Raw genomic sequence first — 144,179 nt, 5'->3', positions numbered from 1 at the left:
TGCCACTCAAGGCGCTCTTGGTGTGACAGCTGACTACACTGAAGGGGGGGGGAGACTAATATAATTGATATAATTAATGACAAGAGACATGAATTTCTTATTTTCTTCAAAAGATAGTTTGTATCAAGGGCACCGAGCTAAACTGCAGGAAAAAAAACAACCTTGAAATCAAATTAAAGTTTGACTTAATTCTCAACAACTTTGAGATTCGGCAAAGCAGAACTTGTGAGCAGCGATGTCAGGCTGAAAATGTTCAGCAGAAACCAGTTATTGCACACACTAAATTAAATATATTTCACTAAAAATGTGTTTCTCAACGCCTTTCCCTGACATTGATAACCCACTTAAATTATTCAATAAATGAAAATACTTGACATGAATTAGACTTTTGTTGGTTTAAAACTGGCACTGGGGATTTGTGAAATGATCTAACGCCGCTGTGTCGTTGGCTTCTGCAACATTAAGAAGCCCGTGTTTCACTTTTAATGACGCTGATGAATAAAACGACATTAGAGTGTGCATTAAGCCCATGTGATAACTCACGTCTGGCCTTTTTCTTTTTATTTAAACTGTAAATTTTGCTGTCGCTAAATACATTCTGACACAGTTAACAGAGTTAAGCAAGAAAACATGATGAATTTTTCATCAGCTTGTTGTTGTAATGGCTGCTTCTGCCCATTAATGTGTCCCGCAGTAATCCGCACGGACCAGACAGCATGAAATATAGATCTCCATAAATACTTCATGTCTGCTTTGCTCCTAAAAGTAGGAGAAGCATCACCTTTTTTATTTTACAGCCACCGCGGATGAAACTTTAATAATTGCAGGTGTTTAACATGCCGCGCTGTCTTTTTCAAAATTGATATTTCTTCCTTTTTATTTCTGCAAGACACCAAAAACTTTAATAATCGTTTTCAAAGGAGCAATTTGAAAGTTTTTCATCCAATAACAGCAAGGATGGCCAACACGGGAATTCAGCTGATATGATGCTATTTTGTTGTCAAGGGTGCTGCCGTCAGCACAACTCAAAACGTGGCGGCATGAGCATCAAGTTATCTGCAAAGGAAACACTTTAGCCGCAGCTCTTCTGACAGCTACGAGAAACCGCCATTAGTGCATTATGCATAATTGTACGTGCACTACTATCAAGTGTCAGGGAGAGACAACAGGCAGCACGGTTCCGTCCACGATGGCGTTTGTTATTGCCAACCATCAGCATTTCCCTATGTAAATGGAGGTGCTACAAAGGGCCATTTTCCAATCTGCTGCCATGAAATCACTCCGCCCGGCTTGGGTAATGACCCACCTTGAAGGAGGATTTCCACTCAATTTCCTGAGGAAAGACAACAGTAAGTAAACCAAAACTGTCCTGGACAAAGACTTTCAGAAGATTCATTTGTGTAGGGCACCGTACACTGCATGTATATCCCCTGCAAACAGCAAGATGGATTGCATTAAATATCAAAGTAAATCGGGTTTTTGAATTTTCTTAGTGATTATCGATTGCTGGATGCTCCTCCTCCACCTTGGATGTCTGGTAGGACATTCTATCTGTCCCACAATCATATTCTGGTTGACTAGCATCAACGGAAACAAGGTCAGTTCCAGCAAAAGTACAATGAGCTACCTTTGCCGAGTATCCGTCTCCTTTTGATCTCCCCTTTCATTGCTTTGATCTGCCCCTCAAGTGATTGGCTGGGATGCCTGCTTGACTGTCGCGTCTGCTGATTGGATGAAGCAGGTGTGAGGGGCTACCCCTCCCATCAAGATGCACTTTAGTGTAATTAGACAGTTCCACCCAGCAGGAGTCTTGCTGACATGAGCCCAAAACCTCGATTAGAATCATTTTCAGAGACAATTTACCTTAATAAGTACATAACAGACCACTGGACTTAAGCAAACAGAGATTAAATTTGGGACTTGTAATTTAATTACAGCTTAATGGGCACTTGCAGAGCTGCTGGGACAAACATAAATAGATTTTTAAAAAGAAAGAAAGAAAGACAGTAAGCCTGTGTCACAGTGTGATATAAAAAACAAGTTTAAGAAATCCCCACAAAGTGATTGAGTGAAATCCATATACAGAGAGATAAACTGATTCTTTCAAAAGTGCATTCAGTCTGACGGGGTCAAAAACACCCAATAATATTAAGGCCAAGGGTCTTTGTGGGGGGGCGGTTTAAAAAAGGAAAAAAGTGAGACCTGTCTCCCCAAATGGCCACCTCAGAGATAGCGCTCTTTAATATCTGAGACAGCTACGCGTAGCTCCAAGCTACAGGCATTGACAAGGCCAACCTGCAGGGACTGGAGGAGATAAGCGTGGCGCGCAGACAAACAACACTTGACTTCTCCTCTTTGTCAGCTACGGAGGCGCGGGGATTACCAAGTCAATGACTGCTCTTCTATTTGAATACAATATCTGTTTAGGAGTAAGAAAAGGGAGGAAGAAGAAAGGGACGTTAAATTCCCACTAGAATGGGATCAATCATCAACTAATTTTACTGGACTGCTCATGTGAGACACAGTTGGGAGGCCTGGGCTCCCCTGACGGGGCCCGCTGCTGTGCAACGCTGCATTAGGGTTTGTAGCGTGATTAAACTGTTTTGTTTTACCCTCGTTGCACGTGCACACCACGCCATGTATGGGGAAGGGCAGAAAAGAGTCGGTTTGAGGCCGCCTCGCAAACATAAATGATAATGAAACATTAAAAATAAAAAAAGGAGCGCTCACATTTCTCATTTTCGGGATTTCATACTGCCGGGAAGAAATGTTCAACAGCAAAAAAAAAAAAGAGACGAAAGAAAAAAAGCTTCGATGCTTTTGAGGGTTTCTTCCAATTCCTGTCACTCGACTCAAGACAATTCTGCCAAAGGAACACCTGGTAATGGTTTCTCTGCAGGGGGGCTCCCAATCCAAACCTCCTTTTTGTTCTTTGTCAGGGTGCAGTGTCACACACACGCGTTTGTGTGACACTGCACAATCAAAAATATGCTTTTTTTCCCCTACCAGTGATGTTTTTCATAAACGTTCATATTTATATTCAGCTGGGAAAAAAACACTTTGTCTGCATTGATTGCACCAGGAGGCTGTAATCGCTCATCTTGTGAACATAAATTTCACATTTGCGTTGGAATGCAGGACAAAAAAAAAAGTGTCTTTCATGTTGCTTATTCGTCCCCTAGAAAACACACTGGATCTATCAATTTGTCATTAAATAGTTACATTTCTTCAGAGCTTTTTTTTTAAATTTATTTTTCAAACGTTGCTGAACTGGGAGGGGTCAATGCAACAAAGCTGTTTGGTAAATACAGCTGAAAATCCGCAGCCACATTTCTAAAGGAGAATGAAAACCTCACGCACTGTTCTTGCCTGCACAAAAGATGCTTTAAAGAATATTCCGATCCATGACCTTCAGGTTTGAATCCCATGTTCAAAGCAAACAAAACGCTGCCATTAGAGCGCCGCCATCCTGGCAGCAAGTCAGATTTCGATGATAAACAACATCCATCCATCATCTGACACTTATTCCTTGTTGGGGTCACTGGGGCAGCTGGGGTCGTTCCCAGCAGTGACTGGGAGAGAAGCAGGGGAATACTCACATTTAGACCTGATGTCACCCTTACAGGCAACAGCAGGAATATTCCCAAACCTTTCATGTTCCAAAATAATAACAATAATAATAATAACCTCAACTTAATTATGAACCACTCTTTATATTACATCTGTAAGCAATACTGGCAGAGTACGCCGCAACAAACACCCCTCACAAGGAGAAAAAAAGAGAAAAATGAAAGGATGTGGAGGGCGAGAGAAGAAACTGACAGATATTGTCGTCCTCTCTTTTTCACACTGTGAAATAGTGATGTCCTCCCAGGTGATTGGTTTGGCAGAGGAGAGATGGACGGAAACAAAATGGGGGGAAGAAATATGAAACACGCAAGGGGAGAACACAGATTGGGCTTCAGAGTGGATGATTCCAGCTTTCTGTCACGCCGAGATGAAGACGTGTGTCCTCTGACACGCACCGTTTATTACCCTTTAAGTGCCAGCATCACAATAAAGTCTCCTGTACGTTAAACTCACAGCGACTCCACCGTTCTTCTCTCACATATTCGTGTTTTTAATTCCATTGGCAGATTATTTTAGGTTATTTTGTGAGACTTTAAGTCAATCATGTTGAAGTGAAACACCATTCTTCTCTTCATTTACAATGTTTGTACTCTATTTATTGCGTATTGGCTTGCTGTTGTAAATCTGCGGCTAACATTTGGGGTTTTGACAGAGTAAAATTGCTTCAGCGTTTATATTTATTATATTTTCCACCAACGGTAAACCTGTTACAGTTTAAAGCTGCTTTCTGAAGTGGGACCTGCGGGGGTCTGGAAGTTTGAATTTTGATTTTATTGAAATGATTTGATTCACTGTGTGAGATTACGTCTATGTTTCATGAGAAAATAACTGTTATTCCGATCTGATTTAGCGTAATCGTGCAAGTCATGCAACGTTATCAATGATTTTTTCATTTGTTCTCCTTCCAAAAACCATCAGTCACATTGCTGAAGGCCTCTCTGTCTGAAACCGGAGTAAATGAAGCTGGATAAATGTCAGAGAGGAGGAATATCCACAATTTTACAACTGCAGATATGCTGCGATAATTCACCATAAACTTTCAACTTGATTTGAGTCAACAAAAGGCAATTCTGTGTGATGTAACACCTAATAAATGTTTAATCGCCTCACAAACTACTTTGAAGAACAGAATTGTTGCAGTATGACATGTGAATAAATGCTATCGGAGACTGAAAAGACAAGTAAAAACAAATAAGAGGAAAAATAATACATACAACACACAGATGTACCCAAGTATGACTTCTCCCGTCCATGCATCCCTCCATTTATCCATCCATCTGCTCCTGCTAATTGGGGTCTATAGCCGCACTCACTGGGTGAGAGACAGAAACACGTCCTTCAGGAGGTCAGCTGTCCAACAGAGGACACAAACGGCGACATTTGGGAGCAGTTTGATGACCCAGTGGTCACCGTTGCCAAACCTTCGCTTTTATCCTGCTGTTGTGTATTCCCTCCTTCCTCCCACATCACTCTTTTGCTGCGATGCGCCTCCTAAACAATTCACACTCTTACTGACAGTGATGGACACACAGGGTGCTTTTCTGTCAGGTGCTGACCGCCAATTTGACAAGGATTAGTGTTAAAAGGGGCCAAAACGACGATGAGAATACACCCGGAGACGGCACGGCGTCTTTGCACATCCCTAATTTATCCAACATCAATCAGAATCGGAGATATTCTGCCAAGCGTTTGTATTTAAATGTGTCAAAATGAACCAAAAACACAACCAATAGGTGACACTGGGGGAGCCAGTGGCGTCAGGGTCGATACAGTCGACCCTGCTGTCACTGCTGTGCACTGTGGCCAGGCAGAACAAGTGCAGAGCAAATAAAGCCCAAATCCTTCTGATTAATGTGCATTGGATGTTCCCTCCAAGTTGTGATCGAGGTGCCTCTTCAAACATCGGTTTGGCGATAAGGGGGCCTGGCCGGCCGCGCCCACCAGAGCGGCAGCAGCCGTGGACGTTCGGGACCTCTCTTTAAATACAGAGGAGGGAAGAGTAGGTGGGAGAAAGAGGAAGAGAGGGACAAAATGAGACCGAGAGGAAGACATTGGCTGCTGTGTTAGCCGCTAATGGGATGCTGTGGCTGTGTACGCGTGTGTGGGTGGGCGCACGTGTACTTGCACTGCGGAACGATGGGGGACCGGGTCCAGGACTGATGAGATGCTTCAGGGATAATGCCAGCCGCCGAGTTGATATGTGATTTGGGAGAAGGCTTTATGCAATTTTTTACTCATTATTCTTAATCACATAATTCAGCGTTTTCTTCACACTCTCCTTCCTCTCACTGCCACTCCAACCCCCCACCCCCCCACTGCTCCCGTTCTCTCTGCCGCCTTCTCATATCCCCAGTCTGGAGGCTGACAGTGACAAATAGTGGAACACCAGAGCAGTATCTCCACATGACTGGAGGGACAAATTATTACAGGTTATTTTCCTCTTCGTCTCAAAAGTCACACTTATTCATGTGGGACTCTAGAATGTATAAAAGCTTTCCTTTTAAGACGCTTTTGTCAGTTTATGGATAACACATTGTTTGCTCATCGTCAGGGCTGAGTATTACCACGCTATTAGATCAAAGGAACATATGAGCACAGTTCTTAGGGCGGCTAACAGCTTAACTACCAGTATTGCTTTCACAGTCCTGGATTCAGTACTGCCAGATTTGTGTTAAACAGCAGATTCATTGATCGCTACATTTCCTCAAAAAAGAGACGTTTTTGAGAACGAATCCAGCTTCTTGCGTTGCTAACTGTTTTTGCTATTTTTTTAATTGCTCCTTTTGTTCTACAGTACGTCGGTTCTCAATAACTGAACGGTGAAGAAATCGTTTTGATCGTCCGTCCAGTGAAAAATGCGTCAGAAATTTCAAATCGGTCATTCAGAGTAGACCCTCCTCAGTAGGCTAGTCGGGGGTAAAGGACAAATCTGTATTCCTAGGTGTGCGCTCCATCACAAACATGTCATCCCTCCTTTCGGAGGAAGGCTCGTGTTGCCGAGATGCCACGCTAGACAGCAAACCGGTGGACTGCATAATTTTCTTTGCCGCGTCTGACACCTTCTCCATATGTAGACCCTGGACTGGGCTTAAGCGTGATGGCTATGCATCATTATGCCTCAGTGTGCAGGCGGTAACCAGCTCACGGCTGACAGTTGGCCTTGTTTTACATTTGTCGCATAGATTCGAATCCCCGCGATTGACAGAGCTGGAGATCGAGTGCCAGAGACCCCAGTAAGAAGAGAATAATTCAGACTGGGAGTTGGTCTTTAAGACTCCTTGCAGCTTCGCGAGGATAATGTTGCCTTCAGAAGAATACGGCAACGTTTGCTGATGAATCACTCAAAGTCGGGCACAGAAAAGCTCCTCGGGGAACCTTCCCGTAATGGCTGTTTTACTTGCATTTACACCACCATAAAGCTGCCCCGGCAGTCGCATTTAGTCACATCTAATATCCGCGCACCTTAATTATAGCATGATGATGATGCTAACTGTTTAATAGACAAGAAGCATTAACATTTATGCACTTGGGCTCCCTGGCCACCCCGCATTTGTCTCCAGAAGCTGTAACAGCCCACTGTGTCTAATAGGAGGAGCAGATTGTTGCATTTCACCTGATGTTTACATTTATAGGTGCACGGCCCTCCATTACAGTAGTTCCTGTTGTGGTTTGGAACTAAGTCAGTCCAACAAATGTTCCATAAATTGCGCAAACATGCCAAGAAAGACATCCTGCAGTATGTAACGGTCAATTGAGAACAACTAAATGAGCATTTCAACTATGATTACTCCAGTCAGAGGTGATATGAACCATTTTCCAATCGACTCCGGCCATTTGCGGAGCGTGGAGAAGAGAAGAACGAGGCCGGCGCAGGACAGGTGAAGCAGCCCGCCTCGTGTCCAAACTGCACATCGCAGACACTCAACCCACTGAAGTGAAACCTGACATGCTGAGTGGCAGAAGAGCGCAGATGGATAATCACCTCTGACCGGAGTCGCCAGTCGTCCCCGGTGTTCTCGAGGCAGCGATCGACGCAGCGCTTGACTCTGCCAGGCCCGGCCCATTATTTTCCAACCGGGCGAAGGCCACATGGCCGCTGCAGGTGCATTACGACTGCTCCGTGCATTAAGCATATGTCAGGGCCAGAGGCAGACGTACGCCACCAGCCGCTAAATATCTGTCAGAATGGCTTTACAGAGGCTACAGACGGGCCTGTGGCCAAACCCTTTTGGACGGGAGTGTTCGGAGCCTGGTGTGCCTTAATGGGGCCCAACGATGGAAAAACCTGACGAAGTAATAACTCACCTGGATATGTTTAGGAATCCACAATCATCACCTGAAACCTTCCTAAAGCCTGGATGGGATCAAGTCTGATCTGTTATGCTCCCCTCAGAGAAATGGGGTGAAATGAATAACTTAGCAGTGAAAATCCCAGAAAACGTAACTCCGTTTTTAAAAAAAAATATTATATTATAACATTGATCTCTGCCTCGGACTACACATCATTCGTACGCCTGCTCCCTTCCCCAGATCCTTCCCAGTAACTTTGGGAATCCTGAATCCTATTGGAATACGCAGCGAATACAAAAGCTGCTCTGTTCATTTCAGAATCAGAGAACTTCTACCGCCGCCGTTGGGCCGTCCTTTCGATCTGGTTGTGATGAAGTCAGAAACCAGCCGCCCGGCAGAGTCAAGAGCTCCATTCAAATTCTGCTGAGAGGAAATCTGTTTCCTGGTAGGCTGGAAGAGATTTGCCTCTCTGGCGGCTCTGACAGCAGAAAGGAGAGAGTAATTGCGAAGTGAGCGCCGCTCTCTCGCCACCGCGTACGTCCACCTTCGCAGTGTGAAGGGCGCGGTGGCATTTCCCTCCGAAAACACGGAGCGGGGGTGCGCTGCCAGCTCCGAAGTGGCCGTTGAAAAGTTAAATAAACTGCAGCAGGCCACTCCGCCACCAGATCCACCATGAAAGGGATCCTGACCCGCTGGGGGTCTGGTATAAAAAGCTCTATGAAAACTTCACAGCCAGCCAGCCAATAACAAGAGCAGCGGGAACACACAGGCCTGCTGGCTGCTGCTCTTCTGTATGATCACGGCCGGGCCGCCCTTCCTGCCGGAGCGCTTTATCGTGAACACTGTGCTGCATTATCTGCGTTTTCTAAATGCCACCGCTCACAAAAGGGGGGTTGTTTACAGCGCTGCTGCTGCGATTCCGCCGTTTGACCATTCGTCTCACCTCGCCACCACCTCCGATATACAATTTCACAGACACTATCGAAGATAAGGAAAGATTTAGCTAATGCAGGGTGGATTTAGCCAAACTGCAGCCGTTAAGTGATTTATGTGGGACCGGTCTCCAGAGATCTCCTCTTCACGCAGGCCAGAGGTGCCTGGACGATGCACGTCCAGTTAGAGGGGAAGATTTTTACACTTTTGCTCGAAACTAGCGTCTCCGTCCTCATACGAGAGTGGGCTCGATTCACTGTTGTCTCATGTTTTGCCGCAGGTGCCGATTTTCACCTTTTCATCTCGTTACAGTCGGGCCGTTGTCATCTATGATATCACAACTCATAGCAATAGTCAGTAGCGAGCTAACAAGTTAGCAACAGGGGTCAAGATGAGGTACAGAGCTCTGCCTCGTCCCCCTGGTCTGCATTTGGCAGGAGCTCCACTTAAAAGGTTGCATTCCGGTTTTACCAGCAACAATTCCCTTTTTTAGGCGTCTCGTAAAGCTACTGACAACAGACAGAAGCCGGAATCCAACAGCGGTAATCCTTCCATCTTAAAGTTTCCCGCATTTCCGCTACGGTCCTTCGCTGCATATTTAGCAGTTAAATAATGAAATCCCTGAAAACAGCGGCCTCCAACAATTGATCAAAGGCTGCTTAATTTTGTGCATTAATTAGTACGGAGGTAATGAAATGGCCCATCACTCTCCTCATAAACCAGTAAACAGTCGGGCAGAAGAAACCATCTTTCAGGCACAAGCGTGATGGTGTAAAGGCACAGTTAATCATCTCGCCCCGCGTCTCTCCCCCATTTTGTTTAATGTTTACCACCAGTAAAATGTTTTATTTATTAGTTTTGTCATAAAGTTCAGTTTCACATGAATCTGGCGGCTCATGCATGGCGCATGAGCCGTTGGAATTAGCATCTCATTACTCGCAATAATTAGGCCGATGGAGGCCAGATGTTGAGGGTGTGATCCATGCGCAGGCAGAGAGCTGGATGCAGTTTTTATTCCTGATCACTTACACTGGGAGGCCGTAACGGTAGCGTGAACCGCCAAGCGTGGATGAGTGACACGTGCAAGTTCACACGTGATGACTCACCGGGTTGCGTATTTCGGGTTCGATGAAAGCGGCGCTAATGAAGCATTTATCGCAGTTCCGTGATTTGATTTTCATGTCAGAGACAGTTTTGCTCGCCAAGAGGCGTAACGAGGATGAAGACGACGACGGCAACGTAACTGCCATGTTCGCCGCTGTGGTTCTAATGTAACAACGCGAGTGTGAGAGGTTCTGTTTCTATTCCGGTCTTGTGCGATCCTGAAACGCGCTGCTTTTTTTTGTTGTTTGTTTAAACGAACCTTTAACGAAATGACTTTATTATAATCTGTGTTTGCTGTGGTTCAGCAGTTTAATCAAGATTTAGAAGGAAAGAAAACACACTTTCGGCTAAAGCACTGAGGGCTGGTAATACAAATAAAAGTTAAAAATAAATTAAGTTAAAAAATAACAATAATAAACAATTAAAACGCACCGTTTAGCACTTTTCCACCCACGGCTACGCTGCTAGTTTTCGGCAGAAAGGAAAATGGCGATGGCGGCTTGCGCCCCCCCCCCATGGAACGCCATTAGGTCGACCTCTCACAATTGACGTGCGGCTCCCAAATACAGCAGACTGGTCAATATCGCCCGGGACACGAGCTCGACAGAGGTTTAGCAAGCTGCATCTCAGGAGTCACAACTACTTTTTAATTAAAAGTTTGACCTCTTGTCACTATAGTTGTATGTTGTTTTATAGTTTAAATGTGAAACAGGCCTCAAGTATCTACAGCTGCTTCTGTCATGGGTCTTTATGGTCCAGGAAAGCAGCACAGGATGAATAATGAATGGAAATGAATCGTGATTAATCTAAATGAATCCACAGAGGCCCTGTGATTAAAAACTGCAGTGGTTCGACAGCCCCGGGGTTAACCTGTCTCAGGATCACTGCGCGTACTGATGAGGCTTCAGTCACATGCAAAGAAATATCGCACTTTTCCAGGTGAGGAGATCGCTCCAGTCACACTAAATGTTGGATGGATGTTTTGGCGTAGCCCACATACTTCCGTACTCATCCTCGGTGAGGCTTTGTGTTCTAAATTTGGACCCCCGTGGAAGCTAATTATTCTTAATTAAACCCAGATTATGCGTAAATGCTGCCTCCTGGATCTGATTAGCAAACAACAATATTCACGTCTAATATCCTCATTAGTTTTCTTAAAAAGTCAAGGCTGCACAATACGTGTTTTTTCCCGTCTGAGTGAGAACGAGCCGGTGTGTGCGTCCCTAGTGCTGGTCCAGGAACATGCGGATATCTGGTATTTGGATTGGATCTGCATCCATGACTGACAATTAAATACAAAAGCTGCAAAAGTTTTTGGACGTGGCTGATAATTACTTGGTGGCCATGTCCTCTGTGAGGGGGCCGTTCCAGGAAGAGTCGCAATAGTCAACGAGCGGGAATGATTCATGACTTGGTTGCATCTCCACTCGCTCTTCAGTCTGAAACATTTTACTCACGATGGCAAATTAGACAGAAATGAGCTCTTTGGCTCCAGTCTGGATGGCTAAAAGAGGAGCGATGAGGAGAGTTCTGTGCTCCCTCCTCAAAAGAAGCTTCTCGACTCACACGGCGTTCAAACTTTAAAAATTGTCACGACTCATCCATTAAGCCACACGCATCCGCCGTCATCAGAGGCCAAACTTGACAGATGAGGATGAAATGAAGTGTGTCAAACGCGGCAACAGTGATCTCATTCCAAAGACATTCCTCTCATAAAACCTATTTCGGCAGTTTATTATTGATTGCTCCTCAGCCCTTCGTTTGGGGGTTTTGTGTCTGACGTGGCTGCGATTGACAATGGAAGCCGATGTAGAATTAATGACTGGGCTGGCAAAGTCTCGGAATTTGATTAGCGAAAACATTAAAGTGCTTCTGAGCGCATCTTATCTCAAATGCTGCACTTTGTCCTCTCCCAGGGTTCATCCCAGCGACGGCGAGATTATTATTATGCCAATTTGTTGAAGAGGGCTGCTGTCGTGACAATGGACGGATAATATTCAAATCAACTCTTATCGCGGGTGTTTAAAATAAACCAGCGCTATTTTCTTATATATTGACTTTCATTCTCCGTTGATTTGCTAGCACAGAGCTAAACAATCTCTGATCACAGGCCGTATTATTCTTGGAGATGCGGTCACGTCTTTGTCATTCCGCTCGCACAGACTGATGGGATTCCGGCCCGTAATGGTCGGGTTATATAATATAAATGCAAATACACCCTAACCCTAACATCGGTGTCGTCACTGGCAGCTCCGCTGGATGCTTCCAATATCTGGCATCCTCTGGAGGATCTGCGATGTTTATGTGTGGTTACAGCAACTCCTGGGTCAAAAGAAAGAAAGGATAAAGGAGCCGTGAACGCTAAAGGTCACTTGCATATCACCTTTTCAATAGATTGCATTCAGCCTGCTTAGTGCTTCCTTTTGCTATGAAAATCCTACGTTCGTCTCATGAGGGGAGCCGAATGCTGCAGAGAGAGGACGAAATGCCACCTTCTTTTCACAAATATCGCGCGGGTGTGGCTAGCCGGGAGCCTCCCGCGCACGACGATGCGGCGATAAACAGCGCAAATGTCATTCATCAGCTGCACAATCACATGTGGCACTAAAGGGGAAAAAAAGCACATAACATGGAGACAGACAGCCGCAGAGCGGTTTTGGAGAGCAACTGGAAACAAATGGTTTCGCGGAAACGCATTCCACCGTAGGGAAATGTAATAAAATATGCAAAAAGATAAATAAAAACAATAGCCGTATGACTGTTTTATATTAGCGTCCAGTGCCTGCCGGGCCTCTAATGTTTCCCATCCATCAGCGCCTGCTCCTGCGCCTCCCCTACCTCTAAACAGAACCCACGGAACATTAATAGATACTTAGAAACATTAAATGAAACCCTGGGTCACCGCCTCTGTGCGCTGAAAACAAGAAGTGTTTGAACGGATTTTCAGATTTGAGTATGTTTAATTAGTCTCCGGAGCCCCCCCTTCCCCCATCACATCACATCGGCTTTGCTAAAACAACGTAGCTAACCAACGGGAGCACATGGAAGCTAATGATCCGTTCTGAAAGATGGGGAGGCGAAGGGAAACTGTGTCAGGCTAGCAAAAGTTTTGACACGCAGCAGGATTTTTGGAAAGCTAGCTAAATGACCACCGGAGCTTGGATTTTTTATTATTTGAAAGTTTTACAAAGTTGTCTGTGGCATAGCAGGCTAGCAGTGATTGAAACGCTAGTCAAGCCTAAAAATTGCTATTAAGCATCATGATGGTTGAGCATCTTGTACCTGGGTAATCATCTGAGTAGAAAAAAAAAGAACTTCTCATATCAGGAGACTCAATGTTCAAATTTTGTTTCACCTTTTAAAGTGAAAGAGCCTGAAGCAGGTGACGTGCGCAACAAAGTGGGGGTTTATTTTAGCATTTTTACACAAAGCTCACCGTGGGGGAAAGAAAACTCCAGTTTGATCCCACACACAGTAGAGGACAAAACAGACCCCTGACCTCTGGGAGCCGTTTGGACAGACAGAGGACGTCTTGTTCACAGGCGAGTTAAAGTTTTACTGTGAAATAAGGACACGCTGAACTGGAGTATCTGGAGGAGCCTGTGAGGAGTACATCTCGTCTCGTGCCGCCTGCCAATCATAAACTTATGTAAATGTGTTCGGGGACATTCATGGAACTTTGGTGTTTTTAGCATTTAAATATTTCCTGGAATTTTGGCATCTGGTGTTTGCAGCAAGTTAGAGAACAAGGTGAGACAGAGGCATCTAACTTTAGCCTCCAATATAGGAATTTAGCTTTGCAGCTCCCCGACTCCTCGTTTGTGATTATCGGGAGATTTTAAATGCATGAAACTGACAAAGTGGAGAGGGAGGTGTAAAATATGTCCGGCATCTTTCATTGGGCATTGATTTTATGTGACAAATACCCTACCTGACTCAGCCCATTCCACGGCACAGCGACTCGCCCAAGGACTCCTCGCCACGTGGACGCGAGGAAGCGTCGGGACAGCGGCCCTTGTGATTGGATGATCTGCCCAATCTCCGGAGCCCCCAATCCCTTTAAACCATAAAATGTCTGAATCATGTTACGTAATCGCCTCACCTTTCTTTGAATAAAACCATATCATCTCCAATATTTCTACATCCCTCTAGCCCCTCGCTTTAATTCGCCCCACCGCGGCACAGACGCCGCCTCTGTACATCATCATTTAATATCCATTACATTTCCTAATAGGAAAGCATTGGCGGCTCCTCCGCCCGACTCGCGTGGCTTCTGCTGGGCAGAAAATTGGTAAAGTTGGAAGAACTGCTCTCATCAGAGTGGAAACTTTTTCTCAACAGGATATCGTATTTCAGTAAATCCCACAAGTTAATGACTGCTGTGCCACAGAGGATTGCTCTGTTTTTTTCCCAGACACCAGATTTTTTTTATTTTTGGAATTCCCAGGATTCTAATTCGAAACCAGAACAGCAGTTTTCCGAGCCTGAATCTCAGCTAGCGCGTGCCGGCTCATTAGCTCCGGTCACTGATAGACACACATAAAGAGCCCTTCACTTTCATCCTCATCCCTACTTTAAACGCTCGAAAAATGAAGAAATCGGCCTTCTATTTTTGTTCTTTCTTTGTCTTCGGCTCCATTTTTATCCTAAACTAACTCACATTTAAGGCGAGAGTATTAAATGTTTTATATGTTTACACTAAGCGCTCGCTTTTATGCTTTGATGCTGGAATCAAACGTGCCTCAAAGACAGCTCATGTTCGGACATGAAACATCTGAGCAATGAGACGCTAAAAACTTGCAATTCATACACACACCCACACCCACACACACACACACAGAGTCCAGGAAACACACACACTATAACGTGGCAGCCAGCTGCCCCTGAGCGCCGCTGTGAACCAATCGCACTTGCTCCGCTTCTCCCCTCTGCCTTCGCCCCCTCAGCACTGACAGCTGCTTCCTAACGAAGCCCACCCCGCTCCGAGCGGACCCCGTGATAATGAGGTTCTGCCCAGAACCGTGGGCAGCCGGGGAGCGATGTCAACAGCTCGGAGCTGACCTCCTGAACGGGCCCGCTCCCCCCCCACCCACCCTCCACGCCCCCCTTCAGAGGGAGCTGCGCCTCGCCGTTTTGGGTGGAGAGCAGATCTCGCCCTGGGGGGTGGGGGTGTCAGCTCATGTCCAGAACCAAAGCAGAGCATCAACATGTGTTGGTTAACACACTCCCAGGTTCATGCAGCTACAGTCGTTAAAGACTCACACTGATTTCTATTCCATTTCCAATAATTTGTGCATCCTGAAACCAACTCTGGTGCACAGCTTCACGTGGCCCTGACAAGCCGTGCACGCCTGAACTTCAGTCCTAATAAGATGCACGAACGTGCACCCTAGATTGAATTATTTCTAGCGTAGCTTTGGGAGCTTTCATCCACCGTACAACCAAAACTCTCTTTAAACGTTGGGTCCAAACAACAACTGTTGAATCCTTTTACCAAGTTTCCGTTGCGTTGGAACATAAACATTCCACTAACGCACACGGCCGATGACATATTGCGCGTATCTCTTAATGCTCGGAACTCTTTAAAAGAACGACCTTTGTTTGCTTTGGTAGTCGTACAAATTTAGAATTAATCACGCCGGATAAGCTCGGCAATCGACAACAGACACCCTCTGTTACGAATAAGTCGACTAATCTGCACCAGCTTACAGGCTGTGAGACTCGAATTAGAAGAGACAACGGATAACTGCGTGGGGAAAGAAGAGGGGGAGGATTTCCAGCGCGGCGGCGTGGCGACTTAAACGCGAGTCTGCGACTTAATGGAATTAATGGAGTCGTTCTGCAAACAGGAGGAAAACGTTAGCGACTCCAGTGAATCTGCTGCAGAATGCACGCTCCCATACTCGCCATCTGATATTATATTTATAACTGTGTCATAAACTGGCAGATGGGAGCTAATTGTAATGACTGTAAACCTCTTTATGAAGTCCTCCCCTGGATTATATGGGTATTCTGGGCCCATTTGACTTCCTGTTCATGAACATGTTAGCTAACTGAATTATTTTGTGCTCTAAAAAGACCAAGCTACACAAACAGGTGAACATATTAAATAAACTATAACATATACATTGAACCCTAAGTCGCTTCGGCTTCACCCTCTTCAGGACTCGGTCATGGTGGCTAAAGAAAGCTAACCTTTGTGCTAAGACTGAAAACCAGCCCAGAATCTCGACTGGTTAGTGAACACTGAAGTGACGACACTGAAGTGATGTCCATTCCATTTTTGTTTTTGTAAATTCTGAAACCTTGAGAGACTCGGGGTGACTGATGATTGGACATTTGGAGACTATCTGGGAGGTAGTCCAACTGTCCAACCTTGGCTGAGAGAAATCTAGTTCTTCTGCTTCCCGAAGAGCTCAGATCGCCTCATCTTGGACATTTGTCTTTGGACGCTTCAGCAGAATTCACCCGAGTGGCTCCAAACGTTTCCAAAACAAAATCTCGATCCTCTTTAAAGAAGATGGCAGCACAGGAGGAGACTGGCGGAAAGTCCAGCTTATTCCGTCAGTTTGGAGCTGATCTGAATTGGTGATAAAAAGCTTCTGGACGGGTGTGAGTAGATGTGACACGAGCACTGCAGGAACCTTGAAGCATGTGATGGTTCACGTGTCAATTTTCAGACCATCCTGGAAGAGCAACAGGTGCTGTCTCACTGCGCTTTAGATCCAAGGGTTCTCCACTTTGGCCCGTTCCTCAGCTCTGACATTCTAATTAGCTCAAGTGAAGAACTCTCTGGTGCTGTCAAGAGCCGGGGAGACGGAACCGGCTGTTCTTCACTGGATCATCTTCTTTTTCTGATTGCAGCTGAGTCTCATCTTAGAGCAGTTGGGACTCCATCAGTCTTTTAAGTCCCTCGGATCCAGTTAAAGAAAGTCTAAATATGGAATGCTATTAAACGTGTGCTACATGGAAGAACCCTCAAGGTTCCTCTACATTACCTGAGAGACTACAGCATATATGAGACATCTGGGGCATTTTTTTTAATAATGATGGGCAACTGTGGGGTTCATTTTTACCTCATACAACAGTAAAACTCCTCATGAAGCCACAACAAAAGTGTGTTCCACTCAAAATCAGATGTTTAGTTGGAGCGTACCGCCAAGGAAGGAAGAGCAGGTCAGAAAGTGAGAGACTCCCGCTAACATGGTGGCAAATTACCCGCCGGAGCTCGATAAGAAAGATGGTGGTGTATGGAGCCGGGCGGGATGATTATTACACATCCACGGGGCTCAGACGCTTCCAATGATTCGCTCACGCATGTTAGTGGAGATAAGATCAGGTGGATCGCGTGAAAAAGAGCCAGACTGGTCTGAAGCAGAGATGCTCCTCACATAAAGGGATTATGGGGTTTGGACGGTCCAGCAGCGGTTGGACATGTGATAACATGTTAGGATCTCATATGTGGCGTGTTGCACACGACTGTCAAACAATTCACGTGCACCAGAGAGCGCGCAGCACACTGTTAGAATAAATCAATAAAACATCTTTTAAACTTTTCCTTATTTGATTTAAGGATGATTATTTCTCACTCCACCGGGTTTCAGTCTGTGATAAGAACCAAAAAAAGGCTTTTTTAAACTATAGACACACATATTTACGAGCATCCAGTGAAGAAAAGACCAAACACATTCAGCAATAAAACTCAATGCCCTTCCCTCCTTATTTTCCCGTCCAGGCCCATTTTAATTTCCTGTCAATCACCCACAGCATTAATAAAATCTACATCTCTTTTTCAATTTGTAGCCTCAAACCTTTGTGGGGGGGGTTATCTTCAAAATGCTGCCTTAAATTCAAAATAACGGCTCCTTTATTCATTTTATTTATGATGGATATCCTGCCTAATTTCCACCGAGGCAGGACTCCAGCCCAGGCCTTTCTGTGGACGCCGCCGTTCCCAGATCTGACAGGCCGCCGATCATAACACGTTTCACGCCTCGCACATCTCTATCAGGTCAAGAATCGTCGTAATCTGGGCGTCTTGTTCTGCCTGAACTTTTGTGGAGTGTTTTTCATGTAGAGGATGGGAAGCCGCATGTGGCGGAAGACTGTCCAGTAAAGCTGAGCCACGGGAGGTAAAATCCTCTTCACAGTGTGAGGCGAGCTGGATACATGTCGCCATTCTGAATGAATAATTTAATCCTCAAAGTGTGCTTCAAAGCTGCTCACCAGGTGGCGAGTCTCCCAACAGCTGCCTCGCAGCCCAGCAGACAGCCGTGTCGAGTCCAGATCAGGGAAAAAAATGTTGAAAAACCAGAAAACACCTTTTTTTTTGCCAAAATGTTCCACAAAACTGTGTTAAGACGATAACATTGTGTTTCGGCACAATCGGAACTGGCAATAGACAGCGTTCTTTTTTACGTTCAGCTCCTCTTGATGGGGACAACAGTGACACGGCGGTGAAGGGAAGTGTTTTAATCGAGTTAAAACCACCGGAACGGGGAAGTGGATGAAACTGTTGGGGTTTTTTGGGGTATTCCTGTGAAACAGGAAGGAAAACTTCCATGGAGTTTGTCGGTAAATACACAAAACTCCACCTGACCATTAAGCGCCAAAGCGGCTCGGCGATGCTCCAACAGCAGCCGAAGAAATGCCAGCGGGGATAATTTGTGTCTAGCTGGGCATTTGGGAAAAAAGGAGGGGTTTGGCTCTTTTTTTGACGTGTTGTAACTGGCGCCCCAGACGAGGCAGTACACAGACGCACCTAAATATAACCCTCATTATACACGATGTCACTGTAGCCTCGCTGACACTTGTGGCATAAAGAAAACAGAGGTCGCAACAGACGTAAAATGTGTCATGAACGGACGTGATGGGCTCTGAGGGGAAACCACGAGGCTGTTTTTAGCCTGACATGTATCCCCCCCCCACACTTGCCAAAGAGAATCCAGAGAATTTCTAGGTTTTTTCGCAGCACTTTCACTTAATTTTTTCATTCAGAGTAGTTTTGCAGTTATTAATGTGCTTATGTGGGATTAGCATCCCAAAGAAACCGCGAGCGCGTTGCGAGGAAGCAACGCCGTGATGCATGAAGCCATCTTTTCTTTCCGGTGACTTATTAAACACAGATACAGTGGGAGGCAAATGATGGAGCTCCTCCAGAACTCACTACATCTTCCCACTTAACAGGGAGGTGAGAGAGCGCCAAACCCTGCAGGCTGACAACTCACCAAACAAATCACGGCAACACATCCACAGGCAGTCCACACTAAATTGTTGCATTAACCCCCAGGCAAGGGTCCCTCGCTCGACAATTCAATAAGCGTAGATGCATTCCTGCGCGTGCTAACAGGAAGCTAAGGAAGTGGCTGCCCACGGAGCACGTCGGCGCCGAGCTGAGAGGGTGTTGGGGGTCAGCGCGTTAATTGTTTTCTGTTTTGGCTATTTTCCGTTGCCTCTCCTGCCACAGTCCAAACACTACATCTGATATTTGTTTTTTAAAATAAAAGAAAACGTAAAAATGGAGAAGCTGCCCCTGGAATCAGGAATTAGTGGTTCATCAATGGCCTGTTTTATTGGAACGGTTCGATTTGCTGCTACTTGCTGAACCGCTAGTGTCAACATTTTTTTGAGGACATTTTAGATTGTGATTATTTGGAAATGATAAAGAAACACATGCGTGATCACCAGTTTTGGAAATTTTGATAAAACATTGATGTAATCTGTCCTTCTAGAAACTTTGTTTAAAAGAAAAAAGCAACACTGATCTCCCAGCCCCTGCAAAAATTCACTTTTTGCGGTTGTTTTTATGATTTTGCACTGGCGAGCTTCGTATAAATAGTTCCGATCCAGACGGACAGAAAAAAAATCCCCAATCCGACTTTACTGCTGCTCTTGCCTGAGGAGGTCCGACTGCAAGACGAACGTCTAGAGACATTCCTGGTCACAGGTGAAGGTCAGCAAGAGGAAGAAAATGGCTTCATTACATCTCACTCTAATCTTCACATCAGATTAATTTAGTTTCAAATTAATCTGAAACGTTATTTGGCACAAAAGTTTAGTCAGCCCTCCAACGCTGTGCTAAAGCTGCTGGATATGGTGGTCATGAGACATTCACCCCCAGCACCATGCTAATCGCTAATAAGGTGAAATGGATTTACCAGTTAGCGGAATTCCATGGGATTGCTTTTGGATTTGGGAAAACAGAAATGCAATGTTGATATTTCGTATTATGGAGAGAAAAGCAGCCATCATGAGTGCTTGGAAAGCCAGACATAACAGTTCCAATTAGCAGGTTATGGTAATTCTGACATTTTCCCCTCACATTTAATAATTCCATCCATCCATCCGTCCATCCAACCACTTAACTGCCGCTTAAATACCAAAATTATCTATAGAACAAGCAGCAGCACTGTTGGATGCTGATATTTAAATCTTAGATTTTCATAACAGGATGTAATTAAAAAAAAAAAAAAGGTTCCTCATGATGGACTTTAAGCTCAGTGTGAGAGAGAGCAAACAGAATGTGCAGCGGTGGAGCAAATGCAATATTTGTTCCCTCACATGTAAATAAAGAGGATACATATGGAAACGTGCAGGAGGTTTATGTTTTATTGGCTAATAAAACAGACGCGACAGCTTCTGGCCGTGCAGGCGTCAGTTAAAAGCTAGCTCTTATTTATACGTGCAACGTTCAGCACGGCCCCTCCCGGAACCGCCTCCCGCTCCTGGACTCCTTTCTATTAAGTCAGAATCATCTGCAGCCAATGCAAAATGAGGAACGAGCGGCGTCCTCTATGCACAGAGACGTGTGCATGCGCCACTCATCCGTGCGCTCTGTTACAAGTTTATTGGATTTGCTTTGCTGACACCTAAATTTAGTTATTTTCTACTCGTCAGAGATGTTGAGTCCCAGCAGGAGGATACCAGTGTTTACACACACACTCACACACACTGCCAGACTTAACCAATTACCCAGCTCCCTATTTTAACCACCCTAACCAACCCAATGATCCTGACCTCAGCTTTAAAACCAAGTCTTAACTCTCAAACATGCCTTTTGTGGTTTGGGGAGACCAGCCAAGATGGCCTCACGTTTCAAACACGGCCCCATTTTACACACAGAATGAGTATTTCTGTACTCAATATGTAGTAAATGTACACACACACACACACACACACACACACACACACACACACTCCTTATTCAGCTGTAATATTGGATCTCTGATCAGGCTGTGGTGCATCGGTGCTGAACTAAGAGGAGAAAACCCGAATCGACCGAAAGCCGCCGCAGATTTTGTGCTTAATGAACATGTGACGGCTGCGTTAATTATTGGATTCAGACACGTGAAGGTTATGCGTCAGTCCCGCCTTATCTGGATAATCCCTGATAGCGTGGGGGGCCGCTGATGATATCTGATTCCTCTGCTGTAAAAACCTGTTTTGATTCCGACTGACCAAATTTAGAAGCTCCGTCCTGGCAGCTCACGCCTCATGAAGGCAGACCATTTTTACAGGTGCTGGTATTTTCTTTTCCTCGCCCCTTCCGTCCACTTTTCCTCTCCTTCCCTACGCTATTGAAAGCCCCTTCCCCTCTTATAGACGTTATCTGACAGGAAATCTTTGAGAGGCAGCGCTGTGCTAACTGCCCAGAGATTTCAACTGTCTGTTCTTGCTGGAGGAGAAGCTGAACGTTGGCCTCCTATTAGTCTAAACACGCGAAGCCCGAACCCCTCCACCCCCGATTCTCTCTCCCTCCCTCTCTCCTTCCTATTCGTTTCCTCTCCTAACCCTTCTCAGTCTCAGTGAGGGGGGGTGGGGTGGGGGCTGACAGCTCGCAGCGTCCCAGGCTGTCAAAAAGGGCCTGTTATTCAGCACCCTCCCTCTGGGACGGTGGAGAACACACACACACACACACACACACACTTGTGAGGCATGCACACACTCAGAGAACCGACTCTCGCGCAGGCCTTTGACACAACACACACCCACGCACCCTCTCCCTCCCTCCCTCTCTCTCTCACACACACACACGTGTAGACACAGTTTTTTTTCCCTAGACACCCACAAAATACTCGTCCATACACAAACTTTTGACTGTTCTTAGAGGATGTTCTGCCTGTTGTCAGCATTCCTCAAAAGATGCTGACATTTTGCATACACTAATCAGGATCAAATGCTTTATCCATACAGACACTAATTTACCGGCTTCTCCACAGCCGGGCTGACACGCGCTTTCACTCTTTATGGAGTCCTCTTGTCAATCCGCGCGATTGGCTGAAATTTACCAATCATTAGCTGCAATTTAATAATGCCTGCTGAATCGCGGGAGCTGACAGGTGTCCAATCAGGAGCTTGAGACGTATCCTGGGAGATTCAGGAATGCGAGCTTTGCAAATGGAGCTGCAGGTGCCTCCGCAGCTGTATTCCCAGGTCCATCCAACTGCCGCGCGCATACCAAAAGAGACGGAGCCGCCGGAGGTTTTCGAAGGATTTGCACAACAGATATGGGAAATAAAAACTTTTATGTAAATGTCCAAAAGATAAAACAGCAGAAGGGGGTTATTTGGATTAAAATGTTTTTAAATGATTTAAAAAAACAAACAATGATAACACTTGAATTTGAAGGAGCTTTTGAAACTGTATTTGATATTTCTATTCATGAAGCCCTCCCTCTTCTATCTAGTAAACCTGACTAGTTCTAGCCGATTTTATCGTCAAATCAGACCTACATTAATCTGTTGTCATATAAAAAACATTCTTCGCCCCTGTTTGACATCACTTAGACCAAAAGTGAAGGATTTGCATGGAGCAAATTGCTGTTTATCTCCATGGAAAAAGGAATAGTGATTGCAGATGGCGTGCAGTGCTGCTGGAGAGCCTTTGTTCAAGGAGCCTTTAGTCGAGGCCACTCGTTACTTGATTGGCCGTACAAAATCACTCATGTTGTAGGAAATCATAGCAACCACGGACAACGCCGATAATACGATAATGAATATAAACAAAACCTGTACACTTTAAAAAAAAAAAAAATCCCCAAAATGTCGGCTAAGTATCAAAAACTGCATTAGCGCCGTCTCGCTCTGCTAAATAAAGATCGCTCTTAATTTCTCTTGTTGACTCAGACCTAATTGCATTAAGAATTAATGGCGCATTTTCACGGCCAAACGCACCGCCAGACGCCGGTAACGGGCTCTTCCTGCTGGGCCCGATGCCACACAACGGCCCCAGAAGTGCCTGACGAGCACCCAGACCCAGCCTGGCTTCGGCTCGCGGGTGAGAAACTTTGCGCTATACATATGCATGAATATTCCTCATATCTCCCCAAAGGCAGCTATATCTCACCATTAGTCGCTCTCAAAAGTCGTCTGTGGCGCGCGGTATTGACTTCTGGAAGGATTTCAGGCAATCCCAGATGTGATTTATGATGATGCACATTATCGATCACTTAAGGAGATATTTAGCTATTCAGAATAAAAAACTCATGTTCTCATTATGGTGATGGTGTGAGGCGCCAGGCCAAGGGGAGAGAGGGTGGAAGTCACTGTACACTTTACCGGAGAGGTAATTAGCACGTCTGAGTAGCAGCAGGCCTCACCCCCCTCTCCCTTCTCTCCTGCTATGCAGGCTGGGCCGCCTCGCCTTGGTGTTAGCACAAATTGTAGCTATTGCCCCACAGGTGGGAAACTAGTGCTCATCACCTCATCACCCCAGAGGATGCCAGACAATGCAACATATATTAAACTGCTATCCTCGCAGCGTGCGGCGGGTGTCTTCATGAGATATTTTACTCTTTATGGAGCCCGTGGGGGACACACAAATCCAGCGCCGCTCCCTTTCAGAGTGGCGAAGGCAGAGCCGTGCATGCAAACAGCTGGGATTGAGACTCGCCAGAGGCGAGGAAAGTGGCTCGCCGTCGGAGGGCTCGGGGCAAAGAAGGGAAGCGAAAAACACTGCAGCCCTACCATCAATGCCGAGGGCTCCGAGAGAATAGGAAATGATTTCAGCTAATATGAGGTCCAGGGTTTAAGTCAATATGCCATTTAATAGCATTTATACAAGAGGGAGATATGATTCACTGTTATATTCTAATCAGCACCGTCTCACACAGGAGCCGAGGATTATATCCGTTTCTGTTGTTTTTATTCTTTAAATAATCTTGTGAGGGTATAAAAGAAAGGAAAATAATCAGCATTCAGTGGAAAAAAAAGCCTGAACACAGCAAAGTGCCACAATTCTAATAATGACAACATATGAAGTTAATTTAAGATGTTTATGCCAAATAGTGAACTTGGAAATTTGAGGTTAAACTAAATTTACTGCTTAAATATGTGTCCAAAATTTGTCAAAAGTAGATACAATATAAATGATTTTAAAAATAGATTTATTCTAAAAATAAATTGTTTTTATTTATATTTTAAATCTTTAATTTCTAAGTATGTATTTACATTTGGTTTTACTTCCTGTCAGAAAGAACTCATATCTCCCCTCACAGAAAAAAAATTCCAAAGTTAAAAAAAAAGAGCAGCACTTTAATTACAGATAAATAAAAGTCAAATTATTTATTTGACCACTTTAGACAAACAAATAAAAAGTTCTAAACTGACTGTGTTGGACTTAACGGACACAATATGCTGATCATTTCTGACAGTTTTTCCTCTGTATGTGAGGAGAAATATATTGTTTGTTCCAGTCGGGAAGTGGTGAAAACTTTGGTTTTCATCTTCCACTGGGCCGTTTGGCTTCAAACCAGAGACGCCATTACCCTCTGTGGGGCCCGCTGATGAGAGACACCAGACTTCATCCGTGGCAGGATTAAATAAATAAATAAATAAATAAAAGACACATGCGCAACACTTTCTGAAGCTGTTAATGTTTTATCCCATAATTCACAGGCTCCGGCCTTAGAAGAACATCTTTGTGGGAAAGCCTTGGCTGGACATGGTGGAACCAGCATCATTAGTGCCTGTCTCCCCGGGGTGGCATGTGTGGAAATTACTGCCCTAATCAATAAGCAAAGTCCAAGTGTTGAAATATTTATCTGAACGGAGCTTCATTCTTGCGGTGGACTGTCTGAGCACTCTTCCTGCACCTTAAAGGGTTATTCAGAAAGCCATGTATGGGCAAGAGTACACCTTGAAATCAATGGGGTGCCACTCACGGGCTGAGTGCTGAGTGCTACAGGAGTCCATTAATTTGCTGTCAATACATGGAGCGGAAACTCCTCTTATGGTGTACTCAAAATAGTGCAGATCGCACGACCCGCATTTCTAAATTTGATATAATATCTTGCAGAGTGTCGATATTTGAGTTGGTGCCACGGCAGGGGGATTTGTGGAGTGGAAAAGAGGAGATCCTTCTGCAAACCAAGGCCTGAAGGTTCTCGCTTTTAGCATCACGCCGGTGCCGCAAATGTCGAATCAAATATTCCAAATGCGTGCGCCGTCCCGTTTTGAAGAGTGGCGCCTCGCGTCGTCACCATGGCAGCTCCGCTCCGGAGCGCGCTCGCCTGGCGTCACAGCGCGCTTCTCTCTGTGAGGCTCCCTTTGAACTTCAACACTTAGCTTGTTATCTCACTTTATCTTCCCGCGGAGCATGTTACGGACGATTAAAAGCTCTATGTGATGCTCAGGCTAACATCTCATTATAAGAGAGAGCCCATTTGCTTGCCGCCATAGTTAGAGTCCACAAAGGATGACAACTGACTTCTCCTCCTCAGTTTGAAGTACTCTGCTGAAATATGTGCTCATTATAGAACCGAGAAGAAATTGCACCCATTTGTTAACAGAACATTGTCTGCGTGTCACTATTTGCTCGGGATGCGTGCAGCGTACTGAGAACTGCTGGTGTGGAATCCCTTTTTTTTTTTTTTTCCATTTCAGTGCAGCTATTTTTCATTTGTGTTGCATTTTTACAGGCAGAAAATAAAGGAAATTAGGCCTAAACAAGGTTTCGGTCGGATAGCACGACACTCCGCTTAAGGAGAAACAGCGGACCATCACAGCTACCATAAATCTCTCTACCGTCTTTTGTGCTAACAACCCCCGGGGGGACGTAAAGTGCTGACGCCGATGCCGGAATGTGCGAGCAAGAACCATCAGCAGTGACAAGTGATCAGAGGACTCCTTGTCTCTGTCCATAATCATGTTGTACTCCTCATTAATGGAAAGGTCTTTATTAGCCGTGACATCGCAGTGGTGCTCCGCGACGCTTAATTAACATTATCAGCGTCTGTAATTGTCATTTGTTTGCCTTGTCGGTTTGTATCTTCCATGCTTTGCTGAGGGCGGCCGTCGATTCCGTACGTTCCTCAGCTTCCGGAGCTAAAATCCGCACGAGGTCTCCGAGCTGAGCTGCTCGCCCGACCTCGATCAAGCATGCGAGTGACGAGAGGCACGCGGAGAGGCTTTCAGAGTATTTCACCCCCCAGGAAGACCTGAAGAAAAGCTGCATGAGTGGAGGTATGAATTTTAAAAAATGGCTGTGTTGGAGGCCCGAAGAATGCCCCAGCGGAGAATTCATGGACAGCAGAAGAAATTAATTCTACCTGCAAACACAGTAATAAAGCTGTTTTGCTGTATTATTCCACGTCTTTAGGTGTGTATGTACGTGCGTGGCTGTTTGCTCCTCAAATGCATTTTTTTCCCAGGGTGCATTGTGGGTATACAGTGACTGTCTGCTGCAGTTTTGTCTTCCACAGTTTACCGTGGATGCTGTCCAATGCACTCAGCTGCTTCAGATTAGCACTTAATCGATGCGCGCCTCACCGTGGCTTAATTCTTTCTGATTCGGGTGTGCACGCCGTGGCGCCGTGTGTGCGGAGGAACTGGTAATCCCTTACAAAGTGTTTGTGCAGGGGAGCACAAACAAATTAGACAGGCTGCAGGATGTCCAACGTTGTCTCATAAAGCATAGAAATGCAGAACATGACCAGTCCCCCCCCCCACCCAAGACTGAACCCCTCACACCTCACAGAAACAGAGTAGCAGTTGATCCAACGGGGGGAAAATGTCTGGATTTGTTGAGCGCTAGCGTCCTGTGCGAACTACTTCTGCTAATGCGCGGGGTCATTATCAAATCATTAGAAGATTCCCCGACTTTAGTAGCATTTAGCAGCGCTCCCCGGCCACACCAGGCCTCTTCGCTTAATTGGTAACAAACCTGGAGTCAGTTCATTTTTCTCACAACAGGAGTGTCCAGAAGGTGAATGTGCACGCACACACACACACACACACACACACACACACCACACACACACACACGCTAGAAGAAATTCAGTCTCCAGGTAAAACACGCTCTGCTTCCTGGGTTAATCTGCAATATCAACTCTTAATGTTCAATACACATTGTTGGTTGTCTGAGCTTAAAGTCTGAAACCGAAGGAACAAATTCAACGTAGCTGAAGGCGCATGCTGAGGGACGCAGTCGTCCTCGGCTGTCGACCCCTTCGCGACACAACGATGACGAAAAGATGGACCGCTGCAACATCACGTGGTTTTGGTTTTAATTCAGCAGTTGTTGCAGATGCGAAGGGCATAATCAGGGGTCCGGCCGTGCGTCTCAACTGGTAAAACAAGTCTAAAAAGTCCAATCCAGTTCATGCACGTGCCATCGGGTCAGCTCTCCATCTGAAAAAAAGACCTGGACAAACGCAGCTTTGAAAGCTGGTGAGAGCGTAAGGGAGGACATCGCGTCTTTATTTTTCCTCTAAAACTAAAGAATAAATGGGGGGGGGGGGGGGGGGGCTTAGCTATTGCACATTAGACTGTAAAATAATACTTTGTATCTGCTGCGAGCGTGGCCGCAGATTTAAACCGCATGAGATATTTCCAAAGCTCAGATAGGATCTTCCAAACCCGAGCTGATGTTATTGTTTTTGCCCTCTATCTGATTCTCGCCGACTCGGCGCGTCAATCAACGGTGCGTCACTTTTCCCTCCAAAAAATCCAGCAAAATAATCACCTCCGGACTCCATTTTGGGGAACTTATGAGAACTTCAGGCCTGGTTCTCAGACGGTTGGGGGGGGGGGGGGGGGGGGGGCACCATACGCTCCACACTGTACATACCAGATTACTGGGCTTCCTTCAGTGCAGACAACAATATGTTTACGCGGGCTCTCCGCTGCGTGCTGGGCTTGGCGGATGCCCGCACAGGGGCAGGGAAAGCCATTGTATCTAATTACCATGCTCAGGATTTTGATTACACTCTTGCCTTGAAAGCACAAGACTGTAAAAGAACAATTGCTCGGAGAGCACCGAGCAGCAGGAGGTGCAATTTCAGCCTTTTCTTAATGAGAGAACATATCAAAAGTTAAAAGGGAGGAATTTATACTTTAATTCCATTTCTAAGGTAATAAAAATGCGGGGCCCCATAATTTATTAGTTTATTAAAGGCAAACCCCGGCCGCGCCTGTTTTTCTCTGCTGTTGTCTTTCAGGGACGTTTCCGTCCGTGTCCGTTTTGCTCATATTTCTGGAATTATTAACCCCGAAGTAGCCATCCCACAGGGTGCGAGTGATGTAATGGATTAATAAAACGGCCGCGATGCCCTTTAGTTCCTCCGTCTCTGGGAAGCAGTAAGAAAAAAAGTCTTGGGAGTTGAAAGTTTGCGTGTCACAGGTCGCCACATCCGTTTAACTTGTGGGATCTGCTGGGGACCCGCTGCTGTTAAATTACTTCTGTTGATTATTAACTTTGATTCTGGATCCTTTGCTGGAACGTTTTTTGTTTTTCAAGGAGTTAATTATTAAGAATTGATCAGGGACCGTGTGGGACCAGGGCTTTTATTGCTTTGGTTCCCGCCCAGTATGTATCTAGGTTTAATGGATTTATTCATTTCCAGCAGCATCTCTGTTACCTCCTCCAGCGGAGGACCGGACTGGGCTGCTGCGGTTTCCTTCCGGTGGACATGGGGAAAAAAAACAGAAACCAAAACATTTGCGGAAGAGGAATTTGATCAGATTTGAAATTTCAAATTTAAAAAAAATATTATCTTATCATCTCATTCTTTAAAAATTATTTCAGTGTTAATTATATTGGTTGGTTTTTAAAATACCAAAGCAAAAGTGTTAAATAATCACGTATTTTCTGTTTGCAATACATCATAAAATTATGTAAACTCTTGCCCATGAAGCTGGGTTTATTTATTTTTTTACCTTTTCTCGTGAAATGTTTAAAACAATGGGAATAATTCTAAAGTAAAGACAATGTAAAGATAATGCATGCATCTACTCAAATCTTCTTTGTTCAATCTGGTCAAAGTTGATTAGTGTGGTGTGTAAATAAGAATAAAAAGAATGTGTCATTTCCAACTTTATAAGGAAACTGATGGCTGAAAATATTGTTTAAATTAATTAAAAAATCTCTTGTTTTGTACCTGTGAAGTAAATCAACGATCACTACTCCATGAGATTACTCACGTTATATTTATATATTCATGTTACATTTTTGAGAAGAAATATGCAGACATTATTTTAAAATGATTTAAATACTTAAGTGTTACTTTTACACATATACAGAAAAATAGCAACAAACATGAAAACATATTATTATTATTCATAGCAGACAAACAAAACATTATCTCATTATCTCATTTTCTTGCATCACTAATGTCTGCAGCATGAATATATTTATTACATATTGACGGCGGCTTCAGCCCTCGTGTCTCCTTCCTACAGCCTGAGAAGGTTGTTTGTGTCCAGCAGCAGCAGCAGCAGCAGCAGCGGTCTGTAGTTCAGCTCCGTGTTGTTGTGATTTATGCAGTTTGCCTGGAGTCAACAGGCTGGGAGAACAACAAACTCCCAGGGTAAACAGTGCTGATGCATCAGCGTCCTGCTTAAAGACAGGAAGTCAGATCTTGTGCAGATTGGTGCAGCATGGGACAGCAGCCCCCCCGTGAATAGATGGAGGGTCGTCTCTCTCGCCGTCTCAGACGGGGTCAGCGGAAAATCCCGAGTAGGTGCAACAAAAATGGCATGTTTCAATATCCCAAGGAATGAACCGTATTCATTAGTGTTAGGATCCTTTCGCTCATGTGCATTTCTTCCCAGCTGGTGTTTGAATAAATAAAATATTTCAGCGCTTGGCCATCTCCAAATATAACGTGTTTGCTCAGACGCTCTGCAGAGGCCTTGATGAAAGCCGGCCTCTTTCTTCCAGGAACAATGGCGCCAGTGTCGGTGGCGCTGAACTGTGTGAAAAAGTGACCTTGACAGACGCAGACGCTGTAGCAAAACCCTCGTGGTGACTGATCTGAAGAAGATGGCGCGATATAGGACTTATCCAGTCCATTCACCTGTCAGTGTTGGCGAGGGGAGGAGGGGCGGCGAGGCCGCCGCCGCGGGGGATCGGTGACAGAGTGTGTGTGTCTGAGGAGATCGGTGAGGGAGATTAACAGCTGAGTCTGGCTCTGTCGCTGAGCGCCGCTGAACCTTGACACGGCTCCCAGACACTCCCGGGTCAGGGGACGGCGCGGTTGTGCATGCAGACGGCGGACGAAGGTGCGTTCCAGTTCTTCCCACTGCCGCAGTCACAGCGAGATGCCTTCCTCAACGTTTCCATGGCAGTTGGACAAAACTAATTATTGCCTTAATCCAACTATCACTGGACAACTGAAGTGCATGTAAACGCGTTAGTCTGACTATTATTGGAGTCCTCCTTATCTGACAAACAGATAATGCGACTGGACAAAAGAAGAAGGCAATAAGGGACGGCAGCTTATCTGGGCAAAACGTAGCAGCTAAATTATGTACAATACGAACAAAGCAACGATTATCCATCTTTATGCTGTTCAAAATGCCGATCTACCACCTGTCAACCAGAAAAGGGCCGTGTTAAGCCACCGAAAAGCCAGGCATCGCTGCCTACTGTTGCAGAGGAGGACATCCCCCCGTCAATTATTCCACTTTTTCCACTATTGAATGTAAACTGGGACAGTGACTAAAATCCGATGAGAAGCCAAATTTGAATGTGGAGCAAAGCTCAATAAAACTGGGAATGTAAGCGTGCTGAGTATACTCACAGAACCTCAGGATGTGCCCCAAAAGCATCAAATCCAATCACTTGGGACTCAATTTGCCACGATTGGTGCTGAATTATCAACAATATACTGATACGCTTAACAAAAGTTGTTCAAATTGGTCCAGCAATCATGCAAAAGTGCACACACAGACGTGAAATCAGTTTAAGACGGTAGAAAACGGAAAACAAAAGCACAATCGTTTTGTATTGTCTTCCGTTTGGTTTGAAAATCCCCTCAATCGGGAACATACAGTAACTGCTTGGTGAATCTAAACTGGCTCATGTTCCACGTCAGTGTGTGTGTGTGTGTGTGTGTGTGTGTGTGTGTGTGTGAGTGAGTGAGGGGAAAAGCATACATGTGTGTGTATCCTGGGCTCACAGCGGGTGAAGATAAGGGCCCGTGACAAATATACACACTCACAGCCATTTAGAATCTGAATAGCAGTCATATTGGGTAGACTTCAGCAGCGAGCCGGGTGCAGGCACTGGCACACCAGGCTGATTTAACAGGTGGCCTGGAGCTGACCAGGACCGACTTGTGAATATCAAACTCAAATGTGTCACAAATGAGCATTGGATTTTATTTTATTTTTACACTCCCCTCCATCCAAACTGGTGGAGTGTATTGCTTTATTTTTGCATTAGGCGGCTGAAGCTGCAATTCAAATTGGCTGTGAAGGGGAAGGAGTCTCGGAGAAAACTACTTTGCAATTCCAGCAAGATGCAGGCATGCAGCTGTGGAAAACTCAGTGTTCCATCCACACGGCAGCTGGATATATTATGGCGAGGCTCTCGTTCAACACCGGGAGATAACCAGAGCTCCCCCAAGACGACAAAACGTATTTCCTTCTAAAGGAGGTGCCATAAATATCGCTGGATTTACACTCAAATGTACACCTGTGGCATTAAAAAGGGCATTTAGTGAAAGAGACTTACAGCCAAATGAATTGTTCATGAATCTCTTGTTTCCCCAAAGGAGGAAGGGATGGAAATTCATGGTAAATTTTATGCACGCGCAGCAGCCTTAGAGTGGCTGTAGAGCCGGTGCTGCTGTGTGGGTTTACGCTGTCTCTTGAAAACCAAAACAAGGTAGCAAAAACAAGTGAAGAGCTGTGTTTTATCACAGCTGATACTGTGCGCATGTGTGTGTGTGTCTGTGTGCGCGTCTTAAATTTTAGGCTAAAGATTAAAGTTTATGATTTGGGATTAGCCTGAGATAAGAGTAAGACATTACAGTTAATGTGGGGTTAGCTATAGCGTTGGAAATGTGTTTAAGAGAGCGTGGCTATTACTGAAATATTTACATTTATTTTAAAATATTTTTATATTGCTTTTATATTTTATTTCATACTATATTTATCCTAAATTATTCAGGTTATTAATCTAACTTTAAAAAATATTATAAAACTAAATGTAATTAGTTTTTTAGTTATGATACTTTATTTAACCAAAAAAATCTTGTTTGTTTTTAACAATATGCAGGTTTAAAACAGTTTGACAATAGCAACACTATTATTATTAGTATTATTATTAATTAATAATACTAATAATAACAACAACAGGCTCGTGAGTGACATTCAACATTATTAACAATACCAAAAGTTTGAATAATTATGTTATTTGTTATTTGTTCATACGTGTCAGTCATCAACTTTGACCTAATTGATTATTATGGTTTTAACTTTATCGATCAATACTTCATATTGTCGCCATAAAAAATGTATCAAAGAAGCTAATTGTTTTCCTCAAAGATTACGGACAATGGTCTGTTAAACTGTTTCAATTGTTTAGGTCAAACTGTCGAATTATTTGCTCTTAAAGAATTAAGAATTCCTTCATAACAGAGCATGAGGCTGATACTGGAAAACAGTTTTCTTTAGAGTTCAAAAGCAAACTAAACAAGGAGTCTGTAAACAGCCTAAAATACTGTGGAAAGTTCTGGAGAAACATTCCCATAAGCAACTTTTTCTTTAACGTCTTCCCTGTGCAGAAGTGCTCCAGCAAAGCAGAAAACATCTGTATTAGAACCAGCTGACAGACATGAAGCTGATGTATCTGCGTGCTCATCCCTCCGGTTCTCCACTGATGTTTTGATTCCCTCTTCAGAGAACCAGCCGACATTTGGAAACCATATTTGCCATTGAAAAACAAGACCACAGGGAAGCGTGGCTGAAGATAGGGACCAGGAGACTGTCCCAACAATTCAAAGCATATGTGGGCTGATATTCCATTTGATAAATTCTACATCCTGATGGTCAAGGAACTTATTTTTCCTTACCTCTGATTTATCATAAGCAGCACCACATGGTGTGTTTATTACATCCTGGGTTCGGTGCATCTGGTTTAGCATTAAAATGCAAATAGTTATGATCAAACTATGGAAGCAGATTTCTTTCTTCTTTTTTAAATCAAGAAAACTTAAAAAAAAAGACAGATTTGGTTTTTAATAAAATCAATAAATAAATATTGCAGATGTATTTATTCATAATTTATGTAAGAATAATGGGTAGCTGTAGCTTTTAATAGCATGCAGGTTGTGTTTACCACCGAGTCCACTACGGATCTTGATGCAGCATTAGAAGACCAAGCTAATTAAAAAATAAGGTGTACAGGGTGTTTGACCCAAATGTAATTAAGTGCGGCATATTTCTCAAATTAGTGGATGCAGGTGGATGTCGTGTTTTACTCCTGCAGCTGTGGTATAATGGCTTTAGGTGTTTCATCTGTGCTAAGCAAAGCATCTTCTTGAGCAACTCAAACAAGCAGCTGCAAATGTAACAAATAACAATTAAAAAAAACCTTATGATGCATTATCATTTGAAAAAGTTTAGGAAACAACCCTAAAGGTTTGCCAAAATAAGTTTTACACCCAAATGGGACAGACTAGGAAAAATTCAGTGTTGGCGCTCACATTCTAATAGACTTTGATGTTTTCTCTATTTGTATAATTTAGCTCTAAAGGTAGCAAAACCTTGACTGTGTTATAAGCAAGTAAACATGTCAAACTGCTGTCTCTTCAGTGTCTTCCCAATTCTCATGTGTATTTAATGTTTTCCCCACTGTTGAATGACAGTGCTTCAAACAATAGCGTTGTATATCTCACACCAACATCCTCGTTGTGTGTGATGACGGCAAACTTCTAATTCCCATATCACCAAATTACAAGACTTGTACGGTTTCTTCTTAGGACTCACACAACTGAAGGGAAATGTACCATTTTTGATGTGGGGCCCATTCAGTACCACCCCCACCATGACAAACATATATGTGCGCAGGTAACCTGTGATCCTAGCGTTTCCAAAGATGTGGCCCTCAATAATCAGGTGGCTCTCAGCTAAAGATGGTGGGTTCAGCGGTGTTTGGCAGAGTCGCGTGCTCTACTACTCGTGTCACGTTCAATGTCGCAGTACTCACAGAACCTCCCACTGTAGATGCAGGATGGCGACCAGGCCATAGAGCGACCTCCTCACGAACGCGCACTCAATGGCGCACGTAGCCCGGGCTGCTGCGCGTCTGCACTTGTGGTCCGTCGTTGTCTTGTTTGTTGTCCCTTCGTGTAGATTGGAAGCGTTCCGGTCCAGTCCGTCCTGAAGCTGTTAATTTCTCCAAGGTTACCTTAACGCAACACAAAGCTAATGACGAAGCTAATGGCGGAGGCCACGCCCTCGAGGTTCGACGAGGAAAATAAACAACTCCCGTACTAAAACTTGTGAACTCAAAAGTTTAAAACCAATAATCTAAACTATACGTGGGTTTATCTCTCCAGTGAACAGAATTTGGCCCTAATATGTGCAAACATTGCTTTTTAATCGCACAGGTTAGAAAACGCCGCCAACTTTCTTGCCCGGTGGAACTCTGGGATACTTCCTCCCGCTGGAAAACAAACGTCTGCTTTAGAAACGTGAAAATCCAACATTATTAATTCCGAGGACAACTAATTAAAAGAAAAGAATACACGCATAAATGATTTACACAGGTTGGATAACACAAATATTAATATCTTGATAAACAAAAACAACTAAAAATAGGAGTTTCTGGAGTTTTGTTTCATTTTGTTATTTTGTTTGTCTTTATTTCACACTTAATGCGATGACCCGAAAATATGTGTTTAAATCATTTAGAGATCCCATTTTAGAGATGTTGTGCAGCCTGGGATTCAGGCTTTTTAATTTAAAAAATTAACCAGAGGCAGCCTCTGCATTTCAAAGTTTCTTGTCATTTATTTGTGAGTTTCCTATACTCGTTACAGACGACATGAATGTTTTACCCACGATATCAAATAATCGGACGTGCTATATACTCTGTAAAGTTGAAAATACAGTATATGGAGTGCACAATGGATATTAGCTAGTTAGCATTAGCGTTTATGCAATGTTTAAAAGTAATCTGCATCTTTGAAACATCTGTTGGGCTCACCGTGGGCGGAGGTCACGCAGCCTCCTGTGCATGCCAAAGGACATGGCAAGCGTCTGGATATGTGCCCGCCTTCTCCTGCTGCCTTCCGGGTTAATGCTTATTTTTCCAAGCAGGGATGGATCTAACATCCTCAACCTCCTTCTTAACCTCAACAGCGTTCGCTGGGACTGCACAGGGTAAATTTGCACTCTTGCCTCAGATGGAATCAACATTTTGAGGGGCAAACCTTTGAGTGAAGGATCGGCCCAAAAGGCGGCACAGCTGTCTGACGTCTGAAGGACGGTGGGCCCAATCTCAGGCACGCATCACACACTTTACAGTGTTTCAGTGGTGAGAACACATTGTTACACTAAAAGGTCCATGTCAGATGTTGTTAAGCTCTTTACTGTGACTTTACTGAATTCCACAAATTATAAAACTGCAACTATTATAAATTGATTGCAATTAATTTACTTTATTGCAGTTAATAAAATTATACAACCTCTCCTTGAGTTGGGGCATTATATTGTTCATTACATTAGTGTGACGCAATGGTTTTAAAAAGGAAATGATCAAATTATCTATTTAAAATGTATAACGTTCCACTAATTTGATTTTACTCTGCACAAATTAGCACATTAGCATGAGCGCAGTAATTGTTTGGCCAAGCAGAATTGCATTAGGCTGTGTATCATGAACTTGGTTCAGTGAATGTGTGAACGCCTGCATTTCCTGGAACTCACCAGCGTAAACAGCCTCCCATGTACAAGGAATATCTCCCACAAGCCTCGCGTGGCCAGTCAAACGGCGCCCTGTTTTCATTCTGATAGAATTCAAAACCAAATTATTTTCTTAAGTGCTATGAAATTAAATGTGCGACTCGAGCCGTCATTTGTTCTGTCAGTCAAACTTTCACTTTGAACAGCCTAAATGAAATCGGCCCGATTGGACTTCAGGAGATTCAAAGTGAGCGATGGTGGAGCGGACGGGCTGGATGGCCATGGCGTCTTTTTCCCCCACATCTTTATTTGTCCTAGAGTACAGCCTTTCTTTTATTCTTTTTGTCTCTCATTTCTCATTCCTCTTGCCCTTCTCGCACTCGTCTCATCCCACAGACTTATTAGAATTTCTTTGACCTCATTATTCTGCATAGACCCAGCTGCTTTCTCTTTTTTAATATCAGCAAAAGCTACAAAGACATGTGTGTGTGTGTTGTGTGTGTGTGTGTGTGTGTGTGGGGGGGGGGGGGCACCAAAATGTGTCTGAGTTCCCACAAGCTGTGAGTCAAATGTAAATGAGCAAAGAGAATAGAAGAGGAGCCACATCATCATCCACTGGGAGGTGTGGGCAGGACTGGAGGTGCTGGTGCAGGTGTGCAGATGATTTCTGTGGAGCAGGTGCGGCCTGTGTGTGTGTGTGTGCCTGTGTGTGTGTGTGTGTGTGCGTGTGTGTGGGGTGAAAATGTTGAAATAAACACTGACGCTGCTCAAATTGAGAAGAATTATTCTGATGATGGACTGCAAATGGTGACTGCATCAGGGTCCTTCCATCAGAACGCAACACCTGCACGTTTCCCGCGCGGCCACCACGCACACGGGAGAGAACACGTGGACGCGCCCCCCCCCCCCCCACCTCCTTTAACCATCTACTGCACACGCAAGTGCGCTAAGAAATATCCCCAGGCACATTCATGCTTACAGTAAGAGCAGGTGGGCTGATGGATGTTATTTAAAGGAGGAGTTGACTCAGAAGACGACTTAGTTTTGGAAAAAAAATGCTGTAAACTGTAATTGTAGGATACAGCAGGACGGCAAAAACACTGTTCTCTGAAACACTTAGACTCTTTCAGGCTTTGGAGTCCAAGCCTTCAAACCGCGGTTCAAGGACAACCGTATGATTAATGAAAGAAAGAAAGAAAGAAGGAAAAGAGACAGTTGTGGAAACTGCATTTTGTCTAAATTTGCATCTATGGCGTCGCCAAGCTGCTGAGGACATATACATGACCCCCCATTAATGAAGAGCCCTGAAGCTTCCTGGTTCTGTGGTTTTACAGCACAAGTGAGGACAACAGCTCCTTGTTTGCCTGCTTCAAAAAAGCAACATGAAACAGGAGCCCATAATTTGTTGTGCATTCCGAAATGGGAAATCTTTTATGTTTGTGTATGAAATTTTTTTACAATTTAATAAATGTAGTTATATATTTCTTTAAAAAAACAACATTTGAGGTTAAAATTAAAACCTTATTGAAAACCAGTGGAATAGTATTGGATGACTAAATTAGCCATGAACCTGCATTGTTCCTGTGTCCCCCCTTAAACAGAGAGAGACGCAGAGGTGTCACGGTGGTAGAGGTGCAGCGTTGTCCGCGGCGCCCACCAGCAAACATCTGTGCCTCTCCGGCTGAGCTGCGTAAGATGAAGCCTGGAAAGAATCCGATCGGGCAATTAGAGAACCTCAGGCCAGCTGCTGTTCACCGGCGTGGCGCCGCCGCCCTCTTCTCTTCCAGCTAATTACATAACAAAGACGGTCTTTAATCAGGTCTCCGCTCAGAAATGACGTAAGATCAAACCTTTCTTTACTGACGCATAACCACCAGGTCAGTCGTTGACCTCTCTGAGCTCGGGGGTGTCTCTCTCTTCTGGAGCCTGGTTAAGATCAGGCTATCCGCGGGTTAATGTAATATTACCAGACCTGTTCCTGACCTCCCCGGGGCCTGAAACGGATTTCTGAAAACATGCCCCCGTCACCCTGTGTGTCCAACCAAACCAGCCACGGCTAGCTCTACTGCGCTATAATCCTCCAGGTGTGGTCTGTAAAGAAATAAAGAAAAGCAACAGGTCAAACCGGCTGAAATGATCTCTAGAATCATAATTAAAAGCCAAATTAGTGTGTTCAGCCAAAAATAGAAGTGCAGGATTGCTATGAAGAGAGGAGAAATAAGCTCAGAGATGAGAGAAGAGAAAAAATATGAAGTCTCCAATAATGATTTAACGTTAATATTCTTGTCAGTAGTGGCTGTTACTGGTCATCTAAGTGTTTTTTCAGGGTGTCAGTGTGATTATTATTTAATTTAGGGGCGGTGAGCCTTTTTACTATCAAAGCCCATTTCAATTTTTATCCTCCTCCGAGGACCATGGTAAATTATTGATACTATATGACACCATCTTCTCTAATGTGCTGGCTGGAAGTGCTTCTCTACAGTCGGCATCTGATGTCACGCGGCAGCGAGGTGGGATGGGGGGGTGGGGGGTATGGAGGCGCTGTTCACATCCAGTTTTCCAGGTTTTTGCAGGAGTCTGTTTTGAAACTAACAATGTAGGTTGAATGCAAATGCGTCGGGGGTTATGCACACGGCAGCACATTCAGATGTGGCAGCAGCTCTTAGTGCCGCGCTGGCCACGGCTTTAATTTCACATCTGATGAATTTTAATATGGGGAAAAAAAGGGAGAAGACAGGCAGGTTTGGAAGCCTGGAGTGGAAAATTACGCCGAGAGGTGGCTAATAACGTCCACCATGAAGGCCAAATGTCAGAATCGTTCATTGGTGTTCCTCAAAATCTGACTAAGATCACTTCACTTCGGGGCAATACTGCCGGTCCTGAGAAGTTGGGATAATTATCTTTATCATTTCTGCGACGGCCACCATGATTGTGTAGTCTTCTCTTTTGACCTAGCTTAACCCTAGCTTTAAGGTCACTCACTGCTCAACATTTCACACTTCAGTTCAGTCAGACTCCCTCTCACCTGAGACAGCTGATGACAGAAAAGCTCTGACCAGTGAAACCTCAGTCCAGTCTTCCTCTATATCTTTAATGCCGGGCTCAAACTGCACGGATTCAGGCCGATGTAGCATCATATAGCCGAAGAGCACCGATATATTGCCTTGACATTGTAAAATGCCCTGAAAAAAAGCCCAATTTGAGTTCCCTAATGATGTAAATCTTAATGATGACCAATAGGATAACTGTCTCCATGGCAACGGTACATTAGCCACCTTCGTGTAGGCAAAGCAAGCTCTTGATTTTGAGGTATCCACATTTGTTAACCTACCTCAAAAGGACCAGGCTTTTTCTGCCCATAATAGTGCCAGTATCAGGCAGAGCGGCCCTCACGCAGGGCCGTCCTGATCAAGGTCAAGCTTGTCGTGCGGACTGGAATGCGGCAGCATCTATGTGACATGACCATGGTTAAAGTCTCACTGTGCAGCCTGATCCTGGACTTACCTGCTCGCTAACAGCTACAGAACTCACAGAACTCACAATCATTCTTTTTGTCTTGATAACTGAATTGTTCAGTAAGCTTTAAAGGCCGTGTGATTGTCTCTGTCCCTGTCATGCCAGCTGGTTTCTCACATCGCACGTAGCTCCGCGAGACACTGGGTTTGTTCCTCATGCCTGTGAATTCTCCGCGATGCGCCACGTCCTCCTCACGCCTGATTCTGCACCAGGCGGAGGACGTCAGCATGGACGGACTGATTTAAAACACAGGAAATAAAGGACAGGGCAGGAGAAAGGTGTGATGTACAGTGAATTCATTTTGTTATGTAATGGATTTGGATCAGACAGCTCTTCCGTATTTATCCGTACCCTCAGAGGCCTCAGAACTCTGTGGCACATTTTCCCACTCCGTCACGACGGGAAATCTCATCCGCCAGACGCAGCCATTCCAAAGTTGGGCGTCTGACATCCATCACAGTTAATGTTCTTCAGGAAACTCTTAGTTATCCGAATGATCGCGCACACACAGACTAGCACAATTTACTTGTTTAATCAAGTTGGCGTGCTTTGTTTAATTAGCTGGGTGTCTGCACAGACAGCGAGGGGACGAAGAGCGTTCCTGACAGAGCGAGCGAGGAAGGGAACCTTAGAGAGAGAGTGAACAAGAGGGGTGGCAGTGCAAGTGCAAACACACTTTGCCTGAGGAAAGAGGGAATTAGAAAGAAAATTACAAAGTCAATGTCGAATTTGTACCCAAAGCGCAAAATTAGAGACGTTCCAGGAAAACAGAGGGACAAATTCAAGTTACGACTAAATCTGCTGAGCGACCGGCAATTCAACTGTAAAGATCGGCTGCAAAGTTTAGCACAGCAAGAAAAAGCAAAGAGAATTGTTCAGAGGTTCCTTTATTCCTGGTTTGGTTCTTTTTTTTTGGTTCCTGTGTGCAGCAGCACTACTGTCTCATGAAATGTTTATGGCGACCGGTGCTGGTTTTTTCATCTTGAAAGGCACAATTGCCAGTAAACCCTGACCTCCCGCCTCGTAACTTTAACAAACTGTAGAGTTCAGCATTAGCGGCAGGAGCTTGCGTCTTGGACAGCAGCCTGCCCGCTCATGCTCTGTTGACCCTGGGACCTGTAACTTCTTTGAATTAGCTCCAAGTGACTTTCCTGACTTGCTCAACCCAACCAGGAACACCTTCCGATCAATGCTGAGCCCCTCAGACGTGAAATGTTTGTGTCTGAGACAAACAGGTCTATCAAACAGGCCCAGAAAAGTCAGCAGGCCTCATCAATCAAAATCAATCCGAGGAAATCCAGATGCACAAAGTCGGCCGGACTGAAAAAAGGCTTACTAAAAAAAAACCCAGACGATAAAATCAATTGGTTTTCGAGAAGCCTACAACCATTAACACGGAACATTCCCTTAAACTATCTGGTTTTGTCTGGCAGCCTCCCAGAAAGGGCCCCCCGCCTTCAACAAAGTTATGTTTACAGTGTTCACAAAGTCTCGCTAATGTCACCGTCGGAGGTTAATTGCGTTTTAACTTTGTGAGCATAATCCACCTTGACTTTGACCTTGACAAAATGAGCTCAGAGACAGAAGGACCCGTCGGCTCCTCAGAAGCGGGACAAATTTGTGTGAAGAAGGTCCCGATTTGTTCAGTCACAATCGTAATTACTGCGGCCCCCCAAAAATCCAATATTCGACTCCCTGACCTTTGCAAACAAAACCAGTTCTCACTCGGAACGATTGAACCAAAGGACCAAATCTGAGCGTTACAACTTCGTAAACCTTTAATTTCAGAATCGTTTCTTTTTCTCTTTCTGTAACGTGTAATTTGCGTCGATAATGAGAGATTCTAATTTTCGCTGGGTCCCGTCGAACAAAGCCGATGTTGGATCACAATAATGTAATCACTCCGTTTCTGCTGGCCACGAATGTTGTGGCTCTGTTAATCTGACCCTCTCCAGCGTCAAATGAGACCAATTACATCTCCTCCCGATCAATCTTTCCCAGCACCTGAGCCAACGTCAACGTCATCGATTAGAGCAAGACTGCAGTGGACGAAAGGTGATCAACCCCCTCACTGCCTCTCTGAGTCCCATTGATTTCTTGCCACGGCCTCCTGGACAGATGGACTTGGTTAAATAAAGTACAGTAGGGTCGTGCTGTCTGTTGACTCCTCTGGATTTGACTTTTTTACTCTTTAAAGAAGCTCAAAAGGTGTCAGGTGACGCTGGCGCCTCATATTATCCTTCATTTCGGCCTCTTTAAGGTGATGAAAACAACATATTCTCAGGGATACAATTTCAAAAAAAGGTGTTTTTACTGTTAATAATAAGGAAAGATAACATAAACAGGCAGCAGTTGATGTTTCGGCAAAATGGAGGCGCGTCGGATAATTAAGAGCCAGAGGGAAAAGGAGAGGAGGAAACTTTTAATCAAAATTCAACAGAGAGAAAAAAAGAAAGAAAAAGAAGTGTGGAGGTGGCAAACTGGGGGAAAAAAAATAAAAATCCCCTCGTTTCCTAAACTTTTAAAAAATGCATGACAAACAATATTGCTTTATCATTTTTTTGTCTCTCCCGAGAACCAATATGGCTTTTTGTTTTCTCTGTGCAGATTTATTCCATTTCTGATTGATAAGTAGATTACAGGCAGAAAACTGGTGGCGCGTTTCTCCCATAAGCTGCTTACTTAGTGGATTCAGCAGGTAATCAGATTCTGTCATAACAGGTCTGGCAGGTGGGGAGTGAAAGGGTTAAAGCAGGAATTATTAGGTGCGCATAAACACGACCGGAGAGATACTATTAAACATTATGCATGTGTATTGGAATTTTATACATCCAATAACATTTCATTGCATTACGTGCCGAAGTTATGAATCATTTCTTCCGTTCTAGTGGCATCTGATTGTATTAAATACGTCTATTGTTGCCTTCATATACTTTCCAGCCTCTGCTTAAGAACATGTCTTGCTCCATTGCTCTTCCATTTCATTGTGAAGGTGATATTTAATAATACACACGGAGAGTTGTCAGCCTTATCATTCATTAAAAAAATGGAGTGACTTGGTTTTCTTCCCTTTTTTTTCGGTCCGTCAAGGAGAAAACAAATCTCTTGACCTTGCTGTTGCTTAAGGACGCAAGATGCAGTGTGACCAGTGTTGTCAGACTGTTCCAAAGATAAACCTTGAGAGCCTCAGGCTACGACTGCCTGCTAGAACGTTCTGAATTTTTTATGAAGCACGCTGCAGCACCTGATGCAGACTGCCGGACTCTGATAGTGTCACAATCGATGACAAGTGCAAACAGCCGGAGTCAGGCGCTGTCCAGCAGTTAACGCACAGATTAAGCTGTCAGAAATGAAGGATGAGGCGGAATCCTACGCACATGCAGAACTGCTGACTGTCTGAGGAGCGACGGCATCAGACGGTGGTGGAACGCTCGATATTCCGAGAAGATCAAAGCCCAGGAGAGGATTATGGATCCTCAGGACTTACTGAGTAACCATTCCCAGTCTTTGGCACTTGTCTCCATCCTCACTGTTGGTCTTTTTTGAATCACCTCAATCGGACTGATATTGACGTTCCCTACTGATTTAGTTCAATGAGAGAAACACAGAATGCGAGCAACAGAAATATAAATCCAAAGGTGGGCTTTCCGAGTTTAAACAAGCTGGATTTCTTTTAAAATCCAAACTATCTCCATAAGTCCAATGGACAGTTAAAACACGCCGAAAAACAAAACATTCTGTGAATTCATCGTAAATTGCAAATTTCCTGCTCTTAAACTGTAAAGTTTGTCCTTATTTGTGTTTACTTCATGTTTAGTGGTTAAACTGTTTAATGCCATTGTCACCAGTCCTTTGAGTGTGATTACAGTGTTAAAACACAAGTGTTAACGATATTCATCTCAAATTAAGCCAACATGCAAACATCCCTGCTGGTCTCAGCTGTAAAACTTGAAAACTCTTTTGGCAGGAGCGAGATGAAAGTAGGAACCGTTCTCAATAAAGCTGGCAAAAGCAACATTAAAATAAACGTGTTTTAATCTATTTCATTTTTTTTCTCTTCAAAATGCAACCATCCGGTCTGAAGTCTATTAGGAACACATGTTGTTTTAGCACGCTGGTGCACCGAAACATCTATTTTACGACACACGCTGCCTGACATCAAATGATCAGTGAAACCAACATCTGCAGGACGTTTTAACGTCCGAGCAAATAAAAGCCGCACTTGCCGCCTGCATCTAAACCAAAAGAAACCCAAAACATTATCTTTAAACCCAAAAAATTATTGTTTAAAAGTGCTGAAGCTGTAAAAGCTTCTTTAGAGACGACGGGTTTCCTTTGGTCCTGAAGTTTATATCTTATAGGTGTGATGAATATAGAGTTAGGTTGAATTGACTCTAAATAAAGGTAAATCAGAGGATCGAATCATCCTCTGATTTACCTTAAAATCACACACAGGGACACGTGGGACAGAAGCTTGGAAATCCGAGGCACTAATCCTCTCTCTAAGCCCGACTCAACTCCGCGTTAAACTAAATCTAATCCTCCCACAACACCTTAACCTTAATCTACTCACATCCCTGTTCCTTATTCTCTAAAATGAACATGACAACAAAGAACAAAGCACCTGCCTCTTATTTATGACACGTTTTCACAGTTTTTGAAGTACTAGTCTCTAGTAAAGAGGCTGGATGCCAATGGCGTGCAAATGTAGATTGGCTCCTCAGAACACCGTGGTGGCCCTTTTCTCCAGATAGAATTACCTAAATCAGCGGCTGAAGAGATAAATGAATTTCCATGATGGGAGCCATTTATCTTCAATGCTTCACTGCACTTATTTACCAATTTTTGGCTTTTACGAGGGGGGCTGCAGCAGTGACTTTAACAAACAAGGACATGTCAGTGCGGCTTCTGTGGCCGCCGCGGTCATCAGTCATCTCGGCTGGATCTACACACTCCTGGGAGACCCATATACCTGGAATGGTTCCAGGCAAAGGGCCTCGCAGCAGCGTGTGCTATTTGTGTGCATTCACATGTGTTTTTATTCGAGATTCTTGTTGAGACAAAAAACATCCTCATTACAGAGAAGGATATTTGAGCGAATAACAGATTCATATCTACCATTATGCAAAACCTTAGTTTAACATAATTTATCTATTTCTGCGATCTCTTGCTGCTGGGGAGCAACAACATCCACAGCTGCAGCTGCATTTTCATTGTTGTAAAGCAGACATTTATATGCAAATATCTAAAAAAAAAAAATGTTGGCAGATATTAGAGATGATAATTAAAACGACAAATTCTAAATTAATTTTCTAGAATAAGGGACAATAGCTTGATAAAGAAGTTAAATCCTGCATGATGATGATGTCCGTTTGGGATGGAGGGTTAGGAGATGATAAAGGAAGCCAAGAAGAGCAGAGATGAGGTCATTGTGCAATCAAGATGAGGAACATGCTCCCAAAAATGGAGAGTCACCCACATTTATAGTCACGTAAAAGTGGTCACTCCTACCTGCTCCCACAGGCCTCCCAGTGGATTCAAGCCCTGAACCCTGATGCTCTGAGGTGACAGCAATAACCACAGGACCTTAAAAAGAAAATGTATTGGGAGGAAAAAAAGGGAAGAGGAGTCCTTCAACAGGCATAAACTATTGCATTCACGTGAAACTTATCAACAAAAGAAGAAAAAAAAGGGCTTTCCAGGGCCGTAAATATTCACAGCTTCAAGAGTCTTTCCTGAAAGGTTCCAGCACCTCAGTCATCATCACAGTGGGCAGGGTCAGCTCGCACACGGACGCCCTTGATGTATGCGAAGAGCGCAGGGCTTGAAAGATGCAACATTGTGTTAGCCTTATCAAAGATCTATTGATCCTTTCATAGGAACATTTTTCAGGATGGAGCGACAGCTTGGCGGCGTTCCACCTCTTCCTGCTGACAACACAAGTTCTGCAGCGCCTCTTCATCATGCATTGATAAAAAAAAAAAATCTGTCGACTTTTATTGCATTTGACCAGGACGTCTACATTTTCAACCATAAATCCCCACTCTCCCCAAGAGCGGTGCTGGCAGAGACCCCGGATTTGGAGCTTCGATCAGCCTCTCTAGATAAATTATCCTCAAGTTTGTGGTGGAGCCTTAAGCTTTCATCAACAAGACCTTGACTGATTAAGACACTCATCATTCCAGGTAAGAGGCTATTAGTCTGAAATCAAGTCATCCATCTGAACCTGCCTGCACTTTTAAAAAATGTGCTTTCATACCCCGGAACATCAGGCTAATGAGAAGTAATGAGACCCTCAATTCATTTAGTGTTATCTCATCCCAAATAACAGTTAGCTTAGCAGATATGTTGGTGGTTTTCTTTAAGTACAGTGAACTCAATAAAAGTATCCTGCCTAGGTTAAACTGGTAGCATCCTGACTAGCATCCTGTGCATCCACAGCAAAGCAGCATCCATAATCAATCTGGGATGGAACATCCACACTGGCTGGCCGCCAAGCCTTAGCACGAAGATCGTACCATCCACATATACTTGACTAATAAAATCAAAGGCCTGGGCCGATCACCAGGACTTACGGGCTAATTTAAGTCAATGGCTGTTAAATAGCAACATGGAGGGAAAAAAAACAAGATGCCTTGTTTGATCGTCGGCAAACTTTTGGCAGCCGCTGAAAGTCTCCGTTAAAACTGCAGACTCCTCTTAATCAGTGCGAGGCTCACTCAGCGATGCCAGTGTTTACAGAGAGGAGATGAAAAAGCTTTGATTGCGCGAAGAGCATCGAGGTACTCTGCCCAGGTTTTTTATTTTTCTGTTTTTTATTTGAGTATTGGCGCGTCATATGTAACTTCAACTTGATATCATCAACTGAAGGCACCAAAATAAATTTAAAACCATGAGCGATTCCTTGCTAACTGTCTGATTAGCGGTTGGCGAACACGCCAGCCTAAAATAAACAGCCCATTTTTGCGTTACGAACATCGCGCCCAGCTACGTCGGCAAAATTGTTTATCTTCAACCACTTCCCTTTCATGTCATGAGATCCTGAAAAAATATGCTGACAAATACAATTTCAATCTAGAGAGCTTTTATTTGGGCAGAGGAACATTGAGGGAAAAAACTGTTTCACCACAGTTTTCTTTGTAGAGTGGCAACAACTGTTTCTACCTGCTTGTCTGTGTACTAAAAGAAAAATCTTTACGAAGGGACAAAATTGTCCATCTATCAGCATGAAACAGAAGAGCCAAATGTCTACTCTACTTTTATTTTAATATTTTAACTGTACAGCAATTCTGCTATTCCGCTAGCTTTCAACTGTTTGTCACACCAAGCTGTGCTCAGGGTGGCCTTTCTCCAGAGTGGGGCCAAAGTAAAGCTGGTTCCACCTAAAGCAGGCTGGTTCTACCCAAAGCAGGCTGGTTCTACCCAAAGCAGGCTGGTTCTACCCAAAGCAGTCCGCCCTGAAGTCAAATGGCCGTAAGCAATCTGCGAGCGAGCACAACTGCACCAACAATCCGTGCACAACATTCCAAATACCTCTTTCCAAGAATCAGTACCCATTTCCATGTCTTTAAATGTTTTATGAGACGTGTTGTACAAATTTGTGCATCACCTGGTACCTCCAGCCAGCTGTCCATTAAGCTATTTATTGCTGTTCTATGGCAGCATTGACCACATCTCCCCCAAATTTCCAACCAATCATACAGAGAGATAAGAAGAAAGTTTTGTTGGGCACAAGGGAACGAGAAGAAAGTTCTATTTTTTCTTCAACTGTGGATGGTCTCCCGTTTTGTGTATCTATTCTGTTTAGCCAAGCTTTATTTAACCAGTTAAAAGCTCTTTTAAATCAGGACCTCATTTACAAGGGTGACCTGGCTGAGAGGTCAAGCAGCAGATTCCTTTACGGTAGAGCAGTGACCTGGACGTGGCAGTAGAGGGTAAAACAAACAGTGTTTGAGGTGCAATAGTATAGTGCAGAAGTCCTAACACAATAACAAACAACAATTTAGAATTTAAAACACACGCAGTGTTCAGTGGCCTCATGCTGGTAGTCCCTCGGGATAGAACGGATAGCTCCAAGTGGAATAACTTCAGAGAGTTTCTGTAGACAATCGAGTATTCCGTGCCAAAGGGCCAGCATAGTTGAAAACTCTTTTTACAAATCAGTCCTTAACCAAAGAACTGATAAAACAAGTTTGTTCAAGAAAGCAAGGTACAGCAACTGCTTGTTTATTTTTGTAATAAAGCCCACGAATAAGAAGGAATCAAGGCTAAAAGAGCCTTAAATTAGGGGTCAGCCAACGTGCATATCTGCAAGCACTCAAAAGTGGCGAGTTGCTTTTCATATAGAACTCACAAGGGTGGGTGATGCGACTACAGTCCCTGACAAATCTCAGTGCTGCATGAAGAACTGTGTCCAAGGACTGGAGAGGTTTGGATGACGTACTGGAGAAAAGCACATCCTCGTTGTCGAAAATGGGCGATCTAGCCATCTTTGAATAAAAGCTCCTGTTTTAAGATAAAATCCAAGTACTTGTAATTTAATACCTCCTCAATAGGTTTTCCTTCTTCTTCAAGATACTTAAATGCTCTTTCGTCATTAAAAGCACCTAACTTCAAGCTGCACATTTCTGGAGTGTCGCAGGTTTGATTTGAATTCAACTAAAAGGAGTTTAAAAACTGCAGCGTTTCTCTGCAGAATCTGGGAAAACCTGGTTAAAAACTTTGCCAAAATACCAAAAAAAAACCTACTGCATTCTCAGGGGGCCTTTAGGGCCACTTTTAGAACATGTTTGAGCTTCTACTCAAGAGTACTTTAAAGCTTGAGGTTGGCCGGGTCACCATATCAGCTAGATCGACCACTCCAGGGGTCTTGTTCAGTGCCTTTTATGTGTGTGTGTGTGTGTGTGTGTGTGTGTGTGTGTGTGTGTGTGTGTGTGTGGATTGGGGTGGGGGGAGGGTTTACAATATAAGGCCTATCCCTGGAAGTAAAGACTGCGTAAGACTCATGAGTGAAGCTACCCTCAAGGATAAAGCTCCTCATCCCGTCTGCTGATGGTGATTTCTCACTCACAATCTATTTCCCAGGTGAACCAGCAGAAAACAAACAGGAGACTAAATGAACTTTATTTCATTACACGTTCTTGGGCTGGAGGGGGGATTTTAAATGAGCTGAGGGCAGATGCGATTAGATCAATTAAATCAGGCCTTGGACCAAAAACTGATTACAACAAAATTCTTTTTGGTGTTGTTATGAAACGAGACATCAGTGAAGATATGGCGCGTCAGATATGAATGAATTGCCATGTTTATTTATAAGGTTGGACCAAATTCCCAAATACTTACCAGATGAGGTTTCTGTCACTGATTCCTCCCCATTTCTACCGTTTTAAACAGGAGCACAGAAGGATCTCCCACAACAGTTTGAGTGAATCTAATGATGAAACCAGACTTTCACTGTTAGATTTCTTGTTGTGTAAGTGTAATACAGGCAGACACAGAACAGCTCTGCCTCTTTTCCAGTAAAAAACAGCAGAAAATCTCCCAGAGGCCCAATCTGAGTCTGGAATGAACTTCCCGAAGGCTGCCCATGTAAAACGTCCATTTTTGGAACCAGTACATCATCCATCTACTGTGAACACTCAGTTACTGACAGTTACATATTAAAACCATACAGGTCTTAAAAGATGAATAAAATCACCACAATCAGAGAAACGTTTAATTTTCTGAATCAACCAGACTCTCATCCAATCCAGTTAAACCTTTGCAAACGAGCAAATGCCAAAAAACAAACATTTACAAATTATGAAGGCAAAAAAAATCAGACCTTCTAAATATCCAACTTAATATCTGGAATCCTTCAACAGGTCCGGGGTGATTAGCTAATTCAGATCGGGGGTGGGGGGCTGAGGCTGTGGCGGAGCTGACACACACACACACACACACACACACACACGAGTTTCATTTTCTGAACTCAGCCATGTGTTTTTTGTGTGCTTCCACTTAACAAAACAGCGCTGATCTATCCTCAATCCCGACCGTGTGGTTTCTGGACCCGACGCTTAACAAAGACCATGTGCACGGGAAGCCGAGAGCAGCATGTGACAAAATGTTGGTATGTGATGAGCTGGTGTGAGAACGGGCTGGAACCAATTATTAACCAAGGTCTGCTGAAGCAGATCGAGTGAGCGGTCCGTTTTTCAACACCATCTGTGATGTTCTAATGCTACACAGAAGTTTGAGGCTTAGAGGGGTCGGAGGCTTTTAACTTAAGCACCTTCTGACTTAGATCGGTGAGATCTGACACGGAATCAGCGGATCAGATTTTCGTGGCTTATTTTGAAAGTTCCTCTTCAGTTGAACCCTGAGACGAGATGATTTTGGGTCCATAATAGAACACACACACACACACACACACACACACACACACACACACACGCTGTGCATACTTGTGTGCTTGCGTGTCCTTGTACTTGCTACATATTTAGGATCAAAATATGGATTCTTCTTTTTTGGTAAGTTGGACCATTTTGGCCGGTTATTACAACTTCAAAGGACTTTGAGGGTTGAGATATGGTTTGGGTTAAGGTCAGGGTCAGGGTCAAGGTCAGGAGTTGGGTGATGTATGATGCCTATTGAAAGATAGAACTATGAAATTATGCACGCTTGTGTGTGCTCTTACAAAAGACCTTAGTCCCCCCCAAAACCCCACATATTTTAGATTAATCACGATCGATGTGACATAACAACTATGAAAACCTTTTAAAGCAGGTGAACTAGATTGCAGAATTCTGCTCAAACGTGTTTTTCCGAGCTGGCTGCAATCCTCAGCCGCGACACCTCAATAAGAAGTGTAACAAGATATTCTTTAATGCATGAGTGGTCCTATTCTGAAAATGGAATATAAAGTGCCTGAGCACGCCATTTGCATTTAGCCAGGCAGACACTCCCACCGATACGGGCACATTTACGGGTCACCTCCTGATTAACTTCCACCGTCATTAATGATCCCTTCATCTGAAATATCATTTCAGACGTTGACAGTGCACGGGGCAATTTCCAGCACGTTATTATGGGCGCTGTCACCAAAGAAAGAAGCAAATTTCACACTTTTACCTAAGCAAAAGGCACCGCGAGTCCGCTTAAGGTTGTGTCCAAATAAAGGAAGGTCTGCAGGTGAGAGAAACTCATTTGAGCTGGAGAGTTCAGGCGTCCTGAACAGGAGACCTGGACGAGCGCTATTGTGCGCTTGTCATTTTGCATTCCAGCGTATAATCGGCAACCTTTTGTGAGAACAGACTGAATGTCAGACTGCACTTCCCAGCATACAGATGTTGCCAACAACAGCTGATGGATACACTCTCAGGTTTTTCCCCGGCTTCCAAGATTTTATTTCTCCCCACCGCAGTTGCCAAAACGCCCTGCATGACGTACCCTCACTTCAGAAGAGTCGATGCTTCCAGAAGAGCCTCGCTGGGTGTTCGCAGGCCTTTCGTTTTTTTGCAGCAGTTTCCCTCCAACAGGTCATATCTGTTAATGATTGTTCCTGTTTCCTGGATGATGTTTGGAAATGGCCTTACTGCCCCCACACTGCACTGCTTTTCAAAACGCCTTCCATCTGGCCCGACCGCTCAAAGACTCGCGCTGCGCCAGGAATGTAGCTAACACGTCTGAGACAAACACTGGGTCATTGTTCTAAGGTTCACCAGACTCAAAATATACCCGGTTTAACTTATACAACAGCAAGGTGGGCTGGAATGATTTGATATGTGACCCCCTCCATGGTAATATTTGCACTATAGTTTATATAAAGTCTTGGGAACATCAGAAACAAAAAAAGAAAAGTCTGAGTGATTCACGCCACGTCCAAACTTACCGTACCGAAGCAGCACAAACACAACACCCACTGACGGGCAAAACACAGCTTTTCAGTTTGATATTAATTACAATCCGAACCATACTCTGTCTTTACTTTGCAGACAGATGGACCGTGATGGACAGGTATGGATATCGAACCAAAGAGGAACGGGAAAAACACAATGATTTTGTTGTTTTTCCCCCCCTTTCCATCACACTGAGTTACATCTTTGGTGCCACCTCTTCGGCTCCCCGATACCTTCCACCCAAGCTCGCCCCCCTCAAAGTTTAAAAGCCGGCACTCTTCTTGCACGTGATGGACAATGTTTACCACGGCTATGATAAACTATTTCCTCCTAAATGGTTTTGTCACGGCCTTCTGCTGCCTGTCATGTGGGATTCTGCTCGCAGACTAAAACAACCATAATTCACTGGGTGTATTTACCTCCTCGGAGGACAGAAGTTTGACAGATGATAAATGGCCGCTGCTGACAATCATCAACACACACCACCCTGTGTTTGCCTTGAGTATAAGTGGCGCCAGGACATGGAAATGGGACTGTGACATATACCATATGGAAAGAAGGAGTGAGACATATGGAGGAGGAAAGAAAGAGCTGTGCGGCTAAGACTCTATTAGCCACTGGTGGAAATTGTGGGTACTGAACATGTTTGTTTCTCTGCTTCTGCATTTATGGACTGTGAAAGATTTCCCGACTGCGAACGCATTCACGCTGCATATGCAAGCCCAGCAGGGGAGATCCACAGCTGTAAATTGATGATATCTACTGTATCCAGCACATACCTTCCCCTTGCTGTTGCCTCTGTGAGGTACAGGCTGGTGCACATGGGTCGTGCGAGTCAGGAGATAACACAGTCTTGGTGATGAATGTGAATCTCTGCACGCTAAAACACATTCTCAGCATGTGTTAATGGTGTGTAAAAAAATATGATGTGCCTGCCTGTGCAGTGTTCTGTCTCTTTACATGCGCATTACTGCATTCACACATTACAGCTATGCAGCAAGAACACCCAACGCCACGTTGATGGGCGCTGATGTCACATTTTCCTCAAAAATCCATACAAGTGTTAAGGTGAAAGGTTTGCTTGCCGGTTATGGCGAGGCCAAACTATCAGGAACATGGTTCTTTTCATGCAGATGTTATTTGAGGTGTTTGTTTCCCCATCCATCCGTTCTTCAGGCGACTACATTTGTCTTTTACCTTATAAACTCCTAAATCTTTGTGGTGAAACCAAACTGTCAGCGGCCTTGATTGCGTACAACCCAGTCATCTTTAGTCTTCAACCTGGAATTATGGAACCTGGAATTAACAGCCAGAAAGACCCCACTGTAGGAGCTCCGGCTGTGCGTTGGCTGGTATGTGGTCAATAACTCACTGTGACAGGAAGGCATTGAAGGGAGGTCGGCGCGATGACTGTGCAAACTGTTGAGAAGCCTCCATGCTAGTTGGAGGCTAGAGAGGGATTTCTGGAGGTGCCAGACAGAATGAAAGCATAGATAACTCCAGGTGAGCCTGTGATAGGATCGGTTTTAACCTGGATATTGATTGAAGATATATGAAACAAGACTGAGAAGGTTTTTGATAAGTGGACCAAGACTAACAGGACGCAGAGGATTTGATAGGTTGAGAACTGGGACTTGTGTTGTTGAATTAAGTTAGAAACAGTTTTGAGTTTCAGCGTGAGGAAGATTGTTGTTAGCCGAGTTGCTGCAAAAGGACGGTGGGTTGGATTTTGGGCTGGAGACCTTTCTGTGTGGGGTTGGCATGTTTCTTCCTCATCGAGCCTTAGCAACACTAAAAAACATGTTTTTGTTGCCCTGAACACGGCTACGCAACAGAATCCACTGGACCTTTATGCAAACCAGGATAATTCTTCGCTGCTTTTCATATGCAGGTAAACTACGTCTCTGAACACAATATTAATTAACAGCAAGTCTTTGATCTTCTTCAAAGAAGGAAGTAAGCTGTGGAGAAACTTGAGAGAAAAAGTGATAAAAACACCATTTTTATGGATCGAGGTCTTTCCGAGTTCCCCTAAATTTAGAAGCCTCATCTCCTGTGGCTGCTTCTCTCAGTGATGGTGCAAAGTTAGGTCTGCGGATGGGTAACGCTTCCCAAAATGCTTTGCCTCTTACATCAGTGTGGCCTCTGATGGCTTTCAAACTTTCCTTCCTCTGTGTGCCGCGCACTTTCTGAGCGAATCAGGAGATGAGCAGTGTCAGCCCTCGGCTCCCCTGTGGCCAATCTGGGAATTGCAAATCTTTAAAGGACGTTTCTGCAGCCGTCAGAACAAGGAGCTTCTCCGTTTGCAAAGGTTTCCCACAAATCGCTCCTTCTTTCCTGGTTGGGCACACGTGAGGGTCTACAGCTGTTCCCTATCCTCGGCCCTGCCAACAATCATTACGGTAGAGTTGCAACATAAACATTTGGCTGCATTAGCCACATGCAAAGAAAATGTAACCTTTGTATATTTAAGACTAAAACATGCCGAACCGCTAATATTTCAACTTCAAAGCATCTCACCCGGCAAAATTGAACTTTCCCAGCAAAACGAAACTTAATCTTTCCCTTTAGACGGTTTCAATAAGGTCAAAGTCAACAGCGTGACATGTGGAGGCACTTCTGCGGAAAGTTAGCGATGCATCTCATATCCAAATAGTTTGAAAAGGACTCTGAGGATTTAGATTACTGTCTCGATACAGTATATTTGATTTGCTCAATTTCACCCCTGTGAAAATCGAAGGAACACGGCGCTTCCCGAATGCCAATGTTGTGTATCACAGCCATCATAATGCTTACACATCCTGCTCCGGGACACCGAGGTCTCCTCAGAATCCCGCGCTCGTGGCGAAACAGATGATTCCCAGAGATATCCCGGGGATATTGGATTTCTCCAGGAGATGAAACTATTTGTGACCAATATGTCAATTTTTCACAGTCTGTTTGCGAGCAGAGAGGAAGGCGGCTTCTGACATCGCTCAGGCTCGGCCGACAAATGTTCTGCTGACCACAAAAATACTTAATGTCTAGATTTGGGGAGATTGCTCTGGGGCAATTCCTGAGCGTTTTCTCCAGGGGGGCTTGTCCTGGTAAAGACCTGCTTTAACCCATTAAGCACGGGAACCTCCTGCGCCACAAATCGGCCACTTTACTGCAGAGATTCTGTTAATTATTGTGGCGATTAGATGAAAATACAAGTTTAAAGATTAATGAGGTGAAATGCAATCCACCGTCTCGGGTTAACGCTGCATTTGTCAAAATTTCAAAATCGGCCGCGATGGACACGGAAGACGCTGGAGATATCAATAAGGTATCATAGTCATCTTTTTGTTTTTTAAAAAGACAAAAGTAGCTGCCTGCAGATAAATCACCCAACGATAGCATTGCCAGATCGATCGGTGCTGGCAGCGGCCCCGCATTCACCCAGCGTATCTAGTTATCATCCCTTGGTTCTGTCCAGGCTGATGAATATACGAGCAGGCAGGCAGATACGCTCGTGTCCCGCTCGTCTGTGCAACACCGTCTTCCTTCCCCGACTGGAGACAAACAGGACTTATAGGCTCTGCAAATGAAACCGTTCCCTGAGACAGCAGCGCGCCTCGCTGAGTTTATCTATCACGCCGGCGCTTGTTGAAGTCGCTCCCAAATAAGGGGTAACATCCTCTGCCCAGTGTGCAGCCGTGCCACTCGGGGGAAAGTGATTAAATATTGAACGGTGACCTGCTTGTGCAGCCTCCACACGTCTGCGCTGACTCATTTTTCAGAGTCGGGTTATTAATCTGCGTTAATCTTCCAACAGCTCCAAATCTAGACGCGTCCTCGCCACTTTATAATGGCTTCCCGAGCAGCCCACTATTTAGCATAGTAACATAGGCACGTTTTATTCAAATGATGAGCAATAATGCACAAGAGGAAGCCACACTCCCCTCTGAGCCGGCAGGCAGGCGCGTTCGCAGACCTTGACCGGCTCACTAAATTGTGCTTTCTTCCTTGAAATGGGGAATGTCTGGCTCACTAGAGGCGCGCCATGATGCTGTCAATAACGACGACTGCCTGTGGCTTATTTAGTCTTTATCAGCTTTAATCAGTCTGCGTTGACAGTGACATCTGTGCTAAGCTAAACCCAAACGGCGGTCAGGAACCGTCGCGTGGCGGCGTTAGGGATCCGGCTCAAGGACCCTTGGATGTGCGCAACATAGAGGAGAGGGATTAACGTCCAACCTTTGGATCACCGGAGCGGCACGTTTAATGCTACATTTGAGAGTAAAAAGATGCACGCTAGCTTAGCTATAAGGTAAAAGGAGCATGTGGCGTGTGAGAACCTCAGCAACTTTTATGAGTGGATCCAGTTGAGTGTGACAACACGCTCACGACGCGGTCTAATAATAAATATGTACAAAAATAGCCGACTCTGGAAACAATGAAACCCTGTATTTTTCCCCCTCTTCTTTTCTCGTTGACAACACGGAGCATTTTTGCGGGTAAATGCAGTAAAACGGAGGCCCGCCCTTCTGCCAGAGAGGATATTCCCTTCAAATCTCACAGCTGAAACTTGAGAGCGGAATAAAAACAATCTGGCCTTTTGCCCTCTGGTCTCCGACTGAACAGATAGCCGCTGGTTTTGGACAGCTGTCTGACTGACTGCATCTCCGCTGAGGAGCACATTTTTCCACTCTTCAGCCCGGCTCAACTGGCGGGTGCGCCGAGAGGCGTGAGTCTGTCTAGAGAAACGACACAGGACTCATGGGCAGCTGCCTGCGTGCATGTGTGAGTGTGTGTGTGTGTGTGTAGAATATGTGTATCGTCAATGTCTACCTCTCTCGCCTGCTGAAACGTATCCGTCCAAATTTGACAGCACGAGGGCAGACAGCCATGTTGCAGAATTCTGATCATTTAAGTGCTCGGAGGCCTGCTGGAAGAGCAGAGGTGTTTAAAAAAAGGGTAGAAGAAGAGAAGAAAGACCCCCAGAAAGGCAGACAGAGAGCAGCCCTCCACACGCCTCCATATCACATCAGGGACCGCCTGCCATTTTCCTGTGAAGAATAATGCTCACTTGTCAATCTTGCAAGAGCGAGTCAGATAGCCGCCGGTCCCGCGGAGCCTCATTGAGGTGCCCGCGTCGTTTCATCCGGGGCGCACCTCGGAGGAGGGCGGAATGGTCGGAGCGAGGAATTTCCTCAACAGAAAAGAGGCAAGAGGGAAGAGATCAGTGTTAGCTACGATGAGAGGAAGGAGGTTAAAGTGTGCGTTTATCTAAACAGTAGCTGCGTGCTAGCGTGAACGCTACAGAGCTGACGCTAAACTTTTTCCCGCTCACACGTTTTTAGATTTATCACCGCCCTCGTTTACTTAAATTACCGCCTAATGATGAATGGCGCCGCGCGCGGTTATGTACACAGAGGTACCGCGTTCCTCCAGAAAAAGCTATTCTCTGTAGTCCGTGGCGGCAACTGTAAAGGTGTCAGGTGATTTATCGATGCGGTAATGCAAATAAAGGCAGCCCGCGGCTCAAGGACGAGGCTAGCATCCACACAAATGTCATCGCGAAAGAGGCCGCATCCTCAAACCTCAGAACCAGAAAAACCGAGGGGGATTCTCTCACTCTGGACTTTAGAGACTGAACATTTTGCAAATGATTCACAGAGATTATCAATCACCGCGGCGACAGTGTTGCCAATGACGGGGGAGGAAGCTGCCTCGCTCCCTAACACGAGCTGCGCCGAAAACAACAGCTGCAGCAATAAAACTGCCATAAAAAGGACAAATATATGAACAAAATGAAGGGCTCATCATTAAACGCGCCGTCGTGTATCTCAATGTTGTCTTATTGACTTGATGCACGCTTTATTGGGATATTTGCTTGTACCAGGCTCCTGCAGTCAGGCGCTTGAGTTATTGGCTCCATTCCTTTCGTCCTTATGTCTAACTTATTGTGTTGCGATTGAGAGAAGCGCGTTCTAAAAGTGATGAATAGGTTATGCGTGAACAATCTGGGATCTGGGTGCTGATCAGTCAGCAAAGTTCGGCGAGTTTTCCCAGACAAACTCTTGGGTTTATGGCTATGAGCAAAGGTCATGGCCATAAACCCATAGCTATGACCTCCGATGATGCTGAGGCGGCTAAATTGTTAGCATGCTGGTTGATTTTAGAAGTGCTTTCCAACCAGGTCCAGTGGAAAGCTTATTTTAGCTTGCAAATATAGATCTAGTACCAAAATCAACGTGAAGGTGAATTTTCCAAACCAGCGGCAGAGTAGGAGACACAAAGTTGCTTTGATACGACAAATGTTGACTTCAACGTTAGCACTGAGAGGAACGAGAGACTTTGAGAAGGTCGTCGCCTCGAACATCCAAACCGATCCGGTCACGATGTTGTCAGTTTTAAAAGTTGGAAGCGGTCTGAACGTCTTCTGAGGCAGCGACCACTTCACCAGGCAGGACCTGTTTCAGCGAAATAATCAATCATTCAATGAATTAATGAATCATTTCAACCCGTGTGACTAACAAGCCTCGTGCAGCTATCAGATCGAAAACGTCGGGAACAGTAACAAGCGGAATAATAAACGAACGTTGTGGGGCCGCGTTCTCGGCTAGCGAAGGCCGTCGCCCCCAGTTCTCTCCCCGTTTAGCGCCCTTTGTCATTATGCCAGACAGAAGCCGAGATGGTTAACGACGCTCAGGCCAGGTGAGAACATGTGGTGACTCTGACTAATGAAGGTGAAACACACTGACACTTCATTTCCACATTAGCCTCCCCCCATTTCCTCTGTGGGTTCACGGTGACCTGATCCTTTACTCTCATCTCTCATTTGTGTCCTGCGACAGCTCTCTCTCCCTCTCTTCTCACACGCACAAACACACGCACAAACACATGCACAAGCGCGTGCACACAATTAAAATACATGCCAGCGACATATGTTAGCAGTCAGTGACTTTGTCCCCAGTCGTAATCACATGATGAATTGTGACGAGTAGCTCCAGTTAAACTACGCTGAATACTGTGGTTAGCATGGATGCTATTAGCTCTCCTCTGGTGATAATGAGTGAAAAGGTCTGATTTTTGAGACTGTTTGATTGTTTTTCCAGCAACTCGTCAAACTATACTGCCGTAGTGCTGTTTGTTAGTATTTAACAAAATAAAATCAATTTGGCTGCTTTGTTTCCATCCACATCAAAGCAAAATGCTCCTGTCCTTTCACTTCTGCACAAAAATGTTTCAAAACCACAGAAAGTTATTTTAGCCCGACTGCCGTTACAAATGCTGCGGTTTCTTCATTAGCCGTAACAAGGACGCTAAAGCCACATGAAGATTTCTTTGAACCTTTAGGAAATTTCTTTGATGAACTCATTTTTCTGTGACAATGGCCTGCAGAGAATCTTTGATCAGCCCCTAGAATGTCATTTTGACATTCTACAGGGTTGGGAGCCTAATCACATTGGTAAATGAACAGTTGGAGGGGTACACTGTGCACCAAAATAAGCATGATGGCAACAACAAAAGTCACTTATCCCAACGCAGTTTTGCTATAAATACTGTACGTACCAGGTATTTGGGATTTCCTTGCTTGGACTTTCCTTGTGACTTTCCTTCCTTTCAGAACCTCGTCGAAGATTCGTTCCATGAGGTTTGTGCCAGCAGCTCTACTCAACACTCAAACCAAACCCTTTCCTGTCCTCCTGCCATTAGCCTTTGTCTTTTTCCTGTCTGGGTCCTGGCTACCAAGTTTACTGTCCAATGTCCCTTTTTTGTACCATTTTAAATGATTTAGCCAGCTAACCAGTTAGCTAACCAGTTAGCTGTGTGGTGCTGTGGATCTGGAAGTCTCTGACACTGAGGCGACAGAGACGGCCTCAGAGGAACGCCGCGATGCAGGAGAGGACACAGGTGGAACCACTCACACACTGAACAGATAGGGGGGTCGAGGTCATTCTCCGGGCTAGGCGAACACTAACGGTACGTCCCGTTCAACCCGGGGATGAGTAACTTTTCTCCTCATGCGCTCCGCCTGGCGTTAATGAGTCCTAATGAGTTGTGGGAGCACCCTGTCACCTGCAAGCTCAGTGACAAGATTAATAACCTAATTCTAATACTTCCACTTGCAAACAATTTCACGACGGCCAAGTGGCGGGCACAGGGCAGCCGCTAATATTAATTGACTGCTGTCAGCCACAATGATGTAATGGATTCTCCGGAATGACTCGGAGCAGACTCATCATACCATGTACATGATAGTGTAAAAGCTGGGGAATTAAGCACCGAGCGCGTGACCCCAATTAGTCCTTATCTCCGCGGCTCCTAGCGCAGCGGTCCCATGTGGCGCGTTTTAAACGATCACCGTCCGCCGGTACCGAGAGTGACACTCATCTCAGCCTGTCAGGTTTTATCTCCAGAGATTGGATTTGCTCATAAACTCCTGTTTTTTTACGCGCAGGGAGATGAAACCTTGAACAGTCAGCACTTTCTGCAGTCAGCCGGTCGCAGCTGAGGGTGTTGATTAGATGCAGAGGTGAAAAACTGAAGAAGAAAACAAACAAACCAATATATATTCATGAGTTTAATTACAGGATGAGCTCAAATGATACCTTTTTATTATCAGTCTCCGTTTGGAACAGCAACTAGCATGTGTCTGCTTATGAATCGGTGTCAATTATGTCGACATTGTTACTTTTTTTTTTTCCAGATTTAAACAGGATGCTGCTTTTTCTGCATACTAAACTGTCTGAAATGTCCCATCAGAGATTTTTATGGAATGTTGAGAGTAATGTAATGAAATGAGAAGGGACCTGGCGCGTCCCTTGGCTAAAGCTAACGGTGCTGTCATTCACGTCTCCGGATATATCACGATTATTTGAATGAAAGCAAGAAGCATAAATCCCTCAACGTTAGCTCGTAAGGTGCCGGGATGCTAACAGAAAACACAGTGATCGATTAAAGTGAATAATGCCGTGTCATTTACTGAGTGGCAGCAATTTGAACAATTTCTTTTAAGCGCACAAAGACTGGCAGACTAGCCTCTGATACCCCCTCCCCCCTTTTACGTCTTTTCCGTCTCCTGATTCGCCACAGATGCTAAATGAAGGCATTAATCAAATCATGTTTTGGTGAAAGGTGCCGAGTTTAAAGTAAATAAAGCGCTCTGATTGCTCCCTGATTTCCTATTGTGCTGCACAATTGGTGGTGTTGTTATATCACTTTCAGCCGGCGAGTCGCATGTAAACCAGCTCATGCCAGGAACGGCAAACACGAGCCGCATTTCAATGCTGCCTAATCAGGCCGCTTCTTCGTCAGAGGAGTCGAGCCACTCTTGATTAATGCATCCGAGCAAATATGTACGGAGGACCCTGATAATCTGCAGTGCTGTTTAATCAAGTGGGCCTTTGTGTTGTCCTCCAGGCCAGTTTTAAACAGGAATCCTGCCAAGGAGACGCGGGGGTCAGACTTTACTGCCTTGTGCCTCCTCCCTCATCTGTCTCTCCATCTTTTTCTTACTCCGGGTGGATTCGGGGAGCAGCCGTGAATCCGGGGAGCTTTAAATACCGCAGCAGCAGTGACAGCGGGCACCCTCGCCAGCCAACCCTGACCCCCGTGCCACCATCGACCGGGTGACCCAGTGTACTGCTAAGAGAATACATTTCCGGCTGCCTCGCCGAGGTCCCCCGGGCGACGATGGCGGCGGGGGGGGGGGGGGGGGGGGGGGGGCAGGACGTGACTGACACCGGGTGAGGAACACTGTGAACTCAGACAAACAGGAAATGAACGCAGGCGGTGCAGCTCAGGGCGCAGAGCATTACAGGCGCAGACAACAAAATTGACACTTTTATCCAAATTACACGTGTGCGCCACGTCGGCGGCCTCGGTTCAACTCGCCCCTCCCCGTTTAAAGAAAGAGCCCGCGGACGATAAAGCGTGAGATTTCGACATGCTGTGGAAAAGTGAAAAAAAGAAGAGCCTGACTGTCCATCAGACTTTGACGCCGCGGCGCGGCTAGCAGCATGTTTCTGAGCTGGCTAATACGGCACATGGCTTTAAAATAGCCCGGGCAGATCCAGGCCTGCAAGGAACCTCCACAACTGGAGACCAGAACGATCCGTGGCGGCTCTTACTGATGATCTAATTCCACAGAGCTGCCAGGCGGCCCGACGCCATTAGTGAGCTACTGTATAATGTGGCTCCTAGTTGATATTACCTTCGAATCAACCCCCCCCCCCCAAAAAAAAAGAAACAAAAGCCTCTAAAGACAAAACAACCATTCAACATCTGTCTGGATGCCCCCGGCTCTGCTTTAGTGCAACAGGACGTGTTCAGGGGAGAAAATACCGCCTGACAGACAAGCCAATGGGCAGCGACTGTAATTATGGCGCCACGGCTGTCGGCTTAAAGCAAAACGCAAAGTCAGCCCAGAATCGGTCATTTAAAGACATCGGTGGTGGCGGCGGCGGCGGCGGCCTGCCTTGTGCCCAGTATAAAGGCTGAAACCAATCAATCAGGCAGCAGCGCCGGCCTAATCCATTTCCTCCAACGTTATTGAAATACATTGAAATCAAAAGTCTATTTTCCAGGGCTCCGGCTCGGCCGTGTGAAAGGCGCCATTCAGCGCTCCGAGTGTCAATACTCCGATTATCACAAATAAGCTGAAAGCAATTTAAGCCCTGTATTAACAGAAAAATGGCCAGGATGGGAGGACGCGCAGCTCGCATTAGATCACCTGATCACTCGGATCTATTTTTGATGGCGGGCGATATGAAACATATCTGATGTCCTTAATTGCTTGTCTTCTCCCTTTCAGTCAACATAATGCTGGTCGGAGGGCGCAATCGGATCCGAGACGTCGTTTCCATGATTGGCAAGACGTCCGATTGTCAGACATGAGATTGTTTAAGGAGGAAGCCTCCAAAGGTCAAGCTTGAAATTTCATCGGCCCGGGAAATGTTCTGTTGATTGATTCCAGGAGTTTCATTAACAATCCTTTGGATGTCTCCGCTGATTTAGTGAAGTAATGACTTCTTAATCCACAAACGCTTCCGAATATGGTTGAATAATCCCTCAAATGTCCCCATTGCTGCTTGGCGGTGGCAAAATCTGTCAGAATCTGACCTTTACCAGAACAAAGCAGAGAGGAGGCTGGAATTACTGGAGGAAATATTGAATTATTGAATCCTGCTTTTAGTCATTTCCTATAACGCTGCTGCAGCAAATCGGCCCTTCAGATCTGCAGATCAACGTCTTCAGGCCTCAGTGGCTTAAGCAAAGACCCCAAACTAAAAGCGTCTCAGCTCTGCAGCGAGGATCCGACCGGCGTCCTCACCTGAAGACTCGGGGCGAACGTTCAGGACGCCATCCTGGTTTGAACCTGCTTCCTGTTTCTCCACTAGTTCCCATTGATTATTTAAATGAGCTCCGCAGACTTTCGATCAGCTGCGTCATATTAACCAAATCAGCCTCTGCAGCTGCTGGGCTGAAGGAATCTGTTGCCCCCCCCCCCAAAAAAAGAAAAAGTGCAATTGATTCATTTTCATTTTAATAAAACGAAATCAGATTAGATCTCGCAACACTTCACTCACGCTATATTGAAACTGACCCGCAGTTCAGCGCACATCGAGTTCTCGGCGTGCTGCGTTCCCCTCCGCTCGTTTTTCACCTGTGCTCCCCCCATGACGATCAATACCGGCACAACTTTCAGATTTATGTTTTTAATGTGTCTCCGCACCCCGACAACGTTCTGTTCAGCAACGAACTGACGCAAATTCTTTTCCCGGCGACCGGTTCGTAATTATTATGCGACACCATGACGTCACATTACGTGCGCCGTAAATGACTCCGTTGTCCGAATACTAACTTTAAATTGAGAGCACTACGTAGTTCACGCAATCCAGGTCCCCCATGTTGTGGGTAGTGAACAGGGAACGAGTGTGTGGTTTCGGAAACAGCCCATGTGCTGGTTACTGGGAGCCTGGGACCACGTGGCGGGGGGCAAGCCAAGGTTCTCCTGGAGATGATTTCCAGGATCTCAAGGAGAGACTACAGAGCAAATGCAGATGCTACTATTATTAATATTATTGTTGTTGTTGTATAGTTTATACGCTCGGTGTGGCTTCGCCACCAGCAAGGAAACTCAGAATCAATGTTTTCTCGCGGTGTGCGTCTCCACCCGAGGTTGCAACTCCTTCCCCTCCACCTATCAATAGTAAAGCCAGCGCGGCGTCCATCGCCTGCTGCATCGATGCCCTTTATCCCACAGCAAATGGCTCCGTGGCATTTTGATGAGACGACCCCAACGATCTTCACGCCCCTTTAATCACGTTTAATCATTTCTCATATTCCAGGTGTATGAATTAGCAAGTATATACTGTATATATATATATGTGGAATCTAAAAAAGAAAGATGATGTAAGTAATTTAGCTTACGATTGGTTGTAGCTGGACTTCCATTCCGACATCAAGAGGTTCTTGCGGAGATGAATCGCTGTCTCTTTTTTAAATCTTAAAAATAGCGACCTCCAAACATCTGCACCTGGCCCATGAGGGTAAAACATGTGGACTCTGAAGTCCGCTGTTCATGTACGATGATGCTCCATGAATATTTAAAGCTATTTTAGCTGCTCCTCATTAAAGGGATACCCATGAATACCCAGTATTGAGTTAAAGGGATATCTAATATTTGCCATTGCAAGAACCCAGAACGACCTTCTCTCTGTGTGTACATCTCAAGGATAAATAATAAATCCCTCTCTTGCCTCTACACCTGCAGAAGGCAACATCAAACACCCCCCTGTATGGAAACACTCAACCACTTGTGCTTCAGAAGATGTGACTACTAGCTTGTTACTTAATTTACGTGCCGATTAAGTAACATGGAGGCTAATGTGAGATTTCAAGCCAGATAATAGGTTGTTGTTCTCGTGGACTCCATTGAAAACAAGTTATTTATGCTTCCCGCTAAAGCTCAAAGGCAGTGGGAGATTCCACAGTTCCAGTTTTGCCCTTAAAAATTACTTTGTCGGACCCAAAAAAACAACAAACCCTTATTGTTCCCAGCGAAATACCAAGTCCAAATACCAAGCCCAAGTACTAAATACCACACTGGTGCTTGGTGGGGTTTTGTCTAAACTTTTTAAAGTAGGTGCTGACCTTTAGAAGAATAGGCTTCCATCATCACAGCTCACACAGGGACCCCAGCGTGCTAACTCTGTTGCTGTAATGCTACAAGATATTGGTGTATTTTTACCACGATACACAAGCCGATCCATCACTCTCAAAGGCTAATTCCTCATCCTTCCCACCATGCTGTGTTTTTGTTTCCGCATTTCTTACTCTGACTACAAGGCTTTGGCAGGTCTCACCTTCAAACCCGGTACGAAGAATTAGCAGTTTCCCCTCGAGGTAAATGGGAGCTCTGCGCATTGGCAGCCAGTGGTTTATTTCATCCTCTTTTCTGAGTCAATCTCTCTCATACTTTTTCCATTTGAAATCCTGCATCTGGTAATTTCATAATTATGGGAGGGAATTATAATGAAGGGAGCTGGAGCTGCAGGTTAATTGGATTTTTCACCTCGACGGGAGCGGATCTAAGTCGCCCATGGGCCACCAATCTGTACATTTGAAGTAGGGGACAGGACAAAGGAATCTGGAGGAAGAAAAGAGCGAGAGGTCAAGGGGTCACCTTTGACTTTGAGACTTCATGAAGTTACTTTGGCCTGCCAGTTAGTGGTTGTGGCTTGAGAGGCTTTCCTTGGCCGGTGCACGTTCTCTTTCATGATCGTTGATGATATGATCAGCGATGTTTACCGTTCAGAGGAGCTGCTATTGATAACCTCGGAGAGCACCCCAAAGAGTTGGAAGAGAACTTTATAAACTGAACTTTGAGAAACACCAACAAACATAAAAAACAGGCCCCAACCATCAGCAAGCTGCCCTGTTAAAAATGTGGTTTAACGCTTTCGGTCCTGCCAGTAGTTTGTGAGACACCTCTGGACTGACGGCCTGTCCAGGTGTATTCTTGCGTCCTACCCACTACCAAGATGTTTAAAAAATGATTTGCCCTCATTTGTTGTCCCCAGACAGGACAGCCGTAGTAGGGACACAGGAAGTCTCACCAGCATCACAGGAATCTCTTATGTGCTCTTGCATCACGATCCTCAGAGGCTCAGCTGTGTCGCACCTCTTTCTCTGCCTTCGTGACTCTGTTTGGCCACACATTACTCTCACGCTTCCGACACATCCGACTTTTGTAGTTCCAGCCTGTTTTTTTTTTTTGCTGACGTGAGTATCTAGCTTCCGCGGCCCGACTTGCGCCTCAGCGGGCACGAGCGGGCCCCGAGCCCCTCGGCTCCTGGCCTACTTCTAAATCAGTGTTTGACAAAAGGGTGAGTCTCTCCCACAGCACGAGAAGAGGAGCCAGAGAGGCTCTTTCGCTGTGAGGAGGCCACACGCAAAGCCGGAGGCAGTGCGGTCCACATTCCCTGTCCAAACAAACAGTCGATTAGAGATCACGTTTCCCTGCCCTTAATAATGAAAACAAAGCAACTTACCAGTGGAGTTTGTTCACGTCCGAGGTCGGTGTGTTAGGATAAATAAACTGCATTGGGAGGGGGGGGGGGGTTGGACAGCATTGTTCATTTCAGCTAACAATCCACCGTTAACGGCTGCCAAAGAGAATATGTTCACATATAATTTGCATTTAGGGTTCCGGGTCAACATACACAGTTGATAGCGTTTTCCTTACCATTTTATTACGCATCAATTTGCGCCTGCCATTTTCAACAGTTAACCTCAACACTTGTTTTCTAGCTGACATTTAAAGCGGTTTGCACAAACGTTCGCAATGGGAAAAAAAAAAAACATTAAAAAAAACAAAGAACATAATCCCCCTCGTAATTTGCAGCCTCTTATAATTGCACCAAATGTCACATAATTGTGCAAAACATCAAAACAACGCGTTGCCCACGCAGCGTTATGCTCACATAAAGTGGATTCTTGTTAAGCTCTGACTCATTTCCTTCGATGCCAAATGGTAGAGAGCATAATTTGCAGCCCCCCCCCCCCCCACTAAGAGCTGTCACTCTGCCTCAACTTGTGCTTTAAAATGCTTTAGAAAATCTGCACCACCTGAGGCGTGAAGCGCACGAGGACCGAAGGTGGGCTTCAGCAGGATTGGGACATTAATTAGAGCAAATATGTGTCACACTAGAACATATTAGGTGTAAAATATGGATTTCTACAAATGCAGCCATGGTACCTTTCACCCCTTGTTAGGTCCATGGACTCGGTTCCACTATTATTAAAGCTACTAGCTTACAAGGGTTCTTTTACAAAGGATTCTTTCTAATGGCACAGGACCATTATTTTCCATTCAATAATATACTAAGTGGACAATGCTGTGAACCAGTGTTATTTTTGGAACCTTTATTTGAGTTACAACCACACAGAGGAACATTTACAATGCAATTTTCCTACCTGAGTTGCTCATTTTTGAATCACATAGAAAGATTTGGCTTCTCTAACACATAATGGTGAAATGAGTTTGCTCTACTCTGCAGCGACCGAAGGAGAATTGAGAAAAAAAGAAGAAAAAAGCAGAAGAAAGCAAATAAATTCCCCAGAAAACAATCTTTTTACCTTTCAAGGTGCTCGGGACTTACTTTTATAACCTGAGTCAAAGGTGTACTTTTCTCAATAGCAAAATAATTCAACCTGTTTGCTCAAAAAGTAGCAAAAACAAAAAAAAACTGTTAAAAAGCAACTGGCAATTTCACCAAAAATCTCACATTTATTTGATTTTGTTAAACAAGTGTTGAACTTTACATCAGTCTTAAGTGATGAGCCCCTTGGTAACACATAGAAAAGATGAGCTACAGTACAGCATGTATACCAGTGCTGGAAAATATTCACATGTTTCCCATCGATTTGTCCGTTTTTTTTGTTTGTTTTCTTTTATTTTTGTTGCAAAGATTGAAATAAATAAAATGTCCAAACCTATGGATGGAAGAACAACATTTATGATCACTGTTTATCTTGACGGCTAGTTGCTTTTCTTTCTCGTTGCTGTCATGTTAAAAACGTCTATCTGGATTATTGTGGATTATTAAATTACACAGAAAAAGACTGTGTGATGCGTAAATCACTTCAGCTGCTTTTTTTCTCCTTTGTTTTGTTTTTTTGTTTACATTCCCATTCTACTAAAGTAAAGATACTTTGGCAAAAATTAACGCGTTCAATGGATCTCTGGACCTAAAGCATAGAAAGAAGAAAAAAAACACTGTTTACGTGTGGGAAAAGTAGCAGAATCCTCCCTTACATTTGAAACTACCATGATTGTTTTGTGTCGGGACCATGAACACACCGCGTCACTGTATGTGCAACTTTTACACCATAGCCTCTCAAATGTTAAACTTTGCAATTAAAACGTTTCTTCGTACTTACGGTCTTCCAGGATTTTGTATTTTACACTAGAAATACAACAAAATATATATTTCAGCCATTTGTCTTGACAACAGTTCAATGTACATTTGAGAAAATATAAGGCCGGGGGCTTGATTGCAAGTGGTCATACAATCCAAACATCGTGGCGATGGAGAGCGCGGGCAACCAGAACCTTATATTCCTTTTCTCAAAGTCCGGTCAGGAACATTTTACAATCAGAGTCCTGTGTCCTGTTCCTGTTTAAATTACGATAAAAGAACCTCAACAAGGATGTTGTGGGGGAGGGGGGGTGTATGTACAGCCTTTTGACTGGGAAGGAGCCGATCTGATGGAGCCGGTAAAAGTTTGCCATAATTTTTTTGTCCTGTCAATGTTTTTTTCTTTCTACCTTAAACGTTTCCTCGTTCGCCCAACAGCAGCAGCACGTTTAAATACATTGTTGGCTTGTCTCTTAGAAGGGAAATTCCACTCTGCATTTTATGTACAGTCTCAGAGAAACTTGGGTCAACCTACGCCAAGTCTGTTAGCCTAAGGGAGGGGGAGGGGGGCAACAAACGAACAGCTATGCAGCTCAAGGGGGCTCTGGAAATGGTGAGTATTTATGGTGGGGTGTCGAGACCCTTCCTTTCAGTGGTGTTTTATGGGATCCAAAAGGGTGGAGGATGATTTAAATACATTTAAAGGCTTGTCACTAACTGCATCTGTCCTTCCCGGACGTCGCCTTCAGGGATGCAACCCTCTGTCGAAATAGGAATAATGTAGCCGTCGCTGGTCCCTCGGCCTATCTGGTAATAGGCTTGGAGCTGGTTGCCGCCACCTAGGTTGGGCATGCTCTTGTAATAAATGTCCTCACTCTCGCTCCTCTTGGAGGGGGACAGGTCCTCCACCACTTCAGGGTTGCTCTCGGGGGAGGGAGAGTCTCTCAGATTAGGCATACTAGTGTACAAAGAGTCTCTGTTCGGGGACTGGGGACTATCCTCTGGGTTGGTGGTGGGCGTCAGTTCGTCGACAAATGTTTCAACTCCCCCATCGGTCCTCACCTTCCTCTGGGGGGGGTACAGAAGAGAGTGAGTCCGTTGGGGGATGAGAGGCGCCTCCAGCTCCTGCTGATGGTGCAGCTCCAGGCCCACCGCGTCGGCGACATGCACCAGAGACGAAGCGTCAGCGACGATGGCGTCGTCCTCGCTGCTGCTGCCACCTAAAACTGTCACCTTTGGCGGAGCCCGCTCCGCGTGCTGGTGGTACTGCGGGGGCCGGTGATGGTGGGGAGGGTGATGTAAGCTGGGGTGCTGCTGCTGTTGGCTGCTCTTGTTACAGGCACGCAGGTTGTTGTGTACTAACTCGGAGATGATCATTTTCTCAAAGGCAGCGTCATCCAGACTCAGGCCACAGTCCACTACCTGCACACTGTCGCCAAAGTCCCCGTTGCGAAGTGAGTAGCTATTATTAAAATTACCATTTAGCGGCAGAGTATCCATTGCACTCGTATCCCTCATCGCATTGTTCAGTGAATGCCCTGGAAAGAAAAGGAACACGTGATGGGAGACGGCATTAGAGAAAAGCAGCGACAACTTCAAAAATAGCTTTAATGCTGTTTAGGATGCATTTTCACATAAAAGACTCAAGTCAAGGTAAGCCATGCCGTCAATCGGTTAGTTCGGCACAATCTTTGACACACAGCATATAAGCATGCATGACTGGACAGTACTTCTCATGGGGAAGGATTTGCCCACAGATTAACTTTCCATTTTGAAAGTTGCTTTAATTGTGAAATATTGCCGCCACAAAAGCGACAAAGCACAGGAAAAGATCCCAAACAACATTAAAAAGGGCAATCAGCGGCAGTAATCACCATCACGACATACCGAGCAAGGGATGGAGCCACAGACGGGCAAGCTACGACACTTACAGGTTTTCTAGCAACTAACGGGTTTGAGGGGGAAAAGAAAGATGTGAAAATGACAGACAGAAAGGGAAAAGTCTCTTATGAACAGGGCAGCCATATTTATTTTTAAATATCTCACTACATGGGGGGGAGCCCACAAGCAGCACTCCACCGTCACCACACACAGCAGGTGAAAAGACTCACAACTCACATCATGTTTGTCTGCTCAGGCTATCTGGTCTAAGAGCAGCTGATGTACAAAAGAAAGTAAAATGGTTTATTGTAACATGAGGAACAATCACTCAAAGGAACAACCAAATGTAACAGAAGAGTCTGAACTGCAACTTAGCGAGAGCAAGGGTTCAGCAAACGAGACGAATGAGCATTAAACAGCTTTGTGGTCTGTGATTTGAAATGCCCGCAGCTACTTTTTGTAAAAAATAAAATAAAATAAAATAAAATAAAATCTCTTTTTGGTGTGTGTTGGTACACGTTTGGTCCATTAGCGAGCAGCTCGTGTACCCGAAAGCCGACAAAGGTCAGTGCTAGCCTGCAGCTCGGCGCTTGGCATCCGTCACAATGACAGTTCCCAGCGAGACCGTGGTCGCTGCCCAACAGGTCGGGACAAAAAGCAGAACCTCTGCTGAGGTCACAGGCAGCCATGTTAGGAATTTCTCAAGGCAATGAGGTCGCGGACAAACAGCGGCTAAAAGATAAATACGATTTATCTTATGATTGAAAGTGGAGATACGGAGGAGCAAAATGTGCTCTGCTAGCTTTACAAAACTGAAACGTAATGCATGTATCAGGCCAGAGATGATTCAGAGACTTTTTTTGGGGTCAAAAACTGTAATAAGTGTGAGATTCTGCAGTGTTAAAATACTCGGAGAAATGAGAACAGCTGCCGCTGCAGTGTTCAGGTGTTTAGCCCAGCTAGGAGGCAATTCAGTCCAGACTGGTGTCGTCTGGGGAGCCGTGAGGAGGGGGGTGGGGGGGTACGACTGGACACCGATGCTGCCAAACGCAAAAAAGAAAAAAGAAAAGAAAACAGAAGTCTCTTTGATGTTGTCCCTTAACAGCAGGAGGGGAGAAAACAAAACAAAAACGGTTGGTTAAAAGCACAAATGAAAGAGGGGAGGGAAGCAGAGTAATGGGCAAAGGCCGTAAAGCTGTCAGGTCCTGACTGATTAGCTCACATGCGGCTTATTTCTTTCCAGATTGAACTTGAATTTGGGCGGGTAGTTTTGTGAACCACTTGCTCACTGAGTGTGTGTTCATGGCCTAAAGTAAACCAGTGATTGTGCCGAGGGTTCGCAATGTTTTGTTTTTTTTAATAAGCATGCTGAAAAAAATTTACATTTGATAGGCAAAGTTAAGTTTTACTCCCATACTTGTCTCTCTGTAGGTGACTAGAGGGAAGCAGAAGGAAACAAGCACAAAAAAACATGACAAAACATTCCAATTTGAGAAAGAGAAGAAGAAAACACACACATAATAACAGCAGACTCGGCGCTGGGGTCGTCCTATCGAGATCATCTATCAAATCTGTTTAGACAGAGACAACTTCAGGCAAACACGCCGTTGACTCGGGTAGTTATTGATGTCTGCACGGGAAGCCGATTAATCATGTGGTTTATATTATGTCTTGTCTTATCGCAGGGGAGAACATGCATGTAGCGTCACTTTCCTATCTTAATCACTCATGTCCCCTTCAGATAAAAGAATGTGGGAGCACAGCGTGTGTGTGTGGAGAACGTTAAGCCCCCCCTTCCCCTCAGACACACTCTCAATGGACTGAAGTTGGGATTTACTATCATTCTATATAAATCTGTTGGTTTTTTTCAGTATTTTTCTTTTAACGCTGTGAGGGGTGTTTCAGAGTTGTGAAAACGGTATAATTGTGATCAGGAAATCCATTTTTTAAAACTTTCTTTTCATCTGCTGATAATGCAAATCATGTAGGATCTTTTTAATTTGTCTTTTTATTTTATCTTAACGCGGCGGGACACACGATTTCAAGGCGTCTCCAGTGTTTAGCTTCAATGCTGATATTTCGGAGGCAATGAGAGGGAAATGCAGAAGAAGACAGAGGAGAAGAAGAGGAAGAAAAAGTGCAACAAATGTGTGAAGGAAGCACACCTGGCGAGTTAAAGACTGGAGCCGTCGGGGTGTTACACACGACCGTCTCGGCCAGTAAGGTGTTATAAGGGTTGTTAGTGCCTTGTGGTCGGAGAAGAGGGTTTGTTAGTAGATAATTCCCGGTCATTCCTGGAGTGGCGAGACAGAAGAGGAGGATCAGTTTGGAAGAAGGAGGAAGGACATTTGTCAGCAAGTGACCTTAACATTTAAACGAGGTTATAGTGTGTGTGGTCCTCATAACCTGTTAATTTATGCGCTCATTTCAGCCCCCTGAGCTCATTACTGCAGCCATCCAGCATCCATCCACTGCTGTATTCATTATTGTGAGTCAATATCCCCGTCCGCTCCTTCTCTACGTTTGTGTTTCGCTGTTTGAGCCAGGCCCAAGTATAACATCTCCTCTCAGACAAAGAGCTGCATTTATTTTTTCCAAGTATCAAAATCAAAATCTTTATTTAGACTCAAATTTGGCCGCTGCTCCCTTCCCCATCTTACTTTCATCTCCTTTTTCCCTTCCCAGCCTGCGGGATCTGAAGTACTTCCGCTGCCATTTATCACCAGAGTTAAATGCCATCTGTCATTTTTGGAAGCCTCTGGGGATGTTGTTAATGACAGGTAAGTGCTTTTTGGAGATACAGCCCCACTTTAGTGCACCGGTTTGACGGGGGGGGGGGGCTACAATGCCCTAAAGTGATCAATAACCAATCTTTACATTAATACCCAGAGGAAAGGTTGGGGGGGCTTCCTGGATCTCAGAGGAACACAGTTGTGTACAGGGGTTTGCCTTGTGGGAAGTCACAGCAAAAGGGTAAAAAAAAGGAGAAAGAAGAGAGGAAGAAAGGAGCAGCGGCGCCAGGAGTCGCAGGAGGTTAGCGGAGCGAGCAAAGCCAAACTACCTGAGTGTAAACTCGCCCTTTCTGCTCGCACGCTCGGAACGCCCTTTCAGATGTAGCCGGAAGCCCGGCAACATGGCGAGCAGTGCGGGTCAGCCAGAGTTGAACATCATCTGCTCATCGTCATATCTGTGCTCAACCTAAATAATAAATGCCTCTGCCCCTCCCCCGCCGCTCCTTGTAAGTCACCTTCGACGCCGGGCAACAAATGGCCTCCCTCTGCGTGTCAAGATTTTTCTGAAGCAACCCCCTTGTCTGGCTTAAGATTTGTCTGTTTCCCCTGAGTCTGGGTTTGAACTTTAGGCAGCCAAGCACTTAAATAAGAAGTAAAAAAGAGAAAAACACTCTCAGAGCCTTGCCTCTATTTGAGAGCAGCATTACTGGCCAGAATGATAGCGCACTATTTGAGGGAGGATTTTTGTAATCCTTCCTTGGCAGAACAGAAAGTCTGGACTGAAGGCCCAGATCACCCCCCCCCCTTCCCCCATTGCTCTCTTTCTAGTTTTGCACAGAACTGACATTTCTAGCTGAGTACTTTCATTGCAGAGGAACCATGGAACCAGACGCAAGACTTTTAGCTGGGGGATGAAATGTGTGAGTCTGGTAGGTGTGAAGGCGGAAAGAAATGAGGTGTGAACTGACCTTGGTTAAGGGTGGAGGTGCTGTTGATGTCACCTGAGATAAAGGAGGACTCAGATTGCTTTCTTACGGTGTCATTCCACATTCTCCTGATACGACTCTGTCAGGTCAACAAGGGATAAGTAATTAGGACTTTAAAGAAGCCCACGCAGCTTCCACTTCGCTTTATCTTCTGTTGGTATGTTTGAGCGTGCAGATCAACGCACACACGGATACACCAGATGGGAGGAAGCGCATCTTTAGGCGCTGCCGAAAAATCGTTGGAGCCCTTTTTTTTCTTTGACTTCAAAATTCCGACTTTAAAGCGCACAGCGCTCATGCTTGTGACGTTAGTGAGATGAGGCATAAAAGCAAGTGCTAACAAGGGCAGAAGAGAAGAAAAAGGCGCTCATGCAGTACAGCAGGACGGTGTTTCCTCCTGCTAGCCAAATGTGACGTTCCAACGATGCCGTTGGAGCTTCTCACGGGACCATCGAGGACCCTCTGGACACCTGAGGAGTGAAGCGGCTTCTCTACCTGAGTACCAGAGGAGTAGCGGGCGCTGGTCCGTGTGGTGGAGGTCTTCACAGAACCATGCGAGCTCTCCGCCGGCAGCCCGCCGCAGCAGTACGTGTGGCGGAAGCACTTGCTGTACTCTTTGCGGACCTGCATGAGCAGAACGGCCGGGTGTTTACACGTCTGCGGACTCTAAAATCTTTGAGTGAGGATGTTTTTTTGCTTTTTTGGGCTCTGTAAAGTCTTCATGCCCGTGCAGAGGTTCAGCGATAGTCAGGAAAGATTCAACTTGACAGAATTACCACCGTCTGTAAGGACAAACAAAAAAAAAACGTACTTTTTTCTGGAGGAGGCAGTGGAAGATGAAGATAAACATTCCTTGAAAGGTGTTGAAGATAGTGAAGAGGTACGCCATCACGATGGAGGCCTCGTTTATGAAGAAAAGGCCGAAGGACCACGTGAGGCCCAGCAGACACAGCAGGGCGAAGGCGCCCATGACCCAGGACCTGAAGGACACAACCACAAACACACGCAGGCATGAGGTCACCTCTAGAGTAGGAGCCATTAGGCAAAGTGAGAGGAGGATGAGTTTCTTTTGTAGTCACCGTCACTCTGAAACGCTAGGTTTTGCCATCGCCACACCCCATTTCCCACATTCCCCTCCCCTTTAAGGGTGTAGGTTGATATGGAGGGGGTCAGGAGCACAATAACACAACTGGTAGAGGATTAATAAGCAATTTTGGAGCATTTTTAGGTTCCCTGGTCTGTGTTTTAGTGCTAAACAACGGAACCTGCACCCTTTCCATCCTCAAACCAGCTGTTGTGCTGTTGAAGAATCCAAGATGGAAGAAACCCCAATTTTATGCTGCAATATGTAAATAATGAGCAGCACAACAAGAAAAAAAACATTGTAACAATAACAAGACATATAACGCTATGTTTTTAGAGCACAGGAAGTGCTAGGATGAAGGAAGAATCCCCCGCTGAGTCGTCCGTGAAGGTCCTGCCGCGCCTTCACAGACGAGCAGCGGCCACACTTCAGAGCGCCGAGACATAACGACAACAAAACTGGATCTCAAGGTGACGGACATGGTGCGAAAAGAACATTCACAAAGGACGGGGGGGGGGGGGGGGGGGGGGGCTCTGCAGCTGCGGTGGACCAGCAGAGAAAAGGAAAGAATAAAACAAAGACAAAAGGAGAGAATCAACAACAGGCTGGAGAAGGGGGACTTCTGGGCAACGTGTCCTTACTTGATAAACTGTTTATTATCTTCATAGCTAGAAAGCAAAAGATAAGCAGGGAGAGAGGAACACGATTAGATCAGAGCACAGACGAGTGCGAGTTAGTGGGCACACGGGCGGCAGATCTCCAACTCTGAGCCATGAGAAATCATTAGAGGCGACAGTTTTGGAAACAGAAGAACTAAACAACAGAGACTTGTACGTTTGCACTGCTGATGATTCAATTAGAATTAACAAAAAAAAAATGGCCTTAGCGCATTTGCAGGACGTGTGTTGGTGGCAGGGATGCGTGGAGGAAGCTTACCCGGGCAAATCTGTGTTATAGTAGCCGTCACAAACATGATAATTACTGGAAGGTGGGAGAGAGAGAAGAAGAGGAGGGTGACAGCGGGGAGGAGAAAAGAGAGGGCGTGTGTTAGGATTGCTGCATGCAGGTAACAAACTGGGTCACCTTGCTACAAGTCAACAGTCAGGGTTGCGAGTAAACAGCCAGTTTCAGCAAAGCCAAACAAAAGATGCATTTTTTTGGGGGGGGGGGGGGCATCGATGTCACCATGTTCAATACATGTGTTCTGCTGCGGTTTTGTTGATACGTGAGCAGTCTGAAATAAATCAGGGAGTCTAAATAAACCCCTGTTCTGACTACCCGTCCTGATTGCAGTCAAACCGCAGCAAAGGAATGTTGCACACAATAACAAACAGAGGTTCAAAACAGCGGCTCGACCACCCCCGGAAAAACCAGGCCGCGGCGGAGGGCTTGCTTTATGTAGCAGCGGCCAGGGGATGAGCAAGAAAATGATATTAGCCTGATAAAAGTCAAAAGGAATCCAGAAGAGATCATAAAAGTGCGCCATAAAAGCTGAGCCTCAGTCGGCGTTAGCAAGTGGCGGCTGTTGGAAGGAGGGAAATTCTTATTATCTGGGATCTATTAAGACGAAACAAAAAAAAAGGGGGGGGGAGGGGCGGTAAAAACGCAGCTTTGACATGTTCCAGCAGCAAACACACATGGTAGCTGTTACGCCGTGCCCCGGCAGAGCTAACGGGGCGTGGTTGAGTCGCAGCCTCGGAGTGATGCGTGTCACGCCAGTGCAATTCTGCGGCCGGTGGCCTGGAGCGAAGCAGCAGAGGACGGAGCCGTGACTCACAGGGTCTGCAAAGTCAAGCCAAAATCTCCTTCGCTGATAGCAAATTGTTCCAAGAAGGGCTAAAATTAAGCTCAGCCGTCAGACAAAGACATATTTGAAGAAGAAAAAAACCTGTTCGTCGCTCTGTGGGGGTCGTAGCAACAGGAGCGGCGCTGCTGGTAGGGAGGAGAATGCAGGGGTTTGGGACACGACCCTTTACTTACTTTATATTCTCCAGGCGACTAGAGTCTGGTTTCAGGGTGGTGGAGTGCTTGACCATTTTGTACATTGTGATGACCAGGAAGATGAGATTGAGCTGTCAAAACAGAGTAACGGCAGCGTTAATACACCAAGATAGACGAGTGCAGCGCACAGAGGGAGAGAGGGAGGAAAAACACTGTTAATTTCTCCATAAGTATGAGAAGAGCAGAGCCTTCACATCCCCGCATGTCCACAGACTAACCCAATAAACATCTATCGTTGCCGTCTTTCGGACGGGCCGACTGGCGCCAAATTTAGTGTCATTCTATATCAATAAGGCCATGGAAATGCATTAAAATCCATCACTGTGGGGGTGGGGGGTGGGGGGGGACAGGACGGGCCACACAAGACGGAGTCTGGAGGAGTCAGAGAGGAATGAAATGAGGCAGGAGAAATAAGAAACCCTCCTGTTGTACAAAACAATCGCATATCATTTTATAGACATCGTGAAATATTATAAGCTTTAAGCAGCTCCAAAAGGCTGAGGGAACAAGCTACATTCTCTTCGATCTCTTTTCTGTGTGGAAGGATGAAAAGAAAGGGGGGAGTGAAAGGGGAGAGGGAGACGGGGAGAGGGAGACGGGGCTCGCTCGGCCGGCTTGTTTTAGTGTATTAAATCTTGCAGGAGCTGGTGGCACATATCAGGTTGAGACAAGGATACAATGCGGTGCATTTCTGAAGGTACCTTAAAAATCAATACCGTCATTTGAAGGCACAAAAGCTGGATGGGCCGAGCGAGGGTGCTGCTCAGAATAATTTAGTCCAGAACCATTTATTCCCCAGCTAAACCAGTCAAAGGTGGGGGTGGGGGTGCACAGGCAGGAGAGTGTTTGTGCTGCCGTGTACAAATAATGTCGGAAGAATCAAAAATCAAATGGGCATCTCTGAGGGCGGGCGCGGCGTTGGAGACAGCGTTTCCAAGGTGAGCCTTGAAAAGGGAGCGTTTTCGGCGTTATCGCACACACACACACACACACACACACACACACACACACACCACACACACACACACACACACACACCGCACGCACACACAAACAAACAAACAAAGGGAGGCACGTTGTCAGTGTGACACCAACTGAATGGGCGACCTGCACAAGCTGGACCGCCCCCCCCCCAACAGAAACGTCTCTGTGTTCTGCTCCGGCGGCGTGCTGCTACCAGAAGACTGGCGGAGATCAATGCACGACCCCCCCACATGCTATCAACCCCCTTTTATATCGGGCAGCACTAAAACCACGTTTTGTTTCACAGCCATTATTTTCATCAGCTGCATGAGTCAGACGTGGCGAGGGGAGGGACAGCGGTGGTGGCGGTGGTGGTGGGGGGGGGGGGGGGGGGCTGACCGGTCTTGAGTGCTGACATGGATTCAATGAGACAGAGGACAGGGACACGATAAAGTAACCTAGCAGCACACTGAGCGCCCCCCACCCCCCGTCGACATGCTTTCGTAGCCGTTCCTGGGCAGAGCCCCCCCTCCCTCAACACTCTCTCTCTCTCTCTCACACACACACACACACACACACGGTCGGTCAGCTTTGCTTCTATCTTTCACTCTGTCTCTCCATCTCTGAATCATCACTGTAAGCCATGCAGAAGCACCTCACCATGCACACTGGGACTGGGGAGAAAGCTTTTTTTTTTGGGTGAAGTGGGCTGTGTATGAGTGTGTGTGTACACACTGAACTCCCAATGAACTGCTGGGGATAAAATATTAAAGGTGCAGATGGAGCAGTCCAGATGATAAGAACTGCTTGCGACGTGTCATGATCCAAGAGGCCTTGTGTTGAAGTTATCTCAAGCATACTAATGGTTCCCCTCCACCACTTATTACTTCCGTGTTCCCCCTCCATGGAGCTAATACCCTCTGTGCCTAGAGACAGGGCAACCTCTGCCTGAGAACAAAGATCTAAATGCCTTCCACTCGGCTGTCTGTCAATATTTAGAGCCTGTTTCAACGGGGGAAGGGGGGGGGAAGAAACAGCAATACTAAACAAAACATGAAAAGAGAGAAAGGAAACAGTGAAAAGGGGGAAAAGCATGACCACACTAGAACTAAACCGGTGGTACTTGGCACAAACACGGTTGTTCAGCAGGCGAGGGCCTCGACACGAGCCACCGCGGCTCTGTTTTCTCTCTTTTCTCTTCCTCTCGTGCCTTTTCTCGCTCTTCCCCCCACTGACAAGGACACAGCCAATTTGTTCAGAAGGCAGGGTCACGGATGGTGTAGACAAACCTTGCTCCGGAGCGTTCCCCCGAGATGCCCCTCTCCCCACTACTTTGTCTTTCCTGAGTCAATTGTTGCGCGGAATGTGAGGAGCGGGCCGCGACGCCCGAGCGCAGCTCTGTGAAACCTCATTCCTGTCACACGTTTGCTCAGCTACAATACATTAGCTCCTCATAGGGTCACGATTCTGCTTCCCCGGTCACCACCGCCGGGATCCCGATCATCGTTTTCCACCGCGCGATGTATTTTTCAGGCAAATTATAATAGAAGAAATACGAATTGGAGACCAATGAGGGCCCAATTTAGGAGAATGGAAACTTATTCCAGCATGGCAGACAGGGCATTTGCCGGCACACGGAGTCACGCGTGTCTCGCGATGTTAGCTTTTCTTCAATTATTAGTCTGCACATGCAAAACAAATGCTGAGTCCCCCGCGGACACATCAAAGAGCTTCATTAGCGCCTTTTTCCAGGAAACTTTCTAATTTACCAGGGATTTCGAAAAACACGATCATATTTCCAACAAAATTACCGGGAGAAAAAAAAACTGGCAAGAAGGTTTTTATATTGCTCAGGATATAGGGGCATCGTGAGCAAAAAAGGGCATTTTGCCAAAAATGTGGAAACTTTAGGAGAATGAGGTTGAACAATTGTTGAATAATTGCAAAAAATCAAATTTCTAGACATTGCTTGGTCTTCAGGGACACAGAACGTCTCGTTAAATTGCAGTTAGAAATCGGTTTGACTTTTAACCCCATTATGGCAGCGATACGCCGGCATACAAGTTGGAATCGAAGCAAAAGTAGAGACGACGCAGACGAGGATCGACAACGAGGTCTAGGTTATTTTGAGCATATTTGCTGTGAAAGACACCCAGCAGGACTTCGAGCCCACGACTGGAAACGACCACGTCTGTGGAAGGCTAGCCAACATGCTTGCCGAGCTAAATGCAGGACGCATTCTGAAGCAAATATGTGTGAAGTTAAAGAGTCTTAAGCAAGATTAGCAGAAGCCTAATGACCACAACAGTCCCAGTGGGTCCGGCCGTCGTGACCCTCCGTATACGTCCGCAGCCTGATTTGAATTAATTCCTCAGGGCGGTGGAAACGTAAACCACACAGATTACCAGGACGTTTTCCTTAACCTGGGAAATACATTTTGGTATCAGTTGTTACTACAATGGTTGATGGAAAAATTGCTGTTTATTGAAATTCATCCGCCAGGTTCACTCCACTCCAGTTTTAAATGCCTATTATATCATATCAGGGAGAAGTGTAGCGCGTTCCTCTCTTATTTATTCACTTACCATGCAGACAGAGGGGGTTCTGTATATCTCTATAGCTACTGGTGGGCTGTCAGAGGTGCACAGGAACTCGCTGCAATTTGACACCTGTGTCCTCTCGCCTCTTTTGCTTTTTTAAGTGTGTGTCGGGTTGTTGTTCAGCAGAGGTCACCGGATCGGTAGATACATTATGCTGGATAATGAACACAGTGCCGAGCAAATACCAGCGGCCCTCCCTGTCAGACAGGTTTAGAGAGCTCTTCCTCATCTCTGGGTGTGTGCGAGGGCAGTACAAGATGAGGTGGACTTATAGGAACTATCTGGGAAATGCCACCTGCTCGATCATATTTTTTTTAATTTGATTTTTGCTGGGAGGAGAGACTCTGTTAGGTCTTATTCCTCTGGGGCTCACTGATGCAGCTAGAGATAATAATGTCGTGGCCAGTAAATAATTGCACGCTTCAATGGGACATATGTCACCGAGATATGTGGTGTGCCCTCCACCCTGCAGGCCCCTGACCAAAGGAGCGCTCGTGCAATGTAGCTTCATCTCCTGTTTACCCAAAAAATAAAATAAATAGCAGAGGCCTCCAGAATACACAGAAGAATGCCCAGCTCAAGGCCAGTTTAAACCCATTTCTGGCTTCGTTTATCATAAAGAAACTTGCGAAAAGTCTGTAACGTGATATTTCAGCAGGGTTACATAAAGGTTAAAGTACCCTTTCAAACCCGGATACCGAGAGGCAGAGAGGACCGCGGGAAGCTGGGAATTATGTCTTCTGGCTCAAAATTAACCTGTCACAACTGTGTCGACTGAGGAGGGAAAAAGAAAATGCAGCAGTCTTTTCCTGCGGTTCAAGCATCTCCCTTCCTCTATCTCCCTCCATCATCTCTTTCATCACAGACTCTCAGTCCCTTCCTCCCTCTGTCACTCTCACCATTCAAAAGGAAATAAAATAGCTTACCATGATGATAAAGGTGACGGGTCCTATAAAGCTCCATATGAAATGATTGTCCACACTCAGCCAGCACCTGTGACAGAAGAAGGAGCATGTTTTAACACGGCGAGAGAGCCACTATTTGCTTTGGGCACAAATATTAATTGAAGGGAATGATCTTTTAAACGGCTTCGCTAATGATGGTATAGTCAGTAGTTAGACTTCATTTAGGGGTTGAACATTAGTACAGTTCTGAATAACACACGCAAGACCCAGAGTACCCCCCTTTCAAGCTGAGTCTTTGTTGAGATGCAGCCATTAATTTACGTGAAAGGCTGTTTTTTCTAAATGCCCCTCTTCCTTTTAAGAGAGCATTTACTAACAAGAGGTCACAGGAGGGTGTTTAAGCAGAAGCGCTTTAATGTAGCCGCACCCCCCCCGAAACCACAGTGTCGAGCCCGTCGGCCTCTTTCAAATGAAGTAAAGAATTTAAGAGCTTTCCAAGTCTGACAAAAAAGGACCAGGATCCAGAGTGAAGTCTATAAGGCTCAGACTCTTTGCAAAAGAAGACACGGTGGTTCAGGCCACTCACGCTTTCTTGGTCCCATAGCTCTTGTAGTCGATAGCCGTGGAGACGGCAACCACAATGGCAGGGAAGAGGTAACCAGAGACATAGTAGTACTTCTTCCGGGAGTATTCGCTCTCAAAGACCTCCACCAGCATGAGGTACAGCTGGACCCCCTCAAGACACATCCAAGAGAAGGATGCCAGGAAGAAGAAGTGAAGGATCCCAGCAATGATGGCGCATCCAATCTAAGGTTGAAACAAAAGAGACAGTCAAGCAACAGCACACCGAGATAACATGATTTCGTTGTCAAAAGATGGTGAGCCGAATATGACAAAGAGTATCTCTAGAGTACGTTTATTTTATTTGAGTTTTTTTATCCGCCCAATCTTTTATGAAATCCCACTGAAAAGAAGACAATCACGACCGCCGCCTCACGCATTTGCACGTTTCAGCGGAGCAGCCGGCGAAAAAGAAGAGATAATGAATATTCATTCACGACATGGGCTCTCATCCATCAGCAGAGTAAAAATTTAAATGGCATTCAAATTTTAAGGTTAGACGAGGATTTAATCATACATCCCAGCGTTTGAGGCCATTATTTCCAGCTGTATGCATCTGTATGTGCTCGCCTGCAGAGACGGAGAGGGGAAAGGTAGGAAAGAGAAATGGTGCCGATGCGGGCTCTGCCATGGCAACTGGGGATTTAAGTGAAAGAGGAAAAAGGGCCTGTCAAGCAAAAGACTTGGCCTCTTAGTAATCTATATTAATGGCGCTGTCCCACTCATGTCATGTTGCAGACAAGCAGGGAAGGTTAGAAACAAACAATGCTTAAAGTGTCATCCATTTCACTCTGAAAGGCTCATTTGTTCTGTTTTTCAGAGGGCAGACGAAGCGAAAGGGAACGGATCAAAACCGAGCCGACGGGGCGGAATTGTGCGGGCTCACCGTGGGTTCCGTCATATCGATGCCGATCAGGAATATCAACTCGGCGATGAACAGGTTGATGCACAGGTTCTTGTGGATGGTGTTGCGGTCGCTCTGCAGGCCCCGGAAGAAGCAAAAGGTGAAGATGCTGATGGTGAGGCAGACGAGGGACACCACGATTCCGACTCGAGTGATGATGGTCAGGAGCAGCTCGTGCCCGATGTTGTTCCCCTAAGAGGAGTTAAAGGTGAGCGTCACCCCATGTGACCCGATTGCAGACATGCATTGGGAGCAGAAGCACATACTGAGATTTCCCGCTGCGCCATCAGGACGGCGAAGTTGGTGAGATGGTTGCAGGAGCAGGTCGTGTGCGTTTTGTTGGATTCAAGGAGTTTGCAGCCTTGGGTGGACCAGTAGCCCATCATACTCCTCTCAGAGTAATTCCAGAAGGAGCAATTGGAGTTGAAGTAGCGCTCCATCTGCAGATAACAAGAGATATGGTGGTTAAGTGTCCAAATAATTGACTGCCTGAAATTGAAGTACATGTAGAACACAGAGGCCATTTACCCCCGACTCATACAAAGTATTTTTCCACACTGATGGGGATGCGGATTTCTCACCTCGCGGCTCTTACGCTGCGATTCATATGTTGTATCTCATTTGGCGCGTGCTCGCCAAGCCCGCCGAAGCAGAGTCGGCCATACGCAGGCTGAGTAACAGAGAGGCGTAATTGTTTGACTGTGACTCTTTGGAGTTGCACAGTTTCTCCGATTAAGAATGGAGTCGCCCGCGACCCTCTGGGAAGTCTAGTGACAACTTTAAAAGACAAAAGATAATTGGAATAATTTCATTCCAGATTGTACGGCTAATCTAGGAGTTAATTTCCCCAACTATAAAAGACAATGGGTATCATTTGTATCCCAATGTTGATTAAAGAATTACTTTTCATTAAGAATTCACTTAGGTTTTAAAGACTCCTTTAATTTGATGTTCAATGACTGAAATAAACTGCGGGCTGACCCAGCCGTACATTTACAATTAAAATCGCAGGTCTCTGTCTAGTCTGCGAGTTCCCTCCTGGTGATTTTTTATATGACTTCTTCCCGCCCGCTCCAGCAGGAAGACTCACATTAATGTGCTTCAGGGTAAAAATCACTGGGTCATTAATGAAGACGCGGCTGGACTCTTTGTTGATGGAGGCAGCGATGATGTCTGAGTTGACGGCCACAGACATGTTGCGGCCGTATGCTTCGTTGGCCATCTTGATGGTGGCGTTCTCGGCAGTGAGGAACTGGCTCAGATTCTTGTAAAGCACAAAAACAAGCTTGGCGACTCCTGCGGATGTCAAGAAGTGAGAAAAATATGCACACGTCATGTCGGAAAAAACATCAATTTAATGTGTTTACAGAAGCAACAAGAATGAAAATGTTTCCCCTCTTTTCTCAACCCAGATCAAAGACCTTGAATATAAAAAACCTCTCTTGTGTTTTAGACTAAAAGCTCGTCTGAGACATTAAATATGTACCTAGCCTTTTAAAGTTAGGAGCGCTAGCTTGAGAAAGTTCCTATTTCCTGCCCTCGGCGCCTTAAATGCGGCTCACCGTTTCGACTGTTGAGCTTGACCGTGTTGGCCGACAGATGGATGGAGATGCCGTCCTCGTTGGACTGCGGGAACTTGAAGTCCTGGACCTGGCCATCCGTGCTGAGCACGTACACATCCAGGACTGCGAGTCGGCGGACAACAGACAGTTCGGAACAACGAGACGGGGAAAAAAAACACGGGTCAATTTTTTGTTACAAGCGGACTTGAAGGCGTGCAGACGAAAACATTGCGGCATACTAATGCTGGGGTCTGACATTTCCAAACAAGCCAAAATGTCGCCAGAGATGATGGGATGTATCAGAGACTGGGACAGTAAATCTTTGTGACAGCGACTTACAATATGAATGTCAATCACGGTGTGATTACTTCAGCCCGGCAAGACTAAGTAAAGTAAATAAAACAACAGGAGCAGGAGAAGCTTCCCTTATATGGCGGCAGAAAAATGGAGGCTCTGAATAAACACCGACTTCCCGGCAGGCTAATGTTCACGTTAACATATAGAGTTACAGGGTTTCGACATGTACATTTGTAAAACTAAGCGCGTGCAATCAGAGGATCCAGTCTATTTAATTGTCCGATATTTATCATTTGTCAGGAAGCGACCATTAAACCTAATACGTGTTGTTATCTGTTCCCCCGAGGTTTAAGCACTTATGGAAAACAGTCATTTTTTTCCGCGGTGGCCTTGTTTTCTCAGTGAATTGCAAGTAATCAAGCTAACTGTGCTAATCAGGAAACAATCCCGCACGCTCGTCTTTTATCCGCCTCTGCCGACTCACTTATATTTTCAGCGGGTACTTTGACAATTGCAGGTTCCATGAGATTGTCAGCGAGGACAAAGGCGCCTTCTTCCAGGGTGTCCAGCAACATGGTGGCTGCGTGCGTCTGCTCGGTGCTGTTCATGTCCTGCCAGGATTTCAAGGCCTCCGGCCGCAGGAGGTTATCCACTGTGTCCACTATGGCCTGCGTCAGATCACATGAGACCAATGCAGTCAAGCAGAACACCAATAAACAAGTGAGTGAACTCACTCAACGATGGAAGAAAACGAGTTAGGGAGCATCAAGCAGTGACATGCAAAGAGTGAATGAAGAGGATGAAATGCGGACTTGAGCATCTGTTGGGGTTACAATAAATGGATGCGGAAGCTTAAAGGACAATCAATTAACTTTAGTTGTAGAGACGCATTCCTTTTGCAGTTCCTTTGATCATGGTTGAGGAACCACAGTGGGGGGAAGGAGAAGGAGCGGCATCGGGGGCAGAGTGGATTCTGTTTCTTTTTCAAGGTTGGGCCACGCTTGTACCGATCAGGATATTAAAAGATGGCCCGATGAAAGCCACGGCACCAAAAACCATCCTCAATTAAAACTCTCATTTCAAACTTTGGCTCTTGTGGAGGTTTTTTTTTCCCTCTAAACTTTGAACTTTGAGTTAATTTGACTTTACTTTCATCACCCTGCTGCGAAAAAGTTTGGGAAGGACGAACAAACGTGTGGATTATAGCAAAAAAAGGAGAGATCCTGTGAAAGTACTGCTACTCAGGTAATCATCTCTTCACTTTGTGCCAGGAGTAGAGGTCAGGACAAACAGCAGATAAATCCGGTGAAAGGAAAAATCGAATCGATGGGTCTAATCAGGTAATCAATGGGGCAACGGCCGCGAAAGGGCCGGGGGTGGGTGGGGGGGGGGCAGATGTAGCGATATTGCATCAAGTATGGCAGGTATCAGATAAAGCTGAGTCACTGTCCTCTCCAGATGCTCCTGTGTTGTTGCTACTACAATTAAATGCTCATTTTCATCAATCCAAGCTCTCCAACTTAACAAACAGTAAATCTGCGCGTTCTAAAAATAGCAATTCTATATTTTACATACGTCTCTTTGTTGCCCTTTTTTTCCCCTCCTTGGTTTTTAACGAGCATACAGCGGTTGACTGGCTAATTAGCTTGATCCAATTTAACACCCTCCCAAAGGAAAGGTCTTAATGGCGGGGGGTGACTTTGGTGGCAGCTAGAGGACACGCATCTCCCTAATGGTTGACAGATCTAATGCACTACCCAAACAATTGATGACCCACCTGGACACCCTACGACGGGAGAAAGAAGGGGGTTAAAAAAAATGGTCTGACCCAACCAACCCTATTAACAGACAGAGCTGAATATTTCAACTGTAATTTATGAAACAAATGGTATCTATGACCTAAAGCCCATGTCCTTGTGAGAAGAGAGCCACAAATCCGCCTTGCACGCAGCTAAAGGTCAGCTGATGGTCCTTGGAAAAAATAAGAGATTTGAATAAAGTCAACTCTGCTTGATGTGCTATTCGGGAGTGGGTCCTGCCAATGCTCAAATTTAGGATTTTGCAAGAGGTTGCTTTTGTAACATGTTGCTTCACAGACTGAAGAGAGGAAAACATCCAAAGCACGCAGAGCTTCAGGGCTAATTCACTACTACTCTATTTTGAAGGCTGTTTATTATATTTATTTCTTATTCGATGTCTTTAGGGCGGTTTACTCTTGGTGAAAAGGACTGTGCAACGCCTTTATCTTCATACCCCTTTTTCATGAAACTCTTGACCAGAAATGTAAAAAAAATAAAGAAATAAAATACTTTCAGACCCATCTCCAAAGGTTGTTTTGGAGGCCGTTTTCAAGCATCGTTCTCAGCCTGACGTCTGTGACATTTTACTGTAATAAATACGGTGAAAATGAATGTTGATTAAAATAATTCTTCTAGTCTAAGTGTGCCTTTGGCTCCAATGTGTCAATGAAATAAACATTTTAGATTTTTTTTGGGGGGGGGGGGGTCTTAGGAAAATACTGAAAAGATCTGGAATAAAATATAAAAAAAAAAAGGAGGGAAGAGGGAGCAGGTGACAGTGAAGAGGGCGCATGCTGCTTAACTCGGGCGGGGTGACACACAGTTGCACAGGAGCTTGGGGGTGGGGGTGTGGCAGCAAGCAAAACAGGCAGAAGCATTGCTCCGGTACCTTCATGTATGCCCTGCATGTCCTTTCTCGCTTTTGAAGCTTTTTGTTTTATCAGAAGGGAGAGAAGAAGAGATCAAAAATAGAGACACGTCATTTGCACGTCAGGTTCATCAGCGCTTTGTGCTATCGTGACTCCGCAGGCATGTCGCTGACCCGGAGCCTCATTCATCTAACGGGCTCAAACGGGAATGCTAATCTTAAAAAGGCCTCTAAAAGGAAAAAAAAGTGTCAAATTTGCAAGAGATTTCCGAACACGGTGATGAGACTTTTCAATTAGAGGCGGCAGGAATAATTGCCAGCCCATCGCAGTGTTTCAGTGGGAGCCAGCTCCATGATGTGCCGTTGACAAATCAATCTTAATACGTCTTAAAAATAAGCCCCCCTGTCTTGTTTTCCTCCCGGTGCCCTGGCACATCACACGAGCACTGTCATGTTAATACTTCACATCGTGTACATACGCACACATGGCTGCCAATACAGCTGTTTCAGTTCGGTCTGCGTCACAGCTTCCCTGCGCTCGAAAACGAGATGAGAGAAACGAGAGTCATGGCTGAGCACGAGCGGGACCGGCGAGCCGCGCTACCTTGTTGAAGCTCCGCCCCGCGGAGTCTTTCTCGCTGGGTCTGAGCTCCTGCAGCTGAGCATCCAGGATGTCCACCAGCTGCTCCATCAGGCGCACGGAGGAGCTGACGTCCCCGGCAAAGATGGGGCCTTTGGTGTGTTTGGCTAACTCGTTGGCCAAGTTAGCCGCATTTTCACCACTGCGGATCTGTAGGGCGGGGTGAAAACTGTGACTCGTCGACACCTCTTCATTAATGCCTTTGTTAATACAAGAGTTCGGTTAGACAACGCTGAAGCGTAGCACATCCGCGTAGGGAGGGAGGCAAACATTTGTTTTATTTTTCTACCTCTGCTCAGAAGAACAACAGTAAGACAAACCTTTTGGGCTACTTGGTTGACCCAGTGGGAGGTACAGTTGCTCAGATCGGGGCCCTTGGGGTTCCAGGTCCCACTGGAAAGCACACATAAATAGGAAGCAGTGCCTGATATGGAAAACAAAAAGAAAATAGTCCCTTTCAGATTCAAGTCTCATCAAATTTTCTTTACAGGGCAACACAAGCAGGAACATAATAAATGGACCCCGCATGCAAACAGGGCATTTACAAACAAACAAATGTATGACTTCTATACAAATATGTGCCCGCAGTACGTCTGCATATTTACATGTTTTAAGGAAATGTGCCCAGATTGCTGCTGCTGTCTGCATCCTTCTCCCGTCCTAACTAACCCTGGGAATTCTGAGCACTAACAGGGTTGCACGGGCAACCAAACGAGGGCTGCACTTTCCCACAATGCTGCAGGACAACCAGCTGAGCCCGTCGCTCTGTGACACAACCATGAAACGTTGCTCAATCCCGTTTTTGACCTGAAACAACACAGCTGAAAGCCATTAATGCCGTGAATTCCCTGACACGCTTCCACTGCCCTTTAAAAAACGAAAGAAGGAAAAGTCCTTGGATGTGTCAGAAGGATCGGATAAGCCCCAGAGCTGTCGTGTTATAATCAACCCGCTCGTCGCCCCGAGGTGAAGGTGCGCACTGTTTACCTCGTGTTCCTTTGGGGCAAGGTCGCTCCACCAGCATCCCCCGCGGGGTCTGAGGCCACATGATGTCTCTTTCCTCGGTGGCCTTGCAGAAGCGCTCGAGCAAAGGGAAGGACTCCAGAGGTGGAGGAGGAGTCGTCTTTGGAACCACAGGAGGCGCTTTGGGCGCTCCCCTGCTGCCCTCTTTGAGCCCTGTTGTGGTGGTGGCGTTGGCCACGCCCCTGTGCGCCGTGGTGGTTGTTGTGGTGGTTGGCGTGGTTCTCTGAGGCTGAGGGGAAGTGGTGGCTTGTGACAGCGGCGGAGCTGCGGAGAGACACAGGCATCATGTTTTGATGGAGCTTTGTACTAGGAACCCTGTAAAACATAAGCTGACAGCGACAGTTAGATCCGCAGCCTCGGTTGCGGGTTTGGCTCATTAGCGCCGCGGCCCTGCTGGGCGCGATGCTGCCTATATCAACATTCCTCAGTGCCCTTGTTTGCAAATATCCCCATGTATCACCTTAAATAACATTTCTATTAATCTCAAGCAGGTTGAACCACGTTTGGCTTCTACTTTCAAATCTCCTGTTGCGCGCGCTTGGTTTGCAACAGGCGTGCTTCCTGTTGACTGCAGCTTATCCCCGGCACTCAGTCTGCAGCGAACAAGACAATAATTACAGTGACATCCTCCTGCCTGGCAATCATTCTTGCCTGGGAGATTTCGGTGGCACGGATGATTAAATTTCACTAGGGCAACACGGAACGTCTAGATGCTGTCATGGTGCCTGAGCACTCACTTTACATTTCTGTGTTCACTACGACTCCAACTAGAGCAGGTGTGCACTAGCTCACGCTGCGCCGCGGGCAGAAAAATATGGTTCTCTCCCGGTATATGAGAAAATACTCCAGACATTTGGGCCACCGAGACGGGAGATGTTTTTTTCACATGCTGCAGCGACGTGTAATCAGGTTTTTTTTTAAGAGTCTCGCATGTTTTTAAGACAAAGGGTCTTTAGTTCAAATCTTTCAGTACAAAGGGAAGGCATGACCCCTCACAAAACGTGGGAGCAGAGTCAAGCATCGGGTTAAACCTAAAAGGATGAAAAGCCGCAGCCAAAGGGGCTCTGATTGTAATGCAATGCATACGCCGAATCAAATCGCATTTGAGTACTTTGATTTCCTCCATTAGCCTGCCTGCAGAGCGTGCAGACAATGTGAAGAAGTGCTGCCGAACACAGTCGTTCTGTGCAGTGAAAACATCCGAGGGAGCAGCGAGTCGAAGGCAGGATGGAGGGAGATGAAGGGCGGAGGGGGGGGCGGTTGGGGATTACAGCAGAAAAAAGGAGAAACACTGTTCTATTGACTACAGGAGACGAACCTGTGTCATCCTGCCTGTTAATGGCAGTATAGATCTCAATATACATGCACACAGGAGGTGACAGTGCACGGACACGGTGCTGGAGGCAGATTCGGCTGACTGGCTGACTTCACCTCCTCCTCCTCCTCCTCCTCGTCCTCCTCCTCTCCCTTCACCTGCATGCTTTTATTCAACACAGTGAAATTTCTCATCTACAAAGCCTGTCACGGTGGCCAGCAGACAACCGGTGCTTAGCGTCCTTTCGGCACCAGCGTTTAGGCGGCTGGCAGAAATGCCCGACTCGCTTCTGCACCAGTACCCTTTCATTGCTATAACCATTGTTTTTTATGACTCTCAGGGAAGGGCAGAGACACAAGAAATTCTGCTTCATGTTCAGCGGTGTGTAATTCTGCCGCGCGGCCTGTCGGGTCGGCTCTGTGCGGAATGAGCGTTCCCGAGAAAAATTCGGACTGTGTGCAGGTTTCTCGTTTCCAAGGTATGAAAGCTGATAATGATACAATCCCCGGCACCGTGGGTGGGGAGTTTTACAGCCCAGACAGAAATAAAATGAAAACGAACTGCTGTCTGGCAGCGTGATTTAAGATAAAGAGCTCACGACCTCCTGGCCAATAAATCAAAGTAGCATCTGCTGCAATTCCAGCGCATTCCTTTAGCATGTTAACTAACAACTGTGTCTTGTTTCCAGCCCTGGTTCGAAAATCCTTCTTGTCAAGTGATACTGAGCCCTGACAAGAACAAATAAATCATGTAAAAGTTTTCTGCTCTCTTTTTCCAAACCGGCGTGGTGCTAAGCTTAATGCTGGCTAATGCTTTTGGCTCACCTAAAAGGTTGTATTGGGTATAGAATGGCCCAAAGCGCAAAAGATGGTTTTAGCTTCAGGGAAGAGGCGCTGGTGCTAATGAGTGCGTCGCCCAAGTAGCTGGAATTTCTTATCATATGGTTGCGGACTAAAGTGCTTCATTAGCCAGAACTATTATGAAAAGAACACAAGTGAAGAGGCTAAAATAATCCTGTCCGCGGGTTTCATTTCATGTTTATGGAGCAAGCTAATCCTCTTTGGCGCGTGAAAAGGTTGCTAATGTGAGTGCGGTCTTCCCGGAGAGAGCCGTGCATAAACAAAGCGGCCTCTCTGACCACCGGTATTCCTGTGTACATAACGTGCTGGCCCATAATCCTGCCAGAAACACTGTAATCTCATTACATTTATGCCGTGGCTTATTTTAATTTGACCCAATGAAAGATGAGAGAAGAGAAGTCACATAGACATTAAAGTGGACACTGTGGACGGCTGTCACAGATGTCGGGGGGGGATTGATTTGTATGCTGGGGCTGCCTGACACAGCATTAAAAAGCCTCCTCTCAAAGAGCAATAAAATATACCATGATACTCTGATATTTGCTATTTTAATCTTAAAAGAAACTCCAGACACACTTGCACCAGTCCCTTTCAACAATATACCGGATGCTATTAGGTTCCTAGCTCAATATGTTAGCTGCACTCTGAGATTAGAATTATACCCTATTTTCAGCATTTCACTGATGCAAACACAATCCTGACACGGTGCGCCACCTTCGGCAAAGTTCCTTTTGATTGTAACAATAGAAGCAAATCTCACATGTAGACCGTGTAGCACGACCCTGACAGCATCGTTGATTGTTACGTCCCTGCTGCACTCAGCCCAGTGGGAACCTTCAATTAGCTGTCATACGGCACAAGCACACGGAGCGATATTCTCCAAAGTGCCGCCAACAGTTGGGATGGACTTATTCATAACCCCTCCGTGCGATTCGACGCCCTCGCATTGGTGCAATTACACAGTATGTGCAGCAGTTCTGTCATTAGCTTTGGGGTTGTAGCTCTGGAATTAATGACAGGTGACGGGACAGCGATTTGGGAAAGGAGAGCAGCCTCTTTACTGGCACCCGGTGCTCATACCAGGGGAATAAATGAAACCGGACAGTGTGTGTCTTTTATATTATGGCTAATGAATTGGCAACGCATCAGGGTAATGTTTTATGCACATTATCAGGTACCTATTGTTTTGCCAGGAAAAGCGAAATAACGCACATTTATGATTGGTTTCAGCTAATTCAGCTAATTTTATTTTTTAAAGGACCTCGCTTGTTCCCTACTTTATCTCTCGCTGTTGTGGAACAGTCTTGAGAAGTTGTGATATGTGGGTCCTGGGTGGTAATTAGAAAGCTCTAAATGTAACAAAGCCCGACCTGCTTTAAGGGCGTCCAGGTCTTGGTCTTTGCGCTAGCAAGAGAATAATCTGGTGAATGGGGTGTATGACTGAATGTCCCTTCAGGTTTCCAAGCAGTAAAGAAGCAGTATAACGGAATCAATGTGCCGGGGGAAAAAGCCCCAAAATGATTTCCTTTGCTAATTCTGCAGAGGAAACATCTCTGCCTCGCCCGGGCACCTCGCTCAGTCCTCTCTGGATGCATCCGCCTCACTTTGAAGTTCATATGGAAATGAAGCTGTTCTTCAGTGGGAAACCGTCTGATGATTTATAATATGCCGGCAATGCACTTTGATATCTACCAATAATAACAATAATACAAAAACGGAAATTGGATTACACGTCTGTGCTGTAGTGCAGGGGACTGCGGCATGTGATTGCTAGTATATCGGTAATAAATATGAAGAAAGCTGAGCGAAAATTTGTATAATTTCCCACGAGTCGTGTCCTTGTGATGGTGTGTACAGTACACATCCATGTCTTGGGGAAAAAAGTAATAGCAGGATTATATTATTTACTGCCGCATGCGATATTACTCTTGCCCCCGCCATACAAACATGATGATTCATACAGGCGCATGCACGAGAGTTAGCATACCCGCGCGTTCAAGCGCACGCAAAGAATGACACTAAAGTATAGGGAACAGACAGAGCAGCTGCCAGACTCCAGCCTTTACCCCCCACCCCCCCGTAGCATTCTCTGTACTGTACGTGCCTCAAATTTCAAACATTAACTCTGCGTGTGCCAGACTCACTGATATTTAACACCGCACGGAGCATGATGTCTATTTCGGAGGTGTTCACACATGGCAACGCTCCCAAACAGATGTAGCAACATGTCGGCGCGACACAGGCGCGATGATCAGGCCCGTGGAGATAAATCTCCCCATGTGAGCCGTGTTCTTCGGCGCTCAGTAAGGAGACGGTAAATACCCCTGGTTATGAGGCCACCATGGCCGACGCTCCATTTGTCGGGCGTGGGACAAAATGTTCCGCCATGTCTGGAAGCAACTGTCCGCTCGCGTCAGACGTCAGACAAACCACCGAGATCGCTCGCGATCGCGTTTCAGAGGAAACAGGTGACCCCCAGGACCCCCTGCTGCGCGGCCTTTTCCGGCCACCAGATACCGACCCGTTATTACCACACGCCGTAATCTCAGAAACATCTTGAATGAGTCCGTAAATCACCGTGGTGGGATTTCTGCCCTTTTTTATCACCAAAGGTAGACTCGGCTCAGAATGCCACCAAGAGCGAGCTGGTGGGTCATAACTCAGAATAACATCACAGCGCAACCATAAACCGGTGGTTAAAAAAGCCCTATAGGAGGAATGGGCAGATCCTGTGGTGCAACAATAAAGGATGGGCAGTTTATTTCCCTACACAGTTTATTATCTTAGTCAAATTGCAAGTCGGTAGTAGCCTAGCTTTAGCTTAGCGTCATAAAGGCTGTGTTTGGGAAATGTATATTTAAAAAAAATGATGTTTCCTCAACACTTTTTCGCAGTTTGGAAAAGACAAACACAAAAAGTTCTTTAGTCTTTCATCAGAGTTGGTCCTTATTACTTCTGCAGCAAAGAACGAATTCCAAAAATATCTCCAGCGACAAACATCTGGACACATTTGCGGATGCAGTCGCGGAAAAACCCATTTGGGTCCTGACAGTGAGCTTCTGAAAACACGTGGCTCATCTGCACGACGTTATTCTTTTGTTGTCCTCGCTTCTGCCTCAATGACTGGCTTCACAGTCAGTATCAGTCTGACAACAAGCGAGAGGAGTTCAGATCCTGTGAAAAGAGCTTGACAACTTGACAAAGAACCCAAGACAAGCCGCTTACAACAGCAGCTTTCACTCACACGGTTCAGACCAGATCCCGGCTGTTGTTGAAATCGATAAAAATGTGTGAAACTACAGCTACTCCCCGGTAGCATAAAACGTGCATAAAATGTAACATGCATCATGTTTTTTTTTTTGCTTTGCTGTTGTTTTGCGTGTGTGGTTGTTTACACTCACAACAGAATGCACAGCTGAGGATTTACTTAAATCCTCGGGCATGATTTGAACAGTCTGACCACGGCTTTAGCCTGACTTCCGGAGAAAAGCCAACGGAGACGCAAATACCCAGATGTGGGCCAGAGGACGACCAAGGCGGGAGCAAGAAGAGGCTGAAGACGGAACAGGTGACAGTCAGAAACACAGAGGAGGAAAAATGTGCTGGCATTTGCAGAGAAAACAAATAAAACTGCCCCTTTGACGCCACCCCCACCCCCGTACTCTAGCAGTGCTGATATGAGGGCGGGGCCACCGCCGCTATCGCACTCTGAAATGTTGCCACGTGCGATCCGACCTCTCGGTAACCACCGTGAATGATGGCGGTGCTTATTAGGCAGCTGTATGTCCGTCGTACTATAAGAGCGGATCTCTCTGGGGCGGCCGCTCACCAAGATCAGGTATTTCCATAAAGACGAAGGGCCGCTGTTTCGACCACATCTCGACCCACGCCAGCTAATTGGCGAGTCGGGTAGCAACACCTTATAATTTCAAACAAATTGGGCCGTTGTCTTCCTTAAGATACCCGTTGGCAAATTGCATCATTTGAATAAGGTTGAGCTTTATGCAAATGTTTTGACATTTGGAGAATTAAAGGGGAGGCCCGTATCTGTGTGGGCGTAAACGGCAATGCTAGAGGCTGCGGGACGAAAGTTGTTTGAAATCTAATTTTGAGACAAGGGATGCATAAAAGGCTCACCTGTGTCTCATCAAGGCAGTGAGCACAGTCTGTTTGTGCACAGTTGTGTGTTTGTTTTTTTTAAAACAGCTTTTGATGCCGACCCAGTGGTTAGAGGCCACATCTCAGAGCCTGGCATGAATAAACGGCTGCATTATGAGTTTTCTTTGGGAATAACTCATTTAAATGGTCTCATTTACACACATGCCATAGAAGAACGTGTCTTTTTATTTATGAGCTGTTGTGCCCATGAAGGATGGCCGGCACGGAGCCACGGTTAAATGAGTGGATTACAGCAGCGTCGGTCGTAGCCAAGTAAGGGACTTACTGACCCATTTCGTGTCTTGTCCACTTCCAGCGGAGCTGCTTGTTGGATGTGACCCCATCCACTCCCCCATAATCCTACAAGAGATGATCTTGCCTCGACACGAGCGACATTATTAGACTTGACAACAACCCAGCCGTCTGCCACGCAGGGTCTCAGCATCACTTTGATGTGACTGCATTCCATGACAGAGTGAATTATGTGACAGAGTTGTTTGTGCACTTGAAATATGGTTTAAAAAAAAAGAAGTGGGACACTTGCTGCAAAGTGGCACGCTGTCAATATCACTGCCCACAATTACATCTCCCTCTCATATGCATGAAATTCTCAACCTAATAGAGCTTTTCACTGAACTTTGTAAAAAAAAAAAAAAATCTATATATATATATATAGATTTTAACCAGGAGCTACTTAAAAAAAATAACCTACCTTCCATGTCCAACAGCAAAAAAGCGTAGGGCGTTTGGGTGCTTAGTGAAGCGGAGCCTGGAATGAGCATCAAGATATCGCGGAGAGGACACCCCAGTGACAGCCAGAAAAAAGTGCCATCATTTATGTGTCAACCTCAGCCGTGTGGGAGGACAAGTTTATTGACATCTTGATGATCATCCTGGACCATTCTCCCTCACGCTCATCGACTGCCATTCCACATACATTAGTCAGCAGGCGAGCCAGCACGTCTCATTTGTCAGTAAAGAGAAATGACAAAAGTGTAACTGCAGAACTTTTAGAGGCGGAATACAAAGGTGCCGGGCACCAAACACCCAAACCACACAAGCAGGATGTGTTTTTAAGTACGCACGCCTAAACTACCTGATAGGTCGCTGTCACTCAGGATAAACCAGCAGCTGTTGGAGATGTAGCTTCAAATTTGATTATCTGATCTGTCGATATGTTATTAAGGTGACCAAACACCGAAGTGGAAATGCATTAATACCAGAAGGAGCAGGTAAATTTACAGGTAATTACATCATCTGCTACTCTGCGGCCTTTCGAATTAGGATATCAGACTGAAACCACCATCACAATCATTTATTTATTCTTATTTCCAGACCTACCTTCAGTTAACCGGGGAGGTAAGAATACTTTTTAAAGGATGAGCATCTAAAAGTGTAAAATTCTTTCGTTCAAACTGGACTGCGTTGTTAATTGGAGCGGGGCTCTCTTTAGCCTGGGTGAATTGATGCTGCACCACCAGTTGAACCCAATTTAGCCGGCCTAGCTCGTGTCATATCGATACATGAGTGGACGTGCAAACAGCGTAATAAATATTGAGCACTTGGATAATCTGTGGAAAAGTTGCTTGACCTCTGTGGCGCATCACTGGCTACACGGAGAATTACGCGGACTCAGGGCTGTAGTTGCGGAAGGGATTAGCATAATTACTGCTATTATATTCTCATTGTAAGGCTATCACAGGCCTCGGCTAGCCTCTGCTCAGCTTCTGACAGATAAATTAAAAACACAGACTGCTGATGTGACCCGGGATGACTGATCCCTCTCCTTCGCTTTTACAATCTCCAGTATTCGAACCTTCCAGTCTATCCACAGAGGTAAGTATTTTTTAAATGGCCAATAGAGTTTTGGAATATCAAAATCGCTTGGGGAATGATCTATCCTTGCCCGTGGCCAGATTTTGCACCTGTCCGGGCATGCATGTTTCGAGAAGAGAAAAAATATCTTTCAGCGTCTGCACTGCTCTCTAAAAAAAAGGGCTATGCTAGCGGGGGTCCCTTGAGCATTGGCACCGGGGACTCTGGGAACGCCCGGATGGTAAACCTTCACAAATCCCCTCGATGCTGATCCCTTATGATATGGTAACTGGCTTCGAGGTGTTGTTTACCACAGAGCTCCACTCACTTCACCCCCAGAGATGGTTTCCTACACTCCAAAGCTGCCGTGACATATCTAGCACATATTAGATTCTAAATTAAAAATCAGTCAGCTGTGGCACTTGCATAGACGAGGACCAACACATAAATTTCTTTTGATGACAGCTCAAATCAAGGCTGTGGCGTTATCATTTTAATAAAGCTGTCTGCTAAACAAATGACGGGGGGGTGAGTGGTCTCTTACCGTGAGCAGGATCAGGTGGCCCAAAGTCCAGATTGTATTTCAGAATGTAAAAATTATTCCACACATAGAGCTGGTTATCTCGCGGATTATAATCCACAGCCGTGATGTACTGGTACTGGTTGGGAAAGTGGATATCAACATATTCCCCACGGTTCTGTTTGGTATTGTAAATGTAATCAATCAGGCTCTTGCTGACTTCGCTCTCGTTATCTTCGTAGGTGGAGCGCACCACATAGAGTACTCCGCAAACCATGAAGGCATTGGAGGCAGAACGTTTGTCGTAGGCCGTGTCCCAGGTCGCCTCAAAGCGGAGCGTGTAGGGGTTCAGCTGGCTGATGACCATCATGCCGTTGTTCTGCTCCGTGGCGTAGATCACCCACAGGCCGTTTTCATCGACCGCCAGGTCGATGTCTGTCTTGCCGCCCCATTTGTAGGGCGACGTATCGTGGTAGTTGGCATTGTTGATGATGGCCTCACCACTCTTGATCCGCGTCCGCAGGTCAAACTTGACGATGTTGCGGGTGCGCTCCTTGTTGAAAAACACGGCCCCGTCGTAGACCACGAATCCGGTCCCATCTACCCGGTGAGGAAGCTTGTAGGTGATGGTTTGCCGGCCGTTTTGGAAGTCATCCAGGGAGGAGTACTCGATCAGAGTGTCTGTCCTATATGGAGTCCAAGGCATGAAGTAAATTTTGTCGCCAGCTTGAAGGGGGTCTTTGCACCAGGCGCCAGCTTGTTGCTCCGCTTCGAATTGAAAGGAAGGATCTCCAACAGCTTTCAGAGTCCCGGGACAAAGAAAAACTAGTAGTGAGAGAAGAATAGAATAAGAAAACATCTTCGGGTTAACATGTGAAAAAACAAGCCGCACAAAGTAACATGTGACATCCACAAAATCTCTAATGGCTTCTTTTTATTAAGAGGTTATACATGAGAAGTGGGGACAGATACACGCTGCAGAGTGGCCACAACACAACTAAAAGCTATAGAGCCAATATTCACAAGCAGTTTACGGATTTTAGTGTGGTGCATAGAAAGGAAAAAGAAAAAAAAGTTATTGAACAAAACAGATATGTAAATTTTGTGGGTAACAAAAAGAAGCTTGGCCCCACAGACATTTACTGTTAGGAGTAGAGTACAAATGACGAAAAAAGTAACGTAACAAAAACTAAATATAACGCAACAATCGGTCCTGTGAACAAAAATAATAAGAATAATGCAGCCAACTAACGTCACTCGGCAACAGACGGAGAGGTTATGAGAGAGCAGGAGTCAGCGGCGTCTGCTAAAGGGTACTGGCTGTACGTGGACCTGAGAGGACTAGCAAAAGAGTGCAACCGTCACAACCATTAACTTCTCTTTAGAGAAGTAGCTAACATCTCGTTGCGAGTCTCTTGAGGTGTTTTTGGTCATTACGATCAGGAATACAGGACATATAGCAAGTGGTGGGAAAGGGTGTGAAGGGGGGGCTCTGAGAGAAAAGAAGAGTAGAAATCAATAGCTTGAAGAAAGAAAGAAAAAAGAAGGGGGGCAAGGGACTGTTTCCATGGCATGCTATGGACGAGGGTTCGGAAGGCAGGCAATTTGATTTTCTGCTGAGTAGCAAAAGAACTCTGGGGAGAATTGAGAGAGGAAGCCCCCGTGGACTCCAGCCAAAGCATCGGCATTTACGTGTTTTGGCTGCGTGCGTCTTGTCTTTTCCATAGCCAGCCTAACGTCTCTTGTTGCACTACACTGTCCATTAACATTACAGTGAGGGGGGCTGGGGGGCGGGGTTCTGAAGATACCGTCTATGACGTGTTAGTCGCGGCCAACATGGGAGAAATAGGCAGTTCACAGCCAGATGCCACAAAACAAGGAGCTAGGATTTGGATCATGTCTGTTATTTACCTTTTTGCTCCACTTCTATTTTAAGCGTTGGAAGAGAGAATGAAAGGGGTGCAAAGAGGGGGAAAAAGAGATCAATATGAATTAACGCTCATCACTGTGATTTACATATACAGAAACATGTTATGAGACATGGACAAACAGGAAGTTGGAGATCAGGTAAGGCGGCAGACGTGCTGGTCCTGTTGGAGGAAGGGCAGGATTAAAGCATTGGAAATGGTTCAGTCCAAAAAATGGGCCTTGAACACGGTGGTGGATGGATTTGGTATCAGATGCAAAGGGAAGAAACTAAATAGCTGTGTCAGAACTACATCTGAAAGTGTTAAACTCCCAATCGGCTTTTGGAAAGTCCCAAATATTGGTCCCTTTTTATCCACCCACCATCACAGAACAAGGCCATTTAGATCTGGGCTGGCCAATATGATATTACACTATCATATACATTACATGCATTACCATGGCAGGGGATTTATCCAAAGCTCATTGTCTTAGATGCCAACAACTACAGCTCCAAACCTTTTCTTTGTTTGTTAAATATGTATTATTCTAATTCCATATTGCCCACCCCTTCTGACAGAAAAGTAATGTAAATATTAAAAAAACTTCAATCTTAACTTAAATTGATGAAACTTGTCACATTTTGGACAGTAACAACAGAGGCAGACTGTTGTCCTCTAAGACTGTTTTATTAAAATTGCAATATTTAATCTTGCAATGAATGAAGTCAATTCTCAAAATAAGAAATAAACAGCAACAAACAGCGAAGGCACTCTGAAGGCAACTGTGCAGAAATCTTGCCCATAAATCTGAGTAATCCAGGACAGATTTTATAAAAGGATCCCTTTGACTGCAAGAGCACAATTTGAAATCATTGAGTTTTTTAATTTTTTTTACTCCATTAAGTTTAAAGCCAAGGTCAGAGCAGAGGTCATAACCCTGACCTTCCCGACTCTGAAGGAACGGCTCACTTCAGGTTAGAATGGGGCTCTCTGGTTTAGTTGATCAATTCCACTGTGAGGGAATATCTTCTTAATTAAATCCAAAACTAAAGGTAATTGCAATTTCTGCAAGCCGCGAGAAACTGTGATTCAATTACAGTAAGTGAAGCTAATTCAGACGATTTCCAAGAGGATAAAACCTCATTTATATTGTTTCACACTGCAGCAGTAATAAACGCTCATATTGACTGACTGTTTTGCAAAAATGGAGACAGACTGAACACAAATTCCACTTTCCAATCTTCTAAAACAACCTCTGAGCCTGGAGATGGGAAGATAACCGCGCGACACCGCTCCCTTTGTGAAGACACGCAGGCAGTCAGTCCTATTTTAAATCCTAAATGTCAGACATGTTAAATATTAATGAGTCGTCGAGCGATTTGCTGTGGGGTTTAAAAATGGACCCGCGAGCTGCTGACAGCACCGGATAATCAGGACTGACCAAAGTCCAGGAGCAAATTTCTCCTCTGATTGTGAGGAGAGACAAATTGGTCTCTGAGATTCCAGAAGTCTGAGCCCAGATTTGCTTTAAGAGGTCACATTTTGTATGTCTACACAGGCTTTCAATGCAGTGAGATAGTCTATGAATACTTCAAGTGAATGCTCACTGGCTAATGGCATTAGCATGTGATGCTAAATACATAAATATTTGTGGCTCTTAATGGAATTCATATGCAATACTGCGGCATTGTGGGTGCTTTCCAATTTCCCCATGAAGACAAATATAAACTCATATACTTAATATGTTAAATAAAAAAAGTTAAAGTAGCAATTTCCTTAAATGTGTTGCAAATGTAAGTGACTTTTGTTCATGTGAGAGTTTCTGTCTGACCTTAATCTCATTGGCAACACACAAACAAAGGGAGGGAAAAAGCAACAGACAGGATTAATAAGGATCCATAAATGCACATCAGTCTGCAGGAGGAATTCAAAGGTGTTGCAGCACAGACAGGAAGCCGTCAAATCAGGAGTCAACATCAGTCCCGCTCTCCTCGGCCGCATGAAACAGAGAAGGCGTGAAGGGAACAGACAAAGACGGTGCGAAGAAAACCTGGAAAGGAAGTAGGGAACGTGTGATGGGAGCCCCTGATGGCATTAGCAGAAATGTAGAAAAAAGGAGCGTGTTCAGAAATTGGAGAGAGTGAGTCAGAGAGCCGAGGAGGTTTCCTGCAGATTGCACAAGGGAAAAGAAAGAGTCAGTCTTTTTTTTTATTAATATTAAACATTAAACAACAATACGAGAAGAAAAGGAGAACACCCCAACCCGACTCAACCCCCAAAGATGCTAACCTCTGCTAGCGCTCATGAATTTCTAATGGCTGTTGATCATTTGTTCAGTCAGATGAGGATGGATGGATGTCAGGTGCCAGTCACTCGGCAACAGAGCGCACCCAGCGATTAAACAACAAACATCAACAGCTTGTGTTGTTTTAGCTAAACGGCTCAACCAACCCGCGCCGCCGCTCTTGTTTAAATGCTGTGCGTCTTCAAAATCGCGGCGCCGGCAGAGTCTCGGCTTTTAGGTCGCCTGATTGGAGCCAATTTTGTGGCACGTGAAGGCCAATTTGCATCCTTGGCTGGAACAGGAATATAATGCTAATGAGGACCTGCTCATGAAAAGAGCCGAATTACAGAGCCGAAAGGATGAAAATACAGAACATGTGGATCTGCCCAAGATCCCGAAGCCACTCGCCTTCATGAATGCCACATTGTTTGTGTCAGTGCAAAGACTCGAACGTTATAATAAACAGCAGAATTCAATATGGAGGGGACGTTTGAGGGTTCAGAGGTCACGCGTCCAAACGAGGACGCTGTCTGCCGCCCTGACGCTGAGCGGCTTAATGTGGTTTTAATACATTTCCTTGCAAAATAACTTCTCAACTCTGGGATCCAAGAAAATCCCGGCGGTCCTAAGCTCCTGAATCACTGCGGCGTTTTAATCACCAAACTCAAGTGTTTGGTCTGGGAGGCGTTCCCTCGGGGAAACGGGAAACTTTTGGAACGTCTTCGCCATCCCATCTGTTCCAGCAAGGTTCGGCTCAGTCAACCTTCCCCCTGTGATTGTTCCTCTTGGTTCTGGTTTGACTTGACAGAACAATCCAAATTATAGACACGGGGACGGAGGGGCACTTTTGCTTTGGGGAGAGGGGATGGAAGGTGTTTAAAAGGGAGAAAAAACCAAAAAAACGGAACTGGTCTAGCAAATCTAGCACAGTTTTACCACAAGGATCGAGGGAGGGAAAGGCTGGACCGGGCTTTGAGTGGGCTGGAGCGGACCGGGAGGGCAGCATGCACTTACCGGGGCAGTTGCGATAGGACACATTCTGTGTTCTTGCTCCCATTCTGGTGGGGCATGGACCTTGAGAAGCAAAAAGATTGGGCTACAGACATGTATGGAGGCTCAGAGTGAAGTTCCAACTGTTTCTTTCCTGAGAATCCTGCTGCTGCTGTTCTTTCTTTACTTCCTCCCCTCTACATTGGTCTCGGAGTGAGAAGGGAGACAGTCATAACAGCAGGTGGACATGAGTGCACCTTGAGGCTAATCCCGCTATTAAGGATTGAGGTAACGCGGCAAGACATCGGATCAATAATTCACTTAACTATGAGGCGAATAAAACAAGGAGCAGAGAAAACAAAACAAAAAAAGCAAGCTGTTAGGTGCTTCAGAGAGAAGCTGCGGGGGCTGGGCTCGCTCGAATGTGGCAGAAATCACACAGCGAATGTCGACTATTCTATTTTTAATCACAGGTAAGCCACTAAGAGAGGCTAACCTTTGGGTTGGAATGACTTTCACCATCTAATAATGTTCACTAATGCATTCTTATTTCATGTGAAGGGGTATTGAGTCTATGGCTAATGAGAAGGGCTGGGAAATATAGGTCAGCTTTTATATTGTTCACCAAAAATTAAAACACACATATTAAAGATGGATTATTCATATATGGGTAAAGTTTCAGATTCCTGGGAGGTCCACCTAATCAGTGACTGCCGAATCATCCAAACCTTTGTCGTTAATCAGGCTGAAAAGGTTACACGGGGGATTTTTCCCTCATAAAAGGCAAATGAACATGGCAGCCTAAAGGACAAAGGCCAATCTAAAGATTGTTGGGGAGCAGAATGGCGTTGAATATTTGAGCTCCCAGGGAGAAGACAAAATGTTAACACTATCTCTTCGGATGAAATATTCCTGTGTTGACTTTTGAAAGGCGCCATTCAGCTGCGTTTCGTAACGATACATCTGTTAGCATATTCCCAACACCTGTTATACGGACGTGCGTTAATTAATCCACCGAGGTGAGCTCGGTTCTTCGCACCTGATGGACTTTATAAAAACACTCGCTCGCTAGCTGGGAGAGTCGGCGCGACTTCCTGTCTCAGTTCTGCTATCTCATAACCAGGCTGGTCCTCGGGAAGCACGGCGAGCACATCAATAATAAAGGTGGGACAGATGAGGGTCAGGAGGCTTCACGGGTCATATTTCATGAAAGGTTCATGGTGTGACACAGATAGAGGAAGAAAGAGGAAGGGATGCTGGAACGTGTCGCACATGACAACTGGACACGGGAATGGATGTGGTGTGACCGGAGAGGAGGGACGGACGAGCGGGTGGATGGGTGAGTAAAGGGTGGCAGGGGAGGGGGCGAAGGTCTCATTTAATGACAGAAGGGTCAGACTTACTGTAGGGCACACACTCATACTGGACCTCCAGGTATTTGTAGGTTCCTGGGCAGGGGTCAGGGAAGACATCAGAACCCGTGATCACGATACACTGGGTCCGGTTGTTGCACCTGACAGGGGAAAAATCAGGAATTTAGCAACGAGGAGACATCTGTGCTGGTTTTTCCAAGCGAAATAAAGAGTGAAAGCGATTCTACAGCGGGGATGTTTTCGCTAACATGTACCAGCTATCTAAATCTATTAGCATTTTAGCATTTTTATCCATTCACCACTCCCTTGCGGACTGCACGCGCTGTACAGAATTCCTCTGTGGTTTCCCATTGTGAACATATTTATCAAGATAATCTGAATGTGTATTTGCCGCTGAAAGAAATCTGCAGCTTTTCTAAAATGCAGCGGCATATTAACTTCTCAGGCACCTGCAGCTTGCTGAGCCCTGTCCTTGCAAATTAGCTCGCCACCGCGTACGGCGTGATCTAGGAGATAAATGCCTGTGCGTAAAAAAAAAATAAAGTCGCATTCACAATGAATTACAAGTGGACCTCTGGGGCCAGTGTGCACAGAAAAAAATAGCCTGCGGGTTACTGATTCCATTGGATTTAACTTTAGCAGGTGGGCTTTTTAAGCACAGAATGCTAACCTAGAAAATCTATGACTTGTTTTTTTTTCTAACATCTGGAGAGCAGACATTTGTACTTGGTGGGCTGCTCTGAGGTCTGGGGAATTTCAGGTGGCCACCTTCTGGCTATACTGAAATCATGATAACGACATCAATACCTCACGTGAACCATCGCGGCTACCGTGGGGACCGAACGCGCTATTGGCAACGCGAGGAGCCTGATCGATAACTTTGTTCTGCTGATTTAGCAGAGACCACAGACAAATTTGTTTCTCCTTAAAGCCGCGCGCCCATTTCACAGCAGATCATTGAAAAATGTGTTTCTCGCTCGCATTGTAGCGCGCTTCGGCTCGGGCTATTGTTCTGGGTTGCAGAGGCAATCGCCGTGCTGTTGCCAAACATTGTTGCTATAATATCGGGCAGTTCGGGGAAACCGCAAAGGGAGGCTCAATGCTAGTGTGCACAGCACTAAACACACAAACACACACACACACACACACACATTGTACGTTTCTGCTACACTCACAAAATATTCAACCACTTCAAAAATGGCCTCCGTAATTTCAATAAAAGGCGAAATCACAATAACGGCCGGGATTTAATTAAACTTTTCTCTCTGGAGCTCAGAGGCAGTTCTTCAACGCTACCGCCTCGTCCTGCTCCCCGGACAGAGCCTGTGCCGTAAAGACGTGATGAAAAACGCATTTTCCCAGGAAAATACAAGAGGATTTCTTGGGCTCCTGCCGATGATTGAGCCGCCATCACCATCCCGCCACCCCGTCTCCACATTATACTTTGATAATTCTGCCCCCATTGTCCATGCATAGAGAATAGTGTGTCTAGGCGACATAAACCACAGTGCTTCATCTCACATATTCCCAGACGGCGAGATGAAACTTGGCTTTATGTTCGCCGTGTGAATCGGAGGGATATCAAAAGTAAAACTCACGGCGCTAATGAGACGATCTGCCAGACAAAGACATTAAAGAAGAGGATGTAAACAAGGGAAACACAACAAAAAGGCGGCAAGGAGTGAATAAAACAACTGTCGATGTTGATATATATATATACAGTATATGTATATATATCTATATATATTATATATAGATATATACACACACACATATACACATATATATATGTTTATATATATATATATATATATAATATATATATAGAGAGAGAGAGAGAGAGAGAGATACAGATACAGATACAGATACAGATACAGATACAGATACAGATACAGATACAGATACATCTCTGTGTGATTGTTGGACTAAGATTCTTTCTCATCTCCTGAGACCAATCGAGGCGGCCCTAATGACTTCTTCCGTGCGTCGGCCTCACTGTCATCTTCAGCGAGAGCGCGTAATTGAAATTTCTCCTGTAAAAAAGTTGAGCGTTTGGGCCTTCCAGGGCACAGGTCTCAATGTGCACGCTAATTAAATACATGTGAAATATGATATCTCTGACTATCTTTTGATAGTCTGGGGCTATATAGTAATTAATCATGTACAATATGAATATTAAGCCGCAGCATTTCTTTTTTCTCTTTCCTCCTGAGTGAAACATTCAATTTCTATAAATACCATAGGATTTTACTGGGCGGAAGGGGAGCTAATTTATTTTATTGCATGATACAACGGAGTAATTAGCCATCTGTTAAAGGCGTTGGAGACGAGGAACTTTGAGGCAAAAGTTGCACTCATTAGAGCGTTGACCACGATGGAATTTAAAATCATTTTCTTAGAATAATGAATCACCTTTGTTTCTTACTTTTCACCATTTGTGGCTCCACTGCTCGACTCCTGATGGCCGTTGAGCTACATTTCGCCATATAATGTCCTGCTGCTTCACACCCAGACCAGCAATTTCAGCCCACTAAATCCTGACGCGGGAATTTTTGTCGCAGCGTGTGAAATTCCATCACAACGTTAGCGTTAGCAATCGCTCCGGACCCACCTGAGCGAGTCCTGATATTTGGCAAATTGGAGCGAGAGCCTGAAGTAAAAAAAAAAAAAAAAAAAGACTTTTTGAGTTTTCTAATCATTAGTTTTCAACATCAACATGACACTTTGAAGGTGTAAAAAAAAAGTCATTTTCTTTTCTTGTACCCAAACTTTCTCTCCTATTTGATTACATTAATTTTCCCTCCCAGCTGGCTAATCAATCGAGTGTGATCCCATCACATCTCTGACCTTTCGGGGGAGAAACAGGCATCGCCATAATTAGTGTGTTCCAGAAAATGCTGCTTGGATTTGATGCAAATCTCTCTCAGAAATGGCCGCTCCCTGCTGACAGCACGGAGCGCCGCCTTAAGACACCAACAAGGTGTAGCTGATAGCGCTCCCGATACCAAGTATCACCTTAACCTTTTCTGCTGCCATCATGAATCACGCCAGAGGAATAATTGGACGCAGAGATTTTATGCTGAATTAATGATAAATTGACGGTTGAAAAACTCCATTTCCATGAGAAAAAGCACGATTTTGAAGTAAAGCTTTTCTAAAATGATAAAAGAAACCAGGATCGTTGTTCGCTAATCCATCTTTATGAACAGATACTGTTTCATTTCAATCAATGCTGCAGCGCAGATTAGCCTTCACAATTTATTTTCCCTCGCTGCATAAATGCATGATTAAACTGTATTTAGCATAGAAACAAAAAAAAAGCTCAACTGACTCCTCATATCGCTGCAGCAATGTTTTTTTTCCTTTTAAATCAGGATGTCAGGATGGATTGTGCCAGTATGGAGACGCACAATGGCGTCTACTAACTATAACAGTCGCAGGGGTGCTTATTAATTGCTAAATGCTAAATTGTTTAGCTCCCACTGCTTGATTTCCCATCTATCAACACTCGATCGCGGCCATGAATGGAGCCGCTGGGAATCCGCAATAAAACAAAATAAGAGCATCAGCAGCCGGAACAATTGCTATGCGGCTGGAGGGGGAAAGTGACATGAGTGAGAGGGGCGCGTTACCGAGACGGCGCAATCTACTTCCTGGCGCTCCCAGTTTGAATTTCAATCAAATTAGTGTCTCTTAAACTCAAAGTGACCCGTCTAGCTTCATTTCATCTGAAATGCTGATGAGGTTCATGGCACAATTATCAAAGCAGACCTCTCTCTCAAGAGGCGCGCCTGGTGATGGCAGACAGGCCCAAAAATGAAAGATTAAATCATTTTCAGGGCCGCAAAATGGCAGCAAAAGAAACAATCTGTCGTAAGGGGGGAAACACATGCCGGCAAACTGCGTGTATAATCATCTAATATTAGCATTTTTAAGAGGCTGGCCTATTAATGTTTCAGGAAATAGGTCGTTAGACGTTTAACATCCTGCTTTCAACTGGACCAACAGCCGGATAAAACTCGTAATTACTGTCATATGTCTGCGCTTATGCTATATTTACTGGAGCTGCCGGCGAGGCTCGACAAAAGCATCCCGGGTTCTCGGGGGTCTGCGGGAGGGCCGTCTGACTCACATCCGTCCAGCTCACTTATTGATTTTGAGAGCAGCAGAAGAATGCCGAGCTGCTCCGGACGGTGGAAATACTGTTGTGACATTATACCGCTCCAAAGGTGACCTTTACCGGAAGGCCGAATGCAGCGCTAACGCATTAAGCCTGCATGGTGCCAATTGCTACTCAGGAGTAGCTTAAGAATTTTATCAAAGGGTCGGACTGAGGCTGGAAAAGGTCGTGTCCTCATCACCAGGAGAGCTTGAGAAGTTTGGGTAAACGACCAAATAACACCATGAGTAACTGACGCAAATGTTGAGAGAGACACAGGTTTACAAAGAGGGAGTTTGGGTTTGGCTAATCCAGGCGAATGAAGAAGTAGCCTGATGGAATCCTCCATTCTGCGTCGAGCAGCCTCGCATACATCTCTGAATAATGTGTGTTTCTTTTTCACGCCATATGCAACTGTCTTTTCACACCTCAGGAACATTTTAATAGAAATGTTCTTGTTTTGTTAGCATTCATATAGCGTGCTTTATGCGCTAGCGCTGCAGCGGTCTCTTCTTTATGTTACTGTAAGTCAACCTTGAACTCCAGGTTCTCTTTGAAATCTTTGGGTTTTTATTTAATTGAACAGACTAATTCCCATTAGCGTAGCTATTGGCCATCCACTGTTAGCTGTCAGATCCGGTCCAATATAGATTTGTTCGACTACGAGAACAAATAAGCGGTAGCGGTAATGTGTTTTATCCGCCGACCAACGCGCGTTCTCCTTTGATGTGCGAATTTGCTTTTAATTTATTGAATTTAATTCCTTGAGAGTTATTTGTTTCTATGACTAGTCATTTGGCTAATGATCATTCCAGCCTCCTAATTATCTTTTTGCCGCGCATTTACTCTATCACATCATCACCGATATAGCGTTGAGTAGAGAGCAGTTTCACGCCTCATGAACTTGTGCACACCCCTCCGAAACGCCCGAGCTGAATCAGGATCTTTATGAAATCTTAATCTGTTGTGCTTTAAATAAACACTAACACTGTGTATACAGAGAGAGAGGGAACAAGGCAGTGTGCTGTCAGGCGGCAACAATGGCGCTCCTCGGAGAGCCTCGCAAGCAGTCCTGTCACCGATATAAATAGTGAAAGCAGCATCATTTTGTCTCCACGGCTGCCTCGCGTTTATTGAAGAGGACTCGAAAACCACAGACGATTACATTCAGATATTATAGAACCCATAAGACAGAACAAGTTAGCTGTCAATATTTTAGCTTGGCCTGCTAAAAAACATATATATATACATATATTTAGAAACCAACTGGATAAAAATCTGTGTTTGCGTGGTTTACTAGCAAACAGCTAGTGTGTAGTCAAGCAAAACGGCAACCGAGAGGAGTTTTTTTTAAAGCATCCTATGGCTGTCAGGACGTATTTCATTTCACTGCCCCTATTATGGAGCAATCTGCTGTGATTATTCAGTCAATGATATTCTCCTCGGAAAAGCCGTGATCCGCGGGCACATGGCGACCTCCGCCATGTTCCCTTACAGCGATCAATGACCTTGTTATCGAATACTCACCATGAAGCTCATTAGTCAACGGGAATTCAATAAAACGTGAGCCACTCATGCACGCGGCCTGCCTGCGCACGTTCGCTTCTACGCAGACGATAACTCGCAATACGTCGCTGTCATTTTCACTACTGCTCACTGCCGCAGCGAGGGCTCGGGTTCCGATCGATACCCGCCAGACGGCCGCTACAACAATCCGATCCGACCAAGTCACAACTTCACCCGCTGGATCTCCTCCTGGTGGCCGCAGGCATTATCATTGTAATCAGCCCTGATGAAAAACACAATAATTAAAACGAAAACGGCGAAAAGAACTGGCACCTCGCTGAATATTATTATCAATGAATTAATTTTCCCAAACGGTACCGCCACGCAGTTCCACATCTGCCGGGGAGGTGTCCACATGAAGAATTCCTCTGCAGATTATCACCCACTTGAGTCGACTAATTGCTTGCAGCTGAATGTTCTAATTGAGCCACAACAGTCCTACGGCTATTTTCATAAAATCATTGTGCTCATGAATATAATAATGCCAGCCGGATATAAAAACATCTCCCGGTGCCAACAGGATCCAACCGAAGCCTCCATCAAATTCTTCACACTTCAGGACCACATCCATTCGGAAGATTAAAAAGGAAAGAGGCCGCATATATTTATGTGTCTCTCCAAGGACTCTATAACAACATGTATAACCCAGCCCCTAACCTTAACCCCTTACCCTAACCCCTAACCCAGCCCCTAACCTTAACCCTGACCCAGCCCCTAACCCCTTACCCTAACCCAGCCCCTAACCCCTAACCCAGCCCCTAACCCCTAAACCTAACCCTAACCCTAGTCCTGGCCTTTAAGGACCCAGACCCATCATCTTTAAGGTTAATCATGGTGGTTAGACCATGAAAATATATAATATAATATCTAACTTATATTATGTAAAACAAATAAAAGATGTGATCCTGTTAAATGTGTTTAAAGTTACATTTGCCATCAAAAAAAAAAGTTTTAAAATGAGCTCCTGCCTTCATGTTAAGAGTCACATGATTATTACCTGATCACCACACCAGGATGTTGAGGACTTAATGACTTCAGGTCAAACATAAAGATCGTAAAGGTCCAGTTGGGCGTTTAAAGAACTTAAAGGGCATTTAAAGTGTTTTTGATGGTGACATCACCACAGCTGAGCTGATCTCGGAACTGAGTCTTTAAAAATGTGAGGACTGGTACAAATGTCCTCACTATGCTGGTAAAAGTCAGATTTCAGTCGAGGGCTTTCTCAGCTTCTAACAAAACCATTCTTTTTTCATGATGATTCCCCCTGACAGGAAACAGCAACATTTGATCACCACTTTCTTTGCTTCCTGTATTCTCTTCAAATAATGAACAAAAAAATAAAACTATATAGAACTAATCACTAATTAGTCCCTTGTGCAAACTGTGGTGTTTGTCATCTGGTCAGGACGGACGGACGGACGGACGGACGGACGGACGGACGGACGGACGGACGGACGGACAGACAGACAGACAGACAGACAGACAGACAGACAGACAGACAGACAGACAGACATTGTACGAACATCTCACACACACATTTCTCTAGGAACACACACTTCTCTGTCCCCATGTAACCAGGTCTGGTGGCGTCTGGGTGGGGCCCTCTGGTGCTTTCATGATGTGCATATGAGGGAGGAATCTGCATCCTGGGGGGCATCGCCACCGTCACGGGGGCTGTTGTCAGGTGGTTCCTGCTGCTCCCGTCTTTGCGATTCAGCCGACTGTTTCTCTTTTATTTATTTATTTTTGATCATAATTTTCCTGACTCATCTGAGGGCGGCAGAACACGCGGGGCCGATGGTTGTGCATCGGCTATCTGGCTTCATCCAGTCAGGCTCCTCTGTTTTAGTTGATCCTTTATTTCTTTTATTTCTTTAGTTTCCAGAGCATGTGGCAAACATGGCAGCGATCGGCACCTTTCAGTCCTTCTCTCCCTCTCTCTCCCTCTCTCTCCCTCTCTCTCATCATGGCCGCTCAGTCCTGACATGACAGCTGGTCACATATTTATGCTCTTGTGCATAAGGTGTTAGCAGAGGGACCCCGTCCCACCCGTGTGTGTGGGTGTTGCCGTAACACGGTTGATTTTTCTCTGATGAACGAGATGTGAGCGGCAATTTTTTGGGCGGCTGCTCTAAATAGCACCTGATTTCATTTGGATCCGGAAATCTGCGTTTATTTTATTGTCTTTAATCACGTTTTGTTTGGGTTTAGCTGTTTATGCTAATTTGCGCTTGGTAATTGATGCTGATGGAAAACTATTATGCCATTTTATGTCTACAACATCAGCTAGAATTTTTTTTTTTTTTTGGAAACCGGACAAAATGAAATAGTTTCTCTTGACATTTGATATTAGTATTTAATCTCAGGGTTAGAAGTTAATATCTTTTTACCTCTGTGACATGATCTTGTAGGCATCTGGGAGATAACAGTTGATGTTCTCCATCTGGAAAGGGTCGGCATCGCAGATTTTGTCATCTGTTCGGCCGTAGTTGGCACTCTCAATCATTATGACATCACTTCCTGGACACCGCAGGTCGATGGGGTAACCCTCACAGGACAGCTCTCGTCGCACTAATCCGAAAGGCAGGGCGGCTCTGCTGAACCCTAGGGGGTGGGGAAGGGCAGAGATAGGGAGCGAGTCAGTCAGATGTGTGGAGGTGTTGATGAAGAGGATGAAAAACAAACATGATAGCAGAAGAACGAACCACAAAAAAGTCCAGCTCTTTACGCTGACACGTAGCAGGGCTTCAGCAGGGGAGTCGGGGTGTGAATTGCAACCCATGAATGGTGCAACTGGCCTGACAGACAACACCGAGGGAATATTTCACATCTCAACCGCAAACTCTGAGCTAATGGCGCTAGTATGTCATCCCTGTGCCTAACTGGTGCGGAGGAAAATCAATAATCGTCATTAAAGTGTAGTTTGTCAGCTAAAACGTCTGGAGCGCCCCTGAAAGTGTGTGTGTGTGTGTGTGTGTGTGAGCACGTGTGTGCGTGCAGGCCTGTGTGTGCACCCGTCAGCACGGCTCAAAAAGCCAAGCTCAACAGCTGATGAGAGTGAGAGTAAAACACAATTATTCCATTCAAATTCTGTTTTTTTTTTCTTCTCAGAACGCCACAGTTGTTTAACTCTAATATGCTGTCATCACTTACTCTTTCAGCGGGGACTTGTGGTTTCACAAAACTGGCTTTTCAACCAGAACAAAAAACTACGACAAGCATCTGTACAGCATTAGGGTAATTTAATCCACTGCAGTGCACAGCGCTCCAGTATCAGACAATTTAAATGTTGTTTTTTTTTCTGTGTGTTTTGTGTGGGAGATGGGTGCTGTGCTGTAGTAGAAATCAATATTGTGGCTTTGTGTGACGTGAATGAGAATAGAAAAAATTGAAAAAAAAAAGATTTAATCTAGAAGCATACAGTTCACACATACAATGTATATAGAGGGCATTAGCTAAATCGCTATCGATGCCAAACAATAACTGCATGAGCATTTCTGCAGGGTTGATCCGGGTGGCCCAGTTTAAACAGTTTCAGACCAGTTTGATATCGAGCAGCACGCTGTGTTTCCACTAAGTGACACAGTTCAGCTCAGCACAGCATGGATTATTTTGGAATAATACACCCAGCTCTGAACTGGAATGTGGAGGTGGATCGCTACATCTAGCTGGTAAAGTAGCGTGACATCCTCGAAGAGCGACGCAGCGGGGCTCGTGAAAAAATGTCATTAGAGGAGCTGAACCAAAAAGATCAAAATACAGAACCTGCAAAGGTAACAGCAGACTAAATGGATGGCTGGTCAAGCTACCTACTCGACAGTTACCGTTAGCTTGTCTGTCACTTTATTGGGTTTTGACCAATTTTTCACAGGTGGAGCAAAAACAATTGTCTTAAAAATATTACATTAATTTTCTTCCAGAAGAAAAGAAAAGCACAGTTTGAGGTTTTATGGATGGGCCTCATGGCTAACTCTGCCATAAGTTTCCAGGATAAGTTTTAGTGCAGCGTATGATAAAATAATAAATAATTAAAGAGTTGGGCACTGGTGACTGGGACCATCCATTCAAATGGATGGTTGAGTGTATTTCTAAAGTGATAGTTGCAACTGTTTACTTAAAGACATCGACTCCAGCTACTCTAAATTGGACTAGAAAGGCTGATTTCATTTCACCGAGTTGGATGCATCATCAATTAGGTACCCGGACAATTATCTTTGATTAAAATGCTGTGCTACAGTGGCAGGGGGAGGATTAACATTCTGTTCTCGCCTTGCTTGTCGGGAAATACGGCCGGACTTTTTTTTATTTATTTATTTATTTTTTTACAAAGAAAGATAAATGTCAGGTTGCGTTGCCTGATCTTCCGTCTCAGCAGCGATGGGGCGACTGTGTGCCTGGGTAAACAAAGGATGTATGTGCACGGAGGAGAGCAGCTGGCCAGTGTTACTTACACAAGCTGTCTTTTTAGGCAGAGCGACTTACTCACATTTCATTTTTGCTGCTCGCGTCCAAAGAAACGCTTATAGTGATGAACAATTTATCAGATGGCTCAGGAGAATGGGTCCAACTGGCAACCGGGGAGGTGTGTGTGTGTGTGTGGGGGGGGGGGTTAAAACATGGAAATGAACTTGACAGCCAGGCCTGAATTCCTATCTGATAATGTACAGTCTTTGGCATTAAACCACGACTTCCCTCACATCTCCTCCATCAAGAGATCCACTGACGCGTTTTTTGTGAAGCGTCTGAGTCTCACCAGAGGTCAAGGAGGATTCCCACGAATCGATCGGCCGGCAGTCACGTACGGTTGGGTGCAACACGTTCCTGTGCGCTCCCTCGTGGCCGCGGGGGAGCAGTTTCCTTTTGGACACGTTTGATCCTGGATAGCTGAAACCTCCGCCGACGCTCGGAGCACTTAAATCACTCCGCAGAGCCTTCACAGCTCCGCCGCTGCTTTTACGATTTAGCCAGTTTCTTTGGCGCGAGTACGAAAACAGGACGGCACCGGGATCGTTTCCAGATCCGCTGACGACAGCGACGCATTCTCAGATTTAAAGCTCTTTAAAATCCTGCAGGTGCGTTTTTGTGTTTTTTTTGTACATACCAATCGCTGGGTCACACATGGTCTCAGAAATGTTGATTGGGCCTGAGGCTGAATTACTTTCTCAGTTCAACTTGCTTTTTTTTTTAGTTCTGTCCCTTTTTGCGATGAATATCCAGCTACATTATTCATGTCACGGAGCAATAAACAAGCTAAAAATGTAATTTACGCTGCCGGGGTGACATACAGCAATCTTCCCCTGTTTGATGCATTCAGAGTCCCCTTCCTTTAATGTAAAATTCTGCGTTTGCACGCGCACTTCAAATAAATCCCATTTCTCTCTTTTTGCATGAAGACAAAACACCATCATTCACACGCCGGCACAACAATGCATTTCAATTACAGAAGAATGATTACCGAATACAACACGAAATAAAAGAAATCAAACGCTTACTGTCTCACTTAGCTAAATAATTTCATTATTCAAATGAGCCAGAAAAGTAATCATTGCGTTCCTCGCAAAGACATTAGCATAATTATTCGGGCGATTCCTAATACGCGGGTTCTTGACTTGACATATGGTGACGGTGAACACGAATATCAATATGCACTCGGCGGTGAAATATTGGCTCCATAGGACACTTGTCAGGCCATGTCTGGTACGAGCTCAACAGTTTACTGGAGAGGCTAAAAACACTTGTTGCTATATTGAGTTTCAAGTGCTCTCTTTACGACTGAGCGGACGGCAAAATGACAAATGACATCACAGAGGCGTCGATGCAAAAACAGGCCGGCGAATCGCAGAGGCGATTTTTTTTTTCCTTCTGGTTGGATTCACAAAGCCAGAAGCACGAAACACGAGGCGCATTTGATAACCGTAACTCTGCGTTGATGGTGTACTTGAAGGCATCACGGCGACTTCACCGAGAGAAACGCGTCCATTCCATGTCCAGGAGGAGGAGCTTAGCCTTCTATGTCCTAATTAAACACCAGGAAGGCATCAAGGAGGACAATATTATGTGGGGAGAAGAATCCTGTGACCATGGCAACGTGACAGTGGAGAACATTGCTGGTCAGATCCCCATCGTGGCCCTGCTGGCTTCGTTTATTTATTTTTTTCTCCCGTTCACCCACCAAATGGAGAACGTAGCCGCGTCTTTATATAACAGCAGGGCACCGAGTTGTCGCCACCACAGGAGCCACATTTATTGGAAGAATTGAAAATAATGGATGTTTTACAGTCCTCACGTTCAAGCAGGAAGGTGAAATAAAAGCACGCGATCACTCAACCTTCTGACACATGCTCCTTACACAAGTGTAGCATTCGGACGCTCGTAATTGATTTTTATAGGTGAACAAGACCTCCATTTCCATGGGTTATAACACTTTATTGCACCGATGAGAAACTTCTATTTAAAGCTTCCCTGGCTGGCATTTACTACCATGTAACCTTCGCGATTACATCCGGGCCCGAGCCGAAGCTGCCGGAGACGTGTGAGAAAACTCCCTTACGTAAAGAAAACCCATTATGCGCCGTCTCACCGGTGCTGTAATGTTTTAATTCATTTTTTTTCTCCACAGATGAGCCCAATCAATTGGAAAGTGACCATCTGGAAGGATATGAGTGCCACTGAAGCATAGGTAATGAACAAAATGTCTTCCAATTTCACAGAAATGAGGAGTCATTAGGATCTTCATCAGCCATGTTGGGACCTTCTATCCTGCAGTTTATAAATCAGACATTAACACGGTCAGACCCCGAGGGGGGCGGAATGCCTATGACCACCGTGGAGAATGTAAAAAGAACAGCTATGAAATGCAGCCTCTGATCTGAGGGTGCGTTAAATGACACCAACAAAGGACTCTCTTTCAATTAAAATAAACGCATCTTTTTTTTTTTTCCGAAGCACCGATTGTAGCAGAGGAACTATTCTGTTTCCATCAAGACTACCTCGCTCGGAAATGGTTTTAGGTATTAAAATGACGCTTTGTAGCCAGAGTTACACATGCTTCCACAGTTAGTCTGGGGGCAAAGCGGCGACTGATCAAAAGACCCATTCAGCCACTCACGCCGCCATCATTGTGGCCAGCCAACAAAAGAGGTCTTCAGATTATTTTGATGTGAAACCAGATAATTTCTCTGTCGAGAACCAATGGGGAGTGTGACGAGGACGCTCCTGATGCTTGTCTACTGCCGTTAGCGCGGCCCTTTGATTTTCCCCGTCGTTCCGGTGAGAGCTGAACAGCTGCTTGTAAATGAGCTAGCATCTCCGCCCGGCCTACCATTATTCTGCACTCCTGAGCCGACAAGGTCGCTTGCTGGGGGGATTTGGGGTGAAAGAAAAGGTATGGTCTATAGCATTAGCGCTGAGCCGCAGGAGACACAGCTTGAATTTGTCAGGTTTCGCCTCCCCGCCCCTCATAACCTTTCTTCTTGGAGGCACAAGCTAATGAAATGTGTTAAGGAGAACCTTAAAGTCACGTCTCTCCCCACAGTGCTGATTCGGTAATCCAGAGATTTCCTCGACAACATGGTGTATTCTTAAAAAGTCGCGTCCGTGTAGGGGAGAAGATGAAAGAAAATATGGTATACATCAGCAAACGGCAGCGTTTCAGGCGGGTGGAGCGCCGCGATTGAATCGCAATCTGATAATGATTCAGCATCATAGCTCATATGTAGGTCAAAGACGCCACAGAACAAAGTCGAGAAACTCTGTAGAGGAAGGCAGCATTTCCAATATTAATCCATCCATCCAGCAGCATTCCGAGCATTGGAAGAATGGAAAAAGGATGGAGTTTTTATTATACAACATCGGGCTTGCAGAAAAATGCCTCGCCAAAGAGATCTGAAGTGAAGAACATCTGAAGGCATTTTTAAAAAAGAGTCCAATGCCATATTATGCACAGTTAAAATATGATGAATGCCGGCTAATGCCGGGTTTTCAAACCTCCGTGTGCAGAGGCAGGAAGAGAGAGCTGCTGGGGAAGAAGAGGCAAAGAGCAGCAGGGAGACGAGCATGCCGACCTCATTTGTATTCCCCACCATCCAATTCACTCGAGTTCATTTACATCTCTGCTACTTCCATAGCAACAGCGGGGGGGGGGGGGGGGGGGGGGCTATCAGGAGCATCTTTGATATAGGTACATGACTCTGAAGAAGATCCTGTGATTTCTGCCTGAATGGAGTGCATGATAAAAAAAGGACTTGCAGATTCCTCCTTCCCTTTACTTGGCTGTTACACTGGCTTTCTTTACAGACATTTGCCTCCTTTTTAAACTGCTCATCCTCTGCTGGCACTTGGAGACACACATCTGCACAGGAACTGTCATGGCTGCACCAGCAGCAGCAGAGCATTTCATCGTGTGTGGACGGCAGCGACGTTTGAGAGATATTTTCAACCAATATCAAGTTGCAGGCACGTGAGGGGATCCTTACATCAACGCAGGGACACGCACACTCTCAACAAATTCCTCCCACCCTTGTATGTAAATCAACCTTAAGGCCTAATTAAGCTCTATGGGGCTCATCAAGGTCATAAATCCCCTTTTTCATGATGCATTATTGACTTCACATCATCTGCACATGTCGGCCCGCTGCACAAGCGCCCAATGTCATCCCGCTGTCTAATATCGGTTAGCCCTGGGGCCACATGCTCAATGTTTGTGTGTGTGTGTGTGTGTGTGTGTGTGTGTGTGTGTGTGTGTGTGTGTGTGTGTGTGTGTGTGTGTGAGAGAGAGAGAGTGAAATTGGGGGAGTGTATTTTTAGGTCACAAAAACCCAAGGACATCTTGTGTAGATGAAATGTTTCTGGTGACCATGAGACAGTTCATTTTGTCCTACATGTTTTGCTTTATTCACAGACAAATTTTACATCATCAGATTTTGCTCATTGAGGTGATGGAAAGTGTTTATCAGCACAACACGCTCACTTTGATTAATTGCGCTTTGACTGAGAACCGATTGAAGTCCTTTATTTCTGCCCCGGCAATATTTCAGACACCACTCACTGGTCCTAGTGTGTTCATGTTGCAGTCAAAGCCTCTCCATGCTGCAGTAGATCCATGTTTTGCTGCACTTCCCGGTGCAATTTCTGTCGCGTTCTTTACAAATGATAGACAGGAAGGAAGGAAATAAAACTGGAATCAGATATATTGAGTAGTCCGGACTTGCTTCTCTGCTCCAATGAAGCAATTGATGCTCCTCTTAGCAATAAGGAAACATTTCCCAGTGGGTCACCAGTGGCAGTCCACACAAATGAGAGGAGTCCATCTGCTTGGTTTGCATTCCCAGAGTGCATTTCCTGGAGCAGGCCGCAGCGACTCCTCTCCCCGAGACTCGGCTCTCATGTGTATGCATTTGTGCCACATTATTCAGGCACTGCTTCGGCTGACCCCCACCTGGCATTTAAATTCCCCGACCGACCATCTAGTCATGCCCTGACGGCGAGCGCCGCTCCAGCTGAATTCTTCGCAGCTCTTATTCAGGCAAGACTGCCCGCTTGATGCAGGCTGGGTTAGGAGGGCTGTTGGGTGACGCCGTGCTGCTTTTGTGCACGCCATAAACAGGCCTGTCAGGCTTTTGTCTGTTCACCAGCATCACTCAGGGTTGTGTTTACTCATCTGATTACTACAATGGAAAAAGACGATGGCAGCAATTTCAACAGTTGTCTTTAAAATGGTGAAATAGTTCAGGAACATATTTATTGTTCTTCTTCAGTAAATGTTGGAAGATTAAGACTAAATTACAGTCATCCCCAAATGGATGACTATATTTTTTGTTTTTGTGTACGCGCGTGTGTGTGTGTGTGTGTGTGTGTGTGTGTGTGTACTTTTCCCGCTGGTCCTTCTTGAGTGCGACTTTTTTGGTTTATCTGCAGCGTGTTGCATTTGAGTAAGTCGGAATTTTTAAATGAACACTGCTGCAACAGCCCCTTGTCAACTGCAGGAACTTTCATCATTTACCTGGGATTTGGAAAAACCTTAGTGTGGTTCAGCTGAAATGATCCGGGGACAAATCTTTCCCTCAAACCCAAACTCTCCCTGAAAAGAGCGCTGAGTAGGAAGGTAGGACTTTTCCGATTCCCTGGAATTTCACTCTGGAATGTGACTGGTGGAACACACTTAATTTCATTTCATCAAGTTTTGCTTTGTTAGTGTTTTGATTGTGAAGTCAAATGGAGCAAAATCAGAGAGGTGGACGGATGAGGTCCAGACTCTTTTGAGCGCGTTTGTGGAGGAAATGAGTCAGCTGGACTTTGAGTCAGCTACTCGAAATGACCGAGTCGAATCGTGGAACAATAGCCAACAAGCTGGTGGAGCTAAATGAAAGGCACTCGGAATTTATTTATTTAATTACTGTATATAAAGTTCTTGGAATTGTAGGCGGAAAAGGGGCTAATTGGGCCAAATAACTCAATCACTAATTCAGAGCAGTTTTATAAACCTGTCTTTGGTGGAACGGGATGTTGGTTAATCCAAACTTTGTACCGACTTAACAAGCTCCACAAATGAGTACTCACAGTGCCTTCAGAAGGCTCTGGTTCTAAATCCTTTATATTTATGGGCGTAGTTTCACCACCCTTCTTTTATGGGTGCCTCTCCAGGATTTATAGCTGCTCTAAATCAGGACTGAAAGGAAGAGGACAAAGAGGATTCCACTAAGGGCACGCGGGAGGATCTGGCATCTCGGTCTTGAGAACGGAGCGTTTTCTGTAAAATCATAAGCCTTTGGATTACGTTTTCTTCACAGAATCTGTCATTACATGTTCTGCAATCAGGTTTCCTTACATGGCATCCAAACCACAACCACACTCTGCTGCGCTTCACTCAACGCGCCTTTCAGCGGCGTCCTCACAAAGAAAGGTGATTACATACCTCTCCAACACCTGCAGATTGTTGTTGTTTACGTTTGTGCTAACGTGGAGGCACGAGTCAATGCTTTCATAAATACCACGGCTCTGAAGAACGCTCGAAAGAATCCAGTCCTGAGTCGCTCTTGTTGCTCAACTCGTAGGCCGTGGGAGTTGAACTGAAATCGCCCAGGTTTATAAATACAGGCAAAGAGGCTTGACAGCAGACGTGACGGTTAACACCAGATAATTTCAAGCAAATAAGTCGATATTGCAAGCAACGCTGCCCTCCCGCGACCTGTGCGCCGCGGTTTAATCACCCTAAAATTCCCCTGTACAGTAGCAAATGGGAAACCAAGCTACTCGTGCCCTTTGACTAGCTGAGCGGATTCACGTCTGGAACAAGGCGCGCACGCCGCTTCCTGTTTGAAACACCATCTATGCTGGATAATCAGAACCACTCTCCTCATCTGCCCCCCTTCCCCAACAGCCCTTCATCAGCAATACTCGCTCCAGGCCTGCGTCTAGTCCACCGACTGCAGCAACATAAAATTATTGAAGAACCAGAAAGCTTTTTCAGTCTCCGCTGTATTTGCCTTTTGATCTATACGCCCAGGCCTTTAGAATTCATTTGACATCTGATGCAGAGTTAAAAGCAAGTAAAGAGTGCAAAAAACCCCAAAAGCGGACACATCTCTGACAAATACGACGATGCCAACAACACGGGGATCAGACATAAACAACAGAAGCTTGAAATGTTCCGAGCATAATCGCCCTTCGGTTGTAGACCACTGCACCGGAGACAGATAAGTGTGTTTGTGTGTCTGTGTTAGGGATCGAGGCAGAAGAAGAAGTCACATTGTCTTTCGTATATTGTTTTGGCATTCTTGTTAGGAGTCTGTGTTTTTACCTGACTCCAGAACAAAACGAGACAAAGCACGGCGGTAGAGCTTGTATCAGATAAGGACATGAGGGTAGATGACTCATCCAGGGTGCATAAAATCCCACCCAGACATGGTCTCGCAGGACCCGTGTGAATGTCTATTATCCCGAAAGGATAATAAAAGTAAAAGGTAGGTTCGTCGTTCTCCGAGACAAGTCTGAAACCCAATTAAGGACCGTGTTAGAAGTCAGGTCTGTTGTTATGTGTGGAAGTCTGTGGGATCCGCGCCTTAATTAAAGACACCGACACGACCTTACAAGCCTCGTCAGATTCATCAGGTTATCGCAAATGTTTTTAGTTACGTCGTTCTCAATCCGCGGGAACAAATGCGGACAGCAAATAACAGTTGTGATAGTTTACAGTAAAAATGGGCTCATTAAAGAGAGCAGTCAAGCCTGGGCTGGATCTTGGGGGCAGAACTTTGGTGACTGGGATCAGCAGAGGTCAAAGAGAACGCATTTCTCTGTTGTTGACCATATTTTGATCAGGCCGAGAAGATGTGACAAACTGAAAAATGACCTTGTTTGATAAAAAGCACATGTAGAGGAGACAGAGTGGAAACAAGGAGACGTCGCTGCTGTCTGATATATTGTTGTGGAGGCCGATTTTCCCGTGACAGCCACACAACAAACTAATGATGCTACGCAAGGTTATTCGTGCATAAACAGCCATTAAGAAGAATGCCAGTTCAGCAGGCCCCTGTGCATAGACACCTCAAATGGGCCGAAGGAACGGCGGCAAAAACCAGTGGCAAGGACAGGGAGATAATTAATCAACGTTCATACGTTTTGGTGACATGTTTAGTTTTTTTCTTTTAAACCAGGTGAAGGAGGGGCTGTGTTTGGGTTGGGAGAAAAGGAGGTGACAGGATGTCGAGAGCTCTGCCGTACTCTTGCATGACAAACAGCAACCTGGAGCCAGCAGCGACAAAGCCCTAATCCAGAAAATCCCTCCTTCCTTTGCTGGAAATCCTAATGAGGATTTGAAGTGCTCGGCAGGGAGGAGACCCGGGGGCCGTGGATACACCTTGCTGCTGCTTGCTTTCACAAGCCATTGTCTCCTTATCTCCTTACTGGCCAAGCCGGGATGGCGATGAAAGAGACACGACGGCACGGCGGGGCCTTCCAACGCGAGCCCCCGCGCCCGCCTGGCTCCGCGGGACGCCAGATTCCACAGACCGCGAGCAAACATGCGGGATGACATCAAGAAGGAGGCAGGAGCGCAGAACCAACAGAAGTTGTTTACAAAAGACCCAGGAGACAAAGCAACGACTGGACCTTTTACACTGAACTGGTTTTGAGGAAACTCCCACGTAAAATTAGTTGGACGCTGTAAAAACTGGCCGAGGCTTCTCTTGGAGTGGCGAGGGAGAGATATCCCACTGTACCTTAACTGCCAAATCAAGAGTGGTGGGGACAGAGTGTGGTGACGCAACTTCGCTCTCTTCTTTCGATCCATTGAAATATTGCAAAATATCAATTCTCAACAGTTTCCAGTGCCGCAAAATAAAACAGGAGCTGTCATTGTTTAATCGTTTAAACAGTTCTGAGGCTTTATTAGCCACACAAAAGGGTAAAAACTGAAAAGGCGGCGGCACAGCAGCTGGAAGGAGGCGTATCCTGTCCTTGCAGGTTTGGTCTCACAGCGTGCCTCAGGCTTTTACTTGCAGTAATTATATTTCAGAACACCTCAATTGTCTAATTCTCTCCTTTCAGCATGAGATGAAGGCTGTAAGTCTTGTTTCTTTGCCTTTCACATCGCACAAAAAGAGGACTTTTATAGGTGCCCTTCCGTATTGCCCTTGAGGAATCTCAAGTACTTCAAACATTTCAAGCTCTGAGGGAAAAACAAGTGTGGTTTCAGGGTGTGCACGGGGAACAGGCGGCCTGTCGGACGTCTTGGCTTTAGCTCAGCCACTGAAATTCAGCCTGTAAATCATAAAAATACCGGAGTTGTGAGGTCCAGTCTCATCAAAGACTGCCGTTTAACCCCTTTCATGTACGATCCTCGTGGCGGGCTCAGCATTGTTTGGTTCGATTCGTGTTTGTCAAAATGAAACAGCCGGCACGATTTTAAAGTTCAGCATATTGCAGGTAAAATGAGAATTATCAACATTGCTTTAAATTTCCTCCCTCTTGATTCAAATTCTGCCTCCCTGAAAATGAAGATGATGAGTTTTGAAGCTAACGATCAATTCTATCGTCAGTTTCAACGTGGGTTGCTGGGAAACTACACTGAAGCTGTCCAGTATATTAATTAATGTTATTTATTCTGTAATATTTACCTCTAGGTTAACTATCACACCTGTCTTTGAATGTCTGATTTATTTAAGCTAATTGCAATATTGGAAAATCCGATAACTGGGAGTAATGTGATGATTGTAAGAATCTGATCTGATGCGTTTACATGCACTTCAGAAATGTGATAATCAATTTCCAGTCCATTTATCTCATTTCTTTCAGAGTAGGTAGCGATGTAAGACTCATGAGGTCACGAACCAGAAGTGGCTCCTCAGTGACTTCTTGAGTTTTTATCATCTAGGATGTTTTCTTCTTTTTTCAAATACGTGCACAGAAGTAAAAGAGCGAAATAAATCGGATTAACAGTTACACATGCACAGAGACACTGGAGTACTGGGAACCAATCTAGGTGTGTTAATCCGATAATTATGCTGTTTACATGATCAATTAATTAAGCGGATTACTCCAGAAATCTGATAATGATGTTTTCTAGTCACGAAATCAGGCCCAGTGATGCAGCAGATCGCTACATGTGACCTTAATAAGGGTCAAGTCCTTAATAAGTGCTTCTGCATCAATTAGTAAAAAAAAAAGAAAAAATCAATATGCTGTCTGGGAAACACTCATGTGGACGTGGAAAGATTGAACATTGTCTGAAAAATGGAGAAAAGTTTTTGTTTGTGCTGCTTAAATGAACATTCCGGACAGAATTTGGAAGAAATATTGACTTTTGTTAGAGCCACTGCCGCTCGGGATCAGTCTGTGGCACAGGCAAAGTCCTCCATGATAATCAGATTCATATCATCTTCTACGTATCGATGCCCATATCGACTGCAGCATCTGTGTTCCAGCGAGGCTCGACCGCAGACCCAAACAATGACAGCGCATCAGAACAATTAGCCACCGGAATATCTTCGCTTCATCTTCCTCTCTGTCTATAGATCTTATTGTGGTTCTGATGTCTCAGACTGGGTGAAGGTGGTGCACAACATCACCAACAAATCAAGTAATTAAAAACATTCTTGTACAGCACCCAAAAAAAGGGTTTGAGCCAAATTCTTGATAGCGGAGAGAACAACTAGTCATTTAAATCCCTTCTAAATCCAGACAAGTATAAATGAAAGCTTTTTATTTAGTTTTGTCCAAACTACACAGAGCCCAGGCATGAAACAGCTACTGTACGTTTATCTTTCAAATGTAAAACAAAAGAGGGGAAAGGGGGGAAAAAACCCTAACTTTAAACTATTTACAGCATTCAATTATAAAAATGCATTAAAAAGATATTAGGGCGTAGACGTGGTTTAATGAAGCGTATTTACTTGGGGATGTTGTTTGTAATGATCTGTTTCTGGGCTGATCTCCACCGAGAGATGAGAAATGGGAAGGAGGTGAGGGCAGATCGGCACCGGCAGGAGGAAGATGTCAGTTAATAATGTCATCAATAAATGGCGCCGCCGCTTTGTTTTGCATTTGCTTCATCCTCCCCCTCGTATGAAGGATCCGCCGCTTATGACTCCTCGAGTGTCACCTCTAAATCATGTGGATTTGCCTGTCAGCATGCACAGCTTCACCCTTCCTCATCCACTTCTCCCAACACCCCCCTCCCTCCTCTCAGACACGTTTCATGGGCAGAAGCCAGGGGTCGCGGCTCTCTTTCCTGCCCCCTTTTAAACACCTAAACCTCGGAATTGCAACCGCTTATCTCGCAATACCATTTACAGAAGTCAAATCATCGCAGATGGTTTGAGGTCACGGGCGGCGCCCCCTGGGTTCCGTCGGTCCGTTGAGACCAAAAGTGGCTAAAAGTTGATACTTGTGGCTTCATATTTGCCCCCCCCCCAAAAAAAAAAACTCAGAAAGAGCACAACAACTTAAAAATAAACCAGTAAAACTGAGTTTCAACTTCCAAAATAAAATCTAAGTCATCAGAAACCAGCTGTGATTGATTGTAAATCCAGTCAGTCATAATTCTTGCGGTTAAGCCCTGACATGTTAAGGAAACATCGCATGAGATCTCCTAATTACGATACAGCAGAGAGCGATTCCGTCGAATGCGAACATGCGGCATGATTAAAACGCACCGTGTGAAATCTGTGTGAGACGGAACGTTTTAGCGGAGAATTTACAAATGGATCCAGCGCCGATGCCACTGGGAGCAACTGGCGCTTTCAAGCAGAAAATCTCAGACAAATCACAATTTACCAACTAATGAAACCACTTAAGATTATCCCGCGTCCTCCTGCGCCGACTGTCCTCGCCACTGCATCACTTACGAGCGCCGCCTGCGCTCAGAGGAGCAGCTCTGGCGTGAGTCACGATCTCATCGCACCGGATCGTGTTACTACATTAGGCTAGGAGAGCCGAATGGAGGGGGGAACCAAGCCTGGACTCTTACCTTCGGTGGAGTGAACGTGGGCTAACGTGATGAGGAACCAGCAGAGGGTGTGCAGCATCCGTAGGGAGCCCGCCATGGCGCCCGGCTCGATGCGGCAGATTCGCGACGTGACGGAGGAGGCCCTGGTTAAAGAAGTCCGAGTCGGCCGCCGTCAGAGATGCTCATCGTTGGATCTACCTGCAGGGGAGAGCGACAGAGGCTTGGGTCAGGGAGGAAATGTCCAGCTGCACAAATGTGACAAAAAGGAGCCGAGAAGGTCAGTAATCCTGAGCAGGGAAATCCCTTAATGGTAACAGCGTGGTCAAAACTTCACCGGCAGGCATGTGAAGCTGGATGGAACCAGGGAGTAGATAAAGCCCACCCTTAGCCACCCTCCCTGGACCTCTAGCCACTGATGCTAACCTTATCAGCGGACTGTCAGTTCAGATGTTCTCAAGCTGCTGTAGAGAATTTAAACCTTTAAGTCGCTCCAGTAATCATTTAAAACGTGTTTACATAACTAGGTCATCGTAATAACATCGCAGTGGAGGGGAGCCACGACTTTTTTTCCCTTCTTTTGTTCAGAATGCAACACGCGTCTTCCAAAACTGAAACCAATGTGCTACACTGCAGCTCGGGCTCATTTTCTCGGGGGCCGTTTTAGAAAAAATTGCCACATTTTGGTGTTATTTACGCGGAATTTGCCACTCACTGGAGGGAAATTGCAGCACTCGTGGAGCAACTGCTTGGATTTGACTGATCTGTTTTCCCGCCCCCGCCCCCGGCCCAAGAAAAACAAATAAAGAAACGCCGACAAATGGTCACTTCTCTGTGTTGTGACCGACCAAGAACCACTTTATCTCCCCCCCACCTCAACCCCACCGCATCTCTTCAAAACAGGTCTCCCTTCTCCCCACCTCATCCATACCTGTCTGCCCCCTACGAGTCTGTTTGAATGTTTGTTTTCGCTCTTTCTCTACAAAAGCAAATGGCCTCCTCCCTGTCATCGATACAACGGTGTAGGGTGAAACCTAATGCCTACCTGCACGCTCAGGCATGTGTTTCACACAACTAACGGCTCCCTTTTGTCTGCGTGTTTACACTGCCGGCCTAAGCTGAGTACTCTCACTCCTATGAACCATTAGCACATGCACCCTGGGATATGGAATCACTCTGGCAACAAGACACACAGGACCCCATTAGAAAGTGTTTTTTGTCCGCAGCCTAAGGATTCACGGGATGCAATGCTATCTGTTGAATTAGCCGCTAACGAGAGAAGTCGACTGAAAGATGGCGGGGAATTCTGCAGCGCGAGTCCGCCTCAGCGAGAGGAAATCCAGCATCTGAACACCCTTTGATCTAGTCTGTCTGGGATCTCAGACAGGCGCAATATTTCTCTCCCCGAGAAAGTGCACGGAGCGCGCACATTATGGGCAACTAAGTTATAATTAAGCCTGCCATAATCAGCTCATCTGCTATGACATTACGCCTCACCTGAGACCTCTAATTTCAGAGCCATTTAGAGGAGGTTAACAGGAGGAGCGCGCAGGCAGCCGCAGTGCACTTGGTTCAATGGAATAATGTGCAGCCGCGGCCTCGGACAAATGAAAGTGGATCGCTGAGACCAAACATATTGGACACCAGCCGCAAATAATCGGCCTACACCAAAGGTTCGTAGGGGATAACGCAGCCTTAAGAAGATTTTCTCCACATTACAGCATTGCGGGACTTAAGGATCTTCATCTGCGTCCACAAATGTCTTACTGTTCAACCCAGTTAATGAGCTGAACACGACTAACGCGCACGTTTCAGTATGGCGACATCTGAGTGCTGATGACTTCATGATGATTAGCGATGTTAGCAGGCCTTTAGTACATTAACGTAATGACAAACATACCCATATATGGAATTGTAGTCAGAAGACGGAGACATTGTTTAGAATTTATTGCCGCTTCTGCTGTTCGAGGTGATGTTTTTTTATCCCCCCACCTCCCTCAAGCCTCACATATCAACCCGCTTTGCCTCCGGTTCACATCGTGACCCGTGTGATGCATGCAGAGTCAAAAACGCAGTCACCGTGGGACATGCCGAGAGCCACTGTAAAACCGAGGCTCTAGCCGCTCCGCTAACCACCTCAAAAGAAAAACACTCCTTAAATTACATTTCCAGTTGGTGTTTCGCCTTACTCTGACTTTAATTGAATTATTTAGTTGTCCAAACTGATCCAGTGGGTTAAATATTGTCTGCCTAATATATCAAGAAAGATTATATCCATCTGTTTGGCTTCTGGTAGCTGTTGCTTTTTCTGGTCACAGGAAGTGCTGGAATCTACCTGGATAGGTCACCAGGCTGGCACATTACACATTTTAGTGGTATGTTTGTGGACCAGAGTACCCAAAAACACACAAAGAATTTTGCTGGAATCAAACTTCCTGTGCTAAGTGCTGCACCATATAGGCCCATGACTGGTTTTCTTCCCTTTTACAAATTAAATGCGGGACATCTCAGAAGACCGGGAATTACAGTACATCTGGGCCAGGCCAAAAACCTCCGCGGGTGCTTGTGTTTACATATGTAAACAGAAAATTATAAGTCTGACATAACAGTGCTGAATCAACACGATTATTCTTGCCCGGCTGTCATCGTAGCTTAGCATAAAAAGAAGACAGTCTGTAAGACAGTGAGTACAAAGACAACACGCCTTTAAACTGTTTTGCCTCCGAGGCAGATGAGACCCCCTACCACGGAAAAATTCCGATGGTAGGTCCCTCGTACACGGAGACGGGCATTCTGCAAACCGATGATAACGGTCCTATACTTTAATATATTTTGTATCATGCTGGGAATCATGCTGAGACACCAAAGGCGCAGACTGGAGGAAGACTGCCTGACTGCCGTTCTCCTCATTAAACGTGCTGAGGTTTCCCCTCTCGGCAGGGGGCCGCCGCTCTCATCCTGCCTCACAACTAGAAATAGCGGCCCCACCTTAGCTGTTTTCATTTTTAAATGGCTCTCGAGTTGGGCAGGATTTTCACAGCAAACACAGGAAGAAGGGAAAAAAACGAGACGTTTGGCTTGGATTGAACTTTTCCTTGTGTGAGAGTATCCTCGTCGACAGGGGCGGGGCTTCAAACTCGCGAGACAAAACGATCAGAAGCAATTTTCTATGATTATTGAGCACAGATTGCCAACATTGTCAACAGGCGTCACACTGTTTTCGCTAAATAGCAACGTCACCGCAGACAGATGTTGAAGCACTCAGAGAAATGGGGAAGCCACAGGGGCGTGGGCCCTTAGGCTCCCAGCATATGTGCTCTCGCCTGAGTCGCGATATAACAAAACGCTTTATAACTGACAATTGAGTGACTGAAATGGTGAACGGCAGCTCTGCGGGAACAAAAGTTAATGGTTTCACAAGTGAGATCAGGAGAAAAGTTAAAACTAAACCAACGTTTGCGCCTGATTGCGCAGCTCCTGCTAAACTGGTCTCCCTCCAAGCTGCCGACCGCATCAAAATAAGATATTCTGTAACATGACTTTAAATTTTAACCCTGCCGGGAATGTTCGTTGGGTTCAAAGCAGAGGGCAGGGGAAAAAAACTAAATTTGAGGAAGCGTTCGAGCATTTTCCAATAGAAATATGCAAGACCCTCCTCAAACTGCATGCTACATCCAACAGTAGCCCACATTCTTGTATGATAAAAGAAATATGGCCTAACCCTAACCCCCCGCCCCCCCACACCCTGATGAGCAAGCAGCTAGCTCGCAAGATATTGTAAAAGAAATAGTGTCAGCCAGCTCACATTAAGCATAACTAAATAAAAGCACTAGTATACTACAACATTGTTTTTTTAAAATTGCTTCACGTCTGATTGTTTCTGAGGTCGATGGAAGTTTTTCATATTTTTTTCATCAGTTTTTTCTGTCAGATATGAATATTTCCATTCCTTCCCACAGAAATGTCCAATATTAATTCTACAATTGTAATAGATCAGGATTTTTTTTTTTAATCACTGGGGATTATTAGGGGGGAGGAGGGGGAAGGGGGGGGGGGGGTGATTGAAAACGACAGTTTAAAATTTGAATTCACTGGAGGTCTGAAAACAAGAGACAGATGTGAAAGAATGCAGACAAAGGTCCCGTTTGTCCCTCGCTGGCTGTTAGAGGGCCACAGGAGAATAGAAGAAGAGCCGGGCCATTGGATAAACGAGGTCTGGGAGAAGTGGGGGGTGGGGGTGGGGGGGCAGAGGGGAGAATAAAGGACCCGGGTGCACAAGGAGGGGAGGGGGAGAGACTCTAGTTACAATGAAAGATTGACAGCTTGCAAGTCTTGCTTGACCCCTGAATTAGCCCCCGAGTTTTCAGTAAACTGCAAGAAAGAGTTTGGATGTTAATTGTGAGGGAACATCACAAGGAAGGAGAGGACAGGACAGATGTGATGAGGAAATCTGGACACATCCAGGTTTAATGGGGAGGGGTGGGGGTCCACAGTTGGTTTCTATATGGTTTTCCCAAAAGCGCCCTGACACATGGATTCATATAGGAAGCTCTTATCTCTATTGGATAATAGTGGAGTACCTGGGGGACGGGCTCAGGACGCTCGGCGTCAGCTGCACGGGAAATATATTCCCGACAGAAACGGCACCGCTGAAGATGTGCAATTTGCAAGCATAAATCAGAAAATTCGCACTCCAGAGGGGACAGATTGGGCCGCCGACGGGATGAGTCTGGAGCCCCCACTGAGTCAGATATGGGCCAGCGTGGAATCAGACTGACCCCACGGTTGGGGGAATGATTGAGCGCAGCGCCGGGGCCGTGAGGGAGGGTGGGGCCGGGGGAGCTGAATGACACCCGACCAAACGCCGTGTGACTGTTCCTGCCCCAAAACCCGAGCCCTGACCCTGACAAGAGCCCCCCCCCCACCCAAAAATCCCGGTCAAATGCTGCACAACAGGACTGCTCCTCTGCTCAGGGAGGGGGAAGGGGGGTAGAGCGGTGTTTGTGGGAAGGACACTGGTGATCGCTTATATAATCATTAAAAAAAACGTTATATAACAAAGGAAAAACAATATTTTGTCAGGTTAAAAGAGTCTCCACCTCCCTCTAAGGCAAGTGATGCTGCTACAGGAGCGAATCGCTCGCCGGGCTCCCACCCATCATTTTTATGGGACACCCAATTAATCGATAGCTGCGCTCCCCTACGGTCAAGACATATGGCGACCAGAGGAGGCGATCCCGAGCAGAACCTCTAATCAACACATTTACGGGGACAGAAACGGGAGCGCAGAGAAAGGTGTCCGGGTGTCTTTTTAACGAGATGTTTTATCGGCGCACATCCGCGGATTTAAAAATGTCAACATGTTTTATCCCCCCCCATGTGATTTCTGTCTTTACGGTACCTGGCCTTCCGCCAGGAGGTATATTAACTCCCAATCCTCGTAATCACTTTTGCAATGCAACAAAAATCCGATTAGCGTTGAGAGATGCCTTCACCTGCAGTAGGAACTTTTAATGCCGGACCCCCGCATATTCCTCAGTTGTAAGTTTGATGTTTTACTGGACAGTGAAGTGGATTATCTCAAATGAAATTTCAAAATGTCATTTCCGCCCGCCGATAGCGCGAAACAATTCCTTTCAGGTCCGCCGAGATAAGAACGGTCCGGCCTGGGCCGTTAAACGGGGTCTTTGCCAAATTTTTCCACCGCTTAGGAATTAATAGGCTGACATTAATACGGCGAGATAAATAGAAAGGTCTGGAAGTGGAGACCTGCCATTATATGGGCACTATCACACCGATAGCGCTTGCCAATCAAGTCCGGAGTCCTTGACATGACGCGGTTCACCTTGGAACACGCCGACTGCATGCAACGCGGGATGTGCTCGCTCTCCCCAGTCCTGAATCCCAATCCAATTAGTTTGTGCACACAAATACTTTCACTCGGAGAATAAATGAGGACACGATAAAAGAAATATCTGCTGCGTGATCCAGTTTACCGTGACGGGTGAAATCAAACCGGGGGTTTGATCTGCCGTGGCCTCGGCTCCTCATTTTTACTACCCAAGGTGCGGAATTTTTCACAAAGTTTGACCTAAAATGCAAACAACTATACAGAAAAGTAACAGTTAAGATTTGTCTCTTTTGCTTTGCTACATGACAAAAGTAATATTTTGGAATCATGCATTTCACATCCTTTTTTGGCCTGAAAGGGACCGAGCGCCCGTCAGAAGCCAAATGTTTTCGGAGCGTGATTAGAGGCTGCTGCATTTACTTCGACATGCACCAGTAAGCGGCTTTTGTGACCCTCCACCCATCACCCCCCCCCCCTCTCGAAATGAACAGCTGAATGGTTGAAAAACCCCCGCACCAACCTTCTATTAAGGACCTTCAGCATCAATAATGCACCGTGATCGGCGGCCGTTATTAAACAGGGATGATTAATTTTTTAGGCGGCGGGGGGGAGGCGGGCAACACAGAACACGGAAGGTAACAGAGAAGATGAGGGGCACACACTGATCCTGAATCAGTGTGTGTTGGGGCGGATGAATGTGTGAGTCAAAGGAAGCTCATTTCCTTGCTTTGCTTTGTTAAGCGTTCCAAACAGACCCGGATTCACCTGAACTTCACATGTTTTTCCAGAACTCTGCATCAACAGGATCCCATTTTCCGTCTATTTCTGGAACAGCGGATTTTGCTATTTGAAGGATGATCATTTTCCCTATTAGAGACACTGGTGCACCTCCGCTTGGCGGCTAATTGAGGCTCTTAACCCGTTTGCGTCTCGGAGGAATAACAATCACAGCCAAAATAAAGGACGACTCAGCCTCCTGGTGGAAAAAATAAAACCAAGGCTGCAGATGCGTATAATCTCGACAAGTGGGATTCATCCAGGCCGACTTTATCCCAGTGCCGCCGGATCTACTTTCAATCTAAAAAGGATGACGGAGGGGGGGTAGCAAGCTTGTCTCAACCTGAAACATGGAACAACATCAGGAACATCAGGGTGTCGTCACTCGTCAACCCCAAGTCTGAGCCTCCCTGAAACTCTTAGTTTGACCAGAAGAATGCTGGATTTTAAAGCAAACACGTCTCTGACTGCTGGTAATTAAACCTACAAGGGACAGGAGGGAGGGAAGGGGACAAAAACAGCCAGTATCTAAATGTCACATTAATCCAGGGCCGCTGAAAAGATAGAGCTGTTTGAGTGTCTCTGGATTTTCAGGCGACATCATTAAGTTTCAGTGTCACTCCTCCTTGGCCTCACCCGGCTCGGTGAAAGAGAGAGGACGGTTTTGGGGCTGAGCCTTCTACACGCTGCTCATTAGCATAACATCGGCACCTTGTGTGGGATTGTGATGCAAACAAGCTCGGACTAGCTCATTCCACCCCTCTCTTAATAACTAAGGTGCCATAAGGATCTCATTCCTACCAGCTCGCAGCACAACGGTTCAGCCTCTTTGAGATGAGAATGAGCTCCCCCCCCCCACACACACACACACACACACACAGAAATACACATGCACACGAACCCAGAGAGAGAGAGAGAAGGGTGTTTTCGGGAGGGTTTTCTTTTATGTGAGAGAAGTTTCAGTTTAAATAAGGAAGTGAGTGAATCGACCAATCCACCTGGGCCGTTACTTCCCTGCTGTGCCTGCATAAGTCATGTAGGGGTCACCTCTTAGACCAAACTGGGGGTAACAATTGTCAGTCCATATGCAGAGTTGCATACATAAAACAAGGAGGTAAAACAAAGAACAGGATATTTCTCAATGTAGACTCGATACAAATAAAAGGGACCAAAACCACCGATACCCCATGGAGATTTTAGGAACTATACAGACAGTGCACCTGATTTATTTTATTCCTTTGCAATTTTTTTGATGCTGCTTGGTTGCTGCATTGCTACAGCCCCTGTGTGCAAGAAGAGCCAGTTAGTATGCAAAGGTAGTCAGGCCACAACTCCATAACGTGTTATCTAGCGTGTCACCCACCAGAGTTTTGGAGCAACTCAAAGCAGTTAGCAGCAGGCTACAGCAGCTAACGGAAGCATTACTCAGCATTCACGCCTATTACGACACCCACCAGCTACTGTAACAGCAAGTGACACTCAAGTGCCGCTCGGTGCTGGTAAAATATCAGAGCTAATTTTGATGCTACAGCAAAAACAAAAGGTGCCCAGAGGGGTTTCACCAGTGTGTGTAAGGGACTACATTACGAGATTAAAAACGGGTTTGTTTCAGGACAAATGGCCGCTTGTGAGGGATGTGCTCTGCCCTACCTGGCATGGATAAGAAAAAAGATCTTTTTTTTAAAAAATATGTAAATGGCTCATTTTATCGCCCACCGCCACCAACAGCAGGACAGGATGTGCCGCAATCAGCGCCTCTGCACCTTGTGTGTGTTTAATTTGTGTTTGCTCTTTGGCGATAACCAAACACGGTTGGGGGGGTCCAAAGTCGGGGGAATCTGGAGACACGAAGAGACAGAAAGCTGCAGAAAATACAGGAAAAACAGGAGGCTGTCAGGCTGGCTGTGAAGAAAGAATCACTCCAGGAAATGATCTGCCTGTCATAAGTCCCACCTGCTCTGAATACCAAAGGCCAGAGTCACGAACAAACTCTAAGATTACCCAATTTGTCTTACAATAAGAGAGGGGGGGGCAATCGCACCTTTGAACCTAGGGCCACATAATTCATGAAGCCGCATGCAAGGAAACATTTCTCGCATTGATAAAAATTGATAGACTACAACGTTATCGATCGCTTCATTCTAGAAAGATGTGCAGGAAAAGCTGAGTCATGCATGGGTCGCATTTAGAAATGCAGCTCATACGGAGATACCAAGGCCTTTTTTCAAACTAATCAAAGAAAAGGCCTGTCTGTCCTATAAATAGCGTCCTTCCCGGCATCATTTAGCGCCTGTGTTTGGGGCTATTGTCGCACGCTCCAGTTGTGTGACTCGCATTATAACGGCCTCATTACACAACTCCGACTCGGCGCCAAAATTTTGAACTTTTGTTAAAGTGTAGTGCGGCAGTGAGGCCATCTCTGTTTCCAGAATATTTCTGAACCTCCGCTGATAGCTGTATCAGTGTGTGTGCCCCCCACCTTCCTCTGCTCAGCCTTTATTATGCACAGGAGCCTTTCTCAGGTGAGAACGCTGCCCTCTCTGGCAGGAGCGAGAGTGCGCGTGGGCGTCGCGGCGTCTGCTACATCCTGAGAACATCATCTCCAGCTGATGATCTCAGTTTTGGGTGTCGATATTCGGACGCCGCCGTTTAAAGGCGTCCCTCCCGGGGGTTCATCGTGGGCAGGTATTTTTAACTCCTGCCAAAATATCTCAAATACCCCCACCACCACCATCCACAAACAGAGTGGATATTAACAGGCAGGCAATGACAATCTTTTCCATCCTTTAGGCAGGTCCTGGCCTCTCTGAGCTGCAGCTCTTCGCCCACGCGAGGCACTAGTGGACCTGTTTCTGATGGTAATGGCTGCGGGAGCCGCGTCCCCTCAGCTCGCTCCACGTTCAGGAGCAATCAGCTCAGGGTGATAAATGCTACCGGCACCGCTGCAATGACAAAAAAGAAAGAAAAAAAAAAAACAAAAAACCCACGGCAGCTTTTTTCATCCCGTTACACATTTGACCGTCCTCTTTACAGCCCCCCCCCCCCCCCTTCCCACTACCGCTGCCGAAATTTTCGTCAACGACCTAAGAGGAGCACTCATCGCATGACGATGCTGAAGCTATAACCGCGGCGCCCACTGCCAGGCGCCGTATTCGAGGATCTATGCATTAGGCCAGCTCCTTATGGCTGGGCTGCATTTAACCTTGCAATCATTTGCTCCACTCAACACCGTGCAAATACCCAACTAACCCCAAAAAGGAAGTTTATGTTCCTTTAACCTGGTATCCTGGTATTCCAGCTTCCTACTAGTAGGCGTAAACCTGCGCCTTTTCTCACCACTAAACCGGTGGCTTTTATAGGCCTCTCTAAGAATAAGACTGATTGGCTGAAAGGAGAAAAAAATCAGTTATTGATATTTACTGATAAAGAGCTTTATGTGCCGCTGTCACCCCCCCCCCACCCCCCCCCCCCCCTTCTTCCTTAACGTGAAAACAAGTCGATCTAATGGATAAGGCGTCCCAGGCATGTGTGATTTACAGCAGAATTCACACCAGCGGAACTGCCTAACACCTCATTTGGAGGGAGGTGTGATGAATTATTATTATATGGCAGGCCGTGTATGTATCTGTCCTGCGCAAATGCCAAAAATATCAAATACAAAGATGCATTAAGGTGTCAGATTTTCATTGGGCATACATAAATAATAGGACGTCTCCATCCACACACACACACACACACCACACACACACACACACACACACACACACACGTGCATATAGATCAGGGAGCTCTACTTATCAGCCATAGTTAAGATGTTCATTAGCTAAGCCCCAGCAGCGGAGGAGGAGTTGGATCCAGCAGGGAGAGGTGGATGCCAGGCTTGGCACAGCTGTACAATCCAGGCTGCGAAGAGCCGTCAGCGGCCGCAGTCGCTCAATCTTCCCCTGCGTTAATCCCAGGCTAGCTGCACTCGCCTCGCTCAGCCCCGCGCCTCCCGCCTCTGCTTTGCTTTTCGTGCCCCCGAGTCGAGTTGGGCAGGAACGCGGCCACGTTGCGCCGCTTTTGTTTCCCCCCCAACAACCCTTTTTCAGCATCCGCTCTAACCCAATAGAACCGGCTGCTCCATCCGCCCCATCACTTTCGGCAGCGGCCGCGAGCCCACGAGAAGTAAAATCCTTTAATGCTCCAGAATCTCTTCTTAGCTGATCAGATCAACTTCTGAATGGCCTGAATACACGAGCAGGGTCGGCCTGAGTGCCCAGAGGAGCCGGCTCCGTTTATCTCTGCTCATCATTCACAATATTAGGAGGAGACAACCTGCTGGCACGCTGTCAGTGCGGCCGGACAAATACATACATCAGGTTCTACTTTTGAACCCATCTGCAATGCCAGACCCGAGCTCCCAAAATCCCCCTGGGCAGGAATTTTAACGTTTCTTTTTAAGGTCTGACATTTTTTTTATCCTGTTATCACGTTTTTTTTCCCCCTCTTCCCGGCTGACCTGAGCTGGGCCTCGGCGCCTACGGCTTGTCAGGGAGCGGAGTGATGCAGTCTCCGTGGGCGCCGAAGGGGGAAAAGGCTCCGCGCGGAGCAGGTGCAGCGGTGACAGTTGCCGTGTTGTTGCTAGCACCGCACAGTAGTCGGGATGAGGTCCACAGATGTATCCACTCAGTGTGCCGCTTTATTGGCCGCCTGAAACAATGCATCTCTGTCAAGAGTGGCTCCTAAGGCCAATTCGCCGGAATGGTGCTCCGTATGAAACAAGGCGTAGAAAACCTCGCTCTGACACACAAGGTCAATTCTGCCGAACAAAAACACAATCAGAGCTGGCTCCTGCTCCGCCGTGTAGACACAAACCACATTCCCACCTGAAGCAACAAGCTGAGATCTCATGTCAGGCTGTCTCGAGCACAGAACAGAACATTTCGTTATTGAGCCAGTTATTTCTTATTAACATCGCAACCGAAACATTATTGTAGTAGTTTGTATAATTGCTGCACATTTTGCAGCGCTGGCAGCATTTCTGTCCAAACCGATTTATCCTTAATTATTAGCAAGCCTCTTTTAGATGCTTGACAAGTCAAGCAAACGGCACCCCGAGGCAGCACTTTACCCCCCTGGTGGATACAGCAAGACGTGTGCCAGTCGTGCAAGACATTCTGCTAACCGTGCCCACAGAAAGGCGCCAGCATCTTTAAAATCACTTCTGTACTTATCGTTTCGTATTGTTTCGTTTCTTAAAGACAAAGCTAACCTGATTCCTTTCTTCAGCTCAAAACCATTAAAGCGGTCCTCATAGTCCAATCCTGGGTGGGCAGTTGGGCGAGTCTCGGAGAGGAAGATCTGAGACGATATGACCATTGTTTTCCTGTAAAGAACCCAGTCTTCTGCTTGTTCAATTACTGGAAGGTGCCTCGACGAGGGCGGTTAAATCATTTGCAGAGACATTATCTATGCAGAGCAAGACGGGAGGGAGGGGAGCAAATGTCCGCACCAAAACTTCAGCCTGTGAAGGAACAAGGGTTTTTTTTGTTTTTTTTTGTGGACCACACATGGCGCGGAGATAAAAGCAGCAGGATTCGTGATTAACTGCGGCACAATAATAGAATAATGCTGGACTGAATGTTCTCTTCAAAGCCAGAGAACCACAACGTAAAGGTAAAATTGTTTTCATTCCAAATGATGATGGATATCTGCGCGGATAATGGAAGAATTTTCTCCAGAGTCCACAAACGTCCTCCTCCAAACAAACCCGACGCGTCCCCGCGTATCTGTCAGCGTGAGCAATCATTAAAAGATAATTTGATTGTTTTTTTGCGGGCCGCTCCGCGTTTGATGTCTCTGGCACGGTAGCAAGTGAACAGACAGTTATTCTGTTGATTAGCTTAGTTTTTAGCAACTTAGCATGCCTGTGATATTCATCTGAAACTCCCAGACCAGACGCTCGACTCCATCTGACTTGGCAGCCAAACTGCGAGAACAAAGCTTCCACACGGCCCAACTAAATACTGTACAATAAAATAGCGTTTATCCAACCTCCCACGTCCAAACCAGACCAGACAGGCTGACGTGCGCAACGGGCGAGAACGTGCGCGCTTTGCGCAGTTATTCGATGGAGCGTCTGTCTGGATCTGGTCCAAGTGGACGCTGCTTTAAACAGCAGATCATCTGCTCCGCTCGCATTTTCTTTGACTTTTCTGTTCGCAGCCTTTGATCATCCCAAACTACCAGTCACATGACATAAGGCTGAGAGATCAAAGCGCGCTTTGATGACGTGTTCGAGTGCAGAATCCCAAGTTTGATTTTGCGCGGACTCCATTTGTATCTTCGGTTTAGCGCCGATGAAAGCTGGTCGTTTCATGGGTGACGGTAATTCACCGCGAGAGCTTTGCTATGTTACGGAAAACACATCACCGACTTCAGACATCAAACAACAAGCAGCAGCAGAAGAAAAATGCAAAGGGTCAAAATGATTCCAGTTTCAATGGGTCAAGGACAACAGAAGCCGAAAGAGGGGAATTGACGTGTTTTCCTTCACCATCCTTAAATAACAGCTCCATCTTGGGGGAAAAGGGCTCTTTAAGCGTGAATGTGCTGCTGTCTTCTATAATCCAGCTGAGACATTACTGCTTCCCCTGGCAGACGTCCTCAGACACCCCCCCATGCCAGGCCTTGCTCTTGGCTGCTATGGCAAACAGCAGCAATAACTGCTGTTTGCTGGGAGCCTTTTCCCTCCTGGTTCTCCTCTGTCACAGAAATTGAATATTTTCCAAAATAGTCTCGCAGCTGCACAAAGATAAGGGACGAGTCCCGTTCACGTACGGCACAAGGAGAGGGCGGGGTCAGTATGTGTGTGTGTGTGTGTGAGTGTGTGTGTGTTATTTACTTAGGTTTCCTTAAAAGAACCAAATGAAAAACCTCAAAGTGAGAAACCCTGCTTTTATCATCAAAGCTAAAAATTTAAATGACATTTTTCCACTTTCTTTTTTAATCTCCACAATTATCCGAGGAATAAGAACCACTCGTAGCACTGGCAATTTCTGTGAATTCGCAATGTAACATTGATTTTTTTTTTCTTCCTTTAACTGCAGTGCTTATAAAAATCCATTCCCCTCATTTACGTGGCGAGAACACACACCAGCACGCACCGTCCCTTTCAAAGATGGCGTAATAAGCAGAAGCTGCGATTGAAAACCCAGATCGCTGTTCCCGGTCGTTTTCACGGTTGCTACTTGAACCTTCCTCTTCCTGCGACACAAAAAGAGCCACGTGAAGAATAGAAGGCGCCAGATGAGCTCAGAGACGCTGCCGAGGAGCTGATCCGTGATCCTCTGACAGCCATCGGCTAATATCTGCGTTGCTTCTAGCCTCCGGCCTTTCAGGCGGCTCTCACGTTCCTGCGTCGCTGTCCTTGCCGACGTTACATTTGGAAATTATTCAGGCAGGCGGAAAGTTTCACCTGCCATTTTCAGCCCCCCCCAGTCTAGAGGCCTTTATAGCAAGTGGAACCTTTCTCCAGAACGGCGGGGTGGGCCACGCGGCGGCGCCCAACATTTCGCTGATTGCTGATCGTAAAATAAAATCAGCTTTAAAAGGGGGCCGTAACGCGCCTTTGCGGCCTTGTTTCATGCTGCTAATGGCGAGCAGTTATCGCCACAGCGCGGCCTCACGTAGCAGCTCTAGCATAGGAAAAAATAAAGTCTGACCTCACCGTTTACATTCCAGTCAAGTGATGGGTCGTAAATATAAACGACATTTCTACTGAAACGCAGATTTTTTCCCCCCTTAGCAGCAATTTTAACGCGGCCGGAGTTGGGAAACGGGCAAATAGTGGGATCAGTTCGACGATAGCCGCGGTAACAGAAGACCAAGGAATTAGCCACGACCTTTAAACCCACCATGGACTCGTCCGTCGGCGCTCAGACAAAGACTCCAGTCAGAGCGAGAGACACCAGAAGAGGAACCGTGGCCACCGTCACTCCACAGAGGAGGAGAGGACGTGCCTGGTGTGTTCGTAGAATTTTAAAAAACTTGAGGGGGGGCCCTGAAAGCTGCACCACGCCGCGTTTAATGTCCCTATCAAGTGTCTGATGTGGACGAGCAGGAGCCGAAGCAGCGGCCCATCGTGTCAACAAATCAGGCGTTTTCCTTCGCGCCCGCCCTGCCCGGCTCACTTATTGTGAGAATTACGAGCCCGAGGAGTTGGAGGAAATGTAGGCGCTCAAACCCTGAGCGTGCTGGGCTGCACTGATCTGCCAGAAGACACAACGGGCAGCGGTGCACCGCCGTATCAAGAGCCGCCATGCTTCTTTGAAGCCGAACACACTGGCACTATGAGACAAAATGAGAAAACAGCCCTGGAAAAAAGGTGGGAAGAAAAAGAAAATGATAATAGAACACTGGAGCTGACACAGCCGAGAAGATGGTTCCCTTCTTTCATCCGAATTCAGGGTTTTTTTGAAGGGAGAAAAAGAGAATATATATATATATTTAATCCTCTCTAGGCTATTTAATTAAAAACATAGCAAAGGTGCGCGTTAAAGAGTTGCTTTCCTGTGAAAACCAGATGATGTTCTACACGGGATGTGGAGCCGCTTACAAGGAATGGGGGGAGTGCACACAAGTCTTTCAGTTTCCCCGAGCCTTTCAGGTTTAGCCAAAAACACAGAGGAAGAGAAAAATATACGGCTCCTTGAATGGTGGAAGGCTCCTGACCACTTTGATATGCTAATACACTCCTTTCAAACAGCTGGAATTTGTACTTGTAATAATTCCAACTTTTTTTCTTTTTTTTATGCGCCAACCAGAATTGAGAGCTTGGACACAAGGCTGCAGCTCCTAGAGAATGATGAAAGTGTGTGTTTGCTCATTACAGAAAATTCAGTGTTTATCAGCAAGTGCACCCCGCTCATAGGGGACCTGAACGCGCCATTGTCGTGTATGATGGGACAGCGATGGAGCCAATTTAAATGTGTTTGATTATTTGCATTTTTATCACCCGCAGCCTCAGCATCAGACAATGCTCAGCCCATTCAAACCTCCATCATTTAAACGCAACAAATGTCAGTTAGAGGAGGGAGACGCGTTCGCGGACTCTGATCCAGGCAGGAATTTGTAACAGCGTTTATTTTATGAGAACAGATGCGCAAAGGCGCGGCAGCGGTGAAGCTCAGGTGAAGCGTGAGGATAAATTTATCACAACCAGTGATCGATCGCCGATTGTAGCCCGAGTTCCAGGCTTCGCCCGCCGCGCCGCGCAGCTCTGCCCGGGCCGGGAGAGCACAGGAGCGGCGCGATGTGCGCGCTTGTTGCGCTTTAACGCATGGTTGACGAGACGCGTTCAAACACTCGGCCTGAATAATAAATGTGCAGTAAGAGGATCTAATTTTACTGCCACTCTGTGCCAACCACGTTACAAGTACAAACAACCAAACCCGTCTACTTTTGTGCACGTTTCCCACACACATAAATGCATGCAAACACACACACACACACACACACACACACACACACACACACACACTAATGCTGATTTCTCCATCAAAGGCCAACTCTACATTATTACAGTGGAAGCTGAAGCTTGACTATTTCGGCATTTCCCCCCCTTTTCTTTTCTTATTCTTTTGTCCCGACCAACAGCACAAGTCCCAATTATAATGGATTAGCCAGTGAATGGTCTCAGGAATCACACCAACATCGCTCCTCAGGTCACAGCTCCCAGCATAAATCACCATTTAAACCAGTGGATTTCAAAGAACCTCGATGACCAGCACCTCTAACAACTCCACATCAAATCTGGAAACACACATTCCAGTTAAATTGAGCTTTGCTGCTTCTGGCTAAATTCAGTGGTACTACTTTTTTATGGTTTATGCCAAATCAAAACTTTCGAGGCATCGCTTTAGGTTTTGATATTTCACTACAAAATACATTTAAAGTGGTTTTTTTTTACCCTCTAAAAAACCTCAGTTTTATTTTTTAAGTGCGCACTTGAGTCCGCCTGTGCCCTCTAAAGCAAATCCGAGATCTGGAGAAACAAAGAAAATAAAGAAAAGTTGCCACGCTTGTCCGCGCACCCCTTTAGGGTTTGATTTCATGTTACAATGGAAAGAAAATAAAAGAAAAAGCTCCACTTACCTTTGTGGAGAAGCAGTGACGCAAATCGGGCTGTTTGAAGTCAAGCAGAGATGTGACTTGGAGAAAGAAGAATATTTTTAATGTCAGTTTTTTGCACGACGGTCGGGCTGGAAGTCCTCTGCAGCGAACCTCCTGCAGCCGTGAGACATGCTCTCCTGATCTGGGACAGAAGGCTGGTTATCAGGCGACCGGTCCCGCTATCAGCCCGTGCGCACCCCCGCGCAGGACACACACTTCCATGGTGAAGCTGTTGCTCTTCTGCTCGGTCCGACTAATAACGCCGCTCTCCGGTGCGCGTCTCTCGGCAGCGGCGACAGCGAGCGAGAAGGACGCGGAGCTTCGGGGAGCCCACAACCAGACTGAGTGACTGAGGGGGACGCACGGGAGCGGGGCTCTCACTGTCTTCATCAAGTGGGGAGGGTGGTGTAGTGAGTGGTGGTGGGTGGGGGGTGGAAGGGATGGGGGGTGGGGGGTGGTGGAGAAGATTCTCCACTCAGAACTCAAGATCTCCTTGGATGAGACTGACCGGGACAAGTTTCAGCGGCTCGGACTGGAGAGGATCCCCCGTCCTGTGTTCAGATAGTTGGAGGGGAGCAGCGGCGGCGGCGGCGGCGGCGGCGCGGAGCGACGCGGCGCTTCGGTCGCTCGAGTGCGGCGGAGAGAGCAGCCTGACAGCGAGAGCCCGTCTGGGCGCCGGACTCCTCTAAAAACCCGACATGGAGCTCCGCATCCGCGCTGACCCGGACTCAGCAACACCGATCACGCACACGGACTGTCGGCTTACTGCCCGGCAGGAATAAGTTAAGGTCTTTTTTCATTTCACGTTTTTAACCACCAAAAACGGTTGGGCTACGTCACCCAAAAGGGAAGGAAGTTGTCTGATATCCACCCTTTTTCTCCCTAGTCTTTTTCTTTTTTTTGCCCTCTTTTCTGCTTAGAGACGCACGACTGGCTTCCTTTTGGGTATAGAGCCATACTCTGTCACAGTAGGCAGTCCAGCCCATCCAACCAATGGCAGAGCACTTTTTATACTGTAATACTACCAGCAATCATCAAAAGGAACATGGGGAGACCACCACCACCCTCCCACAACTGCCCCCACAGGGCAACAACATGCCTGACGAATATGGACATTTGACAATAGGACAAATATTTTCCCTTCGAGATTTATGATTGATTACTTCTTTCATTAATACTGCAATCGCCCCAAGAATATTTTTTTTCTGTTTTGAAATATTATTTTCTTGTCTTCTTTAATGTTCACAGTGTGGTAATTAAACAT

At 45.7% G+C, this 144,179-nt stretch overlaps 1 protein-coding gene and 1 long non-coding RNA gene across 31 annotated transcripts; both read right to left on the bottom strand.

The window, feature by feature from the left end:
* Nucleotides 1-55,630: 55,630 nt before the first annotated feature.
* On the bottom strand, nt 55,631-56,659 carry LOC130529018 (uncharacterized). Its single transcript, XR_008951477.1, has 3 exons — nt 56,535-56,659; nt 56,297-56,393; nt 55,631-56,202 (listed from the first exon to the last, which is right to left on the bottom strand). It is a non-coding gene; the product is annotated as an uncharacterized LOC130529018 (long non-coding RNA).
* A 10,209-nt stretch (nt 56,660-66,868) lies between these two features.
* Nucleotides 66,869-143,854, bottom strand: adgrl2a (adhesion G protein-coupled receptor L2a). 30 transcript variants are annotated; one of them, XM_057037905.1, is made up of 27 exons: nt 142,898-143,853; nt 126,157-126,333; nt 112,082-112,295; nt 103,997-104,106; nt 99,324-99,338; nt 97,437-98,237; nt 88,709-89,008; nt 88,042-88,145; nt 87,686-87,871; nt 87,103-87,141; nt 84,899-85,082; nt 84,118-84,240; nt 83,646-83,851; nt 82,822-82,995; nt 82,538-82,747; nt 81,617-81,837; nt 81,052-81,118; nt 76,542-76,633; nt 75,498-75,542; nt 75,203-75,229; nt 74,289-74,457; nt 73,973-74,101; nt 73,460-73,556; nt 71,925-72,053; nt 71,177-71,194; nt 69,997-70,035; nt 69,135-69,416 (listed from the first exon to the last, which is right to left on the bottom strand). In XM_057037905.1, the coding sequence occupies exons 2-26, from the start codon at nt 126,230-126,232 to the stop codon at nt 69,998-70,000; spliced, it is 3,774 nt and encodes a 1,257-aa protein (XP_056893885.1). In that variant the 5' UTR covers nt 126,233-126,333; nt 142,898-143,853; the 3' UTR covers nt 69,135-69,416; nt 69,997. The 30 variants fall into 30 exon arrangements, with proteins under 30 accessions (XP_056893859.1, XP_056893860.1, XP_056893863.1 ...); XM_057037904.1 differs by having other exon boundaries at nt 69,326-69,416; nt 71,143-71,194; XM_057037879.1 differs by lacking the exon at nt 69,997-70,035 and having other exon boundaries at nt 66,869-69,416; nt 142,898-143,852.
* Nucleotides 143,855-144,179: the final 325 nt, after the last annotated feature.

Source organism: Takifugu flavidus, chromosome 7 (genome assembly GCF_003711565.1).
Source record: "Takifugu flavidus isolate HTHZ2018 chromosome 7, ASM371156v2, whole genome shotgun sequence".
NCBI classification, from domain to species: Eukaryota; Metazoa; Chordata; class Actinopteri; order Tetraodontiformes; family Tetraodontidae; genus Takifugu; species Takifugu flavidus.
This window is presented reverse-complemented; position numbering and strand designations above follow the sequence as displayed.

Bases quoted from the DNA above. Each gene is read 5' to 3' on its own strand.
- adgrl2a (XM_057037879.1), bottom strand. From the start codon at position 126,232: ATGGCGGGCTCCCTACGGATGCTGCACACCCTCTGCTGGTTCCTCATC. The intron at 88,146-88,708 runs GTAAACAGTGCG...TTTCCATATCAG, and splicing joins TTGCCCCAAAGGAACACGAG to GCACTGCTTCCTATTTATGT. The intron at 76,634-81,051 runs GTAAGCTATTTT...CTGTTTTGACAG, and splicing joins CCGTCACCTTTATCATCATG to CTCAATCTCATCTTCCTGGT.